Source organism: Heloderma suspectum, chromosome 4, assembly GCF_057233095.1.
Source record: "Heloderma suspectum isolate Gila_16-S chromosome 4, 16-S_ref, whole genome shotgun sequence".
Lineage (NCBI taxonomy): Eukaryota > Metazoa > Chordata > Lepidosauria > Squamata > Helodermatidae > Heloderma > Heloderma suspectum.
In genome coordinates, this window is record NC_139461.1 from 170,875,885 (window position 1) to 170,982,052 (window position 106,168).

Genomic DNA, 106,168 nt, shown 5'->3' on the forward strand with positions numbered 1-106,168 from the left:
TGGTTGGCAAAATTGTTTTAATTAACTGCATTGCTACACTGCCCAATAACTGAAGCTCTCTGACTGGTTTACAAAATAAAGTGAAGGCTATAAAATCACAAATATAGTAAAACATTATTTAAAATCTAAAATCACAAAACTGGGGCAACTGTAGGCAAGAGAACAAATTTCTAGCTTGTGCTACATCTTCAGCACAAGATGACATGATAACCCACAATGGGTTAATTAACCCATCATGGGTTATTGTGTCATCTGTCAGGATTTTTTTTTTAATCCATGATGGCTTACTCGACCAAAATAACCCATGCAGATAGCCTATGGTCTGCAGTAGGGTTTATTTAACCCATTATGGGTTATTGTGTCATCTGGGGGTCACTGTGGGTTATTTTGGTCGCCTACTGAGTCCCACAGCAAGAGCGGTCAAAACCACTGCTGCTCTACTCCTAATCTTTGGGAACACTAAAGGGACTAAGCTAGCAATGTCATCTCTGCCAGCAATGCCTATTGGGGGTGGGGGGAAGCAGAGATGCGCACACTTTTTTTCATGAAAGTGCTCCAGACAAAACTTCATATGCAGCCTCCCCCAATCAGGAGGCACCCGATCCACCATCAAAACCCTGTGCAATCATTCACCAAGCAGTGAAAATCCCAAGTGCAGCAAAAAGGGGGATGTGGCTCTGAAACCTTAGGAGTTTGCAGGATCAGGACCAAATTTCATACACAGCCTCTCCTATTTGGAAGGCACCTGATCCTCCATTGAAACCCTGTGCAATTACCCCAAGGAAGCGAAAATCCCAAGTACAGCAAAAAGAGGTTGGAGACTAGAAACTCTTGGGGGGGTTGCAGGATTGGGACCAAACTCCACAGGCAGCCTCACCTAGTCCTTGCCTTAACCAGCAGTGTGGGTGGGGGATGGAAATGCACACTTCTGTTTTATCACTAAAGCGCAATAGCACTTTAATGATAAAGAGACCAGAAGTGTCCTTGCCTTAGCCAGCAATGTCTGGGCCCCCTGAAATGCTCACTTTCATTTTATTGCTTTAGCTCCTGATGGCATTTACATCTGTATCTGAGTTCTGTGACATGTAATGATGCAGTCTCGCTGGCTAATGCCTTTTCTTGAGCCATTGCAAATGTCAAGTTTGGCTCGGACAGGAGGCATCATTGTAATGCTTCATCATAAACACCACAGACAAAACAATCCCTTAAGTATCTTCTAGAAAATCCCCAAAGTTGCAGTGTTGAGAAAGATGATGTAGTTCTGCAGTATAAGTGGCAATGCCCTCTCCAGGTTGCTGCATTCATGTGTGAAATTTAAATGCACAATAACTGAAGGATTTGGTGAGAAATGTATCTCCAGTAATCCTAAAAGTTCATCAAATGTCTTAGTTTTGGCTGAGGCAGGTGCAGTGCGAGATCTTCTTATGGCAAATGTCTGTGGCCCACAAACCGTTAAGAGCACAGCTCGCTTGTGTTCAGCATTGGCTATCTTATTTGCTTCCAGATAGAATGAAAGCCGTTCTGCATAAGAATCCCAGGAAGCAGGTTGACTAACATCAAACTCCTTCATATGTCAAAAACAGCCATTTTGATTTTAATTCTCTTTAAAAAAACAAACACGGGAGTTGCGCAAGTTCTTAAGTGGGCCGAGTTGACTGCTTACCAGTTAGCTGTATTAATTGAAGTCACAGACCTTGCTGCCTATATAGCTCTCAGAATCCCACCTTCATCGCCACAAACTGTTATATAGGAAGGGGAAATGACTATAAGACTCAGGAGGCTTCAAACACAACTGTCCTTTATTGATCACACACAGAACTGCAGAATTTAGCAGAAGCTCCACCCGCTGCTGCTACTCCCAACTCTACAGGAGCTGCCAAGGTTCAAAACAATAACTAACACACAGCATCCTCCCTAGGATGCATAACACCCATGTTCCCCCGCAAGCATGAAACATGTTGCTTCACCCTGCTGAATGGCAGGGCCGGCCCCCTTAAACAAAATGCTTAGTAAACTTCCTGCACCCTTGTTCTGGAGATCCTTAGACACAGACTGAGGTCTACCATTCACTTTTGACTTTTGATCTGAGCGTCCCACACCCAAAGTTGAAAGATTTGTCACTCTGTTGTACCGCAGGGGCTGGATCCAGGATCTGCCTTCCATGAGGGGAAGGGCTCCACTCGTAAAAGGTCCATCTGCCTGATTTTTGAGGACTTCCCCTTCCTTCCCCACACCACAGCTCACCCCATTCAGCAGGGTCTCCTGACTCTCTTATGAAATATTTTTAGGGGGCTGACAGGAGGGTGCAGGGAAGTCCACTTCCTTCAGCACAGTGGATCCAGCATAAATCTGGACCCAGTCCCATGTGGATGTATTTACACCACAACACTGAAGTGGCTTTAAAGCCTATGCCCCCGCCCCCCCAAACTGTAGCTTTCTGAAGTTGAGAGTAGAGATTGCTTAGCTGAGGAAAGTCAGCCTGTGGCCTTGCACCCAAACCCTGTAATGAAGAGACAAGACAACAGCACTTTAGTTTAATAAGGACAACTACTTTATTTAACATTGACGTTTGGAGGAGATGTGTTTTCTAAATGACTCTGCCAAGTAACTCACCAGATCCCTGCAGGTCATTTCGTAAAGGATAGAAATCAGCTTGGTCTTAAGGTTCTCCTCCGTAAAGTGGCTGGCAATTTGAACTGGACCACCCTCCCAAGGCTCTGAAGAGGAGAGACAGAGAAAGAAAGGGGGGAACAGATGACTGGTAACTCCAGGCTATTGCCATTGAAAAAGATGAGGCCTCTGGCACACATTACAAGTGTTCCCTGGGACTGCAGGCCATCTGGCCTTATCCACTGGCCAGAGGACCAGGGGCCACTGGGAGGCTGCACCTCCCTGCTCTCAGAAAGAACGCCATGGCAAGGGGGAGACCAGCCTGGCCCCACAGATCGTTTTACCCTCCCTCCCAGAAAGGACACCTGTAAGAACTTCGAAATGAAGAAGCAGTGCCTGAGTTTTGCTTTTGGCTTTTTCCCCTCCTCCCTCCCAATCCCTTTTTCTTTGTGTCGTGTCTTTTAGAGTGTAAGCCTGAGGACTGGGATTGTCTCATTATTAATCCTTGTAAGCTGCTCTGAGAGCCTTTTTTGGCTGATGAACAAGGTAAAAAAACCCTGCAAACATTTATTTTATTTATTTTATTTATTTCATTTCTATACCGCCCAATAGCCGAAGCTCTCTGGGCGGTTCACAAAAACTAAAACCAAACAACACACAATAAAACAATTTAAAATATATAGAACATTAAAACCACAATATAACAATACAACCACAATAAAACCTAGCAGCAGTACAGGAGTTTAAAATACAGATTTAAAACAGCAAAGATAAAAATTTAGAAAGCTAAAATGCCTGGGAAAATAAAAAGGTCTTCACCTGGCGCCGAAAGGAGTACAATGTAGGCGCCAGGCGAACCTCACTAGGGAGCTCATTCCAGAGCCGGGGTGCCACAACAGAAAAAGCCCTCCTCCTAGTAGCCACCTGCCTCACTTCCTTTGGCAGGGGCTCACGGAGAAGGGCCGCTGATGATGATCTTAAGGTCCGGGCAGGCACATATGGGAGGAGGCGATCCTTCAGGTAACCTGGCCCAAGCCGTTAAGGGCTTTGAATGTTAACACCAGCACTTTGAATCAGGCCCGGAAATGGACTGGCAGCCAGTGCAGCTGGAAAAGTACTGGCGTAATATGAGCTCGCAGGCCAGTCCCTGTTAACAATCTTGCTGCCCTATTTTGGACCAGCTGAAGTTTCCGGACCGTTTTCAAAGGCAGCTCCACGTATAACGCATTGCAGTAATCCAGACGAGAAGTTAACAGAGCATGGATAACTGCAGCTAGGCTATCTCTGTCCAGATAAGGGCGTAGTTGGTATACCAGCCTCAGCTGATAAAAAGTGCTCCGTGCCACTGAGTTCACCTGTGCCTCAAGTGACAGTTCTGGATCCAAGAGCACCCCCAAACTACGAACCTGATCCTTTAGGGGGCGCGCAACCCCCTCCAGAACAGGTTGAATATCACCTAGCCGGGCAGACGAACCACCCACTAACAGTACCTCCGTCTTGTCTGGATTGACTTTCAGTTTATTAGCCCTCATCCAGTCCATTACCGTGCCCAGGCACTGGTTCAGAACAGCCACTGCCTCACCTGGTTTTGATGAGAAAGAGAGGTAGAGCTGGGTGTCATCCGCATATTGATGGCACCTCAGCCCACACCTCCGGATAACCTCCCCCAGCGGTTTCATGTAGATGTTAAACAGCATGGGGGATAAAATAGAGCCCTGTGGAACCCCATGGCACAATTGCCATGGCACAGAGCAATAATCCCCCAGCACCACCTTCTGGAATCGGCCATCCAAGTAGGAGTGGAACCACTGTAGTGCAGTGCCTCCAACTCCCAACCCAGACAACCTATCCAGAAGGATACCATGGTCGATGGTATCGAAAGCCGCTGAGAGGTCCAGGAGAATCAACAGGGTCGCACTCCCCCTGTCCCTCTCCCGGCAGAGGTCATCCCACAGGGCGACCAAGGCAGTTTCCATTCCAAAACCAGGCTTGAAGCCCGATTGAAATGGATCTAGATAATCCGTTTCATTCAAGAGTGCCTGGAGCTGTCCTACAACCACCCGCTCAAGCACCTTGCCCAGGAAAGGGAAGTTGGCCACTGGCCTATAATTGTTAACATCCTCTGGGTCCAGGTTAGGCTTTTTCAGGAGTGGTCTAATTACTGCCTCTTTTAAAGCAGCAGGCACCACTCCCTCTCTCAAGGAGGAATTTACAACCTCCTGGACCCAGCCGGACAACCCCTCCTTATTTGATTTAATAAGCCATGAAGGGCAAGGGTCAAGCACACAAGTGGTCGATCGGACTTGGCCAAGCACCTTGTCCGCATCCTCAGGCCTCAGTAACTGAAACTCATCCAATAAAACTGGACCAGACGGTGCTCTGAACGCCTCTACCAATGGAACTGCATTAATGGTGGTGTCCAATTCATGACGAATCTGAGTGACTTTATCCTCAAAGTGCCGCGCAAACTCGTCACAGCGTGCTACCGAGGGTTCCAACGTCTCTCTCCCTGGCCCAGAATGTAACAGGCCGTGAACCACTCGGAAAAGCTCCGCTGGACGACACTGAGAAGATGCAATGCTGGTGGAAAAGAACTGCCTCTTTGCCACCCTCACCGCCACAGAGTAGGCTCGATAGTGGGCTCTTACCTGTGTTCGGTCAGACTCAGCACAAGTTTTCCTCCACCTGCGTTCTAGCCATCTCCCCTCTTGCTTCATTGCCCTCAGCTCAGGTGTATACCAAGGAGCTGGCCGGGCTCTGCTCAGAGGGAGAGGGCGCTTGGGTGCGATCGTGTCAACCGCCCGAGTCATCTCTGCATTCCACAGAGCGACCTGGGCTTCGACAGGAGCACCAGCCATACCAGCAGGAAAATCCCCCAGAGCCCTCTGGAATCCATCGGAATCCATTAATCTCCAGGGGCGGACCATTTTAATAGGTCCCCCACCCTTGCAGAGGGGAAAGGCCGCCAGAAGTCTAAACCTCAGCAGGAAGTGATCTGACCATGACAAAGGGACAGATGTTAATTCCTCCACTTTCAGATCACCATCCTCCTGCCCAGTCGAGAAAACCAGATCAAGCGTGTGTCCTTTTATATGCGTTGGGCCGATGACATGTTGGGACAGCCCCATGGTTGTCATGGCGGCCATGAAGTCCTGAGCCGCCCCGGATACAGCAGCCTGGGCATGGAAGTTGAGATCCCCCAGGACCATCATCCTGGGGGTCCTCAACACCAAGTCCGAGACCACCTCCGTCAGCTCAGGCAGGGAGTCCGATGGGCAGCGGAGTGGGCGGTACACCAACAGAATCCCTAATCTGTCCCGGGTACCCAACACAAGGTACAGACACTCAAGATCTGCACTCGAATGAGCAGGAAGCCTGGAGAGGGAGATTGAATTCCTATAGACCACGGCAACCCCCCCTCCCCGACCCTCAAGTCGGTGTTGGTGCTGCACCGAGTACCCAGGAGGGCACAGCTGGGAGAGAGTGACCCCTCCCAGTTCCCCCACCCAGGTCTCAGTAATACATGCCAGGTCAGCCCCCTCATCCACAATCAAATCATGGATGAGGGAGGTCTTATTTTGGGCCGACCTGGCATTCAGCAGCAGCACCACCAGACCCGAGGGCAGACTGGTAAGGCTGTAAAGAATAACATGTAAAGAATAACATGTAAAGAATAACAGGGCCCCTCCGAGCAGCAATGGCTTGGTGGCATCAGCCACAACTCAGCGCATGGCTGAGCAAGCACCATTGTGACTTGAGACAGTTGATACGCGTTTACTGTAAAAGTATATCCCACTTTCCACTACAACAGCCCACCAGGCAGTTGGCCAGTGCTCAAGTCAATAAAGCCCCCAGGAGTAAATAAGAAGGAATGTTGCCTGGCTTGCTGATCGAAGTTGTCTCACAAGCCAAAGCTACAGATGTGAGGTTGGCACTGTGTGTGTGTGTGTGCGCGTGCGTGTGTGTGTGCAGAATGCCCTTAGCCACAGGACAAGCAGAGAGAGTTGTTAGGAAGAGGCAACCTTCGCACACAGGGCCATCTTTGCATGGGGACCACATTGTGATCAAAGCTGGACTATCACAGCCAAACCCAGGGACAACAGACACGGAGGAATCCTAGTTAACCTAATAGCTGTCAAAACATCTCACCTCTTTGTTCTTAAGAAAAGGAACATGTCTGTTCTTGGCATCAGTTTCTGCTCTGAAATTCCTGCACTTTTTTATGCCTAAATGTGCATACAATTGTGCCCTAATACTCTTAAACAGCACTATCAATATATAAATGAAATGTAAAGCAAATCCTTGGGGTCAAGAAGAGTCGGACACGACTGAACGACTGAACAACAACAAAAAAGCAAATCCTATATGTAAATATAATGCTTAACTAATCTAACTATGAATCTAAGTAGCGAACACATTGAAATATATAAACAGATGAAACGATTATGTAAATATTTCAAGAACAACCATCTCTGGACTGGATCCAGAGTCACACTGGATCGATTGCTCCAACGAAAGTGGATTTCCACATCCCCTCCTTCCCATGGCAGTCCTCCAGGCCCCTGAAAATACTACACTGAGACTCAGGAGAGCCTGCTGAATGAGGTGAGCTGTGATCTGGGAGTGAGGGAGCCCCAAAAACTGGGCAGAGGGACTTTCCACAAGCAGAAGGCAGATCCTGGATCCAACCCTCTGTCACCCATGATGCTCTTCAACTGTACTAACTGTCAGATACAAAAATACACAATTTAGATGATGACATCGCTTTGCGCTCACAGCATTGTTGAGGAAGCATCTCTGTGACCTCAGAGGTGTTACGCATGTCTTCATCTTAAAGGTCTATCCCACATTCCCACTGAAACAGTCTGCCTGCAAGGCAGCATACAAACCTGACTTCAAAATCACAGGATGAGGCAGTAAATAGTTTTGGCTGGCTTGATGCTAGACTGGGGGTTGCCTCCAAAAGGGTCAGCCAAGGTATTTTGCTGCCTGAGCCAGAGCAGCAAAGGATCCCACCTGCCCCCACAAAAGGCAAGGTACACAAAGCCAGACAAGTTATTTTGGCACCTCAGGCGGAAAATCCTACAAGTGCCTCTTCCCTTCCCTGGGAATAAAAATACAACAACAGCAATAATAACAGGTCCTGAAACACCCAAAAAGCTGCCTGAGGTGACCACCTCATTCTGTCTCAGCCTTCCCCAACCTGGTGCCCCCCAGATGTTTTGGACTGCAACTCCCAGCAGCCCCAGCCAGCAAGGCCAATGGTCAGGAATGCTGGGAGTTGTAGTCCCAAGCATCTGGAGGGCACCAGGTTGGGGAAAGCTGCTCTATGTAATGACACAGCTGCCAGCCCAATACCAAAGGAAGAGAAATCAGGGATTATGGTATTGGGAGGAAGAAGTTTGCCTTCATCGACAAGAACTGAGGGGTATTAGAAAGAGTTGGTGGCTGGGTGGAGTTTGTGCTTCGCAGGAGCAGCTCTACAAGGGGACCCCAGTGTTAAGAGAAATGGTTACAAGATCAGAGTATCAGAACCAAAACTGAGGGGAACTGAATCATTGTCCTCCCAGTTAACCTAATAGCACATAAGCTGTGCCTGTCTTCTAAAGAGCAATAACATCAGACTGATCTATTTTACAGGGGGATTTTTCCTCAAAAAAGCATGAGGATCTGTGCCTTTGATCCACATTTTTGCTCTCTGGTGGTGTCCACGAGGACCAGATCCATGATTTTTATCATTCAGTCCATGGAGGCAAATGTGCTTTGTGATGTGATGGTGGCTTGGGCAATTTTTCTTATAAAAATCATTAGGATCTGGGCCTCAGATCCATGTTTCTATGCTCTGGAGGCACCCACAAGTGGCAGATCCATTATTTTTATGGTTCCATGGAGGCAGATGTGCTCTGTGATTTGATTGTAGTTTGGGGGGGTATCCCCTTTAAAAATCTTATCAAATCAAGAGGATCTGTGCCTTGGATCCATGTTTTTGCGCCATGGCAGCACCAATGAGTGCTGGATCCATAATTTTTATGGTTCAGTCCATGGAGGCAGATATGCTCTGTGACTGGATGGTGGTTTTGCGGGTGTCCCCTTTAAAAATCATATGAAATCATCAGGACCCATTTTTTATTTCATGGATCCGGCCTTTACCCAGTTCCCAAAACAGCTACCCTCCCTGGACCTGTGTGTGCCCATTATTTTCACTGCCAGTTGTATGTATCTGCCCTTGCATACACAAACTGATGCCACAACAGACTTGCAGTGTGTCATGATCTTCACGTAATTGGTTGAGGCCTAAGACTGATAGATGCGGAAAGAAACCTTTAACCTCACCCCTAATGTGTTGAGTGTACCCCAGATGAGCCAAAGTTACGCCATGTTTGTACGCTAGGTCATCCTGCCTTAGCTCCACAGTCTGTGAGAAGCAGATTGCAGCCTGTCAGCAAAATGTCCTGGGAATTACTAGGGAGTATAAATTCCTCCCCAGACAGTCGCTGCGAGCTGATAACATTGTACTCCATGTTTCAACTCAGTCTCAGCAGCTGACAGACTTCTACCCCTGTCCAAAGAAAACATTTAGCTCCTCTCCAGATAAAAGTGTGTGTGCATGTGTGTGTGTGTGTGTGCACGCACGTGCTTTCATGTAATGTGTCTAATAGAGCATGGCAAGAGTTCTTCCTTTTATGTGACGTATTTCCCTGTATAAAAGCTTGCCCCACAGAACATTCGGGGCTCTCTGCCCCTTTGCTGACAGAGTGCCTTGCAGGCCATGCAATAAAGTGCTTTTTGATCCAAGAGCCTTACCCGTGTCTAGCGTGATCCATTGTCCGGCTAGACAACGAACAAAGGGTGTGTTCTGCTCTTACAACAATTTTGCAACCGCAGCAGGACCTGTCTGGCTCGGTTGTCCCTCTTCTCTTCCACCCAGAATCAACACCCAGCGTGCACTAGGTGAGTTCACCTAAGGGATCTTGTTTTCAGTGGAGGGTCGGGAGGACTTCGATAAGGGACAGGTACAATAGAACAAATTAAGGGTTAGCGGATCCAGGTTTTGCTAAGGTAAGAGAATATATTTGGGTTTGAATCCTGGAAAGATAGTATTTTTGAAGTGTGGGTTCCACTCCTACATTAAGACAAAGCAATGGGTAACAAGTGTTCTGCCCCTCTGAGCAGTCCTTTAGATGTAATTATGAAGTCTGTTAGTAATTTACCAGGTATTTGTGGTTTGTCTAAGAAACTCATGTGTATTTTGTGTAGTGAAGAGTGGCCTGTCACCTCCCGCTCTTGGCCAAACATAGGATCCTTTAATCAACAAAAATTGAGAGATTTAAGACTAGTCCTAGAAGATAAATTTCCTGGTGAAATGGATTATTGGTATCTATGGGCAAATTAGGCATATAAACAGAATCAAAAAGGGGAAACTTTAACTCCAACCCCTTTACCCGCTGCCCTACTGACTTATTGTGCCTCGCCTGCCAACGGCCAGTACCCTCTTTTAACCACTACCACACCCATGGTTAGTCCAGGTACCCCAGCCACTGATGGCCAACCCGCCCAACCCGCCACAACCAATCTTGTAACTACCCATCACTACATTCCTTTTAATCCCCAAGATATTTTGCTTTGGCAACAAAACACTCCTAGTTTAAGAGAAAACCCAGACAAAGCCATTTCTCGGGTGAGAATGATTTTTCACACCCACCTTCCGTCTGTGGTGGACACAATCCAATTAATGGAAGCTTTGTTAGGCCCTGATGAAGTTGCAAACATGAAACAAAAAGTTACAGAAAAATTACAAGTTCAACCCATTGGCAATTTAACTGCCTGGCCAGTGGGTGAGCCAGAATGGGATTACAGCACTGCTGAAGGCGACAGAAACATTGCTGACTTCAGAAATGTAGTTTTTGAAATTTTAGGAATGCTGGGTCAGTGAACAGTAAACTGGTCAAAGGTTAAAACCCTCCAACAGGGTCAAAACGAGACCCCCGGAGAGTTCTTTTCCAGACTGTCCCAGACCAGCCGTGCGTATGGCGGAATGGACCCTGAGGCCGAGCAGAGCAAACCTTTGGTGGTTGGCATGTTTGTAGATCAAAGTGCCCTGGACGTGAAAGGGTATTTTACTCATCATGTTCCAGGTTGGCAACGGAAGTCTGTGTCAGAAGTTCTAAGTTTGGCAATGCATGTTTTTAATGGTAGAGAAGAGAGAAGAGGAGAAAGCAAAGGCTGAGAAGAAGAAAGAATCTCAAGAGAATGCAGAAATGCTTGCCGCTGCCCTAACTACCAACAATTGGCAACATAGAGGGGAAGGGAGTGAGGAGGTTCGAACCCCAGAGCCCCGCAACTTTCCCCGAATGATCCAGAAGTTTGCTATTACTGTAAGCAAACAGAACACTGGAAGAGGAATTGCCCTCTCAGGGCAAAAGGGAAGGATAAGTTTGAAGGATTAGCAAGCAGAGGAGCAGAGGAGAGTATGACAGTCCCAGGGAGGTCCACATAAGTCCTAGAACCCCCTCCTCAACACCCAACAGATGGAAGCTAAAACTAAATGCCCCTTTCTTAAAACTTAAGATCAAAGAAAATGAGTATTCTTGTTTGGTGGATACCGGCGCTAGTTATTCTATGTTAAACACCAAAGAACTTCCCCTCTCGGGACGCTGACAGTAGGTAATGGGTATTGATGGGATCCCAAATTATCAGCCCTTTAGTAAAGAAGTCATGGTGTCTGTAGGGCCCTTTAAAACAGGCCATGCTTTCATACTAATGGAACACAGTCCTGTGAATTTGTTAGGGAGAGATTTGCTAAGTAAATTTGGGGCTGAAATTAAATGTCACCCTGAAAATCTATGGGTTTCATTGCCATCAACTCAGTTGCTGGCTTTTGTGGATGGAATAGAGCCCAGAGGTTCCGTGCTCCTAGAAGCCCTTCGGGACATTCCTTCAGCATATTGGGCTGAAGATTCAGGAGAAGTGGGTCTGCTAAAATCTGCCACCCCTGTCACCATCACTGTGCACAGTGACATGAGTCCCCCAAGAGTAAAACAGTGCCCCCTCTCCTCTGAAGCCTTGGCAGGAATCACCCCGCTGATTGAAAAACTGAAAGCACAAGGAATCCTGGTGCCATGCTCTTCTCTTTGCAATACCCCCATCTTAGCTGTCAAGAAGAGAACTGCAGCAGGACAACTCCCTGTTTTTAGGCTAGTCCAAGACCTCCAAAAGGGTTAATGCCCATGTGGTCCCGCGCCATTCAGTTGTGCCTAACCCAGCCACCACTATTTCAACCATCCCTCCAACTGCCACAGTCTACACCGTATTAGATTTGAGTTCAGCTTTTTTCAGCATCCCCCTCCACCCAAGTGCACAAAACGTGTTCACGTTCACATGGGGGGGGGGGGCAGAGGTCAGCTGACCTGGAACAGATTAGTTCAAGGTTATGTCGAGTCTCTGACATGGTCCACCCAAATATTACACCAAGATTTACAGGACATTGTTTTGCCATGCCAGTCCACCCTTACGATGTACGTGGACGACCTTTTGGTATCGTCAAGGTCGCTAGACACGTGTGAACGTGAGTCTATACACCTCCTTAAGGCTTTGGATGAGAAAGGACACAGAATAGCCAAGAGGAAAGTTCAGTGGTGCCAAACTGAAGTTGAGTACCTTGGGCATGTTTTGTCAGCAGGCACCCGACAACTTTCATGTGAAAGAATTCACAGCGTTGCTCAAGCACCGCAGCCACAGACAGAACCTCAAGTGCGCGCCCTACTGGGCATGCTTGGATATTGCAGGGCCTGGTATCTGCCTTCTCAGAAATCGTCAAACCCTGGGGAGAAAAAACCAAAGCCTCAGCACCAGAAGAGATAGAAAGGACAGGGGACGACAGTCCAGCCTGGGACAAAGTTAGAACCTTGCTGGTCTCCACCCCCGCCTTGGGACTGCCAAACTATTCAAGACCATTTCTTCTTTTTGTTCATGAGGGGCGAGGGGTAGCCTTCGGAGTTCTGTGTCAGTTTTTGGGACCCCAATGGAGACCAGTTGGATATTACTCCACACAGATCAATCCTGTCGCCCGCGGGCTCACAGGATGCTTGTGCCAGTAGCAGGCGCTGCAGCAATGTTAGAAAAAGTCCAAGATTTAGGGCTGGGACACCCCCTCGAATGCTGGGTCCCCCATGATGTTACCGCCCTGTTACTACAAGAGAACACCCAACATTTTTCAAATGCCAGATATGCAAAGTATGACTCTGCTCTATTGACAAATCCATCAGGAACTTTAGCGCGCTGTTTGACTGAATCCAGCCACTTTGCTAGCCCTGCCACCAGAGCCAGAGCAGCAAGAGAAAGCACATGCTTGTCTGCAGTTAGTGCAAGAGGTTTCCGCACCTCGAGCAGACTTTGTTGACATTCCACTGAGCAACCCAGATCATGTGTGGTTTGTAGATGGCTCTTCCAGGGTTACTGAAGGAGCCAGACGTACTGGGTATGCTGTGGTTTCTCCTCGTAAAGTAATTTCTACACGCCTGCTGCCATCAAATAAAAGCACACAAGCAGCATAGTCAGTAGGCTTCACAGCAGCCTGCCGCCTAGCCAAGGGGGAGTCTTTAACTGTTTACACTGACTCAAATTATGCCTTTGGAGCTTGCCATGCTGTCGGCTCCCTATGGAAAGAGCGAGGATTTTTAACTGCAGCTGGTAAGGAGATTGCGAATGCCCCTGAAACTGTAGCATTATTGAAAGCCATTCTGCTCCCGAAGCAATTGGCTGTAGTACACTGCAAAGCACATACACAAGGAACAGACAAAATGCATTTGCAGATGCTGCAGCCATAGCAGCAGCACAACAGCCTTTAAGCCCCATGGTGTGTGGCCCCATGCTGGCCACAGATAAGCCCAAAAGACTTGTACATTGGTATTCGAATGCCACCAGACAAGAACAAAACAGTTGGTGAAACTCTGGGGCTACACAATTTTTATGGGGCGTTTGGAAAGTCCCTGATGGCCGACTTGTCCTCTCAAAAGCAGGACTAGCTTATGTATTACACCAGCACCATCTACACGGTCATATGGGAACTACAGCTCTTGCCACTGCAGTATCTAGAGCATGGCTCACCTCAGGATGCCACCAAGCAGCCAAGTGTATTTTGAGCATTTGCCCCACATGCTCGAGGGCTAACGCCCACGCCACCCCTCCAGGACCATAAGGGGGGCGACCATGGGCACAACTGCCTTTTGAAGCTCTCCAGATCGATTTTGCCCAAATGCCACAATGCAATGGTTTTACATTTCTGCTTGTAATAGTAGATCAACTGTCTGGCTGGGTGGAGGCTTACCCTTGCAAGAGAGCTACTCCTCTCAAAGTAGAAAGGAAATTGTTACAGGACATTCGCCCTAGATATGGCCAGCCCAACATTATTGAGAGCAACCGGGGCTCACATTTTGCCGCAGAAATTATCCAACAGCTTGCCAAACTCTTAAACATTGTGTGGTGGCTTCATACTCCCTATCACTCGTGGTCATCCGGGCAAGTAGAGAGAATGAATGCCACTCTTAAGGAAATATTTCTAAAATCTGTTCTCAAGGACAGCTGACTTGGATAAAAGCCTTACCATTAGCTTTACAGTCAATCCGGACAGCACCTCGTTGACCTATGGGACTGTCTCCTTATGAAATCCTGTTTGGGAGACCACCACCTGTTTCCCGAGAATATGGTCAACCCCATGCATCCCTTTTAGGTGGGAATGAAGAACTAATTGAATATGTTTCTGATTTACAGTAGCAGTTTCTCCATCTAAGGGCTTATGTGGTAGATTCCCAGCCTCTACCTCTAGATGTTCCAGCGCACAAGTTCCTGCCAGGTGATCGAGTGGACGTGCAGGCCTGGACAGCAGATGGCATCAAAGAACGGTGGAAAGGCCCATACCAAGTTCTTCTTGTCTCACACACCCGTCTCAAAGTAGCAGGTCGAGATTCCTGGATCCATTACTCCCACTGCACCATCGCCAGAGGAGCTACGACAGACAGCCCTGCTGAGTTGGGGACAGAAGAAGCTGACATCACAGGATCAAGCTGCACTTCCCCTGGCCAGGAAACAGGGGGACTTGAAGCAGATGGCAACGGACTTCGTGGGAACAACACTACGCCACCTGACCGTGACACGGGTGCGCCAGAAGCAGACGAAAAGTGTGCCGCGTCATGGCAGGCAACACACCTAGATGGACTCAAATTGAAATTACAGCGCTTGTCCTAAGCATTTTTCTTTATTGTACCCCAACAATTCTAGTCAGAGGTCAACTGTGTGCGATTACTAACTATAAGATACAATGCCCTTATTTTGCAACCAAACCCATTCCCCTGAGCATACTGCAAAGTTATGAGTATACTCTCTGCAGGGGAGAGAAAGCTGTGTCATTATTTACAAAAAAGAATAAGGTTATTTGCACCAAACCACTGTCCCCCTGGGCGCAAGATGTCATAAAAGAATTGAATAAGAAATGGGCTCCCCACCTAAAAAAAAGACATCCCAGGCAAGCTCAAAAGACTGGCAGTCACCACAACAATTGAACCGATCCCTGGGAGTTGGGGTCCAAACACATATTTACATTTATTAAAAGTTGTAGCTGCCAAAATCAATCACCCTTGTTATGTTTGTGCTCACACCCCTACTCATAGCCATGGGAGAGTCCCTCTAGTTGGTGTCCCAATTACCATTTACAGTTGGCAAGAGCACGACAATTAAACTTGACATCTCCTGACATGAATAGCCAGACCAGGCTGTCCTTAAGTAGTGAGGTTGTTGCCCCCTTTTGTGTTACCTACCACCCTGCTAACCAATCTAACATACACCACCACAGTCGCAACGTATCACTTCAGTTTGATGGGAAAAACTGGACTGTAGAAACCAATTTTTCTACAGGAATTGTGGCAGGTGTAGTTAGCAGTTGGGCGACTGTTTCTCATAACCTCTTTTATCCCTTTACTCAGAATGACACCATTTCCACCTTAGGCTTGCCAGCAGGTGTTTCGTGGTTGTGTGGACACACAGCAACGCTTGCGCTCCCATCTTTGAGTGCTCCATGGCAATGTGCTCCAGGGCTTGTCGTGCCAGGTATGAGAACTGTCACAGACCTTCCCCACAGCTGCCAACACAACAAACGCAGTTGGGCTGGGTTTGGTCGTGACCTCATACCTACATATGGAGTTGCAAAGAATTATGCCAAGATCTGTGCTTTATCTGAATACCTCACTCAGTCCCTCTCCAACAAACTAATGGCAGTGTGCCTGATAGCCTTGCAAAACAGGCTGGCTCTAGACTACCTCCTAGCCTCACAAGGAGGGGTGTGTGCTTTAATTGGGAACTAGTGTCATACTTGAATAATAGACAACCAACCTGACATCTTGCACCACCTTAATAATATAAACAAAATCTCTGAAGATATTTCACATATAGGTAAAGATACCTTTGGAGATTGGCTGAGTTCTTGGCTTCCCTCTAATGCTTGGGTAAGAAAACTAGTTCTTGCAATCATTATTATTCTTGTGTTAGTAATTGCCATCCTTTGTGCAATGTTGTATAAATCTTGTTCCTCCTTTATAGAAGCGTTGTCAACTTCCTACAGGCCAGTATGCAGCCATTCCTGTGAATGAGTTCCCCCCAGTTGAATTGTCCAGCTATCCAGTCCATCACTGAAAACTTAGAGAATTCTATTAATGATCCAAGAATGTACAAAGAGTACTATTTGGATCAAAAGGATTGTGGAAAGAAATCTTTAACCTCACCCCTAATGTGTTGAGTGTACCCCAGATGAACCAAAGTTACACCATGTTTGTACGCTAGGTCATCCTGCCTTAGCTCCACATTCTGTGAGAAGCGGATTGTAGCCTGTCAGCAAAATGTCCTGGGAATTACTAGGGAGCATAAATTCCTCCCCAGACAGTCGCTGCGAGCTGAAAACATTGTAGTCCGTGTTCCAACTCAGTCTCTGCAGCTGGCAGGCTTCCACCCCTGTCCAAAGAAAACATTCAGCTCCTCTCCAGATAACAGGGTTCGTGTGTGTGCCTTCATGTAATGTGTCTAATAGAGCATGGCAAGAGTTCTTCCTTTTATGTGACGTATTTCCCTGTATAAAAGCTTGCCCCACAGAACATTCGGGGCTCTCTGCCCCTTTGCTGACAGAGTGCCTTGCAAGCCATGCAATAAAGCGCTTTTTGATCCAAGAGCCTTACCCGTGTCTAGCGTGATCCATTGTCTGGCTAGACAATGAACAAAGGGTGTGTCAGGACCCATTTTTGATTTCATGGATCCGGCCTTTACCCAGTCCCCAAAAGAGCTACCCTCCCTGGACCTGTGTGTGCCCATTATTTTCACTGCCAGTTGTATGTATCTGCCCTTGCATACACAAACTGATGCCACAACAGACTTGCAGTGTGTCATGATCTTCATGTTAGTGGTTGAGGACGAAGACTGATAGATGATCACAATTCTCTAATAAAGCCAAGACTGCCATCTATTCCATCTTTATTATTTAAACAAGTGCAGCAGCATAGGTCAACATCATAGCAGATAAGTCAAATATCAGTAGTTCATTAAGATTTTCCATTGCTTATAACAATAAACTATGGCCCCATATTACAGATTAACAGGTTAACATCACAGCTCAGATGTGGGGTTGAGACTCCATGGATTTCCAGCCACAAACCCCCCTTTGAAACACCCCTCATGTTTCAGCAAAGGTCACTCACACGTTGCACTTTTAAGAATGCAATCTTACGCATGTTTAGACAGAAAAAAGTCCTACAACTCCCAGCATGCCCCAGCCAGCTTGGCTGGCTGAGGGATACTGGGAATCATAGGCCTTTTTTCTGTCTAAACATGCATAGGACTGTGCCCTTAAACACCATATGGTTTTGTATACGACCTAAGGCCCGAGTTTGAAAGTGCACGCATTTCTCTCTCATGCTACCCTTTGTTGGGGGGTGGGGGATACGCTGGTGACCAATAACAGCTATGTTAACATCTCCAATTGTTGTTGTTGTTCAGTCGTTAAGCCGTGTCCGACTCTTCGGGACCCCATGGACCATAGCACGCCAGGCCTTCCTGTCCTGCGCTCTCTCCCGGAGCGTGCTCAAGTCCATATTCATTGCATCGGTGATGCTATCTAGCCATCTCATCCTCTGCCGTCCCCTTCTCCTTTTGCCTTCAGTCTTTCCCAGCATCAGGGTCTTTTCCAGGGAGTTTTCTCTTCGCATTAGGTGGCCAAACTATTTGAGCTTCAGCTTCAGTCTCTGTCCTTCCAATGAGCAGTCAGGGTTGATTTCCTTTAGGATTGACTGATTTGACCTCCTTGCAGTCCAGGGGACTCGTAAGAGTCTTCTCCAGCACCACAGTTCGAAGGCATCAATTCTTCGGCGCTCAGCCTTCACCAGACATGGAACAACCAATTGGTTCAAAATTGGGAAAGGAGTACGACAAGGCTGCATATTGTCACCCTGCTTATTTAACTTATATGCAGAGTACATCATGAGAAATGCCAGGTTGGATGAATCAGAGGTCGGAATTAAGATTGCCGGGAGAATTATCAACAACCTCAGATACGCAGACGATACCACCCTAATGGCAGAAAGCGAAGAGGATCTCAAGAGCCTCTTGTTGAGGGTGAAAGAGGAGAGTGCAAAAGCTGGTTTGAAACTCAACATTAAAAAACACACACACTCCAATACTTATTTCACGGGGCGCTTTTGCCCCAGGTACGCTTTAAAAAGCCTTCTCCTGAGACCGGAAACTGTCAGTCCAAGCTATGAGATTCACGGCTCTGAATTTGGATCGCTGTGGAAGCCAGCACATGGATAATCCTTTGGCCTCCTCCAGGCCTTTTAGACTACAACTCCCATAATTCCTCACAATCGGCCAGGAGGGCCCCAGATACCGTTGTTAAGGCGGCTTAATGAGTGCCTCGTAGAAAGAAAATTCCTAGCTCTTTTCTAACGTTGGGGGATTGAATAGAGCCGGGCGACCGGCGGGGAGAAAGCAGGAGGCGGAGAAAGGGGCGTTTCAAGCGCAGGGGAGGAAGGTCTGGGCGGAGCGGTCCCCGCAGTTAGGCGCCGTGTAGGCGGGCCACGTTCCCATAGCAACAGCTGCCGCCAGGAAGCACGAAGGGATAGGTAAACAAGGTCACCCCGCCTTTTCTCCTCCTAAAGTTTCGGCTGAGTGTCCAGCGCCGAAGGCTTCCCTGTGTACAGTATTGCTACGCTGGTCCCTGTGGATTGAGTCATTATAACTTTTCTTTGGGATGAGGTCTCTAGTCCTCATGGAGGAGTAGTTTGGAAACTCATTGCTCATTGGTGCAGGAGGGTTGGGTAATGTGTTCTTTGTGGGGGTGGGGGATATACAAGAAAAGGAAAAATGTGTGCTACAGTAGAGATTCCTGACAATTCACCAATATTCTTTCTTAAAAAGGACAATTGGGTGAATAGAGACCTTGCATCATTGTAGTAGTCTCTACTTTTCTTCAGCGCTGAAACCAATGGTAGTTTGAACCTTATGCTGAGCTGAGAATATGGAAGCTTTTGAGTTATACAGAGATCTTAATCAGGAACAATAGAAAAATAGCTAATTATGGAATTAACCCTTAAACAATTAACATGCCTATCAGATTTGAAGCCAATATATTCAGCCCACTTCTTCAAGACTATTAATTTTGCAGTTTAGAACCAGCCTTGAAGAAATGGGCTGCATCTTGTATTAGCTAATGAAAACCAGTTAAGTTTTAAAAAGCAAAACAAAAGCTAAATGACACTTCTTCCTTCTTATTCAATTCTTCCTTCTACCCCTGCTTTTCCAACTCTACTGACAATTAATTTCAAACAAAGACTTGCATATTGTGACAGTGGTCCTGCCACTACCCCTGCCCTCAGCAATGGTATTCAGCAGCTGCAGAAGCAATTCATGATGTTCTTATGGGAGAGGCAGTCCCAAATAGAGACAATAGTCTTGATGACTTGCTGCTGTTCTTTATAACCTGGGTTAACCACCACAGGTGATGCTTGAGGGGGTAGCAAGGGAACACAGTCTCTGATGGGGGTATGGAAAGCTTAGCTAATGTGCCACACAATCTTGCAAACAAGGCCACAAAAATTATTAGCCTACACATTTACAAGCCTGCCTGTTCATATGTTATCTTTGTCCTAAAAGCAAAAGAAACTACAACAAAGTTTCCTTCCATGGAGGCAATTTCTACGCATCACAGGTGATAGGCCGAGTGGTTATTTACAAGTTTGCGCCACAAGCGTTAATGTAGAAAAACACACAATGTGTGTGTATACGGCACCCTGTGTTCTTTCCTTCATGGTAGCATACCTTCCTAGATGAGGAGTCTGAAACTGGATCATGTTATTGAGTGCAATCATACAGGGTGCTTCCAGACATAGCTTCCTAGTGCTATGTGCTACCAATCAGGAGACATTGTGTCTTTTCCTACCTCTTCTTACATCTTAGGAGGAAAAGATGGGATAACTAATCCTGTCTTTTCCTCCTAGGATGGAAGAAGAGGTGGGAAAACAGAGAAGGGTTACAAGTAGAAGATGATGTCTTCTGGATCCCTTGTAAAATTCTGTGAATGAGGCAGAGCAATTGCACAATGATAGGCCCATCTGGGAGCACCAACAGTCTATCCATGTGAGCTATATATCCTTTCCAGGTAGGCTGCTGCTGAAAATATATCTGAGTCAATCAGCAAACCACCCAAGGTCACCATTTCAGCATGTCTGCTGACAAGGAACAGGTTCCAGTGCCGCCATCTACTTCAAAACAAGAGATCAAAAAACCAAAAGATACATCTTTAGTACCTGTCAGCAGGGACAATAAAGGTAAATCTCACAGGGGATTGTTTGATGCTTTAAAGCTGCAGCCAGAAATGGAGGTTGTTGAGTATGGCTTTGTCTGCTGTGTTTGGATTCCTGATGGTACTGCTCAACATTTGGAGGACAGTTTGTGCTTTTGTGGCACACAAGACATGCAGGTGTTGCCAGCAGAATATATGAGAAGAAAAGATCCCCCTAGAATATATCAGAGAAACGAGGAATCATGGCACATGTTGCTTAGGTCAAGAGCTGCCCAAATTCAGCGGTTAGGCCTGAATCCCTTCTGTCTGTTGTTCATCATTGCCCTATAGCAAGATTCTTTCATCTCTTCTTTCCCATACCTAGGCGTCTTTCAATCCCCTCTTCTAGAAGGCACTTCATATATGGTTGCTTATCATTAAAGAAGCATGTTTCCAATAATTAGAATACTGCAGGAGCAAGTGTCTACCTGGGCCTTTCCAGAAAAACATAACCCCTTTGGTTTTGTCTGCAGTGCCGAACCTGTGTCAATCCCATCACCACTAGCATAAAATGCTGTCCCATGTAATGACTTTATGGGGCGGGCCGGTAACCCTGCTGTGGAGAAAAATGGCACTTGAGTTTGCCACTTAAAAACTGAACCAGGGGGATGAAAATGTTAATGTTGAAGAGGAGGAGTTAAGTAGCCATGAACAAACGTAAGTTGTGTGTGTGGGAATTCATGAAATGGCAAGGTGTTGTTGGGGGTAGGCCAGGAAAGAGCAACTTTCCTCACATTTAGCAATTTTAACAGAATTACAAAAGCTCTTCTGCATTGGTGGCAGGGTGTTCAGCTTTTAAATAATGACAAACCATTTAGAATGAAACCTTTCTTAAAAAATTGACAAAATGTTGTGGGCATGGGAAAGGGCAAGTTGTTGCTCACCCTTTATGATGGAGAAGGCACTGTTCAGTGAGTACCCTTGACACTCGGGTAACCACATTCCACACAGCTGACAACTGCAATTGGATGCAACTCCTAGTGGAGAGGGGAAAATCCTTTCACAAAGGTTTGGCAGGGGTTATAAAAGCTCTACATAGAGAAGATGGGGTAATAAGGAAAGTGGAACAATGGGAACAGCAGGTGGTGGCCCAAAAGAAAACTGAAAACCCTGTTCTCTTCTCTCTCCCACCCACCCCTCTCTAATTTTACCAGGAATCTTCTCAGTTTATATCTGTTGCAATTTGAGACAAATATAGAAATTATAAGCATCACAGGATGTATCTCTCATGTGGATCTCTGCATGTTCTAAGCACCTCTGAGTGCTTCTGGGTACCATGATTATATAAAGTAACAACTGTGGGTCATGCAACTGAATACGTTTCTCTGCTGTTGGTGTTGATGTTTTCCTTTAACAATGATACTAATAAACAATTTACAGCACATTTCTAATAGGCCATTATAGTGGAGTGGATAAAGCATTGTATTTGGAGCACCAAAGTGAAGGGTATGTGTGTGTGTGAGAGACAGCGAGAGAGCACAAGAGTGAAATTATCAGTATGCTTTAGTTCTGAAAAATATCTATCTGTTGCTATCAAAATATTAACACTTTCTGCCTGCGTTTCTTTCCTACTCTTTTCTAGAACTCCCTGAGTTAAGAGGCAAGTCGGGTGTGGTAGACCATTCAAAGCCTTTTCCCACATCCTTACAGCATGATTTCATCCCAGAAGAGATATTTGTTGCTCTGACCTCTGCTGCCAAACCTGTCCAATGCCCCGCTTTTTTAAGACCTCCCAAGAAAAAAAGTATAAAAGACTTTCAGGTGTGTAAATGCATTTTCGCTAGATGAATATTTGCTTTTTCAGTATAAAGTCTGGCATAAAACAAAATCCACTGGTTGGATATCTGCTGGTAACAGTGAATTATGATGGTTGCACCTAGACATCAGTCTAGGACAATGCTTTGCAAGAAGCAATGTTTTCTGAAGAACGGAGGTGTGAGAAACTCATCAGGATCTGAAGTTCACTGAAAGGTGGAGGAGGCAAGAAACCCCAGCAGAGAGTGCAGGGTAAATGGCTAAGAAAATATTGAAAATGAAAATGTCGGAGGCATGTGTTACAGCAACCCTGCTGAAGCGAAGCAGGTCTGAATCTTGTCAGTGCCTGGATGGGAGACCATTTAGGAACTCTGCTTGCTGCCTTGCTCTCTTTGCTGAAAAAGTGGTATATACATGTAATAAATAATTGGGACGTGTTCTTAGAGCTTCTCTACATTAAGCAAAATACCTGCATCCTTACCGGGGCTTTCCGCTTTCGGTTTCTTTGCAAGATTACGATGGGCTCCTTTACACATGGTTTGAATCGAGGAAAGTCCTTCCTCAGCAAGTTCTACCTGTTTCTGTGTGTTTCAGTTTCCAGCCACTAGATGGCGCTATCATTATAGTGCATTATAGCGCTATGCCAGCATTTCACACAGCCGATAGATCGGAATAATGTCCTTCTCGCATTATCCCCACTCTTTTTGAAAGAATAAATGGGGAAAAGTGCAGGAGATGTCCTGGAGGTTGACAACGTCGTGTAAAGAACCCACTAACTTCTGTGAGTGACCAGTCACGAGCATGCAATAAATCGCTCCTCTAGAGAAGCTCTTAGGCAGGGGATAGAAATGCGGGATGTACTGGCGAGCTGCCAAGCATAAGAAGTTCAGGGTCTCAAGTGAGAGATGTGTGAGAAGATCCAGATTCGGTCCCCAGCATTTCCAGGTAAAGAATCTAGGGAGCAGTAGCAAGGCTCAGAAAGACTCTGTCTAAGATCCTGGAGAGTTGCTGCTTAGACTGTAGATCAGCCTTTCCAACAATGGCTGGCTGGCGCATGCTGGGAGTTGTAGTCTAAAACATCTGGAAGGTGCCAGCTTGAGGAAGGCTGCCGTAGATGGGCCAAAGGACTAACAGGATAAAGGCACCTTCAAATGTTCCTATGGACATTTCATTCCAGTACTTGAGGTTTTGTGAATCATCATACAGATCAATTTGAAGACCTTACTCAAACTAAGACTCAGAAAGCTAGAAGGGACAGAACCAATTGAACAATAAAGATACATTGATTTCTCCTCAAATTCGCAGATGTAATGTGTGGAATCAGTTGATTTGAGCTGGAATCTCCTTGAGGCAAGGGTTCATTGTGGGACTTCATTTTATTAGCACTAGGTATGAGACAGGCTGGAGAAGGGCAATTTTTTTCCAAGTGCTAGTGGCAGTTTGAAAGAAGGATTGCTGCCTTGTCATGTATACTCTTTTCCCATTTTTACCTTTTGTCAACAGGTATGGCAGGTTTTTTGTTTCAAAACCTGTTTAAGCAAAGGTGACACAGGGGCGTCATGGCAAGTGAAAAATGTCTCTCAAATAGCTTTCAAAAATCTTTTCAAAACTATTTTATGTCTAGCTTCAGACATACAACCTCTATCCAAATGCCCTACAGCTTGGTTATTGCTTATCTAAACAGTTCAGTATAACACAGCAGCCTTTATCAGAATTGTAGTTATTAGCTGTGTGTCCCCCAGGGAGCTCCTACCAGTGTAAATTGCCCGTCATGTTATCTTAAAACTGTGACTGTCTCCCTGACCATTGCCACAAAAGGGGCTATCTTGTAATCAATCATTTATCATCTTTTTAGAATCATAGAATCATACATTAGTAGGGTTGGAAGGGGCCTACAAGGCCATCAAGTCCAACCCCCTGCTCAATGCAGGAATCCAAGTCAGAGCATCCCTGACAAATGGCTGTCCAGCCTCGTCTTGAAGGCCTCCAGTGTGGGAGAGCCCACCACCTCCCCAGGTAATTGGTTCCATTGTCATATTGCTGTTACATTCAGGAATTTTTTCCTGATGTTCAGCCGGAATCTGGCTTCCTGTAACTTGAGCCCATTATTCCGTGTCCTGCACTCTGGGATGATTAAGAAGAGATCCTGGCCTTCTTCCCTGTGACAACCTTTCAAGTACTTGAAGAGTGCTATCATATCTCCCCTCAGTCTTCTCAAGGCTAAACATGCCCAGTTCTTTCAGTCTCTCTTCATAGGGCTTTGTTTCCAGTCCCCTGATCATCTTTGTTGCCCTCCTCTGAACCCTCTCCAGTTTGTCTGCATCCTTAATGTATGGTGCCCAGAACTGGACACAGTACTCCAGTTGAGGCCTAACCAGTGCTGAGTAGAGGGGAACTAGTACTTCCCGGGATTTGGAAGCTATGCTTCTATCAATGCACCCCAAAATAGCATTTGCCTTTTTTGCAGCCACATCACATTGTTGGCTCATATTCAGCTTGTGATCGACAACAATTCCAAGATCCTTCTTGCTTGTAGTGTGGTTGAGCCACGTATCCCCCATCTCGTAACTGTGCATTTGGTTTCTTTTTCCTAGGTGCAGAACTTGGCATTTATCCCTATTAAATTTCACTCCGTTGTTTTCTGCCCAGCGCTCCAGTCTATCCAGATCACTTTGAATTTTGTTTCTGTCTTCCAAAGTATTAGCTATCCCGCCCAATTTTGTGTCATCTGCAAATTTGATCAGCATTCCCTGCACCTCCTCCTCCAAGTCATTAATAAAAATGTTGAAGAGCACTGGGCCCAGGACTGAGCCCTGCAGTACCCCACTCGTTACCTCCCCCCAGTTGGAGAAGGTCCCATTGATAAGCACTCTTTGAGTCCGATTCTGTAGCCAACTGTGGATCCACCGGATCGTTGTTTCATCTAGCCCACTTTGAGCTAGTTTGCTCATCAGGATATCATGGGGCACTTTGTCGAAAGCTTTGCTGAAGTCGAGGTATATGATGTCTACAGCATTCCCACGGTCTACAAGGGAGGTTACTTGATCAAAAAATGAGATCAGATTTGTCTGGCAGGACTTGTTTTTGACAAATCCATGTTGGCTTCGAGTAATCATGGCATTGTTGTCAAGGTGCTTCCAGATGGATTCCTTTATCATCTGCTCCAGAATTTTCCCAGGGATTGATGTCAGACTGACTGGTCTGTATTTCCCAGGTTCCTCCTTTTTACCCTTTTTGAAGATAGGGACAACAGTAGCCCTCCTCCAGTCATCTGGCACTTCCCCCATCCTCCATGATTTCTCAAAGAGAATAGACAGCAGTTCTGAGAGTTCTTCTGCCAGTTTCTTTATTAGTCTAGGATGCAGTTCATCTGGCCCTGGAGATTTGAACTCATTCAAAGTAATGAGGTGTTCCTTGACCATATACCTATCGATCTCAAGCTGCAATTCTGCCCCTTCAGCCTGTACTTTGCCTTTACCAGGGGGGTCATAGACCCTCTTTTGGGAGAAGACTGAGCCAAAGTAGGAATTGAGCACCTCTGCCTTTTCTTTGTCATCTGTTATCGTTTTGCCATCCTTATTTAATAGCTGAACCACCATTTCTTTCCTCTGCCTTTTACTATGCACGTAGCTGAAGAAAGCTTTTTTGTTGTTTTTAGCATCCCTTGCTAACCTCAGCTCATTCTCAGCTTTAGCCTTCCTGACGCCATCCCTGCAATTCTGTGCTATCTGCCTGTACTCTTCCTTTGTTACTTGGCCTTCTTTCCACTTCCTATATGTGTCCTTTTTTTGTTTTCAGGTCATCCCTAAGCTTTTTGTGAAGCCACATTGGCTTCTTCTGTTGTCTTCCACCTTTTCTTCTTGTTGGAATTGTTTGTGATTGTGCCTTGAGAATTTCCTTTTTTAAAAGCTCCCACCCATCTTGGACTCGTTTTCTCATTAGCGTCGCTTGCCATGGGACCTTACTGATCATTGTTCTGAGTTTATTAAAATCAGCTTTCCTAAAATCCTGGGTACGCGTTTGACTACCCTCAGCTTTTGCTTCCCTTAGAACCAAGAACTCAAGTACAACATGGTCGCTTTCCCCCAGAGTTCCTGTAACTGCTACTTTATCCACTAAGTCATCTCTGTTGGTTAGGATCAAGTCAAGGATAGCCGATCCTCTAGTTCCTTCCTCTACTTTCTGTAGGAGGAAGTTATCCGCCACACAAGTCAGGAATTTCCTGGAGGGGCCATGTTTTGCAGAATTTGTCTCCCAACAAATATCAGGGAAATTGAAGTCCCCCATTACTACTACATCATGCTTCCTTGAGACATTGGCTATTTGCTGTTCAAAAGTTTCATCCTTGTCTTCTCCTTGATTGGGTGGCCAGTAGTAGACTACGACCACCAGGTTCCTTTTATTCTTTGCTCCATTTATTTCAACCCAGATGCTCTCGATGGGGCTACCAAGCACCTCCTCCTGTATTTCTGTGCAGAGGTACGTATTTTTCACATACAGTGCAACCCCACCTCCCTTTCTGTTCCTCCTGTTCTTTTTGAACAAGTTATATCCTTCAGTTGCTGTATTCCAGTCATGAGAGTCGTCCCACCAAGTCTCAGTTATACCTATCAGGTCATAATTTCCCTCTTGTATTAAGAGTTCAAGTTCTTCTGTTTGTTTCCCATACTCTGGGCATTAGTATATAGACATCGAAGACCATATGCTTCATAGTCTGGCTTTCTTCCTACAAGTGTCTGAAGACTAGTATTGGGCGCTATCAGAGCTGTTCTCTCCGTTGCAGTGCATGCGCCTACGTCCATTGTTACCCCCAACATTACATCTCCCTTCCCCGTAGGATTCAGTTTAAAGCCCTCCTGATGAAGTTCTTCATGCTGTGGCCAAACACATTCTTCCCATCCTTTGTGAGGTGCAACCCATCCCTAGCCAACAGCCCATCTTCCAGGAAGTATAACCCGTGGTCCCAGAATCCAAATCTCTCTCGTCGGCACCACCTTCGTAGCCAGTCATTCACCCAGAGTATTTTTCGTTCCCTTTCTATCCCTCTTCTAATTACTGGAAGGATGGATGAGAAAACTATCTGGGCCCCAAAGTTCTTGAGTTTCCTTCCCAAAGCTTCAAAGTCTGACGTGATCTCTTCGTAGCTCCACTTGGCGGTATCATTTGTTCCCACATGGTTGAGAAGAAAGGGATACCTGTCAGTGGGCTTTATGAGTGCAGGCAACCTTTCAGTCACGTCTCTAATGTGTCCTCCCGGGAGACAACATACCTGGCGAGTCCATGGGTCTTCGCGACATACTTGGGTCTCGATCCCACGCAGCAAGGAGTCTCCCACTACTATCACTCTTCTCTTCTTCTTCTTGTAGGCCTGAGTTTCATCGCCTCTGTTTGACTGACCTTCAGCCTCTTGCTCACTCTCATGCAGGTTCCCCTGTAATTCTTCCTCTGCAGGCTGTCCTCCAGTCTCATCCGCAAGTACCTGGAATCGGTTCCACAGCTCCACTGCTTCCACTGGTGCAGAGTGGCGTCTAGTTCTTCTTCTCCTAACTGTCACCCTTTTCCAAGGAGTATCCTCTACTCCATTTTTCTTCACTTCAGCATTTCCCACTGCCTCATCTTGCTGTTGCTCTTCAAGCTTCTGGTCTTCCCTTTGCTGCTGTAGTTCCCCCATTCTGTCCAAGAACTCTTCGTCTTCCCTTATTCCCCGGAGGGTCGACAGTCGCTGCTCCAGTCCACTTACTTTTTCTTCCAGCAGTGTGATCAACTTGCACTTGTTGCAGGTGTAGGCCATGTTGTTCTCAGGCAAGAAAACAAACATTGCACACACCTTGCAGGTCACCACCACTGGAGAGTCTTGTCCTTCCATAGCCTCTTTTCCCTTTTTGTGTCTAGCTTTGTGATTGTTCTAGACTAGCCTGTGCCTGCTCCTCTACTCAGTAGAGGTTAAAAGCAGAGTCCCACTGGTGTGAAAGTGTGTGTTACAAGACAAATAAATGGAAAAAAGTTAGTTAAAAAAATAAAAATAATTAAAAAAAATGTTAGGGGCCTCCCCCTTGACCTCCCCTGCCGAACTCCCTTGGCCAACTCCTGTTTGCTCCCCCTGTCCGCTCGCTCTGTTCACTCGCTCTCTGGGAGCTTGCCTGCTTCTGTAGTCCCTGGACCAGCTGGAGCAGCTTGCTCTGCTCTGCTCTGCTGTGCTCTGCTGGGAGGCGGGAAACAGACTGAAGCTTCCCGCCCACTCAGCTGCTGGGAGTACTCAGGCCACACCCCTCCAATTCAGTTGGAGCTCTCAGAAGCACCTGGTGAGCTCACAGCCAATCAGAGGATAAAGGGCAGCCCCCTGGGCTTCCTGCAGCCCACTTACCTCTTAGCCTCTGTCTGTCTCCTTTGTCTCTTCAACCACTGCAACTCCCCTGGCCAACTCCTGTTTGCTCCCCCTGTTTGCTCCCCCTGTTTGCTCCCCCTGTTTGCTCCCCCTGTTCGCTCCCCCTGTTCGCTCGCTCTGTTCACTCGCTCTCTGGGAGCTTGCCTGCTTCTGTAGTCCCTGGACCAGCTGGAGCAGCTTGCTCTGCTCTGCTCTGCTCTGCTGTGCTCAGCTGGGAGGCGGGAAACAGACTGAAGCTTCCCGCCCACTCAGCTGCTGGGAGTACTCAGGCCACACCCCTCCAATTCAGTTGGAGCTCTCAGAAGCACCTGGTGAGCTCACAGCCAATCAGAGGATAAAGGGCAGCCCCCTGGGCTTCCTGCAGCCCACTTACCTCTTAGCCTCTGTCTGTCTCCTTTGTCTCTTCAACCACTGCAACTCCCCTGGCCAACTCCTGTTTGCTCCCCCTGTTTGCTCCCCCTGTTTGCTCCCCCTGTTTGCTCCCCCTGTTTGCTCCCCCTGTTTGCTCCCCCTGTTTGCTCCCCCTGTTTGCTCCCCCTGTTCGCTCCCCCTGTTCGCTCGCTCTGTTCACTCGCTCTCTGGGAGCTTGCCTGCTTCTGTAGTCCCTGGACCAGCTGGAGCAGCTTGCTCTGCTCTGCTCTGCTCTGCTGTGCTCAGCTGGGAGGCGGGAAACAGACTGAAGCTTCCCGCCCACTCAGCTGCTGGGAGTACTCAGGCCACACCCCTCCAATTCAGTTGGAGCTCTCAGAAGCACCTGGTGAGCTCACAGCCAATCAGAGGATAAAGGGCAGCCCCCTGGGCTTCCTGCAGCCCACTTACCTCTTAGCCTCTGTCTGTCTCCTTTGTCTCTTCAACCACTGCAACTCCCCTGGCCAACTCCTGTTTGCTCCCCCTGTTTGCTCCCCCTGTTTGCTCCCCCTGTTTGCTCCCCCTGTTTGCTCCCCCTGTTTGCTCCCCCTGTTCGCTCGCTCTGTTCGCTCGCTCTGTTCACTCGCTCTCTGGGAGCTTGCCTGCTTCTGTAGTCCCTGGACCAGCTGGAGCAGCTTTTTCTTTGTTTTCAAAAGGCTGTGTATATGAAATGGTGGCCTGCACTTTGCATCCTTGTTTTAAAATGTTTGCAATAAAACAACTTTTTTTTCTGTATTTCTTTAGTGCATGTATACCATTTGGGTCCCACCTGTTAATAATAAAATATTTTTTTATTTGCAGGCTACAATTAAATTTGCAGGCTACAGTTTGCACATGAACTTCTTAGGCATGAACTGTTCCTCTGACAGCCCAACTACACATTACAAACATGCACATACATAGATATAGTGGAGCCCTGACAGCTGCTGCTGCTTCTAAAGAAAAGTGACTGTAGGAGTAGTCTGGGGACAAAGAGTAGCAGACGGGGAAGAGTTCATGAACCCCTCCTGCCCCACCTGCTGCTTCTCTACCCTAAATCACCCTCTCTGAAATGGTTTTTCCTTAAAAGAAGAAACTGACAGGGTTTCATTATATGTGTTTATATGTAATATGTAGTCAGACTGAGACTAGAAGACTGAGGGGAGATAGGATAGCGCTCTGCAAGTACTTGAAAGGTTGTCACAGAGAGGAAGGCCAGGATCTCTTCTCCATCATCCCAGAGAATAATGGGCTCAAGTTACAGGAAGCCAGATTCCGGTTGAACATCTGGAAAAGCTTCCTGACTGTTAAAGCAATACAACAATGGAACCTGTTACCTAGGGAGGTGGTGGGCTCTCCCACACTGGAGGCATTCAAGACGAGGCTGGACAGGACAGCCACCTGTCAGGGATGCTTTAACTTGGATTCCTGCATTGAGCAGGGAGTTGGACTCGATGGTCTTACAGGTCCCTTCCAACCCTACTATTCTATGATTCTAAGACAATCAATATTGGAGATTTTGTACAGAATCCCTTAAATAACAGGTTGTCTTTGCTTACTGCCTGATCCTGGAGAACTTTCCAGTGTAAACTGAACTTTTCTGCTTCGTCTTCAGGGTTGCATCCGTACTGCCGATGGGGTCTGGCAACATCCTGTTCGTAGAAACAAGTTTCGATACTTGATCGAGCATCCCATCTGCTTGACAGGAGCTGGAAGGTAACAGTATGGAAATAGTAGGGCCCCCATCTGAATGTATGGATACCTCATATCTCCTTAAAGGAACCAGTAGTTTTCAAAAGATTTGAGGGGCCCAGCGCAAGAGTGGAGGAGAATGCTAGGCAAACATGTATTAAGCGTTTTACACATCTATAAATAAGCCTGGCTAAAATGTGCAACATAGATGTAATGATACATTTGGACTGGAACAGGAATGCCCATGAGCCTTTCTATCACCCAGAGCAGGGATAGGCAATGTGGTGACCACAGGCCCACCAAAGTGCCCTACCCCTCCCACTTTAAAAAACAAATAACACATTTTCTTATTGGCAGCAGGGACTGCTGTGAAACAGGTTTCTGTTGATGCTGAATACTGTGGGTTTAAAGGAGTTGTTTAGTGTATGGGGGCTCAGACCCCCACCTTTGCCTTGTATTCAGACTTTTGGGCAATTTACATGTCTTTTTGCCACACCTCCCATGGCAGCCATTTTGTGACGTGCCCAGGCCTGTTTCTCCAATTGCCAAATGTGCCCATGGCCCTAAAATGTTGCCTACCCCTGTCCTAGCACAGTCTTCCCCAAGCTGTCCTCTTCAGATGTTTTGAACTACAGTTCCCAGCCCCCTTGACAATTGACCATGCTAGCTGGGGCTGTTGGAAGGTGTAGTCCAAAACATATGGAGGCCATTCAGCTGGGGAAGGCTGGTGTATAGGACTATATCTATAATATGTGGCCCCAAACTAAGAATGAGGGATCAGTCACAACATGCAACACGCACATCATTGCTCAGTGAACATCACCACATTCTATAAGTACTAGCTGCCTCTTGGAATGGGTGTAAGACTTGCTCTCCTGCCTGTCTCTCACAAACCACACTGCTCTGTGCTCCACAGAGGCTGCATATGTACTGCAATACACAGCAGAGCAGCCCTGTTTTCATACTTGGATTTGACTTGTGGCACACTTGACAAAAAGGATGATCACCAATGTTGTTAAAAAACAAACCTTTTAGAACACAACTCCCTCCTCGTCACACATTGCTCCTTTTTTTATATATTGATCTTTTTTATTGTGATTTAAACAAAACAGAAACAAATCACGCAGAAGAAAAAAGGTGGGGAGGGGGGAGACAAGAAATTACATGCATAGAAATATCAATATTCCATTCAATACAACATTCTAGAAAAACAAAACAAGGGATTATGCATAAGCTTCAAGAGAAGCAGACCAAATATCCATATATTTATCCATTCGTGAGTGGTGCCTATAAACCACCCATTCAAATGTTGATAGTGTTGTTAGGTCCTCAATCCATTGCATTATAGGAGGTGAACATTTCATAGAATCACAGAATAGTAGGGTTGGAAGGGGCCTACAAGACCACCGAGTCCAACCCCCTGCTCAGTGCAGGAATCCAAGTCAAAGCATCTCTGACAGGTGGCTGTCCAGCCTCATCTTGAATGCCTCCAGTGTGGGAGAGCCCACTACCTCCCTGGGTAATTGGTTCCATTGTCATACTGCTCTAACAGTCAGGGAGTTTTTCCTGATGTTCAGCCGGAATCTGGCTTCCTGTCACTTGAGCCCATTATTCCATGTCCTGCACTCTGGGATGGTCAAGAAGAGATGGAATCATAGAATAGTAGGATTGGAAGGGGTCTATAAGACCATCGAGTCCAACCCCCTGTTTAATGCAGGAATCCAAGTCAGAGCATCCCTGACAGCTGGCTGTCCAGCCTCGTCTTGAATGCCTCCAGTGTGGGAGAGCCCACCACCTGCCTAGGTAACGGGTTCCATTGTCGTATTGCTCTAACAGTCAGGAAGTTTTTCCTGATGTCCAGCCAGAATCTGGCTTCCTGTAACTGGAGTCCAGTATTCTGTGTCCTGCACTCTGAGATGATTAGGAAGACATCCTGGCCTTCCTCTCTGTGACAGCCTTTCAAGTACTTGAAGAGCGCTATCATATCTTCCCTCAGCCTTCTCTTCTCAAGGCTAAACAGGCCCATGGGTCATTTATCCTTTCAATGTTGTAATATTCTTTGGCTGTCAAGAGGGCTCAGAAAAGGTGAAAGATTTATATGATTTGAAGAGATACTCTGGTTTCTCTTCAGATTGTATAAATCTTTTGCCTTTTGCACACTGCTCCATTTTAACTGATACTCATCCCCTGCTGAATTGATGCAGGACTTGTTTTTTGGATCGTCAGCTGTTTAGAGCAATATGATTCAGATGAAAGGGGGCAGCAGCACAGTGGAGAATTTCGTTATTACATTCCTATACAACCCAATAGCTGAAGCTCTCTTGGAGTTCACAAAAATAAAACTTAAAACCATACAATATAAAAACATAATAAAACATTACGTATAAACCTAGACAACAACAGAATAAAGCCAAAGTAAAAAAAAAAAAAGTAAAAAGTGGCGCACACGTGCCTCTGTTGCCCCTTCCCAACTGAGCGATTGTTTTCCTTGTGTTTATTAAGGGATGTCTCTTTTCTGTATGATATCGTTGCTGAAAAAGAGGCAAAGAATCCTCCCCCAACTCCTGTACCTGACAAGACTTCGAAAAGTTTGAAGCAGGAAGCCATTGTAACTGAATGTGTGAGTTGAATCTGTCTCTCTGTCAAGGCACTGATAACAGTAAGCACAGGCGTAAGCTTTTACCAATTCTCTCAAAGCATTGAGAGGTAAGATGGAGTTTGACTTGAGCATTGAGCATGTGTTGGGGATTGTATAGATGCAAAAAAGAATATTTTTAAGCTTGAATGAGCAGTGAGGACTGACGACAAGGACTTTATATTTCCTCATTTTTGTGTAACATCAATTTTCTGCAGCTAGGCCACTTTCTCTCCCCAAAGCCACAAGAAGTCTCAGATGGCGTTTGGACCTTCGTACCTGTTTGTTTTGCTTAGTTTTAAAAACATCTGTTAAAACACATTTACCAGCTGATTTCTAGGCTACAGATAGTGGCCCTGGGCAGATGTAGGACTTAACCACAGTTTGTTTTCCTTATCCATGGTTCCACATTACATCTGAATGCCTAAACAGTGGTTCAATGCCTAAACATTGGCTGCAAAGAGGCTGGAGAGGTGGGGAAGCTGCTTTAACCATGGTCTACTCAGTGCAGACCATGGTTTGAAGTGGGTGTGTGAACCATGGTGTATGCTAACCATGGTTAATTTTTAATTTGCACTGAGCAGATTATAGTTAAGGCAGTTTCCCTGTATCTCCAGCCTCTTTCCTTGGGAGGTGACAGGCAAGTATGTCTTAGTAGTGTCTCCCTGTTCATGCCTTCAGAAGGCACTATTCTGGAAGCTAAACTTTGGTTTTACTTGTACGTTTGGGGACCTTAACTAGGCAACAAGACATGTTTAAGGAATGGCAGCAAGCAAGGTTTTATATGGGGTGCGTTTGTGTCAAAACCTGAATCCAAATACCCCCTTTGGGAATATGTGGATTCTTTATGTCCATCTCATGCTAGTGTGTTTTAAAGCCTACCCTTTCTGTTCTCTTTTTAGCCAGCAAGTGTAGCAGACACTCTTGTTCCAGAGGAATTTCATATTGTAAAAAACAGAGGTGTTCTGGGCTTGGAATATTATGATGAGTGAGTGCTACTGTATTGCTATTAATGGTTAATGTCCTATGCTCCATCTACTAAGTGGGGTAAAGTGACAAGGCCAAGGGCATTTGAATATAGGCAGGAAGAAATTTATTAATATTCTAATCATTTTGCTGAACTCAACACTCTTCATAGTTCAGCCATGATCAGATTTAGCTCAGGGATGCCCCACTTCCATATTCTCAGCCAGGTCACAGGGACGGAAAGTGTATTTTGCTACACAAACTGACTTCCTCATGAATGGTCAGGCAGTATAACGAAGTTGGTATAATTTAGCATTAGATTTTTTTAAAAATCCAAAAGACAGATGTGAGCAAGTGAAGCCGTGGGCAAGCTTTTTACTACAGTTGTTTAACAGAGACCAGAAATCTGTGTTAGGGCTGGATTTAGCTTGCTGACTGCCAGTTAGGCATCCCTGATCTAGTACTTTTCTCCCAGCCTGGTCACTTCTGGTCAGAGAGGCTAGGGAGAAAATGAGTTTGAGTAACAGATTGTGGGGAGGCAAGATAAAGGAGGGTTCCGCTCCCCTCATTGATGTTAAAATTAGTCCCCCTCCCTTCACGGTATATGTGAACAAGATGAACACAAGGAAAAATGTGGCTCCCACTATCAGATTTAGCTTGGACAACCTTAATTTGGTGAACATTTCTGGAGATATAAGTCCTAGCAAGTTAGTGCTAGGACTTTTCCCAGTTCTTTTTTTCCTACGGATGCTTAGTGTGGAATTGCCATGCTTGCGTCACTCACATTTTACAGGACATCTACACAGCGCCATCCTTCTTTTGTTGTCATCCTGTATTCTCCCTGTGGTTCTTCCTTCTTTTCTCACAATATAGAAAGTCTGACTTTTTCTTCCAGAAGAATGGGAGAGTTGCACAGTCTCCACAGGTATAGATGCCCTTAGTGCTACTCTTCCATCGTTTTAAACAGGCAGGGTTTTTGATGAGAACCAGGTGAACCTATCACAGCTCAGCATACATTCAGTTATAACCACTGGGATGGGCAGCATTTTATGACTCCATTTTAAAAAAATCATCTTCTAATTAGTGCGAAAATGCTTTTCTGGCTATAATTTTTTTAAATTAAAAAAAGCTTCAATGTTTATCTATATTCCAGTCACTGCCATTTTAGCAATGTGATTAATGCTAGTGATGGGCAATGGTTTTTAGAACCACTGTTTAGAATTAGCATCATGGTGTTACAGCACTATAACACTCTTCATTAAAAAAAATTATAGCAGGAAAAATGTTTTTGCGCTAATTAAAAGATTGATTAAAAAAATAAACAGGGTCATAAAATGGTGGTGCTACAAAAGTTACAATGACTGGGTGCTGAGCTCCAAATGGCTGTTCAAGTGAATTGGACCTTTTCCTTCCTCACCCACAGCAGCTCATTGATGTGGACAGAACATAGCAGGATGTACACCTGGAAAAAGTGCAATTATTCCAGCAATGTGGAAAATAAATTGCAATTTCACTTGTAGTTTACAGTGGAAGAGCAATGATTGGATAGTGCTAGGAGCAGAAGTAGCTTTACAGAGCAATCCTGTGCCCATCCAAGGAGTGCTCCGATGTCAGAACACTCCAGACATCCTGTGCTCTGCTGGTAGACTGCAAACATAGCAGGAAGAGCACTGGAGGTGATCCGTCCTCCTTGTTCTTGTTTTTCCAGGGGACGTGCCTTTGAGCGTGTCTAGTGGAGTTGTGAGGATGGAGGCAGGAGCTGGGAGGCTTTAGGATCCTGCAGCTCCTTAGCTCCTCCCCACTCTGTCCCCTTCATCATTTACTTCCTGACCTGAGGTTGGAGCTCTTACCTCAGTGAGGAAGCTGCCACGGTGCTTCCATGAGGGCTAGGAGGGGCCATGTGGGGCCAGAATTCCTTTTCAGATTTTCTCTCCTGAGGTCATAACACTGTCTACAGCCTCCAAAAGGGGACTCCACAATATTCTATAGTCCCTAGGATGCTGTCCTAGGGACCATAGGATTGCTCTCTTATTCAGTGTGTTATATGTTGCTATGGGCCCCATTGTAGCAAAGCAGATCTTATAAGTTTAATTAATTAGTTGGAGTAATTAATGTAATAGTATTGCTCTAATGTTTGTCTAATGTATTTTCAAAATTCCCAAATCTCTCTTTTTTTTTCTTTTTTCTTTTAAAAAAGAGGAGATGTGTATTTTTGCTAGTAGCCTTTCTGAGATTAATCTAAGCACAGCTATTAAAGTGGTTCCAGCTAATCCAGTAAAACATCTAGGGTTAGTATTTAAGTTTTCTGTAGACACTGGAAACAAAACATTTAATCTTCTCTGAATCACTTATTGCTAGAGAGGTTTGTCACTGGCTAACAGGGTTTTAATGAAGTTTAAATTGTATCATCTAGAATTAATTGTTCATTAACTTATGTATATTGGTAAAGTCAAATATATGAAGGAGAAGTCTTTTTATAGCTGGCAGTGTTAAACACGTTAAACTTTTTAAAAAATGGACCATTGAATTCTAGAGCACAAAAGCAGTTTAATTATTTTTATCTATTGCAGTAAATACACAACTCTACTTGAAGACGAGGAAAACAGGCTGAGAGTTTTCCCATCCATGTGAGTAACACTGAATCAAAATGCTTTTGTCTTATATGCTATAGAAATTAGTCACATATTCCTTCTGTTCTGCCCATTAGGAAGCCATCTGGGAGGCTGGAGGTTCTCCAGCTGATGAAGGTGATGGACAGCATGTTAGAAAAGGCTGGAGTAGATAATGAGGATGTGGGAGTAACAGGGCTTTCACAGGTAATTCTTCCTAATCCTAATACAATTTCATTACCCTTGATATTGGATATTTCTAGTTAAATCTGCCATGCTTACTGTGAACAGTTAGTCATATTGGATGAAAATTAGCAGTTGATGGCAGGTCAGGCACTCTGTTCCTAAAAATTTTGTGCCAGTGAATCCAACTTCAAAGGTAGGTTTGCGCAACGTGACAACCCACCCTGAGAATAAGCTACACAGTATAGCACACTGACACACTGTTGGACACACTGTGGGTTGTTCTCCCCCTTGGACCTCCAGCTGGTATCCCAGTGTCCTTTGCTGCAGAGGTCATGTTGTCTGCCCATCCTGTCCCCTTCCCCACTTGGATAGAGGCCCTTTTTCATTCCCCTACTTTTTGAAATTTATTTTTTTGGCTTCAGAAATTTGCCCAAATGGGGCTTGTGTGTGTGTGTGTATTTGGCCCCCAAAATTTGCCCAAATGTGTTTGTATTTTGTAAATTATTTAATTTTTTGTTGGTGTTTCAGAGGTGTGCAAGTGAGCACTTACAGCTGTCCAATGTGTATAGCCTTGCCTTGTCAATGCCCTTATATGTTTCAGCTGTTAAAGGGAATGAAGTGCAGCAGGAAACATATAAGGAAATTGTCAAGAGGAGACTGCATCTAGGCTAATTTGCACACTGTTAACAGTGACAGGTCGGAAAAAGGGGAAAGATCAGAAGATGTTAACTGCACCAAAAAGCAGGGTGGGGGCAATGTCGTCCACTTAGCAAGGTGATCCTCTGAGTTTTAAGTGTTGCATTGGCACTTGTCAGCATCCTTCTTCCATTCAACACTTCCCCAAGTCTCCAGCTACTCAAGAAAGGGAAGATCTAGGCTCCCTCACTTTTGAGTCTCCCTTTCACAGTAACCATGGCAGTAACTGCTCCAAGTGGGAGCCATGAAAAGCTTTTTGAGGCTACCTTTCTCAGGCTATTGATCCATCTCACCCAATACTGCCTGCTTCGTCTACTTTGTGGATGGCTAACCAACAGCTTGGGGTACCCAATTTTCTAATGCTGCTATGGTTTGGGGGTCATTTTTTATTTTGTCTATGAATGAATGCATGAATAACTTTACTGAATAAATCTTCTGACCATTTCAAACATAATAATAGAAAAAATGTTGAAAAGAAGACTTTACATAAAATTAGTAACATTACATTAGAATTAAACATTACATTAAAAATTAAAACATTATGTTGACATTAAAACATTACAATAAAAAGAACTAAAAAAACTAGTGAGGGATAAAAACAGCAGTCAATAAAGCCCACAGATTCATTTGAATTTATCAGCCAGACCATTTTTCCAATTCCTTTTTCCTTATACTGTTGCCTTGATTGCAAAAAGGGCAACCCTCTGGGACCCAAAGAAATTAGAGCCTCCTAAAAGAAGTGACAATTTATCCTTCACTAACCAGTTTCTCATGTAGGTCAGGAATAAGGCTAAATAGTGTTCCCTACAGCTTGAGCATAGATGACATTCAAGTAAATAGTGTGCCAGATCTTCAATTACAGAACTACCACATATGCATAGTCTGTCGTTCAATGGGATGCCTCTGAATCTTCCCTGTAGCATCATTGTATCCATCATCTCAATCATAAATGTGTAAAGGCTACATGCTGGTCCCTTTTCAGACCAAAAAACAGGTGTTTCTCTTGAGATTTGAGATTTGGCTTTGGCTAACCATTTCATTGATCTTGACTTTGACAGGGCATCTATATCCAACTGGGCTCTAATATCTAAAATCCTTAATTTGACTACATTTCTTAAATTGGTGCTAGGAATACTGAAAGTGTTCAGACTCAAACCATGGCTTGGTAACATCTTTGTGAAGTTACGAAGCCATGACGTTTCCAAGGTTTTAGCCATCTGCTCTTGACGACATTTCCTCGGAAACCTGGCTACACTCATCAGGCCCAGTTTTATTTTGTCTATGTGTATTTTCTGATTTAATTATGATTTTGTTGTGATGTTTGCAAGCTGGTTTTTATTATAGTTTAATAGGAAAATAGGGGGAAAATATTTTTTTAAATTAGTAAACGATATGCCAAAGGCAGTAAAGGCACAATCCTATGCATGTTTAAACATGCTGGTTGGGGAATCCTGGGAGTTCTAGGACTTATTTCTGTCTAAACATTGCACCTTCAGAGCTTTTGGTTTGTGGGAGGCTGCTACTTGCCCCTTTGCTCAGTAACCTGCAGCAGACCCACACAACTTGTAATTCACCAAGCCATGTGTGTTTGACAACTACCTTGTTCTCTCACTACCAGGCAGGCACTCAATGGGGTTACTTCCAGGAAGACGTGCATAGGGCTACACTGTCAAAATGCTGTTTCTGTCTTCACCATTTTAGGTAGATATCATGAGGCATGCGCATGAACAAGGCTTTCAGAGCAGGGCTGTGCTTAAAAGAGCCTTTTGCAATGTGTCTGCACTTCTTTTTTCTGGGCTAATCACATTTTGGGAGTTCTTCTGACTGAAGACAATTGCCATTTTTTTCCATAGCACCAGCAGTGTGCAAAGCACTTTGAAATAGTAATGTAAGCAAGAAAGAAGGGTTGTGCTCCACAAAGCTTCGTGTATACATCCTGATAGGTAGAAGAACAGGTGCTGTTGATAGGCAGGAAGACAGCATGTTGAACTATCTGGTTATTGCTGTGGTAATTACTTTGCTAACTCGTTGGCAGGGTCAATAATTTCCTTTCTTACTGAATGTAACAATTTGAATAACTATCCCAGAATCCATTGCAGAAAGGATGGGAGCATCAGGGACCAGCCAGCAGGGCTTAACCTAAAGGCATAAAATAGAATATCCGTACTAAAATTAGAGTGCAAACAAGGCCTGTTTAAAAGTTCTTTCAGAATAAGAATTTGAGCTCTTTGGGATACTCAGAACTGTTGCTGAGCATTCAGTGATAATGGAATCATATTTCACACAGAACTACCACTGGGGAGTGAAAACAACAGTGGCAGGGCCTCTTCCAGGAGTTATTTCCAACAGTAATCCTACTAGAGTAAAGATGGCTTTAAAATTCTGTTCCAAATGGGAAACTTCTTGTAAGGGTAAATAATATGGTTCACATGTGTTATTTTCTTCCTTCTAACTTATCAGAAGGCCAAGTGAACCCTTTGCTGCCTAGTTTTGCAAAGATCTTGTTTTTTGCATCTTTCCCAAGATGCACAATGTGCTGGAGGTGCTGAAGGTGGAGCAGAACATCTACAATATAGTGTTCCACGAGATCATCCGGCAGGTCAGCGTGGACTGTGCAGAACGAGGAGAACTCCTTTCCAGGCTCAGGTCAGGCATCTAAACAGCCCAATGTTTTAACATTAGTCATAGAAGAAAACATCTGTGCAGGTATTTTGGCTAGTGTGACAGGGAGGAATGTCTGCAGTTATATATAGATGGCATAGGTGCAGTCTCAGAGAACCGCGCTATAACACAGCTTCCAGTGAGATCCTACTCTGTGGCTTATGCAACAGCTTCTTAATCCAGCTTCATCATTTGTGAAAGGAACTCCTGAGAAAATAATAAATGGGAGTTCTTTCAGAACTAGGAATTGTCCAGCGTTATATAGCTAGCATTTATTCTATTCCTTTGCTGTCCTTGGCTGCTGAGGATATATCTGCTCTATGAACTGAAATGTGTTTCAAGACAGTTTAACTTCATGACTTACCAAAAGAAACTTAGGAGTGCTCATTTTGTGAAATGGGACTGAGAGTTCAGAATATCTATAGACTCCCTATAGAAATATAATTCCTAGGATTCTGGTGTTGAGGGCGTGACAGAAACTAGTTTCACTGTGTAGTACAGACTTGTCTTGAGTGTTCCGAATGTTCTAAAGTTCTATTTTTTTTATGTGTGCAGGTTTCTTTTATATTATTTGTTCCCCAACCATTTTCAGAAAGAATTCTCCCTTTAAATGATCACTTTGTAAATATGTCTGGGAGAACTAAGGCTGTTCTCCTCCTTCTCCTTCTTCTGACATCCTCTCTCGTACAGACAAAGATATGTTGAGTTGCTGGAACGGATTCCCAGACAGATGAGGACTCTCTACAAAGAAATGATGGCACAGAGGGTAATGGACAAACACATCACAGATGAGTTATTCAATTTCAAGGAAGCTATAGGACAACTGACAAGGTCTAAATCTTGACTGGTATTTCCATTCAGCTTTGTGAATAAACATTGCAATTGTACAAGACAACTGAAGGTATTGCTCTGTTCAACTACAGGGAGTTGAATACTATCCGAGAACGTGACCACAGAGCAACTGCTGAAGCAGAAAAGGCTTATGAGGAGCTGGCAAAGGCAGTACGGGATTCTGAGATGAATGCAAAGTGAGTTCCAGTTTAGGTTGGAGGGAAAAATTGTTAAACGATATAAAATTTGGGCTAGAGGAACAGCTCCCCCCCCACACACACACACACTTTGCCAAGTGGCTATATGAAATTATTTAAATTTTCTCACATTCTGTTCAGAGTTTGAACATGATTTTGGTGGTCTCGGTGCAAGAGCTGATCAATGGATAGCAAGGATTCATTTCCAGTTATTATGAGATATAAAGAAGTAGCTGTAACAGTTGCACTTTAAAATATAGTTTCCCCCTCAATTTACTTTTGAATATATTCAAAGGCAGGCGATGAACTTGGTTATAAATTTCCCTGCCCTCACATTGAAAAATCTTGGCAACCATGTTCACCCCCTCCCTCCACACCCAAAAAATCTGATGTGGTGCTCCTGAGCGAGGTGGGATACTATAACTTCAGTGACTCATGCAAGGGCAATAAGAACTTGGCTTTGTTCTGAAGGTTTGTCAGTTTTTTCCAGTTCCCCTGATTGGGCACTCTGTTGTCTTCAGGATCCTGCCTCATTGATTTTCAGAGCTGACGATGGTTAGGCTGCAGTCATGCAACTAAGAGCCTGTGTACTTGTTACATTCACTACAGGAAAAGTAACGAGGCTTTGACTGAAGAATTCTGAAGGCATCATCCAGTCAGTCAGTACTTGTGGAAGGATTAGAAGTTTTTGCCTTGATACCATATTGAGAGGGAAGGAATTGTTTTTGGCTAATGTGCTTTGATCTCTTGCCATCTCACTCAGCATATTTTTCCTGCTTAATTGCTAGAGGAAATTAGCTGAATGGACTTTGATTTCTTGCTAGTAGCAGCTTCTTTTCTCTCCCTGTAATGTCAAAGCAAACACCTACAAGCTTTCCTTGAATCTCAACTGAATGGATGACACCTTCAGAATTCTCAGCAGTCAAAGCCCAGCTGGATTGTTGTGACTATAATGAGTAGCCAGGTTCTTAAATATGTTTCATTTTGTTTGGATTGTGTCCAAGGCTTGGAAAACATTTTTGTGTTGTTTTTCACATTATGATCTAGTTAATAAGATGGCTTTGGATATCATCTAGATAACTGCTGGTACCTTGGTGAGGGGAATAGTGGAACGCCCTTATATTAATATCTCATGTCTTACTCTTTTAGCCTCCTGGATGAATATCGTGAACTGTATGAATTGCAGAGAGCAAGGCTTGAGGCCCAGATTCATCAGTTAACACAAGAAAAAGAGCTGTGGAGCAATACTGCATATGATTTGGCCCACAAGGTAGCTGCCAAAACACGCATGGAGTGCCCTTGCCTTTGATAATACCCTCTCCCCTTAATGTCTGGTGCTTCTGCCAGCAGATTCTTGAGATCATTTTGGCTACTTTCGTTGCTTTCTCATGTATTAATTTGTCATTTATCATCACATTTTAGTGTGTAAAATTAGTTACAAATATGTATCTCCTTTATCCTCAGAACAATTTGTGAGGTAGATCACAAAATTATTCCCATTTTACAGATGGGGACAAACAGTGGGCACATTACGTTTCATCCCATACTAGCTGTATAAAGAGGTAACCCTTTTTTAAAATCTCTGCAGCTGCAGGAGATTTTTTTATCTAAGTGAAGTCTAAAAGTAAATTGCCATTACTTTAAGCGAAACAACAAAGGGCCTTTCCAAATGATTGTATTATTCTGTGGTGAACTGCACTTGTTGAGGGGAGTCAAACATTTTTTTTTCTAAATCTAGCATCTTGGGGTGAGGGTGGAGGGAGGGAAATACGTTTTGCTTTCAGTAAATTGCATGGTGGGGAGTTGCTTGGAAAGTGCAATTTTCGCCCTCTCCTTTGCTGTTTGGAGTGCAGCGTGTCCTGTAGTTATGTATGTTTCATGGACAGCTATTTTTAGTGCCTGTAACATCATTAGTGATGAATTATACTTTCCCTTCCCACCATGCATGCAGCACTGTGCAAAGCATAAATGGGAGAAAGCAAGCTTCCATCTACAGAGGTTGGTGGAAGGCTGGAGGCATGAAACTTCATGGCCTCAAGTAAGCCTGCATTCCAAAGTAGGTTGGAACTGAAGAAGAGTGATTCCTGACAAAAAGGAACAGTTGTTGTCTGTGCTAGAGGATTTTACTCTTATTTTTTAAAATCAGATATTCAAAGCAGGTTACAATAAATAATTAGGCCTCAGCAGAAACAGAGCACTCCTGCTAAAAGACCTCTTTTTGGTGATGAGGCAGAGCCGTGAACAGGGTGAAAGTGTTTGCGCATTCAGAATGAGGGCAGAGGAGGCCTTGCCCTCATTCTGAATTGGCTGTTTGATCTTGGCCATATGATGCTATGGCATAATCACATTGGCTACATTACTCCTGATTGATTGGGGTCACTATTCTTGGTATAAAAATGTTTTTTCCCCAAGTGCTGAGAGAAGCAATGAACAGTCTTGGGAAAACATACGCATTTGGGGGATTTTCAGAGCATGTTTCAGGCCTCCTAAAATAGATTCTTTCACATCAAAAAATGTTCATCTGCAAACATTTGGCAAAGCCCTATATATAATGCAAGCTGTGCAAATAAGTAATTTGGATGTCAATAGATACTTCCAAACTCCTAACATTTCACTTTCACGGGCCTTGAAAGAATGGCGTAGGAAAGCAATTGGGCAATTGCCAAAGTATGTCTGATAGAAGCTAGTCACACATCAGAGGTCCATATCCACTGTGCCTGTAATTCTTTCATGTTAGGGACTTCCCCTCATTTGGATCTGCAGCCAGAACTAGGTACGTGATAGTCACCTAAGAAAAGCTGGAAATATGACTCTTCTAAATTCTAAACAGTGTTTCCTCTGTTGAGTGAATTTAGTCCTCTGCCTTGTCCCTGTGACCCTCACTTCCAGGGTCAAGCAAGATTTTAGTACTAGATATTTTGACTAGGAGAACTGACTGCTACTTTCTGGGCTGTCACACCTGCCTGGCCTTGCCTGACTTCATTATTTTGCATTCTGATCCCTAACTGCTCCTGAGTTCCTGGCTTTCCTTTTAAGCCTTCAGGCATTAATCTTTATAAATGACTTTGGGATGGAAAGTGAACAATGTACTTTGTGAGTGGGAGAGATGAACCCACCCTGAATGCAAGGCATAAAAGAAGTGTATCTGTGGCATCCATTTCTTAATAGGGCATCACCCAGTTAACAAACCAGGCTGGGCAATTCTGTGGTCCTGCTAAGTCAGCAGCACACTTACACTAGCATAACATTAGCATAATTTAGTTGGGACCCTATTTATGCCCAGGGCAAAAGCTGAGGAGAAAAAAACACAAGGCCTACAAAATGCAGAACAGTCCCCAACCGCCATCACCCCAACCACGGAGTGCCATGCTGATGATGCCCCCTTGTCAGCCTGGCATAGGGGAAGCCAATCTGCGCATGGTGACGGGGAAACACCCCCACCGCATCAGTCTACCCCATCACCCGCACAAAGGACAGTCTCCCAAACGCCAAGGCAAACGAAGCGTGACAGCATTGTGCACATCTTTAGCTATTGTGTGGGTTTTTAAAAATAAATAAATGGGGTGGAGGAGATCAACCAGATCAGGACTATGGCATTGGGGAGGGGGCTTTAATCCTTTGCTCCATCCGTGGCCTGATTTGAATTACCCCCAGTCCAATTTGCGATGCGAGGAACGCTCCCAGGTTCAAGGACTCCCACTAGACTGGCTGGAAGGAATCCACCCAGGCACACGTGAAGGAGCACTGTGCCCAGCCAGCTGGGTGATGCTCTGTGGGCCAGCAGCCCCACTGGTAAATTTCATGCCTCTTGCACGATCCAGGTTGTTGTTTGCATTAGCAATCCCATGCAGCCACAGCATTTCCCCTGCTCATTTGTATAGTAAGCGGAGCCTGCCGCTAATTTCACCCCCACCCACATGAACTGACTGCCTCACTCTCTGTGGCGGCAGTGATCAGGCTGCCTGTGAGCTCCAAAGAGTTTGCCCACTTACTCTCCTGGAGCTCAAGTGGCCAGAGTGCGGAGAAGTTTCAGGTACTGGGACCAGGGATCAGAGAGGACCCTCTCCCCCCGAGTCCCATCCTGAGGCCAGTTGGGGTGAATGACAACCAGGCTGGGGTGGCAATCCTGATATGCCATCCCCATTGACACCACATTCAGATTGCTGCAATGCAGTATAAGTGGGGCGGCCTTTGAAAATGGTCTGGAAACTTTGGCTGGTCCAAAATAGGGCAGCAACATGGTTAACAGGGACTGGGACATATTGCTCATACTGCTCTATGATCTGCACTGCCTGCCAGTCTGTTTCTGGGCACAGCTCGGGGCCAGGTTCCCTGAAGGATCGTCTCTTTTCATATACACCTGCCCAGACAGTAAGATCACCTTCAGAGCTCATCCTCTGGGTGCCCAGCCAAATGAGGTAAGGAGGCTGGCTGCTAAGGCAAGGGCCTTTTCAGTGGTGGTACCCCAGTTGGGCCATGCCCTCCCCACCAAATTCTAAAATTCTCCAGCTGGCAGCATATCTGAAGCATAAGATTACACCTAAGTTGGATTTCAAACTAGTCTGTACATTTTTGCAGTGCAGAGGCTTCTTTATATTGAAGGAGGAGGAGGACGTTTCTCTACTCTTCTTCTAGTGCACCTTCCTGGCTGGTGTAATTCCTAACACGCCCCTCCTCCCTTCTGCAATCTTGAGGGCCACATGAGGGGTTGGGAGCTTAGCTGGGGGATGCAAAGTGAGGAGGACCCTGACACCTGTCTCTGTGTCAGGAAGCACACTTCCCTGTCTCTCAGGAAGGACGGTGGGGGGTGTTTTTTAAGATGGAGCCTGCTGGCCACTGGTTGCAGCAGGCACCATTTTAGAAGAAGACCCCTTTCTGTATGAGAAGGGAGAGTGCCTCTGCGAAGAGGACATCTGCCATCTGTGGTGCTTACAAATACTTAAAAACCATATCTGCCCCAATGTATTGAGAAGCACTTTTTAAAACTGGTCAAAATGTTTGCATTCAGTTAAACTAACTGATTAAGGGCGCAATCCTATGGCTGCTGAACATACGTTTGTTCGGTTCCCAGAGAACTGCCTCCCCTTCCCCTCCTGCGCCACCTCTAGGTGGTGTGGATTGTCCCCGGGCTCCGCACTTGGATGAGCAGCGTGGAGTGGGGCAAAAGGGGGTGTTCCTGGGGGTGGGGAATGCGGAAGTGCTGGTACTACGCTTCCTATGCATTTGTCTGGCCTCCCCTCCTCCCTGACTCCAAAGTCCCATGGCTAGACAGCCAAAATTGGTCATCTAGCTGTGATGCAGGGCAGCTGGAGTGCAGAGGAGAGGATCCCCTTCACGCTTCGCCTATCCTGCATTAGATATGCGGTCGCCTTGAAGTTTGGAGGCGGCCACCTATCCCAATAGGATTGCTCCCTAGTTAACTAAACACTGCACCCCTGCTTCATTTCAGCACAGTCCTGTGCATATTTACTTGGGCATGCCTCGTGAGCAAAAACGTATATGGTTGGGCTGCACATTTCCAAATGTCCTCTCCATCCATCTCATAAATCTTCTTGTATCTTTTTCCTTCCATTCCCTTTAATCATCCTTTAATGTGCTTTTTCAGGTGATTGAAAAGAACAAGCTGATCTTGGCTCGCAGAATGTATGACAGTGAAAAGGCCTGGATCAAAGTCATGAGGCACTTCATAACGCTATTGGCATCACAGGTAGAGCTTATTTGAGGATGTCTAATTGGGGTAAAGGGAAAGTGTGATTTTAGCTGTGATGAACCATTTTTCTTTGTTTGTTCCAGAGAGGCTGAGAGCATTTCTAGATGAGGCTTTTATTGTGCACTTGCCATCCTCCATTCACAGTAGTTTGCAGGTGCTTTAGATGATGTCGTAATCATGAGCAGGGGGTTGGACTAGATGGTCTTGTAGGCCCCTTCCAACCCTACTATTCTGTGATTCTATGCCTTTCAAGCATTATAATGGGGGCAGGGTTGACCGGGGAAAGTCCAGAATTTTGTGGAATGGTGGATTGAAATGCTAGTGTAGTTGCATAATCCTGCTATACCACAGCACCACCTAGAGTTTATATAGTAGAACATGCAGAAAGGAAGAGAAGGCACACACACCCTCCCCGCACACACACAGAAGGTGTGTAGATATCCGATCTTAATCCCACAATGAAATCCAGAAGCAGAAACAGCGGTAAAGAGGCAGGTTAAACGCTTCATCTAGAAAAGCTTTGAGTGTATAAAGTCTTCATTGTTACTTAGCATAAGATTTATTTTGTAGCTGATGTTATTTATCAAGCACAACACACAAGTATGAGGTGTAAAGAATCCCTTCCCTTTATTAGCAGAACATACTTTCCATAAGTGGAACAGCATGCTTGGTTTTCGCTTTTAGAGTTTTCACAGTAGTGGAGCTTGATCTGCCCCCCCCTTGATTGTCAGGGATGCCCCCTATCTCTCTTTTATAGCACTGCTATAAAATGCCATCCAATGGGACCAGGGGATAGTGGGCATATGGTGCCAACTTGAGGAGGAGGCGGAGGAGGATGTGTTTATGCTCACTAACTCCACCCACTTTGAGTTAGTACAAGCCAACAAGACTTTCAGTACCCATCTAGTGTACAAAATCAGTTTGGTGAAATCTAAAATATTGGTGAAGGAGTTTGCCAACATGCCTTTATTTGAAGTTTGGCCATTTTGGTGACAACCTTACCAAATCAGGTCTTTGCAGAAGGCACTAAACAGTGCAACCCAATGTAGGTACATCCCTTCCAGTATAATCACAGGTGAAGTATGTGGCCCATCCTCCAAGTATCACTCTGGGGATGAATAAATATCCGTAAATCTAACGCATTACCGTGGCTTGTAGATGTCTTGCATAGCTTCAGACTAGGAAAACTCCCCACTTGCAATCAGGGTTAGCCCAGTTAATGTTGTCTGCTGACATCCTGCCCTCCCCTTTACACAATCAGATATTTTTCTGTTTTATGTTACTGTTCATATATACTCAGAGAAGCAAGGGGAGCTGGGTCCAGATTGGATGATACCAAGAAACTGGAAAAATTGCTAAAATGCTGGGACTGATGACTGGCAGGAGTGCTTAGCAGTTAGCTTTGTGTCCCATGCTTTGTACTGTTAAGAACAGTACTGTTGTACTGTTATCAGAGTCCCAATATATCCAATTAAGCATCTGGTTGTAAGATCTTGATGGTGTATGCTGTGGGATTATGCAGAATACAATTTGCTCAGCAATTTGGATGTCCGTTATAAGGAGGCTTTTCTGATTATTTTGAGCCTTATGCCTTAAAAATCTAATTTTCTTATGGTTCCCCCCTCCCCCCATTTTTCTCTTGCAATGCATTCAGGATGCCGTTGATCTTTCCACTCTGCAGCATCTGACACAGGAGTTCCGGGAACTCTTGAGCCAAATTGGCATAGAGGTGGAGCAAGTTGAAGAAACTAGCAGGGAGAGGGCAAGGAGTATTCAGAATGGTTTGGCTGGATGGCTCAATTACTTCTATAATCATGTTCTGTGAGTCTTCATCATTGGGTGGTTTGGTGCTTCCTGGGGGAAAGCCGACAGGAGCTGGGGAGTGCGGCTGGTTCAGGTTGAATCATCCCTAGTGGATGAAGATGAAAATGTTTCCAGTTGGCCAAATGGAGATGGGGTGGAAATAGGCCATGGCCATGATAGCTAGTCAAAGAGGCTTAAGGGCTATAGTGGGAAGTGCACACACCAGAGTCACCTGGAGAGAGGCACCATGTGTAGGTGTTGCTAATCATAATGCTAGAGGCCTCTGAGCCAAGATGGGAGAGCTGGAGTGCTTGGTTGTAAGAGACAACAAAGATATAGCGGGCATAATGGAAACCTTATAGAACGGAGAGAACCAGTGGGATACAGTTATCTCTAGATACAAACTCTATAGGAAATACAGGAAGGGTATACTGGAGATGATGTTGGTCTGTACATCAAATAAGTCATAGTGTTTGCCAGGGTTCCCCTTATGACCTGGACACCCTGAGCAGCTCCTTAAGGATCTCTTGCCTTCTTAAGAGTCCCACCTTTCTTCTTTTAAGCTTCCACTTCCTCATAACGTGGGGTTTAGGCAGTAGATGTGGGGTGATTGACCATCAGATACTTGGGGTTTAATCACAACAGTTTACTGGTAAATTTAAAGCAAGCAAATCACAACTATTGGTATTTACACAATGGAGCTGAATGATACAAAAGGTCTTAAAAGAAAATAAAAGTTGCAAAATGCAACTTCTTTTACCCTAGCTGTAGACTCCTCTAGGCTGCTTCTTCCTGCTCCCTCTTCAGGCTCTCGTCTCCCCGACTCTGCTATTACTGTTTTGGTCTTTCTGACTCTCTCTTTTTATACCCTCCTCCCCAGAACCAAAAGTAGTGCTTCAAATCTGAAGAAACAAAACTTAACTGGGGAAATGAAACTACTCCTCTCAGGGATATCCTCTCCCAACAAAAAAAACCAGGCCTCTGACTTTTTTCTTTCCCTTGCCTTTGTAGGCCTCAAACCTTCACAACATTAAATAAACTAATACACTTAAAAGGGGTAGGCTCCTCCACAGAATCATTGTGGGTAACAATATTAGATCCCTATCAAACAATGCTTTAAGCAAATTCCCATTCATAGTAATCAAGATAGCCCAAGCTCCTAACAGTATGTTCCAAAAAGTACTTCGGTTTCTTCCACTGTTTCTCAGGCAAGTTGTGAATACAGTGACCTTCACCAGCCTGGTGCCCTCCACATGTGTCAAGAGTACAATTCCCATCATCTTGCCAAGATGGGGAAGGCTGACATACAGTATTCATTTATTTGGGTTTTAGAGACCATCTGGAGCGGGGTTGTGTGTGGTGTATTCTTTGCTGTATTCTTTGCTGTATCATTCCCACTTTCTCTCCTTGATCTTCCAGTGGAAAAGGAAATTACACTCTTGCAAAGGGACTTTCCTTGTTGGATCAAGTACTTGCAGATCTCAAGGTTTGGGAAAAGGTAAAGGTTTTCAATATTGTTCACAGTGAACACTGTATTAATTATTATTATGTGGTGTTTATTTATATGCCGCTCCTTATGCAGGTTGCCTGCTTTGTGAGCCTGTTCATAGGCAGCAGGTGTGGTGGGTGGGTTCTCCTGGCTCAGAATGCAGTATTACAGTCAGGTACTATTATATTTAGTAAATGTTGCTGCTCCTTGAAAAGCTCAAAGTGGCTTATGTGGGATGTTCATTGGTCTCCCGTTCAGTCCCTGATCAGGTCCATACCTGCTTATGTTTAGCAATACCACATCACCAGGGGCTCCTGGCTCTTCATGGGAGTTAATAAGGATCAAACTACATGGGACATGGGAGACTTGTGAAGTGTCACTTTATTGCAGACACAGGGGCCCTGAGTTTGAGAGAATCAGCAACTGAGGAGGAGGGTGGGTGGCCCATGTAATCTTTTCCCCTTAGACTGTTTTTTTGACCAAAATCACCCCTACCGCTCAGTTCCGTTCCCACTTGTGTGAAAGGACACCAGCTGAGGACAGTCATGCCCAGTCTTTGGGCTTCAGGAGAAGTGTCGGCGTGTGTTGTTTTTTCCTTTCAGATGTTGAATGAGGAGTTGGCGCAGTATGGGGGGGATGTGCTCCTAGTGAGACAAGAGCCCCTCAAGACAGCTGCCAAGCTACAGAAACATTGGGTGGAGCTGGGACTTGCTGTGCTTGGCCGCCACAAAGATCTCTATGGCAAAATGCCTCCCGAGTTGAACATGCTGGAGGAAATCAACAAAAATACCAACAAACTCTGTGAACAGTACCGAATCAGAACCAGTGGGGAGAATGGTGAGAAATACTTGAGTTTGCCTTATAACACTTTCTTGGGTACCTCTAGCAAAATGAATAAAGACATTTTGCCTGATAATAGTGTATTAGTGCAGTCCTTATCCTGGAAGTCCCAGTTTATACATTCAGCAGAATCAAGCAGTAAAGCCTTTTCTGTACTGTAGCACTTCTGACTGCAGGTGGGGATCAGATGTCATTTTCGACTTACCACAAACCTGATTGCTCACAAAGTAAGTCATAGAATAAGTAGAACAGGATAGGATGGAAAAAGAAGGTGGGTTTGTATGTGTTAGTTTAAAAAAAGCTATGCTCCTGAGTATTGTGGATCTCTGCTGCAATGAATGTAAGACATGGATTAGAACTTGGAGGTTAAATGTGTTGCGCAGATGCAGAATGTACCTTTAAAGCGAATAAAGTTGTTATTTCACATACAGTATGGTTGACTCATGAAGCTCTTTGAATCAAACTTTTAAAAAATGGCTAAATGGTGCAAGTGTGGAACAGCAATAGCTGTTAGGTTGGAAGCTCATTGTAATGATACCTAGGCTCAGGATCCAACAGTTGTCCCAAGTGGGACAAAATTGGCCCTCGGTTCTCAGCAGAAGAGGCTGTGTAGATGAACAGCATCTGTAACGATGGAATTTGGCAGCAGGCCATACAGGGCTGGGGCACTGGTCCACATCCCATTACTGGCTTTTCAGAGGGACCTTCCAGAAAACCTGCTGGCCAACAATGGTGTGACTTTCAATGCCTGATATTATTATTGGCTTGAAGTAGGTGGCAGAGAATAGCGACTAGTAAGTCGTTACAACTTATAAAATATATGACTACTGTTAAATTTGTTTGACTCAGTCTTATGTATTATTTGCTAATGGCCTTTGTCCTGCTATGCCATTTCTTGTTGATTTATATTTTTGTGTTTTCTCCAGGATCAGCCAGGATTTTAATAGTTTTGGTTAACAGTTTGGAAGACTGGTCATTCAAGATGCTAGCCAGCAAGCAAAAGTCCGGTATGCATGAAGCTGAATGGATAAAATTTTTCCAATCTGTTTCTGATTGGCTGGCCCAAATAGATGATCTGCTTCAGTTCATTGGTACCACCAAGAATCCAGAGGAACGAAGGCATAGAACATCTAAGAGTATCCCGTAAGATCAGATCATTTTCAGAATTGCTTTTCTTCTCTAGAATCCCTTCTCTTACCTGGATGAATTTTTTTCTGGATGAATTTTTTTTTATAGTCTTCAGGTGATGGAGCTTTTCCCTTCTAAGTTATCAGTTAAAATCTGATGCATGGGTGTTGAGACATTTAAAAGGTGGCTAAGTATCACTGGGGGCCATTGCTCAGTGGTAGAGCACATTCTTTGCATGCAGAAGACGCAGGTTCAAGCCTTGAAGCAATACAGCCCCACGCCACCACCTCAGCTTTCTACTGCCTCATGCTATTGCATGTGTAGCCTCAGATTGACCAGCTGGGATACATGATATGGGAAGGGCTCTGCCAAAGCCTTCTCACAAGGGCTTGAAGAGCCTTTTGACTATGTCTTGGTTGATGTGGCAGAGAGCAGCTGAGCGGGATAAGAGGGTGTCTTGTGAGGGGACAAATGAGAATCAGTCATCTGTCCCCATAGTATTGTGTTAGTGAAGTCAGCTGATGGCTTATTGGTGCAGTCAGCTATTGTCATTGCCAAGAAGAATTTCCACTGCAATTTTGCCATAGTTGCCAAGAGCTAAGTAGGTCATGTAGGCTTCACTGTGCTTCTTAGGACCAAACTAGACATATGTAGAATTCAATGCTACTTTCCTCCACATTTTATTTTAACAGACAGCAATCTTGGCAGACTGCAAATCTGAGCAGAGAAAGGGCAGGCAGGGAGACATTTCATAATCCAATCACCTCTGGTAGTTTTCCAGCTCAGAATTTCCATGCTTGAGTGGCATTTCTTTCTGTGAAATGCCACATTACAGGAACCCATGAGTGGGGAAGCAGTTTGGGGGGTGCGATTCTGAGAAGACAGGTGGCAGGAAGAAAAGGGTTAAGCACATCCTCCCTCTGCCACTTTTCTCCTCTCAACTCTGAAGAAAGAAACAGAACTGGGAGTCAGCTGTACTTTGGCCTTAGAAATTATTCTTCCAGGTTGGCCTGTGTGTGGAATGTTCTGCTCAGCACAGAATTTGGGGATCCTTTGAGCCCATTTTAATTATAATTTTGGAAGGTAGGAGTCTTTGAGGTAGACACTCAGGTGGCTTGATTGGTTGACTGGCTTGTTTCTCTTAAGGGTGGTACCTGAGAATCTGTTCAAGAAGATTCAGCAGTGGATTCTGACAACCACTAATTGTATGGAGAGAGAACACGTTCTGCTTACCCATGAAGTATGTATGCCATTGTTTCTGAGGCTTCTAAGAAGGACATAAGAAGGGGTCAGACCAAAGGCCCATCTAGTCCAGCATGCTGTTTGCACAGTGGCCAACCAGATGCCCCAATGGGAAGCCCACAAGCAGGACTTGAGCATAATACCTCCCTCCTGCTCGTGTTCCCCAACAACTGGTACTCTGAGGCATAGTGCTTCTAATACTGGAGGTAATAGATAGCCATCATGCCTAGCAGCCACTGATAGCCTTCTCCTCCATGAATGGTCCATTCCCCTTTTAAAGCCATACAAGTTGGTGGCCATCACTACATCTTGTGGTAGCAAATTCCATAGTGTGACTATGTGCTGTGTACTTCCTTTTGTCTGACCTGAAGATACCACCATTCAGTTTCATTGGGTGAACCTGGGTTTTAGTATTATATGAGACGGAGAAAAACATCTCCCTATCCACTTTCTCTGCACCAGGTATAATTTTATACACCTCTAACATGATGCCCTTGCGTATTTCTTTCTAAGCTAAAAAGCCCCAAACATTGTACCTTTTCTTCACAGGGGAGTTGCTCCAGCCCCTTTATCATTTTGGCTGCCTTTTTCAGATAGCAGAGGTACACTTATTTCTGAATTAAAATTAGAGGCAAAGTAAGAATTACCTGTCCTCAGAGGAGTTCCCCCCATCACCAAGTGTTTCTGCATAAGTCACTGTACTGAGTATGTATCATGACTGGAAGCAGTCAACTTGAGATCAGTGATTCAGGCAGAGAGGTGACAGGCATCCTCTTCTGAGGGCCAGCAGTTCTGCCATGTCTCTGTATTGGGAGAGGCTGAAATGCTCTGGTCACAGCTGAGATAGCTGTAAAGCATAATGACCTACTGTCACTGGAGATTGATAGGCAGGGCCAAGTCAATGAGTCATGTGTAGGAACACCAGGCATCTTCCTCCTTGGGTGGATGTTTTGAGGGCATGGGAGTCCTTAATTCGTATTTCTCACAGTTCACTGATGTGTTCCAGCATGCAGTTTGGGAATGACTGATGTATGCCCTGGTAAGGGTGGGGCTAGTAGGCACAATCGACTGTTTCTTTGAATAGCATTCAGCACAGCTTCCCGCACGATATTTTTCCTACCTGGAGATAACCTTTCTTTTCTTTTTTTTAAAGAAAATCTTAAACTAAGGGCAGAGTGGGGCGACTAGATGCTCCCACTCCCTGAGCATTTTTCAGGGAGACTTTTTCCCAAAAAGAATTAGTGTGAGCTAAAAAGCATGAAGAAAATAGGGTTTTTTCACTATAGTGGTAGGAAGAAACTCTAAATATTTTTTGTGGGGTCCCAGGGCTTAATGTAAAGGCAGAATTGGCATCTTTTCTGTTTGTTTGTGCAATTAAGAGCAAAAACAACCAGCAGCCAGGCAGGCTGCCAGCTTGTCATGTCTTTGTGTCCCGCATGGGCTTGTGGAGAAATGGTGTTCCCTTGAACAAGGAGTCAGCGTCAAGGCCAGTGGAGTGTGAGGTTAACATGAGCCAAGGCCGACTGCCGTGCCTGTTGCTTGGAGACAACCCATATGTGAGAAGACCTCTTAGATCAGACTTCCCCAACCTGGTGCCCTCCAGATGTTTTGGACTTCAACTCCCATCAGCCCGTGCTAGCATGGCTAATCATCAGGAATAGTGCTGCAATTTATGTAGAAGTAGTTACGCCACAAATTGCATAAAATACACAAATGACAGCCATAATTTTCCCACGATGGGCAAATGGCAGCCACCATTAGCCTATCACACCTTTTATAATGCAGGAGAGCAGCCCCATGAAATCCAGTGGATGTGCCAGGGCTACGGGGAAATCCACAGGGGCCCAAGTGACCCAGATTTCCTCATAGTGGACCCTGCCCCAGACTGAACGGGGAGGGGATTTCACCCAACCCTAGTTGAGTCAATCCCATGTATTGACCAATACATGGGATAAAAAATTAAAAGTGGGTCTTGTTGCAGGTTAGGGATAAAGGTGGGTCCTGGATCTGGAAAAGTTGAAGGCCACTGCTTTAATGCAGGGGATTCTCCTTTTTTCTTTGTAGATGATGTCCAGAATGATGAGAAAAGTGAATAAGAGGTTCCACAGTTTTGAACCATGACTAGATTCTGCCTTGTATACGTGACCCATACAGCCTGCGCATATGCATATTTACTCAGAAGTAAACCAGTGGGACTTACTCCCACATAAGTGTACATAGGGTTGCACCCTAGTGTTCATGTTGTGAGCTTTTAATATAGCTTGACTCTTCCTTATTTTCTGCTTTCTGTAGTCGACTGACTTCCACAACGTTCTGAGCAGGTGGATGGCGAACCTGTTGATCCACATGGTGCCAGACCACATCTCTCGTGAAACTCTCCCCTTGACTGATGCAGAAGCAGCAAGGCAGGCAAAATACAAGATGTCAAACACTTTCAGTCTGGAAGGAGAAGCCATGGAACTGGCTGCAAAGCTGAGCAAATTCTCCTGTTACATGGTCAGGTATTGCTTATTCCTCTGAATCTAATCTGCTTTATCAGATCTTCCTATTACGTATGAATGAAACCTATGATGGAATAGCTGTGGAACAATGGCCTGGTTACACAGAGAGTAGTATGACCAGATACATCTAGTGATATCTGAGTTTCAGCTACTCATATAATAAAAGACAGTAATAGTCACAGGGTTGCTAGAGGTTGAATACAAATTCTATCTTATGTCTTAGATAGACGTTATCAGGATTCGAGCCTTCAGGATGGCCATTTCCATACCTCTTTGTTTTAGTACCTCAGCCTCTCCTCTTCCTTGTTGATAGTAGAAGGCTGGTATAGATAAGAGAAATCGTGCTTGAGTCTCGCTTGTGTGACAAACTTACTGGGTGGTGTTAGGCAAACTCCTCTCTCTTATCCTCAGCCCTCCATCTGCAAGATGGAGATAATACTGACCATACCGGGTTGTTGCAAAGATCATAACAAGGTCATGTAGGTGAACCACTTCAAATACTCTAAAAACAGTTTATAAATACTAAGTTTTCTTACTTGCATCTTACAGCTCCATGTCAGAGCCCTGCCCCCAGGCAATAACGCTGGTCCTGTACTCAAGAGAGCAAAATTGGTTAACTTGCAGGGACCCCCAAAACTACTAACTGTACTTTTTCCAGAGTTTTTTGATGTGTGAGAAAGGCATAGTGGACCAACCCAGGCAAATGGAAAACGTTCCCTCTGGGTGGCAAGCAAGCTCTGTTCCCTGGTGGAGGTGTTCAGGGAGACTCCAAAGGTACCAGTAGTGGATACTTCTGTGGCAGCACTCTCCTCTACTCTCAGGAATGAATCTGAGTGTGTGGAGATAGGTAGCAGCTCAGACTCAGAATGGGAACAGCCCGAACCGGGGGAGGCTCCCTCCCTAGTGAGCTCAGATATGGCAAGGCCTTCTTCTCAGGACTTTGGCACACAGATGGCTTGACCTGAAGCCTCCCTCCCCCCCCCCCCGCATGAGAACCCAGGTCTTGGGGGAGGAGGAGAGTGAGGGGCATGACTTGAGGGATTCTAGGGTCTGTCGCAGAGTGAAGCGGGAAAAGTTGGAGGCAGAGCTCAGATTCTCCCCCAGATTGGCTATGCGTGATAGCCTATGTAGGAGGGAGCAACTGTAAGGGAGGGGCATCCCCCCTTGTATCCCCCCTGCAGTGGGCGTTGAACTCTTAGGTTAGAGGTGCCAAGATAGTGATACATCAGATTCAAAGGTTTACTTACAAGGAGTACTTTATTGGGTAACGTACAGCACACAGGCATACCCAGTGGTTGGATCAGACAGCTTCTCTGAACCCTGAGCCATCGGGTACAATGGGTTTTATACTCTACATGTTGGCAATAAGGCAGCATAACAGCAGCAAGCACCCCTAGCATTCATTCCCAGCATAGGCTAGAAGTGTTTGGTTCTCAAGCTCAGCCACCTGTAAAAAACTTCGCTTCCCAGGCAGAGTGCTTGATAAGGTGAACTACTCATTAGCAAGGAATGTTCTGAGAAGGCTCTTATCAGCCTTTTGACTCATCTGCACATGCTCAGAGACTTACTAGCATGGGAATTGCACCAGTAATGAACTTAAGCAAGCATTATGGATCTCTAGGCCCCTCTAACACTATAAATGACTTGGCTACGCTCCTGGGGCAAATACACCCCTAAGCTTGTCTGGCCAGGAAGTTCTTGTTCAAACTGCCAGCAACTCCTCCAACTTCCATGTCGGCTGCTCTATTAGTATTTGTAATTGTGTCTAGTAGCTGTTTCCTTTGTAGTCTGAGAGTTTCCTAGAATTTGCATTTGTAAAGAACCTGGTCATTAACTAATAAAGTAGTGAGCCTGATGCCTGGTATCTTTGAGTGTGTTGATTGCTAAGGGGGAGGACGAAGGAATGTGACATCTACAGCCATCTTCCAACAGAGGGAGAAGGGGGTCCAAAGGATCCCTGTGATAAGAAGCTGTAGGCTGCTCTTCACAGAGGCCTTGAAGTCTCAGCCACAGCCTTTAAGAGTTTCAGTTACTAATTCCGTCTTTGCTAGGGCAGTGTGTCCTGTAGGCCGAGGAGTTGATGGGAATGGAAAACAAATCCAAAGCCATGAAGCATATGATTGCCCCATCCGCAGCCTTAATGGTGGACTCATCCTCTGATGGAGTACAATATGCTGGGAGGTAGATCCTGGCTCTCAAGCTCGGCTCACCGGTTCAGCCGTTGGAGGAAAAAATTGTTCGGCAAGCCCTCAAACCTGTGCTCATTGAGATGAAGGATAAAAGGAAGGCATTGCCCACTTCAAAGGAGTAACAGCAGAAGCAAAAGCCTTTTATCCCCAGATGGAATTAGCAATTATAACAGATGCCAGCCTTTTCAAGCGGGGCTCTCACCTGGTGGATCTGGTGATGCAGGGTGAGTGGCTGAGACGAGAGGCAAAACAGAGCATAAACCTTTTGGAGCAATGTGCCGTCAAATGGGCTCTCTTGTCCTTTAGAATCCACATATCCATGCTCTGATAAGGACCAACCTGTCTGCCAAAGCCTATGTTAACAAGCAGGGTGGAACAAAGTCAAGGAAATTCTATAGGGCAACTAGTGAGCTCTTGGTGTGGGCTTAGAGGCATGTACTGTCCATCTCAGCAATGCATCTAGCAGGGACTTCCAAAATAATAGTGGATCAGCTCAACAGAAAAATGGATGCAGAACTCATAATGAATACTCCACCAACAGGTCCTCAAACAGCTGACACACCATTACAGCACCCCAGTAGTGTACTGTTCTCCATACCAGAAAGACTGAATTGTCCGGGAGCCGTAGGCACAGATGCTCTAACCTCGCTATGGTCAGTAGGACTAATGTGAGCGTTCCCTTCATTTCCTCTTCTCCCTTGGATTCTTCAGAGGATTCAGGAGCTGGCAGCACAGATAATCCTGGCCCAGATGCCCGTGGTTCCCAGAACTGGTCAGCCTCCCAACATAAGAAAGCTGGAGGCTGCTGTGCTCCAGGAGTCTGTTTTCACAGGGCCCAATTTACCATCCTCAGCCAGGGCTCTTCCAGCTGACAGTCTGAATGAGCTAAGGCAGCTGGGTTATCCAGAACCAGTGCTAGCTATGCTGTTGTCTTCCAGGTGGCATTCTATTAATAAGATTTACAGCACCGGAAGGTGTTTCTTTCTTGGTACCAGAGTTCTGGTAGGGTGCCAAGGGAGAACAGCATGCAGGGGATTCCAGGATTTTTGCAGGTGGGATTGGCCAGTGGGCTTAGTACCAGTATTCTCAAGCAGCGGATGGTAGCTCTTAATAGCATCCTGCATTGCAAGGTGAAGGGTTAACTCACTAGCCATCCCCACATTTGGAGGTTCTTGAGGGGTGTTGTTCTTCTTAACCTGGCTATGATTCACAGGTTTGCTACCTGGAATCTAAACTGTGTGCTTAAAGCTCTCACGAGTCCCCGCAACCCACCTCTTTGAGCCCCTGGCCACGTGCTCTCTCAAGCTAACTACTCTTAAGATTGCTTTTCTGGTGGCCATTTCACTGGCCAGGCAAGTCTCACTACTGAGGGCTCTGTCCTTTGATCTTGTGTGTTTCTACCAGGATAAGGTGATTCTTGAAATGGATCCTTTCTTTGTGCCCACAATTAATTCAACCTTCCAAAGACCAGAAGAGATTGTGCTAACCTCACTCTGTCTTAAACTGATGCACCCACAAAAGAATTGCTGGCACAAGTTGGGATGTTAAGAGGGTGCTGCATTTTTCTCTGTTCAGAACAGCTCCTATTGGGAAAACAGAGGCTTTGTTTCCTACCAAGAGCAATAGCTGGGGCAAAAGGTCACCACATCTTCTATTTCTCACTTTGCGAGAATGTATAATCTTGGCCTATCAATCTCTGGGAAAGACTCCTCCTTCAGGTGTCACCGGGCATTCCCTCAAGGGGTGGCTGCCACTGCAGCATTCAGGGGTAATGAGAGCCAGTGTGGTGTAGTGGTTAGAGTGTTGGACTGGGGATGAAGAGATCCGGATTTGATTGCACACTTGGCCATGACACTCACAGGGTGACTTTGGGCTAGTTACTGACTCTGTCTAGCCTACCTCACAGGGTTATTGTTAGGATAAAATGGAGAGGAGAAGGATTATGTAAGCCACCTTGGGTTCCTTGCAAGAGGAAAAGAGTTGGGATATAAATTTAATCTTCTCTATATATAAAAGTCAAAAATTGTGTGTGGGTTTGTGTGTTTGTGGCTGGCTGCAGGGCTGTCTGTAACGCAGGGAATAAGGGGGAGCTGCCCTGGGTGTAATCACACTGTAGGGGCCCACTGAGCCCGCCATTTGAGCCGTACAGTTGCTGCCCCTTTTACTTCACATTCTCACTTGCCAGAGTGTATGACAGGAGTCACTGGGTTACATTATTACTTTGTTTATACTTTCCCTTACTAACAAGTACACCCTCTCAGTCATGGTACAGGCCAGGTTTCTGATTTCAGCTATGAGTCATCCTATTGGCCATCTTCCATTCTATTGGTCTCTCTCCCATTCACTCTGACTTCCTTCACCTTGGATTCGCTGGCCGCTGTTTGTTCCCTCCCCTTTACTCATAGTTTCTTTTCAGACTGTGCGGAGCATTTAGTTTCTCTCCCCTCTTCCTGCAATATCCAGCGAGCAAGCAAGTTAGTGTTAAATATCTTCACCCCTTTCAGTGCCAGATGTATCTGTTAGTGGTGTGTGATTAACACTAATGTGAGCTGTGGTGCGGTGTGTGCTCGCCTGTCTGAGGGGCTGGGATGACACAGTGGAGTGGAGACTTGGGGCTTTATTCATAAAAGAGTGAACTGGGGGGAATTGAGAAGGCAATTGCAAAATGAAGGGCAAAATAGCGGAGTTTTACGTGTAGCCGAATGGAAGATTTTTGGGTTTGTGTGTTTGTGGTTGGCTGCAGGGCCGTCTATAAGACAGGGCATAAGGGGGAGCTGCCCTGGGCCTAATCACACTGCAGGGGCCACTGAGCCTGCCATTTGGGCCCTAGAGTTGCTGCCGCTTTTAGTTCACATTCTCCCTTGCCGGAGTGTATGACAGGAGTCACTGGGTTACGTTATTACTTTGTTTATACTTTCCCTTACTAACAAGTACACCCTCTCAATCATGGTTCATTCTATTGGTCTCTCTCCCATTCACTCTGACTTCCTTCACCTTGGATTGGCTGGCTGCCGTTTGTTCCCTCCCCTTTACTCATGGTTTCTTTTCTGACTGTGGAGAGCATTTAGTTTCTCACCCCTGTTCCTGCAATATCCAGCAAGGAAGCCTCTGTGGAACGTTTTAATAGTGGTATGAGATTCAGTGTGGATTATATTGTAGTAGTGCTTAGAGATTCAGTCTCTTGCATTTTTAGCAGTGTTTTTTATTCAATCTGCTCATTATAATTGTTGTGCTTTTTTAATCAAGTCTGGTGGATTCAACTTTTCACCTTTCTTATGGGGCCTTTCCGAGAAGCGTAAACCCACCTTAATGTGTTTCTAACGAATAGTGCCTATGACAAAATTACATCCCGGGCAACGCTGGGTATATCAAATAAAAATAATAAACAATGTTGCCGTGGAAGAAATCTGCAAGGTTTCATCTGCATTCTTACCCATCTTGGGCATCCTTGCACACTTTTACCAAGCATTATGTTTGTTTTTGCCTCAGCAAACACTGCCTTTGGTAGACAGGCTCTGCAGAGGGTTCATCGTAATTAAGTAAGGAGCAGTGGCCATCTACCTTGTGATGGCGTGATGGTACTGTTTTGTTGCATCCTGAAGGTTCTGGAATGTCCTCCAGAAGATACAGGAAGATGGCATCTGATTGCTATCTGGTATCCTGGTTTTGGCTTGGCTGGAGTTCCCAGGTTCCAGTCTGCAGAGATTGTTGGGCTTCCTGGGAATGGCCCAAGCCATGGTTCTGGGGCTGAGTCCTGCCAGCGTGACAGGCATAAGGTCTCTTATTAATATAAGTACATTGTGGAAACACTGAAAAGAGCAAATCAGGCATATGCTTAAGCACTAATTCACTAGCACAACATTCGCTTACCAGCAAAGATTTATTTACAAGGTGAAAGATTTTCTATCCTAGATGGAAGGATTATTATTATTAATAAAATAGTGAGCAATTTGTGCTGCATTTTAGAGTGCTCCACACATACATTATCTCAGTAATCCTTATGCCATGCTGCTAGGTGGGATCATTTGTTATCCCTCAAATGTGGGGACTGAGGCTAAGAGATAGGCTTGTCTAAGGCTACCGAGTGAGTTCATTGCAGAGGTGAGATTCAGAACAACAAAGATTTGCTGGTGTACAGAAAGTCCGGCTTTTCTAACCTACAGCTGCCTTGCATTTTGCATTGGTAAATATCAAATGAATATGGCAGACACAAACAGAAGGAAATCGGCTGTCTCATATTAATGTGGTATTGGTATGACTTAACACATTGCTGTAGGCTGGTTGACATTATCTGTTTCCTCAGCTGTTGCAAGGAGATGGTTGCATCAATAACACGTAAGAAACTGGCTACTTTTGAACCAGATGCGGATCATGAATTGCAACAGTTGGAGAAGATCAAAGTAAGTAAGAGCAAATGCACTCTCTTGCCTTCTCATAGTACAGGCTTAATTCATCCTAGTATTATGGGGTTTGAGGTCTGCCTCGCCGAAAATGAGTCATAGGATGAGTGAAATACTACTTTTATTTGGGCCAGTGCTACTTATTTTTAAACTATTGCAAGTTTTCAATCTCTGAAATAGACTCTCGTAGGAATGGATGATCAGGGCAAAACCAGAATAAGATAGATTCTTCTTCCTCTTCTTCTTCGTCATCATCATCTACAAAAATGATAGTTCACAGCACCTGACAGAATTTCATAGGCAAAAATAGACAGACCCATGCTCCTAAGGATTTTAAAGTATTTAGGGAGGGAGAGATGAGGGTGGCAAGTGATGATGGTGGGGAAATGCATACATGCACTTAAAACTTGGTTACAGTTGGGGAATAAGGATTAAGGGACTAAGTCAAAGGCTTAATGGAAAAAGTGGGTTAAGGATGGTTTTGAAGGCAGAGGTGGCACCATGTATGTATGTATGTATGTATTTCATTTCTATACCACTCAATAGCTAAAGCAGTCTGGGTGGTTCACGAAAACATGACTCTGTGGTAGAGCACTTGGGGAACACCCTGTTTCACAGTGTTTCTCTATTCAGTTGTTACGTCTGCTGGTTTCATGGCAGTTTTCTATTCCATTGTTACGTCTGCGGGTTTCATGGCAGTTTTCTATTCCATTGTTACGTCTGCGGGTTTCATGGCAGTTTTCTATTCCATTGTTACGTCTGCAGGTTTCATGGCAGTTTTCTGTTCCATTGTTACGTCTGCTGGTTTCATGGCAGTTTTCTATTCCATTGTTATGTCTGCTGGTTTCATGGCAGTTTTCTATTCCATTGTTATGTCTGCTGGTTTCATGGCAGTTTTCTATTCAGTTGTTAGGTTTGCTGAATATTTTTTATATTTATGTACATGTTCAAGGAGGGCTAGCCAGAGAGAATGGGCATGACAGAGAACAAGAGACCTCCAGATGGCTGAGAATGTTAGAACTGGAGGGGAAGAAATCATGGGGTAGGGATATAACAAGGAACAGGGGCCAAAATAGGATGGAGGAGAGTTTCAAAGGGACAATGAGTCTGTGGGGTTTGTGCTGGATATGTAAATGGTGGGGAAAGCTAGTCAAGGGGTTTTAGCAGGGGCATCACATCATCAGAGTGATTGGAGAAAGATGAAAATGGGGGGGGGGAGAGAGATATGAAAGACAGAAAGACTAACAACAGAGTATTAAAAAAAAAATATTTTAAGCGAAACGTTTCGGTTTCCGCCCTCATCAGTAGCTGTGCTGTTAAATGGATATATATCCATTAGTGCAGTTGGCCTCCTGGAGAGCTTTGAGAACAAATAAGATTGTTCCTAACATTTGCTCTGTGGAAATCAGATAGTTTCACAGAAGGTTTGGAAAGAAGAGAGTGGGGCTGGCTAAAGGCATTTGTAATAGGGTTTGGGGTCCTCCGGGCTGGCTGGGACGATATAACTGGAAGCTGGGTTTATGGGAAGTTGCCAGTAGGAGTGGGCAAATGCATCTGTTTCTGGTCCATGTCGCTGTCACATGTCTTCACCCATAAGCCTGTTTTGTCCCATTTCCGCACAAACCTGCATTCTTAAAACCTGCAGTTTTAAAAACTGCTTTTCTTCAAAATATGCATTTCTAAACACATTTTCTCTCAGTGTGCACTTCAAAACACACTTTGATACCTTTTTTGAGCTGAGAACTGGGTCAGAACATTAGAAAAGTGTGAAAGCCAGTGGAGAGCTCAGTTTCAATTCACACGTGCGTCTGGGAGGTGCAGACCACTGACCAGGTCAGTTCGTATTGGAATTCACAGAGATTGATTTCCTCAAGGACAGATAGTTGGAAGAGGATGAGTTACTGAGCTTTTGGAGCATCTAGCGCTCTTGAAGGCTGTGCTTCTGGCGCTGTCTGGGGGGGCTGCATGCCTACAGGCTTTGTGATCAAGGTGGGGGCAGGGAATTGGTGTCACGTGGGAACCAGGTTGTCAGTGGACCCTCTTGCCTCCCCATTTGTGAATGTGAAAAGTGCTTCCTGTTACTGTTGTATAACCACAGCCAGCCTCGGAACACCTGAGATAGAGGATGGGGTTTCCAGAGCAAAAGCTGCCACTTCCCGGGCAGCACGCCCCATTCATATATTTACGTAATGGAGACCTGTAGGTTGCACCAGTCTACAGGTCTACATGCAGCTGTGCATGGGAGCTCACAGTATGCATCACGGAGGAAGGTAGCACCAAGGATTGATGGGGGACCCCTCAAAAATCCCTGACCTCAGCAAAGTCCAACCCCACCCCTGCCACTCATGGTGGGAAGGGGTTGGTGGAACACATGGAGGCGTTTGTGGGTCTATACACAAAATCAGATGCAGAGCATGGCATTGCACAGCTTCAGAGGTGTGGGGAACTGTTGCTCTAAGGCATGATTCAGTGTAAGAGGCTCTGTTAGAGCAATACATTACTTTTCTTTCCATTCTGGTGACTGGCTGCTTCTCTTTTATCTTTCCAGACCGAGTGCCTGGATTGGATTGAAACCTGCAACCTTCTTCTGTCTGAACTTAAGACCTCTCCCACCACGTTAATGAGCAAAGATGAGCTGGTCAGCCTGTTTGGGTTAGAGGTATTGAAAGAACGAATCTATGATGCAAATGGCAGAAAGACAGCTTCGTATTTACATCTTTACCATGATGACGTGTTGCATTAAGATATTACCAATATGTATAATTATTTTCTGTTTGAGGGGGAACATTTTAATACATTGTTTTAAAAGAAAAGAAAAGGATTTCCTAGAGATCAGTCACAGAAACTCTGCCTCCCCAAAGAATTTGAATTCTGACTGCTGTCAGATATGGCCAGGAACTTGGGGAATTTTGCATTTGGGGGGCAAAATGTTGATTGACTGGTTCAGATGATCAGTGGAGGAAAAGAAGCCACCTACACTCCTTTTCCCTGCTCTGCATGTCCCACTTGCACACACCAATTTCCCTAATTACCCTCGCCATGGTGCAGGTTGCCATGTCATCCAAACCCAGCAAGCTGGCCTCCAAACCACCCGTAACCCCTACAACAAGATGTGAGTTGCGGGGTGTTTTGGAAGCCACTCCCACCAGGCACCTCACCGGCTTTGGACAACATGGCAACCCACACCGCAGCGAGGGTAATTAAGGAAGTGGCAGATGCGCGAGGAGCAAGTGTGGGGCGCAGAAAAGAAGCCACCATGGCTTCTTTTCCCTGCTGATTGTTCAAACCTGGCCATTCTCTGGGCTGTAATCTGGCAACTCTACCTCTGTCCTCTTTCCATAGGTAGAAAGTAACACCTGACTCAGCTGAATTCTATGTTCATGTGTATACCCAGGATCTCCCCGAACCTGCCACCCACCCCCAGAATGAATTAAGAGGATGGATACGGGTTCAGGCAGACCCTGGGTACAGACAAACATGCTGTTTGGAATCACTTTCTTCCTCCATTGTGATTAAATACTAGCACACCTGGCATTATAACGGGCAGGGCATGTGTAGAGAGTGGGAGGTATATTACAAGGTATGTGTAGAGGATGGTAGGTATATTACAAGGACGCATGGGTAGGTGCATTGCATCTTTTTAGATATTCCCTTACAGAAACCCAGTGAGGCCCAGATGACCCAGTGTTAGGCATGGAGGGTAGGTTTTGTCTTCACCATAACAGTATCCTCTCTTTATAACCTTTAATACATCCTTGTAGGGGTGAATGGCAACCATGGGAGAACACCATTGGGGTATTTCCTCCTTCTGATGATCCTAGCTATTAAGAAGCCTTCTTGAGCCGCATAGCTTCATTCTGGATTCTGTTTCTTGGTCGTGCTAGAGTGTGGCACAGCAACCAGGTTCACATGATCATGGAGGGGAAATAAGTCACAGTGGCTTATTTCCCTCCCCTTCCCCAGCATGCATGTTGATTGCGTGCCGGAAGGATTAGCTTAATTAATTACGCTCGGCAGCACAGCTTGTCATGTTGTGCAAACCCGGACAGGGTGACTTATTGCTGTGGGTAACAAGCCACCCAGATACCATGGGCTGTTGTAGGGCTCTGGGTGGCTTGTTACCCACAGCAACAAGCCACCCTGACCGGGTTTGCATGACAAGCTGTGCCACCAAGGGTAATTATGCTAACCACCCCCCAGCGCACAACTAATATGTGCAGGAGGGTGGGGAAATAAGTCAATATGGCTTATTTCCCCTCTGTGATTTTGCAAAATTGGGCCAGTGTTGGGAACTAGCCTTTATAGGTTGCATCCAATGCTGCCCTTCTGTTCTCAAAGGGGCTTTTGTACCAATGGAGACCTCTGCTAACAGAAGGAAGAAGTAATTTGTACTGATTCCCCCTCTTCCCTGTACACCCCTCAATCTGCTCCAGAGGGTTGGGGCCCCCTCTAGAGTTGTGTGTGAGGTGGCATGGGGGCCTGCAGAGGGATTTGGCCAAAAATTGCCTCTCCCCACCCCCTTCCATTAGCAGAGGTCTCCACTGTATCAAAAGCCCTTATGTTCAGCATGGGAAGCAAGCTGATATATTTAAATGGTTGTTTGTGTCTGCAAAGGGCTTCGTTGAAATGATCTTATAATTTGTCCATTCAGTAGCTCTTTGAGGCAATGAGTTGCCTAAAGCCACTCAGCCTAACATATTCTGCCAATTTGCTCCTTATATGTATCAGATGCTGCTGGTGCAGTATTTAATACTGAAACAGTCAAAATGTCAAAGAAGACTAGCAAAAACTAACTTGTCTCATGTAAATGTATTTGATAGGTGGTTTGTTTAATTTCAACCTCATCTTTTGATCCAAAAGAATCCCCCAGTCAGCTTATGTAAACATAACAAAATAAAATGGACCCTTTAAAAAAATCATTAAATCATCCAATTAAAACCATCAATCAAGACCCAATAAGGTAGTGAGAAGGGAGCACATCAGCCAAACCCTTTTCCTGAAAGTTTTAGCCATTTTTTTAAAGTTGCTGTTAGTCTCTTCAAAAAACAGATTCTTGAAACTGACCCCCTCTTTCGGAGCAGAGCAAAATCTCAGAATGAGCATTGTAGCGACCAGCTTTTGTGCTGCTTCACAGGTGCTCCAGCTAAAGCGGCAACTGCCACCTCCACCAGAGCATGACATGAGGAGCTCCTCCCTCATTCAAATAGTCGAGGCTCCAGAGGAGGATAAGAAAGACGAAGAAGCTCATTCTAAGAAAGCAGTGGAAAAGGAGGAAGTGCTGGAAACAGAGGTGAACATCTGTATTGGGAAATGGGCAGAACTCTCTTTTTAACCAGGGCTCTGGGTATACCACGTGGCTGTGTGTTTTTAGTGCCCAAAGGCAGCATCTGATCCAAGGTTTGATCTCCTGAAAATTAAATGTTGCCATTTTATAAATAGAAGAAATATGTTTCTAGCCCTCATGGCTGTGGAGAATACTTTGAAGACATGTGGAGACTTATCTGATAAAGACACAGAGGAGCTTGGGGAAAGACATCCAGTGGATCATGAAAGACTGACAATACCAGCAGTAGGGTGGTTGCTCTCACATTACTGCTAGTAACGTGTGAAGGAGGCTGATTACACAGACAGGGCTGTCAACAAGGTTACTTCTCATATGAGTTCTTCTCGTATGATCACCTTCCTTCTGATTCATTCATTCATATCCTTTTGGGAGCAATGGAGGATGCAATGGCTGCATTGCCTTTGCTAGGAACTTATGAAGAAGCCATTTAACACCTTGCATAACTTAGTGTCCCCGTCTGGGACTAATAGTCCCTGCTTTTCTGGCATCCAGTACCACCCTCTGTTACCCCTTACAGAAAAATGGCAAATGCTCTGAAAAACCTGAGGAAACAGAATAAAATGCCAGTAGATCGTGGTCATAGAATTTGGGATTCCTTGCTGCCGATATTTGGATTCTTCTGGTGCAGAATATAAGCAAGACTGTGTGTTATACAAAATGATGATGATGCAGGCCCCATTGTAGGCATTCACAAAAGAGGAGTAACTCCTCTCTCCAGCTGACATGTGCAGAGTCCCAGCTTGAGAAAGAAGCCTTATCCCTACGCTACAAAGTTGTATCAGTTTTATCCCAAGTGTCATCGCTTTCCCCTAAAGAATCCTGAGAATTGTTGTTTGGTGAGGTGTTGAGCATTCTCTTTTAGAGGATGGTTGAGCTCCTTATATCTGTAGGCCCAGACTTTGCACACTCCTGGGAAACACTAACCCACCGCTGCAGCTTGTTCTCCAGCAGCAGAGAGCAATTCGCAGCATTCCAGCATGTGAGATTCCCCTGCAAATCTCAGGAGGTCCTGAGAATCTAGGCCTTAGGCAGAATGTGGAAATTTGCCAAGATTGAGTTGTTCCTTAATATTCTTGCATACAACATCTGAGCTTCTTCCATGAGGAGTTTTGGTTTCTTTGATGAAGAAGGAACAAACATCACCCTGCCTGCTTCCCTTTCCCTTGTAGAAAGTGCCACCTGTGCCTGGTACCAGCACCAATGAGCGAGCTGAAATGGCTTCCCCTGTCTGGTACCTTGGTGATGATTGGAATGTGCATGTCAAGCCTCTGACCATGGAAGAAGTCACAGTCTCAGGGGTATGTATGTATGAACCTCCTCTACAGAGGTAGCCCTCTCCCAGCCTGATGCCCTCCAGATGTGTTGGACTGCAACCCCCATCATGCCCAGCCGGCATGGCCACTCTGGCTGGGAATGATGGGGGTTGCAGTCCAACACATCTGGAGGGCACCAGGCTGCCCAATCTGAGACAAGGTGAGGCAGCTGCTTTGGCAGGTAGATGCTGGGTGCCTTTAAGGGTGATAGAGTGGGAGACTGGCAGATCTGAGCCCTGGGGCACAATCCCCTGGGAAGTTCTCCTGCACAATCCCCATTGAATGAATGGGAGCATGTTCATTTAACTTGGGCTTATGAAGGAGACCTTCCCAGAGGATTGTGCCGTGAGTTAACTGGTGAGAGCAATGCCATTTGGATTTTTCTGCCTTTGGCACCAAAATGTCTCAGACCAGCCCAGCTCCTTTATGAAATGGAGCTTTTCCTCAGAGGTGGAGCAACTGCAGCCATATATCTGCTTCTGATCCTGTGCCTCTTGGTCAGTGCAATAGCCCTGTAAAGTAGGCCAGCATTATTAGTCCCATACTGCAGATGTGCCTGAGGATGAGGGAGCATAGCAAGATTTGAGTCAAAGTCTTGCCAGTTTACAGCTTATGCCAGTCTTCCTGAACCCGGTGCCCATTAGATGTTTTGGACTTCAACTCCCATCAGCCCAAACCAGCATGTCCATGGTCAGGAATGCTGGGAGCTGTAGTCCAAAGCCAGCCTGGTGCCATCTGGAGGGCACCAGGCTGGCTTACACCTTTTGCCACTCCAGTGCTCTAGCTCCGAGATTGGAAGAGGCATGTGGATTTATTCATAGAATCATAGAATAGTAGGGTTGGAAGTGGCCTATAAGACCACCGAGTCCAACCCCCTGCTTAGTGCAGGAATCCAAGGCAGAGCATCCCTGGCAAGTGACTGTCCAGATTCATCTTGAAGGCCTCCACTGTGGGACAACCCACCATTCCCTTTCCATGCCCATAAGGTATTTGCTCTTCTTATTTCAGAGGGAGTTGTATGCCAGCCAGTGGACCACCAAATACTCAAAAAAGGAATTTGAGATGCTGGCGTCACTGGAGATTCTGGAGGAGCGGCTGCTGTGAGTACTAATAGTGTAGAGAAGAGGCCCATGTGTGTGTGTTCTTGCCCTGATTTGAACCTGTAGGGGGTCTTGAACTTGTGGATTTGGGATGGGGATTGAGCCTGTCTACCATCCAACTTTAAGAATCCACACTTTCCATTGTTAGAGAAATTGTGATGTGTGAATTCTTACATGGATTTGGGATGCTAGGACTCTGGATTCTCCTGTAGATTTTAGAGGCTTGAAATGTAATATCAAGTGTGGAGTCTTATGTAGCTGGTAGTAATATTGGCTGTAACATTGTAGTGGTAAAAATGCAAGGGGAAATAAGCTGTAGCTTTTTTCACAGTAGAAGGCGATTAGCCAAAAGTAAATCAGAATAGCTTGCGTGCATCCGGATGCATCTGAAGTGAAGTTTCTGTGAGAAGAAGAAATGAGATGTGTAAATGTTAACTTTGTATGGAGAGCTTTCTCAGGCAGCACCTTTATATTATGCACTGCAGTCCAGGTTTTCCATGCACACACAGAACATGAGCAGAGTGGTATAAATCTGGGAGAAATAACAGATTATCCTGCTTTAGCCAGATCTGGGGCTTCTTCACATGGAGCTTTTATCCTGCCATTGAGATTGGTTACTCACGGACGTTTGCAGGTCCTTTAGATGACACCGTCAACCTCCAGGGTGTCTCCCACACTAAATGACCTTTACTCCAGTTTTGAAAAGATCAGAGATAATGAGCTATCAAATTATGGCTCTTGAGTTCCGCTTGAGTTCCCTTGTGAAAAAGAGGCAAACTCGCAATAAGAGGCGCTAGACCACAGCGCCATCTAGTGGCTGTAAAATGAAACATATGGAAGACTCAGATAAAGGGGGAAAGTGTGTGTGTGGGGAGTCCGTCATGATTCTGCTTTTAAGATGGAAGCAGAAAGCCCCATTTTAAATGTGGGATTTTAGGCTGGTGTAGAGATGTTCCTGGTCCCCGAAACAATTTTTATCTGACCCCTGGCAGCTGACAATTTTAAATGTAAGGAAAACAAAATGGTTTTCAAAGGTACTGATAGATTCACAAATGAATGTTGCACTCGTGGATGCCTCAGATATCTGTGATCTTTCCAACTGTTAAGCCTTTAGTGCTAGGTGGTACTAAATTTATTGTACAACGTAACAATATGTGAAGGTGTTCAGCTGTGCAGCAAAATATGCTTTTGCTCCCCCCCCAAATTCTTTCTGGAGAATAAAGTGACCACCCCCCAAATACAGAAGCTTAGCCATCCCTTCCACTAATTTTGAAAACCATTAAGAGTGGGAGAGACAAGGCGGATCTGCCCATGAGACACAATCCCTCTGTGTAATGAACACAAAGCGGAATTTTATGAGGATCTCTTATCCAAACTCGTGGATCTAACTTTTGAAAGTTGGTGTTTAATGGGAGATTGGAATGGGGTGATTGCACCTCAAATGGATAGAATATCGGAGAAAAAAATAAAAAGTAATCAAGGGAAATTACCTAAAAGTTTTTTTGAACTGAAGGACAATTTGGCTTTAGTAGATGTATGGAGAGATAAAAATGGAAACTCAAAAGAATATACATATTTTTCAGAAAGACATAAATCTTTTTCAAGGATTGATATGATTTTGACAACTAAAGAGCTTGCTGCAAAGATTGGCAAAATACAAGTTCTGCCAAGATCATTTTCGGACCATAACCCTATATCTATGTCATATGTGAAAAGAAGCGCTACTTTTAGTTGGATATTGAATGAACTGATATTTCAAAATGAAAGTATTGTGGATGACACTAAAAAGAAATTAAGAGAATTTTTTTAATTGAATCTGTTCAAGGGAACAAATATCTGAACAGTATGGGATGCAAGTAAGGCCTATATGAAAGGTTATTTTGTACAACAAAATACACAACTGAAAAAGAAAAGAGAAGAGCAGGTACAAAATATTCTAAAACAGATAAAGGAGAAAGAAGAATTCCTAAAGAAAAAACCGGGAAAGGCAAGTGTCCTCCGACAGATTAAATTACTCTAACAACAATTGTCGATGTTAACAGTTCAGGATATGCAAAAGAAATTAAACTTTGTAAAACAAAGAAATTTTGTATTTGGTAATAAACCAGGAAGATGGTTGGCCTATAAACTTAGAAAGGAAAAAGAAAAGAAAACAATTGTGAAAATAAGTGAAAATGGATTAGAATTAACTGATTAATGTGGCAATTCAGAAAGTCTTTCATCAGTATTATTCGAATTTGTATAAAGGATATGATATCTCCCCAGAATTAACGGATAAATAAAACAAAATCTACCAAAAATTACTAAGGAACAAAAACAAATGACGAATGGCCCAATAACAGCAAATGAAATGGTGAAAGCAATAAAAAAAATTATACTGGGAAAAACTCCGGGACCTGATGGAATATCAGGATTATATTATAAGAAGTGTGAAGAAGACATTTTACAACCATTGAAAAATATGATGAACAATATTTTAGAAAAAGGGGAGATACCGGAAACATGGAAAACAGCATATATAACAATACCTAAAGAAGGACAGGATTCAACCTCGACAAAAAACTACAGACCAATCTCATTAATAAACAATGATTATAAGATATTTGCAACAATTTTGGCAGAAAGGCTCAAGAAAATATTGCAGGAGTTTGTATAGGAGGACCAAAGTGGTTTCTTACCAAGGAGACAGATGAGAGATAATGTAAGGACGGTCTTGAATGTGGTGGAATATTTGGAAAAACATACAGAAAAACAAGCTGCTCTGATCTTTTTAGATGCAGAGAAAGCATTTGATAATCTCAACTGGAAATTTTAAATTAAGACTTTAGAAGAATTGGACTTTAGGGAAAACTTTATAAAATGGGTGAAATCGATATATACCAATCAAAAGGCTCAAAGAATTATAAACGGGGACTTGACTAAACTTGTGAGATACAAAGAGGAACAAGACAAGGTTGCCCATTGTCACCTCTACTGTTTATATTGGTTTTAGAATTATTGAACAGAGATATAAGACAAGATTATTGAATTACAGGAATAAAGATTAAAAAGGAGAAATATAAACTGAGGGCTTTTGCAGATGACTTGGTGTTTATGTTGGAAGAACGTTTAAAGGGAATTGAAATGTTAATGAAAAAATTAAAAGAATTTGGAGCAGTGGCAGGGTTAAAGCTAATAAACAGAAAACAAAAATTTTAACAAAGAATATGAATGTTCAAGAAAAAAAAAGTTGATGGATAAGACTGGCTTCCAAATTGAAAAGAAAGTAAAATATTTGGGAGTCTTCTTGACAAATATGAATTGTATGCTTTTTCAAAATAACTATGTAAAAGTGTGGAATGAAATTAAACAAGACCTATCAAAATGGGAAAAATTACAGCTATCACTTTTGGGAAGAATTGCAACAATTAAAATGAATGTATTACCTAGAATGTTATTTTTGTTTCAAATGATACCCATTATTACATCGGATTTACCTTTTAAGCAGTGGCAAAGAGATATAACGACGTTTATATGGCAAGCAAAAAAACCAAGAGTTAAAATAAAAATTTTACTAGATGCAAAGGAAAGAGGTGGTTTGGGATTACCAGATTTTAAAACCTGTTTTTCTGCCTGCTGCTTGATGTGGATGAAGGAATGGGTGATGTTAAAAAATAGAAGACTTTTAGAATTAGAAGGACATGAATTGAGATATGGGTGGCATGGTTATTTGTGGTATGATAAAACAAAAGTGAATGTAGATTTTAATAATCACCATATAAGAAGGGCTGTACTAAGAATTTGGAATAAATATAAATTAAAGTTTTATCAAAAAACACCACGTTGGAATATCATCACAAGAAGCAATGCATAGAAGAGAACTTGATAGCATGCATAAATGGATACAATATAATGATTTACTGGAATTGTCACAAGGGGAATATAAGTTAAAATCAAGGGAAAACTTATTGGAAGAAGGTCATGTCTGCCAATGGTTTGCATATTTGCAAATTAAAGGTTTAAAATAGATGAGAAAAATTGTGGATTTGAACAAAAAGAATCTGAGTTTGAAACAGCACTGTGTACAAATGATGAACATGTTATTGCTAAACTGTATAAATTACCGTTAAGCTATGAGACAGAGGATGAACAAGTAAAAGATTGTAAGATAAAATGGGCACAAAATGTTGGTCATAATATATTAATGGAAAAGTGGGAAAGTATGTAGGGAAAAGATCTAAAATTTACTTTATGTACAAATCGTAAAGAGAATTTTTATAAGATGATGTATAGATGGTATATGTCACCGTTTAAACTGTCTAAAATGTATAAGGGTGTTTCTGGAAAATGTTGGAAATGTGACGATCAGGATGGAATGTTTTATCATTTATGGTGAACTTATAAAAAAGCTAAAATGTTTTGGAGACGAATACAGTCTTTAGCTCAAAGAACATTAAAGACTACTATAGAACTAAAGCCAGAAACTTTTTTATTGGGACTAAAAGATAAACATGTAAAAGAGAAGGGAGGAGCCCTCTTTCTCTACATGACAACAGCTGCAAGGTTATTGTATGCACAAAAGTGGAAGAATGAAACAATACCAACTGTGAGCGAGTGGATCATGAAAATGATGGAGCTGGCAGAGATGGCAAAACTTACTATTATAATTAAAGAAGGGTCAACAACTAAATTTATGCTAGGTTGGAAACCTTTTATAGAATTTGTACAAGAAATAGAGAAAAATGATATCTATGTATATGGATTTTGAACTTTGAGATGGTTAGTTCTCCTTTTTTTGTTGTTGTTAAAAATTAAGAGAGAAATGAGATAATGTCTGTGAACTCAATGTATGATATACAAATAAGATAAGAAGTAGAGAATAATAATAAGCATTTGTTGTGTTAGGGGAGCCAAAGGTAGATATCTTACAATCTGAAGAGATATTTTAGTGTGTGTGTATTGTGTGTTTATGTTGTTGTTGTTGTTGTTTTTCTTTTTAAAAAATAAAATAAAATAATTATATGTAAAAAAAGAGACACAATCCCTCTGAGATACTGTCCTGTGCAAGATCTATTGAGATGAACCTTCCTTTCAATGAGACTTGCATGGGCAAACTTCCTGGCACTCCATTTCAAGTAGGAGGAGGAAGAAGAGATGCCGTTTTCGGTTTTCTACAGGCCAGGCTAAAAGCGTGCCGCAGTCGTGTGTATCTTGAGCACATACATACTCTGTTCACATACAAAGGGTGTGGGGTAGGGAAGCAAAAATCTAGCCCTCTCTGGGGTTTTCCCCTCAGCCAGGCTCCAATACTGGAAATGAGCATCCCTGCTTCATATGCAGATGGGCAAACATGTGCTTAAGATACGTGCACAAGTCTAGTTTGGCCCTATCTCGGCACCAAAATGTCTTGAACTGCCCCTGGAAGCCTCTGATTCTAACTCTGTATTTGGTAGTTCTGATTGGTGACCTTTTTTTCCTTGATGCCTTACCTGTGCTTTGGCAAGGGCTTTCAGTGTCCCACTGGCTTCTGTTCTTTCAGAGAGGCTGAAAAGCGGGCACAACAAGCAGAGGAAAAATCAGAAGTCCTTCATGAGGAGTTGGAAGAAGCGCTGACAAAAATAAACGACCTGGAGGGTGAGGCACCAAAACTGAAGGTTGCTGCAGAAAAAGATCCAAAATCTGAAGCAGGTACGGCTCAAGATGTCAGAGGTGAAATTGGAGACTCCTGAAGATGCAGCTTATTTGGAGTCTAGGGGCCATTTCGTGCATTACATTCTTAGGCATGCAGCAAACAGTTTTGTGGACACATGGACATTCAGCGTGTACATGTCAGAGAACTGGGGTTGGCCACAGTTGTCTTTCAGTGCACCAGCCCATTTAGCAAACTGAGTTTGCTGTTGCATAATGTGTGAAATGGCTGTAAAGTCCATAGCAAGCAGAGTAGTCATGTGTTACTGCTTTTGCTTGGTTGTACCATTTCTCTCTCTCTCTCTCTCTCTCTCTCTCTGTATTGCATTTCTGTGTTGCCTCCCACACAAGGGGGAAAAATAAATCTTGTACATACGAAGTCATTATGTCAGGGTAAAGAGGTTTAGGGGGCAACTCCTACAGCTCCCAGCATTCTTCAGCCAGGGAGTTGTAGGATCGTCTCAAGTCCAAGGCCAACACTAAGAGAGGGGAAAAGGTTCTACCTGGGTCTCCTGCAAGAGCTAAAAATGGCAGGTTCTCTTGAAGTTATATACACAAGAACAACCTCCTCTAACTCTGAATAAATTGCACTTCTGCAACAATCAATTTCACAGCCGCATCTGCATTTCCCTAAAACACCAACACAGCAGGAGACTGAATAACAAGACTGGACTATGCTGCAGAGTTGTCATACACTACTCTAATACACACCCTTCCCCACAAAATGGGAATAACAGCGCTGGGCTGCTTTCCAGGACTTGTGTAACCCACACTTTCTCAGCCACAGCCCTGCCTCCTGCAATATGGGTATAATAAAGATGAACTTTACCTGCTGATATTGTCAAGGTAATTTTTAAAATGTTTACGAATTCAGAAAAAATATTAACAAGGGCCTGAGTTAGAAAGATCATGAAATCTTGTCTTTGCTGCTACTTTTTGTTTTTTGGAAGGCGCACTACTGCCCGTGCAGGTCCTGGATTTCTAATTTTTTTTTTTTTTGAGGCTGTAATTACTTTCTAACAGGGAAGACCCCAGAAAGGCTTAACGCACCCAGAATGATTAACACAATCTGATAGTGGGTGTGTTAACCATTGTTATGACTTCATTCACTGGCTAAAAGCAGTGAAAGGTGGGAGCAGGCTAGTTTCTCACAAAACGAATGGTCAGAATAGTGGCTTCACATTTTGCCTCATATCTTGGGTTCTATAAGCGCTAGAGACTTGGATAGATATAGTTAGATACACACACACACACACACACACACACACACTGGGAATTTGGAGATTATGGTTCATCAGGGGCGGGGAGGGATGGTGTTGCACACCCATGCCCCTTCCTGCAGGCGCCCATGGTCCCTGGATTAAACCTCACTCGTAAAATGCATTTGGTGGCCTTAGGCAAGCCATTGTCTCTCAACCTGAGCTGTTTATCTGCAATACAGGAATAAATAATATTGGGCCACCTTATAGCGATCCTGTAAGGATTACGGAGATCTTGTAGGCGAAAGATGCTTTGAATCCTCAAAGCATTGCATGCGTGGCGAATAGGATGTGCTTAAAGTCACTGAAATAAGTGGGGTTGAGTGCGTAATGCTCTGTTGGATTGCGCCCATTATGGCCTTATTCCAATGGAGCTGACACAATTATGTGTCAACAAGATAAGCCCATGTAGCTTTGCAAATGCATGTACCATGCAGATACAGTTGTTAGGGAGCTGGGTTTGGCCATGACTCCCTGTTAAGGATTCTAATCCTAGATTTGTCACTGAGTAATATATAAAATTTCCTTGAGCTGGGCTTGAGCCAAGCTTTCCTGTGCCCAGGCCCAACACTCTGTTCATTGATCCTTGCTGGCTCTCTTGTTGGCTGGCTTGTTGAAGAATACACGTTTAATGCTTCTGTGTATCTCTCATTACAGAATCCTCTTCCAAAAGAAAGACTGATACATCCTCATTGCCTGCTCCTACTAAAACATCCACACCCCGTACTAAGAAATCCACCAAACCCAAGCGCTGAAGAAGAGGGTGGCCTCAAGAACGCCTTTGGCTCCTGCTTGTAGTTGACATTGGGCACAATATGATGGTTGCACATGTCTGGAGTGCAGGGGCTGCTTGAGAGTCTCCCAGTTCCGTTAGAATTTTAGTACAGTACATGGACAGGAGTTGACTGAACACTGTGGAATTGTTTCCCAATTTTATTATTCATTTAGAAAATAGTCAAGGCTCAGGTTGGGGTTGTCCTGACTTTTCAGCATATTCACCTATTTAAATAGAGGTTGGGCTTAAGAATAATTTCAAGGAAAGGTTTGGGATTGTTGTTTAATTGTGTTTATTCAGATCCTCTAGTAGAGGCTTTGGAGTGTCTTATAGTTGGTGGGCTGTAGTATCCAGCAATGATTTGGGCTTATCCCTTCCTCTCCCCCAAGTCCTCTGGTATATGCAGAAAACTTGCGGGAGGAGGGGTCAGTCTGTCAGTTTGCCCTGGGTGGGAGAAACAACAAGAACCTCACTCAACAATTCTGAACATCTCCAAAGGATAGTGCAAGGTGTGTAAACAATCCCAACAGATTTCCAGAGGATTCAGGGGAAAGGATAGTCCTCTCACTTCATGCCAGGCGTTGAGGGTGGCAGAAGCAGTGAGAGCCTGTTGTTCCTTCTGGCCACCCTAAAGCCTGTCATGAAGTGAAAGAAACCTCCTCCCCCTCTGGAATTTAGGGCCAGGGCAAGGCCATTCCCACACCTCATGCTTTGCTTTAGACAGCTGGAGCTGGCAAGAGAGATTCTCGCTGCTTCTGAGCATCTCCACTGCAAAGCGAGATCCCTCTGCCAAGTCCTCTGCATGTGTTGGAGGCCTCCAGGAAGGAGAAGTGTCTGTTCCACCCACCATGAAGCGAGAGAGACCCTCACCCTCCGAGCACTCTATAATGTGCAGACAACTCGGGAAGAGGGAGGAGTTCCTCCAGCTGTGCTTGTTCACAATGTGGTTGCCAAGGAAGAGATTCCTGGCTGCTAACGCCATTTGTGGAACCCTCATAAATTATACTTTGGCTCGCCAAAGAGTTTCTGATAATTCCTTCAGGTTTTATTTTGGAAGCTATACTTTTTCTGTCCAACATCGCATCTGTTTCACAAACTTGTCTGAAGAAATGTCTTCAAGAACAGTGAACATTTTTCTCTCTCTGTTAAAAACTCTGTGCCTTCACATCCTCAGGGGTATTGAATTTTGAAGAGGAAGCTGGAGTGTGCCAAAACAGTATCTTCCACTTGGGATGGTAGGCTGGGTACTCCTGTTTATGGTGTAAAGTCCTAGCCAAAGGTGCCATCTAGGAGTAACAAGGAGAAATGCAGCTTGATTTCCTTGTCTTATACCATTGATCCAACTTGGCACAATATTATCTAGGGATGTATGAGAATTTTGTTTTAGTTCGCCATTCGTTCGAACTTGCCCCGCTTGCAATCCTGACTGCAAACACAAACAGGAGCACAATTTTTTCAGAAAAAAGTATTGATTCCCAAATGTTTGATTGCATTCAAAAACTGCATAGTTTGAAAAAGGCGCACTTTAAAATGCCCAGCTTCCGAAAAATACGCATGTTCACTCTAGTCAATGGGGAAAGCTGTGCACTTTTGAAAATGCACAGGAAAATATGCACTTTTCTTGTTCAAACAAAAAGAAAACAGGTTGCTAACGAGATGAACCAAGAAGTGGAGTTTGGAGAATCTTGACAAACTTGAGCATCTCTGATTCTCCCATCCCTAGTAATATCCTCTCCTTCCACTGAGGATCTCAGGCAGAGGCCTTCCCAGCCATTCTACCTAAGATCTTTTTAACTGGAGATGCCAAGGAATTCTGGGACCTTCTGTAAGCGATGCATGTGCCACTGAGCTACCAGTCCTCCAAATGGCTTCCTTTAAAAGAAAGGAAAGGGGGCTTCCTTTAAAAGAAAATGCACATAGTTGCTAGAGGAAATGTAACATTCCCCAAGCTGGAGACAGGTGTATGATTTTCAGAGTGATTTTCCCCAAACTGCTTTGGCTGCAGTAGCTCCAGTCCTGCCTTGAAAGCTGGATAACTGCAAAGGCAAGTAGGGAGCGGACTTGCTTCCAGGGTGGTGGCTGGGGGGAGAGGAGCCTTGCTATAGGAAATAAAGGCTGTTTGCTCTTTTAAAAAGGATTTTAAATATCAGCAGGTCTTAGCTCTAGTATTAGAGAAGGGAAACATATTCTGCCCACTAAAATGGTTAAAGAAAAAAGAAATTATGTTTAAGTGATGGGACAATGCTATAGGAATTAGTGAATGGCTTTGCACGATTTTTGAATTGTTTAAAGGACCACATACGTGCCTATGTGGATATATCTCCACCCATTATCTTGCTAAAATGAAAACACAAAAACATTTAAAACTGGGGACGGTGAGTTTAGTGTCATAATCATTAGCCAAAAGAAGCCTGTAGCACCTGTGCGCACAACTTCGGAAATGGATGCTCATCTTTTGACTCGGAGGAAGAATCAGCTTTTCCTCCACTTCAGCCTAAACTACCAAAAACCTGCATGGCCAGTTTGTTCAGAACACACTGCAGGATAGAAAAAAATGTATCTATGTATATTGTGGGCAGCAATTCTGCTTTCCAGTGGTTGTATAGTTCTACTGCCACTAGGAGGGTGAGTCAGCTCACCTCATGGGGTAGTTGTTGTACGATTAAAAGGCAGCAAATTGTCATTTAGTGGTCTGATTCTGTATGAGGCAGCTCTACACATTCATGCTTTGATAGCTTTTATCTTCTTACCACCATTTCGGTATTCTGCCGCTTACACCAACACCTCTTGGGTTATCTCTGCCCACTGTTCTTAAAATGTGACGTCTTTCTCCAGCCCTATAATTTTTAAATGTGTATCTTGACCAGTCCAGAAAGCCAAGTTCTCACCAACTTAATCTTTTCCATTCTGAAAATGAAGGAGGTTCTCTACCTTGTCCTGCACTGGCTGATGTTACTGGGATAACAGTGCAGCAAAATGTCCTTTTAAACCATTTGGCCTTGGGAACATCCCACGGGCAAAGCGTGCTACTTGGTCCCTTTGATATGTCAGTTCATTGGTCTAAGCATGCTTCCAGACAGCAGCTTTCCCCCAGAAATTGTAGTACTTTTGCAGGTGATTGGCACACTAACCTTGTGGCATGGAGGAGCTGCACAAAGCCATACATTAGGTGTTCCAGTCCCCAGGCTGATCACTGCTAATCCAAATGTTACTAGGAGGAGCAGCAGGAAGGCCACAAGCTGGCTAAATATAACAATTTGCCTCAAAAGTGGGATTGGTCCAACATGAGCCTGAGATACATGTCTAGCAAAAATGCCCTGGCTCTTTCTGTAGTGTTTGCATCTCACAAAACCATCTGACCATTTCCAGATTACATAGAAATATAAGTCATCTGGCTACTTTTATACATATGTTTTCACAACAGACAGGAAAAATAAGACTGGAAGCAGCCTTGAATCTCCTAAGCTCCTTCACCCTATTGTGCAGTTACACTGTATGAGCTACTCCCTCTTTTCAGGTGGAAGGAATGACCATGCTGGGAATTAAGTAGTGGTCCTGGTAGGTATGATGACGGTTAACTGTTTCAACTTGAAAATTCTTTTAAAAACAAGATCTGGCAGCCACTTACTCTGCAAATTCAGTAGTTTATAATTTATTGTTATTAATTTACAAATGTAATAAGCCACTCTTCGGCCTACAGGCTCCAAGGGTGGTGTACAAAGTTAACACAATAAAATCAGATTACATACAAATCACAATAAGTGAGATTACTATAAAAATAAAACAGCAGACTAAAACCTCTACAATTCTCAAAGATCTTACAAGGTCAAAACCTGGTGCTGAAAATACATCAGAAACAGCTAAAAAATGGCTAGGTTCAATGACCGAAATTGTGAGTTACAGAGGACAGGGAGCGCTATGTCTGTGAAGGTCCTTCCCCTGCCCTTCTGTGCATTTACTATTGTTTTCAGCTTCTTCTATAAAATCATATAGCCTAGAAACTTACCAAGTAATAGAAAATTAATCTGATTTTCTTAGGATGCTGATGAAGCTGCCAGCTGGTGTTGTATGTGCCAGTGAGGCACATACCTTGACCCTCTGCTGAAGGAGTCGGTACAGCTGGTACTGTAGTTTGTTAGCTGTAATGACAGGCAGGACGGATACTCCCTGAGCTAATTAACAATTTAAGCAAACAGCAAAGAGCTGTCACAGCAAGTTCCCAAACTTCATTTGTGCTGTGTTGCTCACTTTCATTCAAGAACGGGTCAGCCAGTTCAGGCAGGACACATCATATCCCAGCCCCAGAAGCTGTGAGTGGGTGTAAAACTGTAGCCAGATGATGTTACCTAAAGGACTGGCTATGCGTCTTGCTCTGGTGATTCTTCATCATTCACCAACACTTCTTACGCTTATCTTCATATGCAATGTGCCCATCTTTAAAGACAGGGACAAGGAATGGAGCGATCAGAGGATAGGAAAGGCAAGCTTAAATTGGTGTTTCTAAGGATTCATTTATTGTTATCTAGCCTTTTCCTCCAAGATATTAAGCGCAGCACGCATGGTCTTTCCCCCACCCACCCCATTTTCTCATCACAACAGAAGGGTAGTGACTGGCTCACAGCCATCCAGTGAGCTTTGTGGCTGAATAAGGATTTGAACCCAGCTCTCCACAGTCAAAATCCAACACTATCTCCTGCACCACATTGTTTTTTAAATATCCACCTAATATGTTTTAACTGTATATCTAAAAAAACATATTGTGTGAATGAGACAAACATGTATTTGAAAACATGGGCACCAGACAGGGTTGGCTGCAACTCCCCATCAAACTTACTGTTGGTGGCAATGCTGCCCTTGGTGCCTCCTAATATGTAGAGTGTCCGTTGACCTCTTTGAAGTCAAGAGGTTGAAAGTTTAAGCAGGAGATTTAACTGTAGGAGGGCATGCCATAGGGTCAACTATACCAGCATCAGCCACAGCTTGAACTCAAGCTTCTCTAGATTTTTGCTGAATTCCTATAGCATGGGGGAATCCTTGTCCTTTGGAACATCTGGGTTGATAGTAACTGAAGAGGGATTGCAGCCTGTGGATTTCAAGTTTACTGCAGATGAATGGTTCAGAAAATCAAAGGGTAAAGGTAAAATAAAGGTGGAAGGTTTCTCCGCAAACAGGTTTTGCAACGTGTGAAGGTAACGGAGCGGGATGGCAGCCGGTGTGTGGGACAGTATCTCAGCTGCCATCTTCAGGGATTCAGAGGCAGCCTTTTCTCCTTCAGCAGCTATCACCTAAAATACAAGGTAATTTGAGGGTATTTCGTTGGTTGCTTCTACAATAGAGCCCTTTAGTATTGTGAAGGCGTTGCTTTTCCTCAGCTGGAAGCACAATTAAAACTGAGATTCTGCTCAACACTTAATATGGTGCTATATTATCCAGTCCCATTCTGTAAAGGTCCTTCACAGTGTTCATTAAAAGCTTCCTATGTGCAGGTTCAGGCTCTTTTATCTTTTCCCATTCATCCTGTTTTGTTCCCTGGTTAAGAGGGGGTGTGTGGGGAAATTACTGATTTCCTTCCATTTTTTTATTTATAGCAAAATAGCACTATTCTTCTATCAATATAATAAAGGAGGAAAATTAATTTCCCCTGCAGGGGAACAAAGGCTGACTAATAAGGGGCAACTAATTCCGTAGCTGTGTTGAACAGGAGCAATAAAATGGCTGAAACCTGCAAGCAGGAAGCTTTTGATTAAAGGCACAGTAGTTCCAAAAAGTCTCAATAGTAATTTGCCAGTCCGCACTGGACAGGCTGGTGCTGCAAATGCTTTTTATTGCAATGTTGTTGTTGCCACAAATCAGATCTGGGAAAACACACACATGAGGACCCATCAGAAAAAGTGGGAACAGCAACAATTTAGCAACAATATCATCTGGATTTTTTTTGGTAAAAAGTGAGTGGATAAACGATGGCAATGCTGAGAAAAGGGTTACTGTGGAAGCAACCTAGTGTGGAAACTGCATAGTACTGAAATAGTTTCAGACTTTCAGTTTTCAGGTTCAGCTTCCAAAGTGCCACCCCATTTTTTACCTCACCTGACCAATTATGTCCAGCCAATGGGTGACTCTGAATTTCCATGAACTAAAAATAAACAAAAGCAAACAAACCAGGGCTATATTTTGAATTAACAAGCGCTGATGCAGCAGCAACAGTAGGTTTTGCCCAGTGATTCACTTCCAAGCAACATGGGATGCAGGCAAAGGGCTCTTTGATACCACCCTTTCCCCAGTCTTGAACCGAGACTGCGGCAGAATGTTTCCTTTTGTGGGAGAAGCATCTGAGATGCATAAGGAAAGACCTTTACCAAAGCCTCGGTGGCTATTCAGTGTGTGTGCATGTGTTGAAAGGGCCCTTGGTCTTCTCATGAGTAGCTGAGATACAAGAACCGAAAGCATCTGCTGCTGTTCACATTGGACGGGGGGTGGGGGGAGTATGCAAATGCAATGGGGGGGCGGTGTCTTTGGGGACAAGGCTGGAGAATGGATAGAACCCCTGTGCAGAAGGTAGATCTCCAGATTTTTGGACTTCAACTAGGGATGTATGGATTTTGTTTTTGTTTAATCTGTTTTGTTCTGTCATCTGCTCGTTGACAGAATTGGATTCCCCTCTGCCCTTCAGAAAAGTACATAAAAAGGTCTGCCACAATTTATGTAACACTTTGCATATTTGTCTTAGCTCTGCGTACAATCAATGAGCAGAGTGCACAAAAAAAGGCCTACACAGTGGAAGCTGAAGAGAGGCTGAAGAGAGATCAGGGATGTATAAAATGTTGTGTATGTTTAGTTTCTTTTTAAAAATGGCATATATGTTGGCATATTTTCTGGTAAATTTGCGTACAATTCCAGAAAGTAAAAGAACAAGGGTCCACAAGCCTGCAGGACTCAGAAAAGGCTGATCCACTGTGGAATCTGTGGGTTGAATTCATAAAAATCCAAAGTTATTTGTATCCATTTCAGATGACTCTGATGTCCCTACTTTCGACTCCCAGAAGCCACTGTCAGCATGGCCAATCGTCAGGAATGCTGGGAGTTGAAGTCCAACACATCTGGAGATCTCCTTTCTGCCCACCCCTGTCCTACACGCCCAGTTGCCTGCTCCCTAACATACACAGGTCTGAGGAGAAGGAGCAGGGAGTAGCTTAAGAATGTGTTATTTCACAGCTTCTAAACCACTACTAGCATGTGTATAAATTTATCGTTGGAAGTAACAGTAATCTGACCGGAAGGAGGATGGGAAGAAAGGCGTATCTTTTTCCCTGTGATTTTCAGTCATGAAATTACACAGCATCCGCATGTTGTTGGCTTACCCTCACTTTGGACTGTCTCTGGGCTTCCGCTTCTGCATCCAGCAACTCCCGAAGTCCAGCCGGCAATCGCATATCTTTACTGAAACAAAAATAGGCATCATGAAGGCCAGGGCTGCAGTCCAGAATGGAAAACAATGGGAACTACTTCGTTCTAGTGAATTCAACTACTTAGATCAGGAACAAACCACATGTAGGCAGCTGGTTGGCCTGTTATCAGAATAAATGGGATATTTGTCTGGGGTGCCACCCTCCAGGCCAGCCAGTGGCCATGGATCCCTGTCACTGCCTCTCCTGAGCATACCTAATAATTTCTTTGCAAAAACTACAGCAGCATTTACGCTGCCATTGACGGGGGGATGTATCCCTATGTCAGTTGTTCCCGTTTGTTCTGTCATAGAAAGAGCACGTGAGACTACTGCAGGGACTTCCAGAAGTACTTTACAAGGGCCACAGGATGCGTACATATATACTTGCCACAGTTAATCCACAGTCTGTGCTTCTTTTGGCGGCCTTCTGGCAGCAGGAATGAGAGAAAATGGGGGAAATCAGATTCCTCACCATGCTGGCTGCCTCTTCCTAGCTGTGGGGGAAGGCATCCCACAGCTCTGTGTGGGGGTAACTGGCGGTGATGTGGGCAGGGGTTGGGAGAGTGATCCAACTGCATGAAAGCAATTGTCAAGGCAGAGATCAGCCACTTCTTCTTGCCAAGAGCAGTAACCTCTCATTTCCTTTATGTATAGGGTGTGACCCGAAGGCTTGTGATACAGAAGCTTTGCTAAATAGATCTGGTTGTGGTCAGTGTTTTGATGTGGTGTTGCCAATCTCAAATCCACATCTCAGAGCCTCAGAACTCTTCGTGTTTGTCATAACTCTCTTTAGAAGTGGTGTGGGGGACTCCAACCTTAGCCTCCCACATCTGTTCTTTTTCTCTCGTAGCAGCCCTACAAGCCATTTACCTCAAGGAAGAGCCTAGGAGGAACACATCTGCTCCTTCCTCATTGACCTCTTTGCCTCATTCTCTCTCTCCCTGCACTCCCTTACAAATAAAATAAGCCCTTGGCCTTTTTCTACTCCAGTTCCCGAGTGGCGCTATCGGAAAATGGAATCAGCCCACAATTGACATAGACAGACAAAGAGCGAAGGTGGAAGTAATTCATGGTTTTCACAACTGCCTTTACTAGCTGGTGCAATTTTTTTTTACTTATTATGTTATATCTTGGTCAGGAGGGAGCCCCTATACTGCACTCAGATAGACTTTTACTTCTCTTTGTGCAGTCTGTGGGTATAATAACAAAATGGTAGAGACTTAGGGCACAATCCTATGCATGTTTAGACAGAGAAAAGTCCTACAACTCCCAGCAGGCTGGCTGGGGAATTCTGGGAGTTGTAGGACTTTTCTCTGTCTAAACATGCATAGGATTGCGCCCTTAAAAAGTTAGTGCAAGTGGACCCTAAGCACATGGTTAGCTAAAGTCTCTGGCCACATGTATTTCCATGAAGTTGCAGGAACAAGGTCACACTTGGTGTACTGACTGGCCAGTTTTTAAGCAGCTGTTATGCTATTGGTCCACTATTTCCACCCACACACATGGCAAAATAAGTGGGCAAGGATGTAGCTGCGCACCTGTGTGCGGTGGCTGCAGTGGAAGAAGAAAGGAGGCCCCACAAAATGGTGGCTTGTCCAGGATGACCCTATGCCCAGAGACCATCCAGGTGGACAAATACAAGGAGAAAAGTAGCACATGATACTTATGGGGGTGCCAACGATAATAGTGAAAGGCTAAGAGAGCACCGTTTTGTATCCTGACATTTTGTTACCTAATGTCATACCTACATTTCTGTCCGCTCCACCTTGATCCCCCACTGACAGGTGACGGCATCCACAGCCACCTGCAAAAAAAGGGTGGTTTGTTAGGGGCAGCAGCCTTATAGGATGGGCCAACAGAATGTAAAATGCAAAACACACAGCCCTAGCACTACTAGTGAGAATGGCTTAAGTAGCGGCTGATTTCTCCTGTACTTCTCTGCTGCATGCAAATTTCATGAGAAAGTATCCTGAGGGGAGGAGCACTGAATTGTTCAAGGAAGAGTGTGGTTGCTTCCAGGTGGAGGCTTCCTGGCATTAGCCATCTAAAGGCATTGTACAGCTATTCCATCTTCCCTCAAATGGATTTGTTCTGGTAAGAAAAAAGACAGAACAAACATGGGAGGGCTACACATTGAAGATGTGAAGATAGTTGACCTTGTTTACTTGATGATGATATAGTTTATTTTGGTCAAAAACCAGTATACTTGTTTACTTGGACTTCCAAAAGGTCCTTCACCAAAGACTCCTGAACAAACTTGGCAGTCATGGAATAAGGAGAGGTCTTCTTAAGCATAGGAAAGTGGTTAAAGAACAGCAAGTAGAGTAGGAATAAATGGTCAATTCTTCCAATGGAGGTATGTAAATAATAGGACCCCACAAGGAACTGCATTGAAATAGGTGCTTTTTAACTTGTTCATAAATGATCTGGAGTTAGGGTGGTCCCCTCACCCTAAATCCAGATCATTTATGTTCATGATACCAAATTATTTAGGATGGCTAAAACAAAAAGGGATTACAAAGGATCTCTCCAAAGTGGGGGAATGGGCATTAAAATGGCAAATGAGGTTCCATGGAAGCATGTGTAAAGAGATGCACTTCGGGGCAAAAAAAATCCCACTTTACATACAGTATATGCTGATGTCATCTGAGCTGGCGGTGACTGACCAAGAAAAAGATCTTGGGGATGAGGTGGATAGCTCAATGAAAATGTCAATGCAGTGTGCAGCTGCTAGGAAATTGGCAAATTCCAATAACTTAAATGGCAGGGTGGGGCCGATCTGACCATTTCATTGTGGATAGGCCTATAACCAGGTGGTAGACATGAATGATAAAATGGAAGCTCCAAGTTCAAAGTAAGTTCTAACATCTGAACTGGCTCCTCTTTGCTGTGCCTTTTAGAACCAACTTGATTTATGAACATTAGCAGGTGGTAATGTTCATCTCCATGCGTGAAAAGCATCAACTGCTGATTTCTGCAGATCAAGCTCCTCTTAAAGGTACAGGAACAGGCCAGGCTGGTTCCCCTGGTCAGTTGCCCACCCTATGTTCAGAGGCAGTATACTTCTGATTACTAGACGCTGCAGACAAACAGAACAAAGCCGTAACAGTTGTCCTCTTGCCCTACCTGTGAGCATCTCAGAGGTATCTGGTTGTCTGTTTTGGAAAACAGAAAGCTGCATTAGATGGATCTTGGTCTGATTTAACAAGGCAGTTCTTTTGAATCTGCATATTGTGAAACCCCTTTCAGGAAAGAGAATCTGTACAATAACAAGATAGCAATGTTTTGCTGGTGCCCTTTACACTGATTTTAGTGCTTTATCTAGTTCTGCTTACAGCAGTCTTTGGGGAAAGCCTTCCATTCTGTGCGATGGACTCTCCTACCATGCAGAGCTGTAGCAAAACCCTAGCCCTGACCACCTTTATCTCTTGGCTGATGCACTTCCTTTCCATCAGGATGTCAGTGAGGGACCGATGTGCCAGTACACGCTTTGTGATGGTCTGCACTAGCAGCTGGACTGCATTAGAGAGGTTGGCAAGGGTGGTCACGAGGAGCGTGGCATTCTCCATTCGATAGTAGCAGACAGTATCTATTTCTAGACTCGCCATGTCCTTGGTTATGACCTACGGTAAGCAAAAGACATTGTGGGTGATCATCCAATGTAATGAGGTGGGGTGGGTGGGTGGGAGGGTGAGAAGTGGGCTTGTTGTTCTGTCAATAGGAAAAATAAAAGAAAATCTGGTGCCAGCTAGGGATTGGACTGGGCAGTCTTTATTTATTTATGTACTTATTTATTACATTTCTATACCACCTAACAACCAAAGCTGTCTGGGCGGTTCACAAAAATTAAGACTGCAAATGCAACATAAAAACAATATAAAATATAAAAACATTAAACCTACAGTATAAAAGTACAACCAGCATAAAACCTAGCAGCAACGCAGAGATTTAAAATACCCTAACAAATTTAAAACAACAAAGCTGAAAGACTAGAATATTAAAATGCTAAAATTCCTGGGAAAATAAAAAGGTCTTCACCTGGTGCTGGAAAGAGTACAACATAGGTGCCAGGCGAACCTCTCTAGGGAGCTCATTCCACAACCAGGGTGCCACGGCAGAAAAGGCCCTCTTCCCAGTTGCTACCCACCTCACTTTCTTTGGCAGGGGCTCACGGAAAAGGACCCCTGAAGATTATCTTAGGGTCTGGGCAGGTACATATGGGAGGAGATGATGCTTCAGGTAACCTGGCCACAAGCTGTTTAAGGCTTTGGATGTTAACACCAACACTTTGAATCGGGCCTGGAAATGGACTGGCAGCCAGTACAGCTGGAAAGTACTGGCATAATGTGATCTCGTTGGCCAGTCCCCGTCAACAATCTTGCTGCCCTGTTTTGGACCAGCTGAAGTCTCTGAACTGTTTTCAAAGGCAGCTCCACGTACAACGCATTGCAGTAATCCAGACAAGAGATTATGAGAGCATGGATACCTGTAGCTAGGCTATCTCTGTCCAGATAAGGGTATAGTTGGTATACCAGCCTAAGCTGATAAAAAGTGCTCCATGCCACTGAGTCCACCTGTGCCTCAAGTGACAGTTCTGGGTCCAGGAGCACCCCCAAACTATGAACCTGATCCTTTAGGAGGAGTGCAACCTCCTCCAGAACAGGTTGAACATCACCTAGCCAGGCAGACGAACCACCCACTAACAGTACCTCCATCTTGTCTAGATTAAGTCTCACTTTATTGGCCCTCATCCAGTCCAATACCATGCCCAAGCACTGATTCAGAACAGCCACTGCCTCACCTGGTAGAGCTGGGTGTCATCTGCATATTGATGGCACCTCCGCCCACACCTCCAGATAACCTTCCCCAGCGGTTTCATGTAAATGCTGAACAGCACAGGGGATAAAGTAGAGCCCTGTGGAACCCCATAGCATAGTTGCCATGGCACAGAGCAATAATCCCCCAGCACCACCTTCTGGAACCCGCCATCCAGGTAGATGCAGAACCACTGCAGCGCAGTGCCTCCAACACCCAGCCCAGACAACCTATCCAGAAGGATACTATCGTCAATGGTATCAAAAGCCGCTAAGAGATCCAAGAGAATCAACAGGGTCACAATCCCCATGTCCCTCTCCCGGGAAAGGTCATCCCACAGGATAACCAAGGTAGTTCCCATTCCAAAACCAGGCCTGAAGTCCAATTGGAATGGGTCTAGAAAATCCGTTTCATTCAAGAGTGCCTGGAGTTGACTGGCAACCTCCCGCTCAAGCACCTTGCCCAGGAAGGGGATGTTGTTAACATCCTCTGGGCCCAGGTTAGGCTTTTTTAGGAGTGGCCTAACTACCGCCTCTTTTAAAAAGGCCACCCCACTCCCTCTCTCAAGGAGGAATTTACAACTTCCTGGACATATTACATATTAATACAAGAGCTGGTGATAATTCTGTGTGATAAGACACAAGGCAGGTGACCAGTGATGATGTTAACCCAATTCTCCAAGTGAACAACTGACGAATGCACCGTGCTTAGCAGCATTATAGCACTTCTGAATACTGAAAGTGCTTCACTTATGTTATGTAATCCTACAATATTCCTGTAAGGTAGGTTAGTATTATCTCCATATTGTGGGAGGGGGGGGGGGCTTGCCTAAAACTATGTTGAGAGTTCATAGCCATGGTGAGATCTGAACCGCAGATTTCTAATTCCCAGGAATGGAGAATCTAATTAATGCATCTGATGAGTGTACTATGCCACAATAATTTTGCCAGTCTTTAAGATGCCACCAGACTCTTGGTTTTTGCTGCAACAGACTAACACAGCTACCTCCCTGGGAATATCTCCTATAGCACGTCTTTAGCAACCACATCTGATACTGATTGTCTGTGTATTTGCTTGAAGATGGGAGGCTATAACTGGACTCGCTTACCTCATAGAACGGAATCTCTAAGGTTTTGAGGCGAAGGTCTATTTTGTGGTAGGTGTCCAAACACGGAAGGAGGAAGAACAAGCCTGTTAAGAGAAAGAGAACAGTCACACTTGCAAGTTGAATGCTGTGAGGAAAAGCCACATTTTTTAATGCTAAACCTTCCAGATCAAGACAGTATAGACAGAAAACCTAACATGTAGTTAGGCCTGGAAGCTGGAGACAGAGGATAGTCTTATTCAGGAAGCTAAAGGTTGTAGGACAGTGGCATTGTTGCCTACAGTATGTATGTATATGTATACACACTACTTTTGTCCTACTGTTGTCGTTGGTCAGATGTGTTTTATAGGTTCTTTAAGTGCTACAATAACAAAGAATCATAAAACAGTAGGGTTGGAAGGGGCCTATAAGACCATCGAGTCCAACCCCCTGCTCAGTGCAGGAATCCAAATCAAAGCATCCCCGACAGATGGCTGTCCGGACTCATCTGGAATGCCTCCAGTGTGGGAGAGCCCACCACCTCCCTAGGTAATTGTTCCATTGTCATACTGCTCTAACAGTCAGGAAGTTTTTCCTGGGGTGTGTTTCCACCCTATCGGCTTCACTTTGTTTGCAACCTTGTGCGATGTTTCCCCAATCACATATTCTCCTTTTCCAGTTTCCACAGTGATTAAAGTCCAGGCTTATCATCGGTGTAGCCTGGGGCTCTGTGCTTTTTCCACTGAGCTCTAATTGAATTATGTTCTTGATGGCTGGGTGGAGTCTGGGTTGTGTCTGATTACCTCATCAGTGTTCCCACCTCCTTGGCCATGTCTCCAGGACAAAGGAAGGAGAAGCTAATGGAGGAGCATGGGATTTTTTAAAATGAATCAGCATTGCTGTGAAGAGAGGCTTTCCCCCTCTCCACCCCTTTCCCCTTTCCCCTGAAAGTCCAGATGCACCTGCATTTCAGGAGCAAGCCTCATTGAGCACAATGGGAGTTACTTCTGAGTAGCCACACATGTGCTGGAAAAGCGGCAGGAGAACACAAAGAGGGAAACTAGCCCCCATTTTAACCCAGAGGAGCTCATTGACCACAACGGGAGTTACTTCTGATGAGATAGTAGTGGGTTTGTTGTGGGAAAGAGAGCAAAACCAGCCCCCATTTTAACGCAGAGGATCTCTGTATGGAAGCTGTGAATGAGTTATGTCCTAAGGCAATGGACCGAAACCTTGAGATCATGATTTACTGCATTTAAGGAATTGACGGCTTTGATATGTGCTGTGTCAATTGAGGGGCTTCTCTGTTATTTCTGTGGTCATTGAGAGGGCAAGCCTCATTCAGCACAATGGGAGAAAACACCCCTTGACTGGGGTCATGGGCTGTGTTCTAGTGCTTATTTTCAATGATGTTTTAAACATTGGTCCTTCGGCATCCTGCTCCTAAAAGGCAATGAAACTTCCAGAAAACAGGGAGAGAAAGGGTTGGGTCACTGAGGTCAGAGTGACACACCCACAAAGGCTGGGCTACACGCCCCATGGGCAGGACTATGATACCGGACCCAGTGCGATTGTGGAAACAGGTCAGTAATGGAGCCGCGTGGCAGGATGCCCCTGTTGCCTACTGAATTCTCCAATAGCCAAAATCAACACTCAGACAAAAGGGCTGCTTTCCAAGGTTTTAATTCCATTTATCCTAATGAGGCATACAGATGCTAATTCCTTGAGACTCAGAGAAACTACAAAGGAACAGCCATCTGGGGGTTTCTAAGGGTTAGTACGTCAGTTAATCTCCATTTGGGAAAAATGCGGCAATTCTCTGAACTTAAGGGGTGGGAGGGGAAGATCTCCCCCTCTCCCGTGATGCTTCTGGGTGCAGCTGTTGACGCTGAGCCAATCCGGCTGAGCTCCGAAGCTCAGCCCCTGCAATCTCCCGCTTGTGCCTGCATCTGTGCCTCGCATCTAAAAGTTCAGGTTGTCCCTCCCTTTCCACGCCTGGTTCACTGTCGCTCCCAGGGATGTGAGGGGGGGCTCCCCCTCCAGCTGCGCCTCTGAAGTCTGAGACCGTTCCTCCCTCAAGAGTTGTCTCTCCTCAGAATCAGAGCTGCTTTGGGACTCTATGGGCGGCTCAGATCCAACCCTGACACCGCGATAAGCTGGAAAAGTCAGACTATAAGCAGTTTCAGAAGAAGTGGTTTTTCAGCAATAAAATGCAGCGCTGGGGCTGAATGGCCACGATGGCATGGGAACACAGAGACCTCACCAAACAGCCAGGTTGGAGTAAATCGCTGGTGGAAACACAGCCCTGATGTTCAGCTGAAATCTGGCTTCCTGTCACTTGAGCCCATTATTCCGTGTCCTGCACTCTGGGATGATGGAGAAGAGATCCTGGCCTTCCTCACTGTGACAGCCTTTCAAGCACTTGAAGAGCACTATCCTATCTCCCCTCAGTCTTCTCTTCTGAAGGCTAAACATGCCCAGTTCTTTCAGTCTCTCTTCATAGGGCTTTGTTTCCAGTCCCCTGATCAATGGTATAAGAAAAGAAAAACTACTGCGTTGGTATAAGAACAATTCCAAAATCCAGATAGTGCAATAGCTTTATTAGGACACTTCAAAGATCCCCCCAAATGTGCAAGCTTTCAGGATCTCCCGATCTCTTCATCAGGCAAGATTTTACAAAAGTACATTGGATAGGAGGGGGAGGAAAGCTGACTAGATATTGTAGGCAGGATATCTGCATAATTAGACTCTTAAGACAATATGGAGGAGGAGGGTTTGCAGACATTCAAACTGGGCTCTGAGTTGGCCTAATAAAGGTCTTATGCTATATGGATTTCAGAAACAACAGCGAGATGGATTTGGCTTTGATGCCTCTGTCATGCCCCCTTAATGCTCTGACAAACTCTTGCTATCTCCAGCCTCAGACTGTTCTGTTACAAAGAAACCTTGAGCTGTTTGTTCTTCCTTCCTTTCTCACTTCATGGGGTACACAGAAAAACTCTGAACTCCTTGCAACTGTTATCTGGATTTATAGTTGACCCTTTGATGAAGGATTAGGGCACACGCCAAACTCCCTTTGTCATTCATCTGTCTAACCATTCTGAGGTTAGTTGCTCCTGTTTCTTAAGGTGAGGAAATTGTACTGAGATAGCCATCATTGGCCCTGGGCTAACTAATGATTTCCTAAGCACAGCTGTGATTCAGGGATGCTTTACACCTTACGATGGATGCTTATGCCTCCAAAGTGTGTCCACCTTTGCTGTGATATTTGAAGAGATGTATGTATGCAAACACATGGGAAATGCACTGCTAGAAGACTCAGCCAGTCACAGCCAGCCCCTAGGTGTATGTTTCCAGCAAGTATAATCAGTTGAGGCTGGTGGCTCTGGTGTCAGTAGGGCTGTGAATCTGCTCCGGGTTTCAGTCAGAACCAGTCAGAACTCTAAAGGAGCTATCCGAGGTGCAAAGCCCTAACATGTGAAGAAGCCCTAACACGTTCTTTAGTGGCCTGTGCTTTGGCATACGTGGGAGAGAATTAAACAAAAACAGTACCGACTCTGGGCGATCAGAGAAGATTCCTTCACACAATAGTTAGTACAGCTTCTGCTGAGGTCCTTGTTCCTCAACGGGCATGTACTGGGTGTGTTGGTGGGGAGACTCCTATTCCCTCAGCACCAACGCTCCAGTTCACATAAAAGCCATGGTATGCAATGGCACAGTTGTACATAACCTGAGGCTGTGCACAGGGCTACTAGTGCTTCTGTACTTACCAGGCCCTCTGGGCCTTCCACGAACAATGCGTCCAAATCGAAACAAAATGGCTCTCTCGTACTCCCGTACAATCTGTTATGGAAAAATTGAGATGAATCTACAAGGGAGGATAAAGTGGACCTAGGTAGTGTGGAAAGCTCTGCTCCAGCGGTCTGCTAAGGAACTGCTCTCAGTGCCTCCTGATGCAAACGTGACGGGCGCTTACTGGGTGGGAGAAATCATCGAGGCAGCCTTTTCTATTTAACAGCATGTGGGGCTAAATGACCCCCAACTAGCTGTCAAGTGATTTGGGTTTATTCTTAGCTGCGTGAGGGTGAAGATGGATAACTGCTTGCTACTTTAAAACAACATGCACAAAGGATCTAACCCGGGGTTGGCAACACAGCACCCGCAGGCACACGAGCACCCTCCAAGACCCGCAAGTGTGCCTGCCAGACTCTGCTGAACCCCAGGCCCTTCCTTCCCACCACTGCATTTCCTTCACACAGCCCCCACTCTCTGGAGCAGCCTTTCCTTCCTCCTGCCACCACTACAGCCTTTGCTCCCATCTGCTACCGCCCCCGGACCCTCCCTCCCTTCCACGCCCCCGTGCAACCGCCTTGCCTCCCGCCTCGCCCTTTTCTTCTGCCCCCCTGCATTGCCACTGCTGCGTGCGTGCTATCCTTTCCTCCTTCTCCCTCTGCTGCCGCTGTCTTTCCTCACCTTGGCCTTGCCTCCTCACAACACCAGCTCACCTTTCCTCATTTTTGTTATTGATGCGCACGGGCTGCCGCCTTTCCCACCATGCTCCCTAGTCTAACGACACGAGCAGCTGGTTGTCTGTAAGGTCCAGCTGTGGGGTGAACCAAACACTGTTATGTCCCATGCTAGGTTGTGGGAGTGTCGCCGTGCTGTTTACCATGTAGCCTACAGTGGCTGTGTAGATGTTCGTATTCAGTTTTGTAAAGGGAAGAAGTACGGGGACTCAAGCATGGTGCTTTCTTATTTATTGCATTTATATCCCACCTTTCTTCCTCTTGCAAGGAACCCAAGGCTACTTACATTCTCCTCCTCCTCCATTTTATCCTCACAACAACAACCCTGTGAGATAGGTTAGGCTGAAAGTCTGTGACTGGCCCAAAGTCACCAAGTGAGCTTCCATGGCCAAGTGGGGACTAGAACCCAGATCTCCCAGCTCCCAGTCCAACACTCTCACCATCATACCATGCTGGATCTTCTGTGTATAGGATGTTTGGTGTGAACTGTGGCCTATATTTTCACACAAGCAGACCTTTCCATCACTGAATTGGACCTACTTGTGAACATACCTGTGTGAGGTGTGGTTCACGCCAAGTCCTAAACGTACGTGTACATGTGTGAAGTCAGCCCAAGCCTGGCTTGCACGCCCACTGTGTCTAGGATGTATGGGACTGTATCTGTGCGAACTGCTGACATCACAAATTGTGGCTCTTGAACATGCACCAGCCCCCAATTCCTAGGACAGCCTTACCTTCATGCAGAACCAGATGGAAAGGGGGAATGTGAGTATGATGAAAAGGAGAGACAGGATGACAAGAATCCACTCACAAACGCCTAGGCCAGGAGACTTTATACCTACAGAAAAACAGGAAGAATTCTATAGGCCATATCCCATAGATTTAAACTTGCCTGGGCGGGAATCAAATGCTTGATAAAACATACTAACTGAGGTCTGGCTGGCCCAGGCTATTTTGGGAATAAGGAGGAAAACAGGAAAAGAACTGAGATAATGTGCTCAACTCCCAATATTTCACAGACAAAAATAGGAATGCTCTTGTGTTTTCTGACACTGCTGTTCTCGCATGAAGCATAGTTTCCTGACAAGGAGTAGTTTCCGTCTCCACAAGTGGATATTGTTGAAGGTTCTTCTCTGTCAGCTATAATAAACTATACTAATTTACTCTGTGATAGCCAGTCATCTCAATGTATCTCTGCTTGTCATCCAGAAGTGCAGACCTCTTCCTAAGCATCTTACAGAACACAATGGTGATTTCTGTCCTTGTTAGGAGATACTGCTCCTTACAAGGAAAGCACAGTGCTAAAGTTGGTTACAGTTCCGGATCCTGTATTTGCCTTTTAAGACATACAAGGGGAGAGCTGGAGGAGGAGAGGTGCTAAAATCTTCCACCCCACACCTGCAGGCCTTCCCCTAAAGTGTCCTCTCCAGTCATCTTGAAATATTATTCTCCAGCTGGGAGTAGTAAGCCCAGGTGTGGGGAGGAAAAGATGAGGGAGAGAAGCGGGCATCTTCAGGGAACAATAGGCAGGCATGGAACGGTTGAAGGGAGTTGTAGGCCAAAACATTAGGAGGGCCACAAGTTGCCCACCCTGCTGTAGATTCTTGCTGCCAGTCTGTTGCTTGCTAGACAAGCTTTATGCCATGTGTTCTGCCAAGCTTAGTTAATCGTAGAAGCACAAAACCAGGCGGCAGGGCTGGCATCCTTGGGGAGCTGAGAGGCCCTACCTTGGCCCCCCAGTGCCTACATTGGACCTCACATTGAATTTGTTCTGGTGCTCTGATCAGTGCCAAGCGAATTTAATTTCCCACAATGCTCAAGAGCAACACTACCAGGGGCATTTTGGGAACTTAAAGTGGCGAGACCCAGATGCTTGGGCTTCCCCCCAGGGTCCCCAATGGTAGAGGGGCTCCACCCCAGGGTGGGATGTCTAGGGCCCACTCCAGACGGGAGCTCCTCCTGCCAGACAGTACATCATGCGAGTCAAATTCCAAGGCAGAATCCTTCACGCATTAGCACGTCTCCCCCAACCTCATTTTAACCCCAGCGCACCTTCACTGGAAGGTGAAGCTGAATCTACCTTTCAGGAATCTGTATTGATTTTCCTTACAACGGATGCTGAGCTACAGGATGAGTTTGTGGTGTTACCTGGGTGGCTCCTCTGTGGTTGCTGTAAACTGCTTGCTTCTGTGTCAACGGAGCGTGTCTGTCTTTAACAGAAACACCACAGAGGTTGTTTTGCTCACTGTGGTAACTGAACCTTGAAGCTCAAGCAACACGCTATTAGGAAGCAAGACCACCGCTGACCACATCTCCTCCCCTGTCTCCCTGGTGTGACATGATGTCATAGCACTTGGTGTTTTCTCCACTGAATTGGCTGCCACTCGCAGGAAGGGATAAGTGGAGTGTGATGACTAGGGATGTTGGAGAAATCCGCAATGGAATTAACTGAGTTTGGATTTTTATGAATCCAACCCATGGATTCTGCAGTGGACTGGCTTTTCCCTGGTCAGGGGGATTCTGTGGACTTCCAGGCCTTTTTTTTTTTTTTTTTTTTAACTTTCTGGAATTTTGCACAAATTTAGTAATAGAAAAGTACGCAAAATGTTTAAACAGGCTGAAAATGCGCATTTCCCACAGAAGCTAAAGCGGGAAAATGTGCATTTGGGTGGGATCTGTGCATTTTTGTAAGTGTGAATTTGCACAAGTGTGAATGTGTGCAAATTCAGAAACTAAGAAAAAATCCAATTACATCATTGAGCAGACGACAGAACGAAAGGCACCTGACAATCCCGCAAACACAGACGGAACAGATTTATACAATCTGTCCATCCCTAGTGATGACATCTAGGGATGTGAAGGCCTAGAATAATTTGGGGAACCCCCAGAAAAATTTGGAAGAATTTCCCCCCAGATTTTCCAAAAATCCCTGGAAAAAACAGGGAAAATGTCGTGTGTTCCCCCCACCCCCCACCCCCGGCCACCATTTTTCAGCCTTCCCATCTCTAATGACATCATGATGCCTTGAACTAAACAGTTCCCAGGAGACACAGGGAGAAGGTGGAGGCCGCTGTCCTTGGTATTGGCAGCAATAACGCATTCCTCATAAGGCGTAGTCTGGGCTTGCAAGTTTTGTACTCCTGGGTGAGGTCAATGCCCTTTCCAGAGGCCCATTTGCTCATGTGTTAACCCCACTTTCCCCTTACCTTCCTCCTGCTTCTCACTGTCAAGCAATGCCATCACCTCCATCTCCTCCTCGAATGACACCACGTCATCCACATCCACCACTGTGGAGGTGTGGACTTGGTTGTCTGCCTCAAGGGTGCTCCTGGTTTCCCGCTTTGCTCTCCTCCGGTTGGACTCATGCCTCTCTCTGCTCGCTTTGTGGCTGGGTGCCACCTTCTCCTTCTTGCCATCTGGAGCTGACTGCTCTTTGCTTCTCCCAGGGTGCTCCCTAGAAGAGCTCCGAGGCTTCTTTTCTGCCTTCATTTAGTGAGGCTGGCTTAGGAAAGCAGCTCTCTGTGAGAATGTGGGAGGCTGCGCTGGCTAACCATTTATCCTGCCCAAGAGGGAGGGAAAAGCCATCGCCCAGCAGGAGGTTCCTTATCCAGGCACCTGGAGCTATTGGACAGTTGAGTCAGTCATGAATTTTAGAAGAGTGGTTGGGTTAGGTTGTTGTGGCAGAAATGACAGAGCCCTGCTGCATCTTAAATATTCATGTATCGCAGCATGTGCTTTCATAGGTTTAAACCTAATTCATTCAGAGCGCAATCCTGTGCATGTTTAGACAGAAAAACGTCCTGGCTGGGGAATGCTGGGAGTTGTAGGACTTCCTTTTCTGTCTAAACATTCATAGGATTGTGCCCTAAGAAATCAATCCATTGTTTTCAGTTTGTGATCCACCTTTCACCATTCCTTCAGTACAATTACAGTGATGGTGGAAAGGCACAGCCCACCCAGGATCCAGGCGTTAGGTGGGGTGAGCCCAATACCACGAGGGGAAAAAATGAGGCTAAATTGTTTTCTTCCCGCCTCTGTCCATGAGGTGTCTAGATCTTATATAGACTTTCCCAACATAGGTCCCCAGATATTGTTGGACTACAGCTTCCATTATCCCCAACCATTAGCCATGCTGGCAGGGGGTGGTTGGAATTATAGTCCAACAACATCTCCACCAGCATGGCTGATGGTTTGGAATGATGGGAGTTATAGTTGGAAAAGGCTGTTTATGAGATCAGAAGCTGTGTTAGAACAGAAATAGTGACACCCTCAAGAGTGACCTGCCGGCCAAGGTCCTCCTCTAGAACAACCCCAAGAACCGTGGGAGCCACTGCTGCTGCTATGATTTATAGCAGTGGGTGTACAACCCATGCTCCCCCAAGGCCCTTACTGCGCCCTTTCCACCCCATGAGGCTAGCCTGATCTCCAGCTCCCCCCCCAGCAATCCTAATACAGATTGCTAATTCCCTGCCACCACTACCAGTGAGGTAAGAGCAATCTGTATCAGGACGCATGTGTGTGTGCATGCGGCCCCCAAGTCAGCATCACACGTGGCCCTCGGGGCAAAAGGTTTGTGCACCCCTGTTCTAGAGGTTCTAGAACATATGTTAGGAAATGAGTGAGGCTCCTGGTCTCCAGAATGCATAGACGAACTAACACTAAATCCCAGGCAGAGGGAACAGCGCCCAACATTTCACAGCCTGAACATAGGCACACGCCTTTAATACCCCAATTCTCACACCAAGGATCACTGCCGAAGCCTTCCTCCACCCTCCACACATGCTATTGTACACTGCTGAAGATTGTCTCTGCCTGCTTTACTCTTCAGTATCTCATCTCCACTGATTTAAAAGCCAAGAGAAAATTTGTTCTGTTCCTTAAAAAAAAAATACTTGAAATACATGATATTATCAGAAGTTCAAAATATACCTCAACAGCTGCATATGTGTGAAATGGCAGGAGGCAGGCTGTATGGCACCTTAATATTAATGTGTGTGCTTTTATTGCATTTTTTTTACTTTTTGTAAGCCGATTGAGAACTTGTTGAAGGGTCAGATATATAAATCCCTAAAATACACACATGGATGTTAAGAGGCAACCACTCCCCACTCAGAGTTTTGGAGCTGAACCAGGAAGAATGAAAAGGCAAGGAATTCGCACACAACACAATTTTAATTTGCCTTGTTAAATTTTTAATTTTAACAAGGCACCCAAGAACAGGGACAAAATTAGGACAGTGATGTACCAGGAACAGGGGCAAGAAAAACAGTGTTCTCCCTGGTAAACAGGGATAACTGAAGTGTATCAACACTTCCTATTTAACTGTGTCTTGTAAATGTCCATACTTGCTGAATATTTGATTTAAGTATTGGTTTGCACATTATCAAACATGGAAGAAATTTTATAAAAGCTGGAAAAAAGCAGTGAGTCAAGAAGGAAGTATAGCCCCCTCAGCAGCAACAGGAGACCACCAACGCCGTGCTGTCAGTCCCAAGGGCCTCCCCAAAGAGCCACGACTTCACCAGGTGTGGGAAGATGCATAACAATGGGGTCTACTGGGTTTCCCTAGGGGAGGGCATTCTGGAAGGCTGGTGCTACTACTGGGAAGGCCCTTTCCAGTGGCTTCCTTGCAACCACTTGTCATACTTCTGGGCCCAGAGAAATGATGCTTGGGCACTGGACCCACGTTAGTCTTGGACTGCAAACTAGATGAGACGGAGATGGCTATCATCAAAATGGAGCATACCCATGCCCCTTCTCCCCATAATGTCCAGTAAACCAAAACATTTGTCACACCAGTGGCAACTGATGAAGCTGAGCTGGGATGTACAAACTTGCAATGCAATGTTGTCACACAACGCTCTCTAGTTTACTAGACATTGGACGTCTCTACATTAAAGGAAAATCCAGGGGCCCCATGGAGCATTTTCTTCCATCTCCGTGGTGCGATGAGAATTGGCTCATTAGATGAGGAATGTGACCAAATGTCCTTTCTCACCAGCCCATATATCTTTCAATAAAAAACAGCACCATCTAGTCACTGAAAAATGGTGGTGCACCCAGTTGTATTTAAATATCTCATTTAAACTGGTTTTTTTTTAACTACACTTCTTGCTAGGGATAGTGCAGGAGGGGCCCTGGATGACGACGGCATGTAATGGACCCACAAATTTCCATGGATGGCCAGTCATGAGTGCACTATAAATGCCTCGTGTAAAGACAACCCTTGTGGTACAAAGAAGTGGATGGAATGGCAGGCTTCTCCTTTCATTGACAGCCACATCATCTCTATAACATCTTGTTTCAACATCAGGGGCACTCTGAACATTATGTGGCAGCAAACCCAGATTTCTAACCTGGTGTACACTAGATGGGGAGCAACAGCCAGTACATACCCTGAATGCAAGACGGAGTATGTTTGACTCTGGGCAAAATATGAACCAGTTCTATGAATTGCTGTATGCAGCTCATAGGACTGGCTGCTAGGGATCCAGTGCAATGGTGCAACAGATCTCAGCAGTGTAACCTAATCCTACACTCACTGCCAGCAGAGAAGGAACCAGAAGCCTTGCTGCACTATGGCTCGCCCCTGCCCTTCACAGCTATGCTATGCAAAAGCAGTTATGTCCTGATGTTCAAAAGTTGGGGGGCTTGGCAGGGGGGGGGGAGGAATTCCTGCATTCAGTTCTGCAGTAAATACACTGGTATCAATTATGAGGTTCGGTAAGGACAATTTTTAAAATAAATAAAAATAACAGTACAAATTAATCCCCCCGTGCCACATGTTGCCATGTGTATTTCAATGGGACTGCATGTCTGTGTATGTGTAGGACTGGGTCCCTTGAAATTAGTGCTGAAAATTAGTAGCATTCATCCTTAAGTGCTGGTAGCTGAGGAGTTAAAATGACAGGACCTAAGAAAGTGATAAATCTTGTTGTTCCCCCTCCTTGAATTCCTTTGTAATTAGAAATCTCCGCCACTGTAAGCACAAAGGACTCGGCTTTTAACTCCCTCATGTAAGCTGTTTAGAAAAAGTCAAAATGCCTTAATACTTTTCTGGATTTAGAGAAATAGCCATGCTAGCTGGGGATGTTGGGAGTTGTAGTTCAACACATCTGGAGGACAGCAAGTTGGAGAAGGCTAGTTTATGTACTGAAGGTTCTGGGAGAGAGTGGCTGAGCTTCTGTGATGTCATAGCATGTCCATATACATTCTAACTTGTCAAGTTGCATGTGTCTGGCAAAATACATGCTCTCAGTTGTGTTTTGCATGATGCCATACCTACCGCACAAGCACACATACCGCTACACACAAAGTGTAATGTAACAGGCTGCATATTTAACATGGAAGGCCTAGAATGAATGGAAGTGAGGGAGTGTCTGCCTAGGCTCTCCTCCAGGATGATTTATTTATTTTATTTATTTCATTTCTATATGATAACTGTGTACATTTCATTACCTGGAGCAGGCTTCTTGAGCCCTCCTTTCCCACCTGTCCAGCATTTAACGGCTGGCAAACCAAATGGAATAGCCCCATGTGGGACTAAGGGTTCAGCCATAGTAATCTCTTCTTGTCTCCCTCTCAGGTGAGACTCTTCCCCTTTGATGACTACTTCTAATAAGAGGTCCATCATTATGTGGGAAAAGTCAACGGGTACAGCTGAGAACACCAAGGGCAAGGAGATGAAGGCTGCCCCTATTTATGATGACCCTAGCCACTGAGAATCAAGCTGGTGTCTCTTCATAGCTTTGCCCCATTGTCTGCACAGCCTCATCTTGGGTTTTGAGCTTTTCTTCACAGGGCTGTTAATCGCTGTATCTGCTTTGGGTTTCATCGCAGAATTGAGATCTGAGCTCTGCACAAAATGCTTTTTTCTGCTTTCCTACTACATAACTTCTAGGTGGTGCTGTGTTATAGCGGAATAGCACAAATACACAAGTAGGAAAATACCTTTTCTTTCACCATCAGAAATAATACTGTTTTTCCTGCTCTAAAAAAAATAAATGGGTGAGTGCTCTTAAAAAGCAGAAGCAAAACTGGAGGATCACATTGTTGTATAAAGAAGGAATCACAAGCACACAATAAATGCTTCATGTAGAAAAGCTCTTCGTCTCTTGGCCATCCTAGAGTGTAGTGGGATGCTGCGAACTGACACACATTCACATTTGTAGCACAGTTATACAGCAGCGATTCTTAACTTGCTTACTGTCTCCACAGATTTTGCACCTCACCTGCTCCCAGAGCCAACCACATGCGGTGGAAACTTCCTGTGGTTCCCAGCATGGAGCTCAACAGCTTCCAGGCAAGGGAAACTTGATAATCAGAGGCTAGGGGGTTGGCACTCTAGTACCCACAAGCAGAGCAACTCATAAGCTAAGCATTTCCATATCTTAGTTTTGTACTGCTTAAAGTAGTGGTAAAAGGCACATGGGTGACTTGTGGAAATATGTATCCTCAAGAGTGTATTTTAGGGCCAAATTACACAGAGATATATGGTTGGATCTCCCGATATGTCTTATTCTCCTAAAAGCAGCCATGGGGCAGTGGAAGGGGGACTCAGTTTGGATTGGGTTTGTGGTGCTAGAGAATATTTCATGTGTGCGTGCGTGTGTGTGTGTATGAGGGGGAACCCTTTCCCTGGTGCAAATTGCAAATCTCAGCTTTTAGGGACAGTAAAAGATGTCTGGAGATCTGGTTACGAATCCAGTTACATGTTGTTTAGCCCTTAGACCTCTGTTAAGGACAGCTCTGCTTCTAAACTGCATGTAGTTAAGTGGGAACTGTAGTGTTTTAGGTACATCTGCACTCTTGAAGGGTAAAGGCTTGGAGGCTTCCTACCTTCCATGCCAGTAAAAAAAAAGGTGGCATGTTTAACTTGAAACCACTGCACCTCCTTTCTCCTCCACCCCTGCTCAGAAACTTCAGAGACCCTCTATCTTAAGAATGCTTCCTCCCCTCCCCAACTGCTTTGGAACCAGCACTCATCTGGGAGGGAAAGCATATAAGGGCGCATCCAATGCATGTTTAGACAGAATGGCTGGCTGGGGAATGCTGGGAGTTGTAGGGCTTTATTCTTTCTAAACATGCATGGGATTGCGCCCTAAGAGCCTTTTCCCATGCCTTGGACTATTTTATTATTTATTTCACATGTATACCCCTCCTAATATAATCAAAGTCAAGGTAGCTTACAAATAAAAATACAAATCACCCCAAATGAAAAACAATTCTAAACAATAAAACAAAAATAAACAGCATAACAAAAAGTTCTAATAAAAATCTGTATCAGCAACAGCTCCTTGGAAGAGACCCATCTCCCCACTCCCCCTTCTTTCTTTTTGGCGGAACTTGCTCTTCAAGGCACCTTGCTCACTTATGGCACTTGGTAATTTTATTTGCTTAGGAACTGTCTTTAGAAACTACTGTTTGCCTGCCCTGGGGCTAGACAATAAGCCTAAATCAGGGACGGGCAGCTTCAGAATTATCCAGAGATTTGGACTGTAAACTCCTTGGGGCAAGGATCTGTGTTGTTTGCTTCTGTTGCTCTGCAAAGCACCATTGTAACTAACAAAAGGTTAAAAAAACAAACAAACAAAAAAACAGGCCCGGGCAATTTTGTCCTGTAAGGCCTGGTAGCTAATCCTCAACCATCCCATTTAGCCCCATCTCGTTCGACCACCTGGCGAGCTTTAACACTGCAGGAGCCTTGGCTGGAAGAGGGAAGGAGGCAGCAATCGAGAATTTTAAAATGTGCATGCACTTTAAAGCAGCCTTCCCCAACCTGGTGCCCTCCAGATGTTTTGGAATACAACTGCTATCAGCCCCAGCCAGAATGGCCAGTAGTCAGGAATGCTGGAAGTTGTAGTCCAAAACACTTGGAGGGCACTAGCTTGGACTGAGAGTGCCTTGGACTGCGAGAAGTTCAAACCAGTCCCTCCTCCAGGAAATAAAGCCAGACTGCTCACTTGAGGGAATGATATTCAAGGCAAAACTGAAGTACTTTGGCCACATCGTGAGAAGACAGGACACCCTGGAGAAGATGCTGATGCTAGGAAAAGTG

At 44.8% G+C, this 106,168-nt stretch overlaps 2 protein-coding genes across 2 annotated transcripts; one reads left to right on the forward strand and one right to left on the reverse strand.

The window, feature by feature from the left end:
* Positions 1-18,743: 18,743 nt before the first annotated feature.
* On the forward strand, positions 18,744-80,924 carry AXDND1 (axonemal dynein light chain domain containing 1). Its single transcript, XM_084851250.1, has 26 exons — positions 18,744-18,764; positions 20,300-20,468; positions 22,065-22,243; positions 30,625-30,725; positions 33,204-33,321; positions 34,239-34,324; positions 36,873-36,929; positions 37,010-37,118; positions 40,318-40,439; positions 41,145-41,285; positions 41,378-41,482; positions 42,632-42,752; positions 47,088-47,189; positions 48,847-49,013; positions 50,415-50,493; positions 51,087-51,321; positions 52,251-52,467; positions 53,599-53,692; positions 55,987-56,195; positions 62,688-62,784; positions 65,333-65,443; positions 67,919-68,074; positions 69,298-69,426; positions 70,450-70,541; positions 76,060-76,208; positions 78,125-80,924. The coding sequence occupies exons 2-26, from the start codon at positions 20,363-20,365 to the stop codon at positions 78,220-78,222; spliced, it is 3,180 nt and encodes a 1,059-aa protein (XP_084707376.1). The 5' UTR covers positions 18,744-18,764; positions 20,300-20,362; the 3' UTR covers positions 78,223-80,924.
* A 944-nt stretch (positions 80,925-81,868) lies between these two features.
* NPHS2 (NPHS2 stomatin family member, podocin) lies at positions 81,869-99,640 on the reverse strand. The gene is made up of 8 exons (XM_084848182.1): positions 99,318-99,640; positions 96,846-96,949; positions 95,356-95,428; positions 91,610-91,692; positions 89,106-89,309; positions 87,435-87,490; positions 85,601-85,679; positions 81,869-83,527 (listed from the first exon to the last, which is right to left on the reverse strand). Exons 1-8 carry the CDS (start codon positions 99,598-99,600, stop codon positions 83,258-83,260), a joined length of 1,152 nt encoding a protein of 383 aa, XP_084704308.1. The 5' UTR covers positions 99,601-99,640; the 3' UTR covers positions 81,869-83,257.
* Positions 99,641-106,168: the final 6,528 nt, after the last annotated feature.

Coding starts and splice junctions, on each gene's coding strand:
- AXDND1 (XM_084851250.1), top strand. CDS start 20,363: ATGTCTGCTGACAAGGAACAGGTTCCAGTGCCGCCATCTACTTCAAAA. Junction 41,483..42,631: donor GATTCTGAGATGAATGCAAA/GTGAGTTCCAGT, acceptor TTACTCTTTTAG/CCTCCTGGATGAATATCGTG. Junction 50,494..51,086: donor ATCTCAAGGTTTGGGAAAAG/GTAAAGGTTTTC, acceptor TTTTCCTTTCAG/ATGTTGAATGAGGAGTTGGC.
- NPHS2 (XM_084848182.1), bottom strand. CDS start 99,600: ATGAAGGCAGAAAAGAAGCCTCGGAGCTCTTCTAGGGAGCACCCTGGG. Junction 96,950..99,317: donor CAGTGAGAAGCAGGAGGAAG/GTAAGGGGAAAG, acceptor GTTTTTCTGTAG/GTATAAAGTCTCCTGGCCTA. Junction 91,693..95,355: donor TGGAAGGCCCAGAGGGCCTG/GTAAGTACAGAA, acceptor TTCTCTTAACAG/GCTTGTTCTTCCTCCTTCCG.